The sequence below is a fragment of the Tachypleus tridentatus genome, chromosome 12, assembly GCF_004210375.1.
Source record: "Tachypleus tridentatus isolate NWPU-2018 chromosome 12, ASM421037v1, whole genome shotgun sequence".
Classification (NCBI taxonomy): Eukaryota; Metazoa; Arthropoda; class Merostomata; order Xiphosura; family Limulidae; genus Tachypleus; species Tachypleus tridentatus.
Window position 1 is genome coordinate 12,871,093 of NC_134836.1, and position 120,192 is coordinate 12,991,284.

General features: G+C 34.1%; 1 protein-coding gene and 1 long non-coding RNA gene across 6 annotated transcripts; one reads left to right on the forward strand and one right to left on the reverse strand.

Annotated features, from left to right (window-relative positions):
• Positions 1–4,709: 4,709 nt before the first annotated feature.
• On the reverse strand, positions 4,710–106,287 carry LOC143234829 (6-phosphofructo-2-kinase/fructose-2,6-bisphosphatase-like). 5 transcript variants are annotated; one of them, XM_076472486.1, is made up of 14 exons: positions 105,889–106,287; positions 59,741–59,866; positions 58,057–58,153; positions 55,465–55,528; positions 52,236–52,370; positions 48,522–48,705; positions 48,033–48,106; positions 47,402–47,473; positions 46,462–46,608; positions 42,590–42,694; positions 41,247–41,288; positions 40,756–40,843; positions 32,260–32,387; positions 4,710–9,305 (listed from the first exon to the last, which is right to left on the reverse strand). In XM_076472486.1, exons 1-14 carry the CDS (start codon positions 105,941–105,943, stop codon positions 9,246–9,248), a joined length of 1,377 nt encoding a protein of 458 aa, XP_076328601.1. In that variant the 5' UTR covers positions 105,944–106,287; the 3' UTR covers positions 4,710–9,245. The 5 variants fall into 5 exon arrangements, with proteins under 5 accessions (XP_076328601.1, XP_076328599.1, XP_076328603.1 ...); XM_076472484.1 differs by lacking the exon at positions 105,889–106,287 and adding an exon at positions 69,721–70,401; XM_076472485.1 differs by lacking the exons at positions 4,710–9,305; positions 105,889–106,287 and adding exons at positions 9,360–16,325; positions 69,721–70,402.
• LOC143234831 (uncharacterized) lies at positions 66,789–69,168 on the forward strand. Its single transcript, XR_013018816.1, has 2 exons — positions 66,789–66,958; positions 68,765–69,168. It is a non-coding gene; the product is annotated as an uncharacterized LOC143234831 (long non-coding RNA).
• Positions 106,288–120,192: the final 13,905 nt, after the last annotated feature.

Genomic DNA, 120,192 nt, shown 5'->3' on the forward strand with positions numbered 1-120,192 from the left:
CAAGCCACTTTGTAACGTCTTGATCAAGTAGCTGTTTTTAACTTAATTTATCTTATCTTTACTCCGCAAGACAGCGGAAGCTTGATTATATATTTATATGTGTAAACAAATATTGGATGTTTAAGTTATTAACAGCTCACGTGTAGCTATGTATATTTCGATATAGCAGGTGTTGTGTCAATATTTATTAACGTTTCTTAAAATATAATTATTGTCTTCACATTTGCTGTATTTTGTACAATTTTCATGTAACTGAAATAACTTAAAAATTGTGCTAAAAAGTGAGAAAAAAACGGGAATTTATTGATTCTGAAATTGTTTCTTACAGTATGTTTTGCTATAGAACTTAAATCTATAGTACATATATTTTAATACGAATGAAATGAACATGTATTTATAGTTGTTCTTCTCAGAACTAGACTCCAATTTGCAGTTAGTGGTTCTACAGATATATTTTTCTAATGAAGCGTGTTTCTGCACAACCAAAAATCCACATCTCATTTAAAGTGTTTGCAAAATCGAGATACAGTTTGCTACTGAAGTGTTTATACATCACCAGAATCCACAACGATTCATAAGTGTGCTTTTCTAAAATAAAAATGAGATCCTTACTTTCTTTTCGCCCTCTAGTAGCCCTTGACTACTGTGGGTTTAAGGGCCGAGATCCTTTTTCTATCTCCATTAGTAGTTGAGTTTCATCGTTTCCGAAAATTTCAGTTTCCTACCGTAATAACGAAAGTCCTCCTCAAACTTCAATGCAACCTTCACCTACATAAATCAAAATTTATCATCGGCTCTTGGCTTTGTTTGAACTTCGGGCAAAATTATGCGAAGCCTATCTTCATTAACAGTCCCTAATTTAGCAGTTAAAGACTAGAGGGAAAACAGCTAGTGTCTACCGTCAATGGCCCGGCATGGCCAAGCGTGTTAAGGCGTGCGACTCGTAATCTGAGGGTCGCGGGTTCGCACGTCAAACATGCTCGCTTTTTCAGTCGTGGGGGCGATATAATGTGACGGTCAATCCCACTATTCGTTGATAAAAGAGTAGCCCAAGAGTTGGCGGTGGGTGGTAATGACTAGCTGCCTTCCCTCTAGTCTTACACTGCTAAATTAGGGACGGCTAGCACAGATAGCCCTCGAGTAGCTTTGTGCGAAATTCAAAAACAAACAAAACAAACATCTACCGTCAATTCTAGGCTACTCTTTCACCATTGAAAAGTAGACGGTGCAACCAATCAAATATGACATAGACATGTATGTACATATTCTCTTTTCAATTTCATTCCGACGAAAAATATATCTGTAACGTGTGTGTATGTGTATGTTGTATCAGTTTCAAATGACATTTTTTTAAATATTAAAATATTTATTTTAAAATATTTTTTTAATATTTCATATCACGAAAACTATAGTTGAAAAAAATCATTGTCAAAAACAGTAAGAAGTAGATATTTCAGTTTTATAAATTCGGAAATAGGCTAGTTAAAACGTTTAAGAATTTAACTTTTATTTGTTTTTTTTTAATTTACTTTATCAAAAAAATTCAACAAAAAACACTTTAAACGCTAACTTGAATTCTTATTTAGGATCGTGATTTAGGTCATTTGCGACCTGGGAGGGTCAGTTTTAACAGAGCAGAAAACGTGGCAGGTATATCGGTTTAAAAATTTCTAATCCAAGGAATAACCGGGAGTGCTCAGAAATTTTCTTTCTCTTCATCCCATCCATGATCTATATATTAACTTGGGCTTCGTGAAAAAAAAAAGTGTATATATGTATGCATACATATATATATGTACACCCACACATACATACATACAAATATATACATGCATGCATGCACACTCATACGCACATACACAATGATATGCATATGTAGCGCAGGAGAAATTTTGAGGTGAAGGGGATTTTAAAATACCATGAAGGTTTGTTTAAGTCATGATTTGGATTAGTAATCAAGCAAGCAGCAGCAGAAAAACCGACAACAGGCACCAGCGGCTATCACAAAAACAATGGCCGATGTGGAACTTGGGTTCTTCAGGGCGGGACGGGATTTGTGGATCCAACGCAAAGAATTCAGCGTGAAGGAAACGGGAGAAACCCGAGAAAACGCCGGATTGAATATCCAGTAAGTGCTTGAAAATGTTGATGGTTAGTACACTACATATTTCATATAAAACAAAGAAATTGGTCGGTGGTGCCACGTGTTGGAGCAAAAGTTGAGAATTTTTTTGTGAGCGTATTCCTTGTGCCAGTTGTTTGATAACATTTTTCAGCTAAATTTCGGATTTTATCCCTGAGTTTAGGTAATATTTCCAGTGAATCTTGGTAACTCGGGGAGTTTACCTCCATAAACGATAGGCTATAAGAATTATTTGATATTGTTATGCTTTTAGTTTTTGCATCAGGTTGTTTAACATGTCACAGCAGCCACGCAGACATATTCAATAAGTGGTCTGATGTATGATTTATAAATGGATACGATAAAACCAAGTGAGTGTCCTTCGCGAATGCCTCCAATTCGCCTCAGAGAAGTGATGCATTGGTTAACAGATTTACAAATTTTGCCAAAGTAATCTGTCCAGTATAGTGACGGAATGAAGGTGATTCTGAGAAAAAGATTTAATGAATATGATGTAAGAACAGGATTAGTTTGGCATGATTCAGTTTTTCTTTCCCCTTTTTAGAATATTGGTAAAATATAATTGCTTGTATTTTGTTAGGGTTTAGAGCTACACACCACTTGTTACATTATGCAGTTAAGTGAAGCTTGAATTCTGATTGCGGCAACCAATGGGTCTCTCGACGTGCTCCAAACAGCTACGTCATCAGTTTATTGTGACGAATGGGTATATGCGAGTCTTGGATAAGGGATGTCATTGACGTAGATTACGTACAAAAGGTGGGCTGTTAGCGGACCTCTGCCTCTAGTCTAAATAGGAGAGATAGTGTTTGATTGAATCGAGTTCTGGCCTGTCTCTTAATAAAAAAACTTGAGATCCGCCAAATTATTATTGCATGTGGAATCTTGAGTTGGTATAGCTTGAACAGTAGTCCATTATGTCATACGCTATTAAATGCTTTTTTCACGTTAGGAAATGTTGCAACTGCCAAATGTTTGAAGTTAAATGATTAAAAGATTGTTGCTGTTAATCTAACTAAATGATCGCTGGTCTGTCTTTGGCAACGGGCCGCGTTTTGTATGTCACTAGTAACATTATTGGTTTCTAGGTGAAACAAAAGCCTGTTCGCGATTATATTTTTCATTTGTTTTCCTGTAGACTTGGGGAGACTTATTGGCCTGTAATTTGCTCGATTTTGTAGGTCTGTACATGTTTTCGGAATGGCTATGATAATTACCCTTTTCCAGTATTTAGGGAAGTATCCTGTTTTGAATGATAAATTGTACAGAGTTGTAAAATATGCATTTGTCCGGGAGATTTTTGACTACTTTGTTTTTAATTGTCTTCTCCTTGGGTGGTATTTTTTAGTTTCATGATGTGTGATTTGATTTCGGCACCTGAAATCGGACTCATTATATAGAGATACCTGGAATTTAGGTTCAAATATGTCGTCATTCTTTAATATAAAGTTATTAACTGTGTTACAGTGATTTGAATCAAATGAAAAGAGATTTGGGGTTTGGAAAGCTGACATAAGATAGTGAGCAAATAGACTGACTTTTTTTAAATCGGTTGAGGCTACAGTGTCATTATATAAATTTGGTTTTGATCCTGTTTGCTGAAGAGGGTATGTTGCATATTGATTTGAATTTTCTCCAGAAGGTGGGTGGATCTATTTTGCTTTCGTTATTGGAGAGACAAAAATTGTCCCAGTTAATCTCACGCTGCTGTTTGATTAATGAGTTGATTTGGTTATTTTCGTTATTGATGAGTGTTTTAGTCCGATTGATAAACTGGCATCTTAAACGTCTTTTTTAATGTGTGAATAGATAACAGGGATTAATTTTCACGATTTTAAGTTAACAGATTTTGTTACGCTGGACTACTAGCGAGATCGCGTTCTTCATTGAAGAGGTAATAGTTAAGATGGGATTGTCTATTGTTTGGTCATTAGGTGTGATAAGATCTATATCGATAGGAGACGAGTTGAGATATATTCGGAGCATGTCCAATTCGTCCGGGAAAAGTCATAGGCTAGGGGAAAAGGTTCGCATGGTGTGGTTATGGGGTGAAACAGTGTGAAATGTACAGGGTCATGATCTCCGCCTACGATGCCCAATACACAGACGTTAGAAATATGTGGTAGTATATCTGGGGTGGTTATTACAAGGTCGAGAATGTCTTGTATGTGTGGGCGTGTTATCATTTATGACCACTAGGTTATTTTCTTCGATAAATTTCTTTAGTGTAATTTTGTTCCTGTTTGTTTTGAGTTTAAATCACCAAAGAATATAACCGTTCTGTTTCTGGAAATAATGTCATGAAATAAACTCGTGTCTAGTGCATTCCTGAGCTATGCATTTTTTGGCGAATGACGTAAATGTCATTGTATTAGCAGGCTTCCTCCTACTTGACTTGTAATATTACTTTACTCCAGTTTAATTAATTAAACATCCTACCACATTAGTGCCTACTAGCAGCAGAGTAGTTGATAAAGTTAAATTGAAATTACATAAACATATCAATAATAAACACTAATCACCAAGGAATGAAAAACTCTTGTAGTAAGAAAAAAACTACAGTAAGTGAAGAAGAACAAGTTTATTTCTGATCTGTGTCAACACGGAAAAACTGAAACCTGCTATTTTTGGTTTCAAATACTTTCTTCTTAACATACAGAATCATGTTAACATACATAAACATATTCTTGTCATGAACATGGTTTATTTGTGAACTAAAATTCTCTCTCACGTTTTACAACCAATAACATGTCAAACGAGTCATTCTTCATTGGGTTAATAGGTAACCAGAATAAAGTGCCTATAAGTTGTACAACAAATGATCTTTAAAATATAACATTTGAATATTTACAATAACGAAAAGAATACATTAAAAACTGCTATGCACGCACCAAAATATCTATTATTATCCAAATTAATATTAATATTTTTAATACTTAACGTTTAATTAAAATTCGTAAACTAAAATCATTTAAATCGAATAAAAACAGTAACAGACAATGACCCCAGATTCTTTGTAAATTATAAACGATTTTTACACAAAATATATTACAGCACAACAAATTTCACAAATGAGTTAAAACTTTATTTTACTGGTTTCTTTTGAAATTCGCGCAGAAGACTATCTGCACTAGCTGTCCCTAATGCATCAGTGATAGACTAGAGGGAAGGTAGATAGTAAACACCACCCATCGCCAGCTCTTGGGCTACTCTTTTGTCAACAAATAATGGTGTTGACCGGAACATTATAACGCCCCCATAGCTAAAAGTATGTTTGGTGTGCAGGGGCGTAGATCCTGGAGGGATGGGGTGTATACATCCCCCCTTCATTTTAGGTGGGGGGTATGGAGCATACAATCATCCCCCTACAGTTTGGTCTGTTGAATTGTTTTATTGCATCACAGGCCTACAAATTGTGTGTTTGTTCTTGTGATTCTTGTGTTCTTACCAATCGAATTACATAATTAGGCCTAGATGTAGGCTTTTTCAGTAGCCGAAATGTGCATCTTTAATGTAGGCGTGCTTCTAAGCTTTTCGATCTAAGCGATAGATCGTAAGTATCAGTCAGTAGACCTACAAGCAAGTATCGTGGCAACGAGATTATTTTGTGACTGCATGTTTACAGCTTTCAGGTTCACGTAATCAGAGATCACCAATTTGCAAATTGAACAGTCCACATAAGTGGTTGTAAAAATCATCCCCCCAATCGGGTGTAAAATAATCTACGCCTCTGTTGGTGTGATGGAAATTCGAACCCGCGACCCCCATATTATGAGTCAAGCGTCCTAGCTACGCGGCCATGCCTAGCCTGTTAACTGTATTTTTATGTACTTAGAAAAAAAATCGATTCTGCTGTGAACCTTCTCATCAACACATTTTATTTCGCACTCTCAAATAAAATAAGAAAACTAAATTTGTTTTAAAATAACATTTTGAGACAAAGCAAAGAAAATATTCCCCTCCCCAAAACACAAAAACAAAAAACGGCAAAAAACAACAACTTTACCTGAAGATACATTCACTCCTACAATCAACTAAAACCAAATTATTGAGAACATATTCCGACTAATCTTGTATGTCAAAGTCTGTTTTCCATTCAACATAATAACATACTGCAGTTGTAAGATTTCTGAAAATTATAATGACAAAACAGATTATGAAACTACGTGTTCTAACAATGCGAGTTGCAAACCACTGTATCGTAATTGTCTCAAAAATAGCTAAGTAAAATTTCTTGTTTATAAATATTTTTATCATTGGGTAAATATAACTTATATATACATATTAAAATTAATACAGTGGCAGATCTAAGATTTTGTCTTCCATCAGGTCGCAAAAAATCAGGTTTTTCTTTACATGAAATGAATCGTCATATTTTTTGTTTTGTGTTCAGACAACTTTTTTTCGTATGTCTTTTGCATTTTCCTATATTTTTGAAAATTTTTAGTCTTTTATTCGACTGAAAAATGTGTTTAGCAATTGTTTTAATGAAACAGAACCACCTCTCTCTAATAACACGCCAATTTTTTGCAACAATGTATAATTTCTCATCTTGCAAATTATAAGCTATAATTACCAAATTACCTATCTAATTAGATTTTCACTTGGAAACAAAGTCTGGAAACAAACACTCTTTCGAAGTAATTTTCCTGACATAATTAAGCTCTCATTTTGAAACAAACTTACAAGATGTCTTAAAAAGTAATAAAAATAAATGAAATGGTAGACTATATAAAAATTATTTGGATGAGACATTGTCCATATCCCTTAAGTTAGAAGTCTTGTTTGTTTTTTGAATTTCGCACAAAGCTACTCGAGGGCTATTTGTGCTAGCCGCCCCTAATTTAGCAGTGTAAGACTAGAGGGAAGGCAGCTAGTCTTCACCACCCACCGCCAACTCTCGGGCTACTCTTTAACCAACGAATAGTGGGATTGACCGTCACATTATAACGCCCCCACGGCTGAAAGGGCGAGCATGTTCGGCGCGACGGGGATGCGAACCCGCGACCCTCAGATTACGAGTCGCACGCCTTAACACACTTGGCCATGCCGGGCCAGAAGTCTTGTCAAATAGGCTCTTTGATTATGTATTATGTTTACACCGTTCTCATGAAATAAGCTGTAAATATCCTAAGAAGAATTTGGTTGAGGTTCAGTTTTGGTGTCAAAATCTGACGAAAATTCACGTCAAGGTATTGAAATGTTAATTCCTGGCTAAGGCTATATTCGAATATTATAGGTGGTTATTTCAAGCAGTATTGATTTCAAAATGGCATACAGAGTCATCAGAAAACAAGAATAATAAAAGTCGTCTTGTTACTTTCGTGAACCTTAACGATATAAAACATTACAGTTCACAAAGACTGGCTCTTCATCGTGTTTTACATTGATGTGGGGCACTGAGGCAGCAGCAACTGTTTAATATTTAAGTTAGACCCACAATTTTTTAATTTGCAAGCAACGTGACATTTTTCGTATGAAATAAAAACAATGACGTTACTGTTTTTCACATAAAAAAATATCACGGCTGAATTTTTAATTTTAAAATGAATGGGAAGTTACTAAAATAATGAACTACTACTTAAAGAGCATGATTAAAACGAATATCAAGATTTATAAAAACCTATCTGACACTGTTTGCCACATCACCAGTGATATGGCTGTAACACGTTTTTTGTAACCATACAACAAGCAAGAAACTAAACTGTTTTCTTTTCATTTAAAGCTGTTAAAATTTTTATCTCAGAAAAACACTTCTGCATTTTTTCAACTTTAAACTCTAAATTACCGACCCTAACGAACAAATACTGTTCATAATGAACAGGAATCACAAGAAGAAACAATCTTCTAAACTACATTCACAGTTTAATAGTATATTTTTATATTTTATCAACTAGAATGCAATTAAAGAAATTTAAAATACTGGGAATTGAAGACAAAATTAAATTGGAAATTCTCTAATTTGTAGCTCATTCTTGAAAGGAATGAACGATAGACAATTGTAATAGTGGTTGCAATACTACTGCTTTTAACAGTTTAGCTCTTCTGGGACAAAACTTTAAAATGACACAGATTTGATTCTAAGTGAGCTTGTATGAATTTGAACTTGCAGCTGTCCACACTTAATGGAAACAGATTTAGGGCTGTTAGATGAGATTAGAAATCCTACTATCTGAAGGTTTCCTGACCACTGTGAAAGTTAACAATACATATTTAGACAAACAATGAAAATCTAATGATAAACACTTTACTACTTTTGAAATCTGAATATATAACCACAATCCAAAGTCTTGTAAACAAAATACATTGCTATATTGCAAAGTTCCTACAATTTTTACTACACACACACACAGGTGTGTGCATGGAAAAATAAAAAAACTTGTCTTATTTATTATATTTACAATTGTAAGCAAAACTGAGCACTAACAAAGTACACCCCATTACCAATGAGATAACAGCTACATTAAAGTTAAAATCCTTAATGTAGACTTCTGTTTTAATTTGTTGCCTTCTTGCAAAGCTACACACTGAGCAATCTGCACCTTGTAGGGGATTAAATCTCAGATTTTAATACTGTAAGCCCATGAACTCACTGCTGTCCTACTGGGGAAGGACTATTTCAAGTTAACACAGAATCAAAATCAGAGCCTAAGTAAATACAAGTATAAGAACCAATAAAAAAAAACAGTAAATAACAATTTCACTGTAATTTAAAAAAAAATAAACATTTAAGAATTATTTCTACACTTGACAGATTTACTTTAAAAGTTTTTGACTTTGAATAAAACGATAATTTCTAAAATGAAGGTAAGATGTGACAGTCATGCTGTTTTTTGATTCACAAGAAGGAAAAACCACTTTTTTAAGGTTACACAAACATTAAATTTACAGTTTGAATTCCATTTAGCTATGATTTACTTGAGACACATAAGTTCTTTCATTCTATCTTGTTTGTTGTTTGGATACTTTAGAAGCACTTCTAATAACAGGATGGGTCACTTTTAAAAACTACTGGTCATGCTACATTTAAAACTCTCACAAAACTAAACAAAAAGAAACAAAAATTATAAAAGAACTTCCTGATTTTGTGCTGGTTGTCCAATTAGAAGTGTATAGGTACTGTCACTAAGGCTTCCTCAGTGGATCGACTTTTACTGCAATTCTACATTCAAAAAAAAGAAAGAAAGAAAACGAGACAAAGAAATTAACAGACACGTTTGTAAGTAAACATTTTTATTTCATTTAATATTTTGAATACACATTTAATATTAAGGATAATACACAATAATACCAAACAACAGAAACACTACTTACTAAATAATGATACAAAACAATACCAAAGTATTGAGTCACTAGGTAAAACACTATATACCAAATAATAAAATAATTACGTTTCAATAAATTAACAGTCTTCATTCAAAACAATGAAAATAACTGTAAAGATGGAAATGTTTACACTGTATTAACATATATCAAATTCCAGTTATCCTATATTGATGAGATAGAAAAAGGAAGAAAGAGAGAAAGGAACAATACCAGCATAATGTCAACTGGTATCCACATCACAATCCTTCAACAAAAATTATTTACCATTGTCATTTACTCTAAATACACCAAGTTCTAACTGAAGCTCAGTAAATTACAAAACTCAAGTACAGTAATTATTAACATTAAATTAAGTCTTTGGATATTCTTTTTCTAACTGAAGTACTAGGCTTTGGAACTGTCACACAGCCAACACACTATTCCAAAACGTTAAAAGTTTCTACGCACAACTAAAAGAATAATGCCCAACTTATACAAGAAAAAAAATGCAGTTCATAAAAGAAACATTTAAACATTACTTAATACATGTTACATATAAAATAAATTTCATTCATTTCGCAACAATTTTCATTCTTATGAGCTCATAACATACAGAAAATAAGAACCCCAACAATACTCTGAAGCACTCACCATAGCATACATTCTTTAATTCTGTACAAAATAAGCATTGACAACTTATCTTACATGTACACCTACTAATATGTAACGGCACATGTTCTGATGTCGTCAGCCATGACAACTACTAACCTGTTAGCTACATGAGATATCACCCATGATTTAGATGACAACCACTACAATGTAACTACGTGGGTTCTCAACCATGACTTAGAAGTACAACTAACAGTATATTCTCAGCAAAGACTTACATTTACAATTACTAGCATTTAACTACAGATGTTTTCAACCTTGATTTCATCCTACTTTACAAAATATGAGGCAGGCACTATTCCCCTTGTTGAAGAAAATAAATATTATCACAACAGTTTCCACTTTCTGGACTGGAACTGGGTACCTTCCTCTCAAAGATTTTTACAATAAGTGTATTTACACCAGTATTCTAGCTCAGATTTCTTTGAGATCATTCAATAAAAGGATCCAAGGAATTTTTAATACTGATATTCTAAAGAAATACAAAAAAATTATTTTATCTCTCAAACAAGAGGGAAAAAGTTGAAGTGAGATCCAAGCAAGCCTTTTAATTGTCATTTTAATAAAAAACACAACAGCTGTAACCCAAACATATTCCAACATTTCTAATAAATGTTCTATTGATACAACAGTGATTTGTGTACAGTATGATTATTCAGAACATCTGACCTAATACCATTCTTTGAGCTTGTTAACACATTCAAACTCTGAAGTAAATGCTCATCATTTAATAACAGAATTTGCACAAATTAAAAATATAAAAGTGTTATATTCACAGCTGAAATATATGGAAGAACTATAGGCATTCTAAGCCTGACTAATGTTTTGTTTGGGTGAATACAGACCAGAAATGATAGCTGACAGCTGATAACTTTCTACAAAACTCTCATGAAAGTTTAAAATCTTTCTTTGGCATGAGCAAAAAAAAATACTCAATATCAATATCAACCACAGGTTACCACAACAACCTCAAACAATGGACCACTTTATTTTATAATAACACAAGTTAACATTTTCATAAACAGAAAATGTGTTTTCAATAACACTTTTCTACATTGACACTATAATCATTCTTCGAAATTGGCTTTCCCTATCTAAGCATTTGTCTCACATGCTCCAGTCTTTTATACCCCACTTAAATGCCCTTGGCAATACCTAATTTGAAATTTATCCCTACTAATGAATGCACCCTCTATCCTAGTACTGTATACAAACACCTCAATTAGATAATATAATCACTTTTGAAATTTCAAGACTTACATTGACTATTAGTGAGGAAGCAGGGTGGGAGAGTGTCAGCAGAGGTAAGTATTATTGGAAATACATTTTCAATTTGAGAAAATGTTAACTTCTAAAATATACTCACCATCTGCTGACACTCTAGCTAGAATCTCACATAAAATACAAGGAGGAGCTGATGCACGCATGACCCATAGACAAAGCATCTGCATAAAACAGGAGTGTACCATGATAAAAGTGATACACAAGTGGGGGAGCCACACTACATTCAGAACAGATATGCTCTTCATTTGAAATCTAGTTCCTGTATCAAGGATGGAATAGTACATGAATAATTGTCATTATAGATCAGCTCCAACAACAAACCTGAGGTTTCACAGCTCTGGGTTGAAGTTAAGGGGCCTTGTGGTCCCATTATTCTACATTAGTGGCTAGAGCTATTGAACTGCAATGTTTTATATACATATGTATGGATAAAGTTTCTCCTCTACCTTACAAAATCTGAAAGGTAACAGCCCAGACTCAGAATGACAGAATCATGTATGCGATATAAACAAAAGGAATACAATTCATCTGGTCTAGAATTATAAACATTCATCCTCACTCTCCCACTACGTGGGCAAGAAGTATTTCACTTGCCCTTGGAATTGCGAAAAGAATGTGATATACTGTTCCCAACCAAGGACCTAGGATGGGACCACTTCACATTAAGAATTATGAGGATATAGTAGACCTTCTTCCATGAACAATATGCAAAACCAGCAGTGATCAAAAAGAAGGGCCATGCACACCCCAATTGGATAGAGAAGTGTAAAATCTTAACTGATATTACAAATAGGCTCCCACAGAGGCTGGTGCCACTTTTATTAATATCTGGAGACTCAAGTAGGAGGCCCCCAACTTCACCCTTTTCTCCAAGAGTGAAGGCACATATTCTAACACTCTGGAATAAAACCCTCTATCAACCACTCCAGTGACTGGAAACTGGATGTAGTAAAAATTACCTAGTTTCACAAGTAGAATCTGGTGGGTACTGAGCACTGGGGAGTCCTGAAGAATAATGCAAAAGGTGAATCAAGATCCACAAATATGCGTAAACAAACCGATCATTATTCAATCTGATGATTGGCAGTGAGAGGAAGAATTCATAATTGTCCAGAAATGACTGTCCAAGATAATATGGTAATACTATCTGGTAAGTGCTGAAATGGTCGTATTGAATACCTCATTTCTATAGAACATGTTGCAACCAGTAGTAAAAATGATTGAATTGGTTGCTAGTGTTGAATTAAATTAAGAAAATTACACCTGTCTGGGAAACACTCACAACAAAGTGGGATAAAGTGAAAGCAAGATATGAGGGACCCTGGAAAAGAGATATAAGATGGTGACAAAATTATCTCCCTCTTCCATGTCATTAAGCAGATGTTATTAAAATAGCCATGGGGGTAGTGGAAAATTCCTAGAAGAAACTGACAGATCATGTAAAGAATGTGAAAGAAAAGCATTAAGAGAAGTCTGAATACTGGCCTATAAAATGTGTCCCATAGGATAAATAAAGGGGGCAGCAAGAGACAAATGTGCTGAATCTGACAAGATGTAACTCAGAAGATGCCTCACCTGTAAAGACCAAAATGTGCAAAATGGGTGTTTGTGATGCACTTCTAAGGAAATATGGAAAATCATGGGAAACAAAAGGATCCCAGTGAACAGAGAATAGAGATGGTAACTACAAAAAGAGGCGAGTTGCGTATTACTCCCAGACCTTAAGACCAAAGCAAATTAACAGATTATAGTTGATTGAAGAAGTAAGACACTGATAAAAGAATTATGAAGATGAATGTATCCCCTTCTGTGGTTGCTAAAAACTGAGAAAGAAAAGATATAGCAGGATCTATAAGGAAGGAGGAGAAAGTCCTATAAATATGCCAACAACTCCAACTTGTGTCATCAACATGTCAGCAGCTAAAAATACACTTCCACCAGGAAGTAGAAAACCAAAGCATGCAAACAAACAAATGAGGGTACAAGGTCTGCCTCGCCTGTTACATAATAAAAGAGTAAATCTCCCAGCATGAAATACAATTATCAGGTGAAAGAGAAAATAGTACTCCCACCTCCACCTTCTCAGCAGCAAGGGAGTAGTGGATTCAAAGGAACAAAGTAAAGTCCCAAATCACACAAGCCTAAATGATTAACTGAAGAATAGATGCCTGATCCAAATAATAATTGGGAGAATTTGATTTATTAAAGAGATATGTCAGAAAATTGAGTCCCAATTCTCCCAGGATCAACAAAAACTTCAGTAGCCCTGGGAAAAAGTACTCCAGGCCAAATAAATTTCTCTATCTCTCAACAGATCCAAACATAGACAGCCACAACAGAAAGTGTCCCAGAGATGCTAGATAAGAAAGGAGTAGGGGAAGTTGAATTAGCCATCTTGCTGACAACAGTAGTACAGGAATTCATATTCACAAATATCATGTTTAATTTAGTTAGTTTTTTAAAGGAAATTATAATTATACTGAAATCCACAAGAAGGAACAAAAATCACAATCCCTAATGGGATGATACAATTATACACATGTCAGAGAAAACCGTGACCAGTGCTTTGTTAAGAAAAAATGATTACCTAAGTGAGGTGCTTATATACAGTATTAAGATACAGGGCACACTGACCAGGGTGGAGAAATTAGCAAATTAGATTTTTGTCAAGAACATTTAAGTGGGGTGTAAAAGATTGAAGCATATGAATCCTGTGCTTAGGTAGAATAAAAAAACAAACCACGTGAAACTATTTTTATTATGTTCAAACAAAGAATTTTATCTTCATTTCTGTCAGCAAGAAAGATTTCCTGGTATTGTCTCTATCAATCAGTAAGATCTACTCTACACTCAATTTTTTTACTATATAGTCATTACGTTCTGTTTGTCATCCATGAAAAGTAAATGTCTTTACATGATTGTTAAATTCAAGCTAAAAAAGTTATAAATATGAAGTTAAAATCTCGTTACTCTGTTGTGATCATCAAGGTTAAATCCCACAACAGTTTAAACTTGCTCTTGTTCTGGACACCATGAAAATTATCAAAATTATGGACAAACTCTACTCTGTCAACCATAAAAACTGAGATCATTTTTACTCTGTTAATCAGAGTGAATTCTAAGTTCATGGTTAAGCATATCACTATCTGCTTACACGATGTAAAAAAAAAACAACAGAACATACACACACACACACACACACACACACACACACAAAGTTATTAAACAGAATTCTAAAAATATTCCTCAAAAGCTTAAGGAAAAGGTTTTTCCCTACCATAAAGAAATGACTAAAACTTGGGATAAAACTTTCTTTTGCAGATGAGAACATTTTACTTCTAAAAATAGTTTGTAATAGTTCTTGAGTTTCTAATTTACAAATTTTAACTACATATGAATAAATAGATAGTTTGGTTTACATATGATACTATAATGCTTTAAAATAAACATAAACCAAACTGAAAAATGGCTTAGCAACACATTTACTCCATATTTTAAAGATAAATGTAAAGAAAATAGCAGTTGTACAATAAAATCTTTCCATTTAACATTAACAAATTGAGACTAAAACAATCAGTGAAAGAGAACTGCTGCTGTTATAACATAAAAAGTAATATAAAATGAAGTATCTGTACAACTAACATGAATATAAGATAAAATTATCTAACTTCAAATTTCTTAAGGATTAATTAATGAAATAATCAATTCAAGACTCTATAACACTTCATATTGATCAGTTTTAAAAAACTAAGGTAAGAATAGAAAATTACTAGTTTTGATACCCTGAAAAAATAGAACCTATGATAAAATATTCAACATCACCAGTCCAAGAGATCTTTCTGGAATTTTAAAATAACCATATTCTCCCTTTTTTACCATTTTATCACTAATCTAAAAGTCTATAGATATTCTTACAATTACTAATGATGTATAAAAATCCTAACAGTAATACAATTTTTAACTAGGAAAAAATTCAATTTAGTAATCTACTTAATATTTGGAAATAAATGAATGCCTTGCTCTCTTGAATAAAAGTTATCATGCAGAAGGATGAGTGAAAAATTAACATGATGAGTCAAACTATAAAAACTCAAAATCCAGATAATGTTTCAAAATTAGAATATTATGCCTCCTACTTTCCCACCAATAAGGGTTAAAACAATTAACTCACTAACAAAGTAATTAGAGATTTAAACATATTTCATGAGTAGCTTCAGGTTCTGGAACATAAAACTTTGACATTTCAGTAATGGAGACAAACACATTCATTTTTCTAACAAATCTACAACTTCAACCTCGGCAAAATATAAAAAAGCATAAAAAATTTTTTTTACAAAGAATGTCATATTTACAATTACATGGAATGTAGCATTTAACAAAAAATTAGTTTTTATGCATTTCAGTATGCTTAACTTGTGTGCATGACAAGAGAAATAAGACCACAGTTTTTTTTTACAAATTGTTGACTGTATAAGCATTAACCTTCTTTGTCCCCCCCCCAAAAAAAAAAAACTGCTTTCAAAAATCTTCCAGAAACTGAAACTCTCCTAACCATCCAGATTTATTTAAGAAAACCAATGGTATCAAGGTCTATGAACATGAAACTATATAAACTTATCTGAAATAGATTGCTTGTTTGTGTGTGTGTGTGTGTGTGTGCATGAGTGGCAGACGAACATGCATACATCTTATAATTAACATTAGATAAAATTAACTTTAGTTCAGGATTTTATATGAAGCAACAGAAATGTTGAAACATAAGGTCCAAAGGAAGTGTTCAACAAACTTTCTACAGTAAACTAATTATGACACAAGCTTAAAGCTATGATCAGCATCAATGTCACTTCTTCAATGTTAAGGCCCCCAAACTTCACTGTTTTAAGAGATTCCCACCCTTCCACTTCTCGTCTAAAGTTCCAGGAATCTGTAAATTGAAGGAAAAACAGAAAGAAAAGTTGAGATTGACTGTCCTGGCTTCTCGAGTATCTTCAAGTTCATTCAGAGCATGCTCCATCTATAAACATTCACTAACACTGTTTAAAAATTCAAAAGCTTCTTTAATTCAGGACAACGACCCATAACAGAAACAAGAACAAAACAATTATAATATATTCTTAAAAATATTCTACTGCATATAAAAAATAAGAACTAAGCCAGAAATGAGACCAAAATTAACTTTATTTACAAGACTGAACAATGTGTAGAATTCAGTGCATGACTATGTTAACAAGACAAACTATCAGATTATAGAAATTAAATATATTTTAATAGTTACCTAAAAATATTCATACAATCAAACTGTGTTTACATTCAACAATACCAATAATTTAACTTAGGGTATAAATATGCTTATTAAACTAGGAAAGCTGTCAAACAGCAACATTTGTCATATTTGTGCATTTGACTTTTGTAGTACATAAAAATATTCTTACAAAATAAAGTTTTGTTAAATGATGCATTAAAGGTAGACTGATTTGAATAAGCTAGAAACAAGATGTCAGGTACCCTTAATCATGTTTAATATGATAAATGAAGGGCAGACTGACTTAAAGAAGCTAGAAACAACATGTCAGATATTCTTAACCAAGTTTGAAATGATAAATGAAGGGTTTACTGACTTGAATAAGCTAAAAACAAGATGTCATATTCTTAACTAAGTTTGATCTAATACATGAAGTCTAAAATTACATCAATAAGCTAGACGTCAGTTCAATATAACATACAACTCAAACTACATGAATGAAAATCAACCCAGATATATAAATAGATGTATACAACTCACAAATTCTACATAGTAGTAAATTAAATGTCAACACCTAGACATATAACTTACAAAAACATTCTAACAAAATAAACATCAACAGCTTGACATAAAAATTACAGCAATTGCATTTTAAGAAGTACAACATCAAGAGATATACATGCAGCTCACAAAAACTACACTTTAATAACAAATGTACATTTAACAGCAACATATAACTCATAAAAATAACTTTTTACCAATTATAGTCTCTGAAGCTAGGAGGCTGTAAAAGTAAGTAATTTTTTGTGATGGGAAAAAAAATCAACTGCATTGAGTAATGGCTCAATCAGCTGTATTTCAACTCCCCCAGTTAAATTACATCAGCTCGTAATTTAATTAGGTAAATAAAGGGTATTTACCTAATAAAAACTACATTCCAAAAATATAACCTACACACACACACATATATATATAACAAAAACCACATAAAAACAAATATAACTTCTACAGCTAGATATATCATTCAAAACACACATTCTAGCTAATGTAATCTCCAGTTAGGTGTATTACATAAAGAAAACCCCATTGTAAGAAATGTAACTTAAACAACTAAACAAACTGCATAAATTAAACATTTTAACAAATATAACCTCCATACCTAAATATATTACACAGAGAAAATCACATTCTCAACAAATATAACCTCTGCATCTAGATATTTTATACAAAGGAAACTCCATTTTAATGAATGAATCATCCATAGTTAGACATACTACACAAAGTAAATCAGATTAGAGCAAAGGCAACCACCCCAGCTTCATATATTATAGAAAGAGAACCATATTCTAAGAAAAGTAATCTATACAAAGAAAACTACATTCTTGCAAATCTAACCTCACAGCTGGACAGAGTAAACAGAAAAATCTCAAACTGAGAAATAAGTTAGATATACATGATCATTCCAGTTTAAATTTAATGCAAGCATTATGATTAAGATAGGTAATATAGTTGGAGGGTCATATTCAATTATTTTTAGAAGCAATATTTTATGGTAAGTTTGTTTACAAAATTGTTTTACATCATATGCTGTGTAGTTCAATTGTTATGAATTAGCAATTGTTTAGAATAGTGCAATTACTGAATCAGAATAACTAGTTTTGCATGGAATGTTCTATATTTCTATCAGGGTATAAACATGCATTGAAAATCATTATTTAGTTCTAGTTCTACACAGCATGATTGTGAATTTAGTGATAAAAAATGAATATTGGCAATTTACAAAGTAAAATGTATTAACAGAGTGTAGAAGAATAATTTGCCTTGTAAATTGTGTTCTGAAGTAACTAAACCAGCTTCTGTGGACTTTGACAAAGAGAAAAAAAGGAAATTATCTAAACCTCTGGATATAACTGTGGTAACCAACAGTGTAAAGATTAATTGGTTTGATGTTTTATGGTGCAAAGCAACTAGGCTATCTGTGCCAAACATCTACTAAAAATTTTAAATTAAAGTAAAAGTATTAAAATTCCTAAAAAAAATTCAGGTAAAACAAAACAAAGTTAAATTTTTTAATTAAAAACATAAATAGCATTAAATCCAATTTTTATATCTAGTCTACAGTGGTAAGAGAAAAACTACAGTAATTCAAGTTGTAAAAGATTTTCTGTAGCATAATTGTAATAACTTATCAAGATGACTAACGGGTAAGTTCAAAAATCAGCGTTAGTCACCTGAAGTTTGCCTTTCCAGTCCTCGTTTCGAGTAATTTGGCATCATAATCGTTTTCAGAAAGTAAAGTAATACAAGCTTTAAAAGACTTGCAGCAAAATTTTGATTAAGATAACTTGCCAGGATGACTAATGGGTAGTTCAAACATTAGTGTTAGACACCTGAAATTGGCCTTTCCAGTCCTGGTTTTGAGTTATATGATGTTATTGCCATTTTCTAATTACAAATCAAACTAGAGGTACTTTAATTCTTAAACCGGAATCACATTAAGAAAAGGGTTAATTTACAAAATAATAAACTTCAATAGCATTAAAAGATTAATGGCCTTTAAAAAACTAAAAACGTTTGTAAGGTGGACAGTGTCACCATCACCAATAACACTATCTACCATTATGGATAAACCTGGGGGCAAAACATTTAAAATGGTGTCTTCGTTGAGAGTCATAATGATGGCAAGACAGTAAAATGTGAATCATTGTGACCTGAGTGTCACACAGACAACACATTAGTGCATCAGTCCAAGATAAAAGAAAATGATGAGTTAATAAACTGTGACCAATGCATAGTCTAGTTTGGACAACTTCCTCTTTCCGATCCTTATGGAAGCAAGACGGCCAAAGTCCAATAAAGGGTTTCATTTGGAAAAGCTTGTTTTCACGTTGTTCACTCTGAGTTGACTGCCAACTAGCATGGAATCGAGCCTTGAATACAGAACTATAATCCATGTATGGAACAGGCACAGCAGTGATAGTGTCAGTTGGTTGGCTTGATGTTTTATGGCACAAAGCAACTAGGCTATCTGCAACTGTCTTTACTGTATGCTTAGAAACTTCAATCCTTACCACAGCATCCCACCTGGAGTTGTGTTTTCCTTCCCAGGTAAACCATGTTTTCTCAGAACAGATGATCTGCCATTGGTTCCTTTTGGCCTTCGCATTAAGGTGCAATTGAACGAATTGGGTCTGTTCTTGGATAATATTGCTGTATCCGTCAGCCCATCCCACCATGGCTTATTACAATCTCCAAACGTGACTTTTCTTTCAGTCATCTCAGAAAAGCAGATTCTCCCAATTGGAAGTACTGTCTGTTATTTGCTGAACATCTTCTGAAGCATCTTTCCATTCCTATTTATACAGATGGTTCAAAATCAGGTGAATCTGTGGGCTCTGCCATGGTTTGGTGGTTGTGTGCAGAATCCCCTCTACAGTTTCTGCATTCACTGCTGAACTGTACACCAGTTCTTTTGCCCTGGATCACATGGAAGCTAAGCAGTACTCAAATTGCACTATTTATACTGACTCCATAGTTCTCTACTGGCTCTGGAATCACTTCACATTAGTTCTCACTCTGTTCTTGCCAATATTCAAAACTGACTGGTCCATTTCTCTTTAACATCTACTTCTATCTGCTTTTTCTAGATACCAGGGCATTTTGGTATTTGCGTGAATGAGCTTGCCGACAACACAGCTAAATCTGTCTGTTCTGGCACTATTGTCCATGTATGGAACAGGCACAGCAATGATAGTGCCAGTTGGTTGGTTTAGTGTTTTATGGAGCAAAGCAACTAGACTATCTGTCCCAAATAGTAGTGAAAGAGGGCCACAGTTGGCTTGATCCAGCTTACAAAGGGTACGTGGGTCAGGTGGTATTGACCACCATGGCCAGTCTCTTTCAAAATTACAGGAAAATTATCATTGCCTCGTGAATTATTGTCAACCCTCCAAGAAAAATGAGAGAATAATGAAGGGGAGCCAATTGAGAGGTCAACAGCAGTAAAGGACTGACTCGGTGCATGAAAATAAGTATAAGAACCAGGAATGAAAAGAGAAAGGTTGTGATTGGAGAACACACACTCTACGGAGTGACTCCTCCATCAATATCAGTATTTCTCCAGAGGAGATGATGTCCATTACAGTTCTCCAGGATTAAAACGAGACGACAACTGTTCAATGAAAGCATCAAGGTCTGTTTGATCACAAGTCTCTCCAGGCGACAGAACAAATAGTGATGGTATGACCCAGGGAAACACGGATGGCTACGGCCTCCAAGGGTGTTTTGAGTGAAAAAAAGACAGGGTGGGCACTTGCTGATCAACCAACAGTGCCATCCCTCCATGTACTCGTCCATCACACAGCCTGTCATTTCTGTACAAAGAAAACTGCTGAAAGGTGACTGTATCAGCAGGTTTCAGAAATGTTTCCTATAAAGAAAGACATACAGCATAATAGGAAGTAATCAGTGCTTTGACGTCATCCAGATTAGAATGTAAAGCTCAACAGTTACATTGTATCAAGGTGGTCAATTGGATGGAGAGGCTTTCTGTTTGTGACCATGTCTTTTTTCTTTATTTTCTTTTTTCAAGGGAGGTCCATCAACCTTCATGGATCCTATCCTGGGTTGACTAAGCAGGTCTTTGTTGTTGGAAGAGGATTCCAGTGACTAAGGATGTGAACAAATGATTGTTTTACATCTTGGGGTAGGAGAAGAAAATGCCTGTACCCGGAACTAAAGGAAGTTGATATTGGGGATTGCTTGAATGAATGTTATGGACAGAGGTGGGTCTTGACATTGATTCATCAACTTTTTTTAACCATAGAAGTCAAAAGATGTTTCATATGGTTTGGGAATAATTCTTTTGGAGGCAGAGAGAGATCTATCTACACTCCCACTGTAGTAGTGGAAGGAAGTGCAGCAACATACATCTGAGATAAAGTGGTGGAAGCAACTCTCAAGCCTCAGGATAAGTAATGTTATGAATCATTTTCACACACTGCACCTCTTTTTTTTTCCAACCATTTAAGGAAAGAACAAAAGTAGGATGGGTGAGAGCCATTGCAATTGACACAACGAGGGTCCCTTTCACACTTATAGGCATCATGGTCCTTGCCACCTCAACGAGCACACGTTAAGGAACCACAACATGATGTCTTCGAGTGACTGAACCATTAACACTGAAAACATCTGAGGGTTTGGAATATATGGCCATACTTTGCAATTAAGATAGCCTGCCTTGATAGTGGTAGGTGGATGTGGTGATGTAAATGTTAAAATGAGGACATTGGTCAACATCATAATTCCATCTTTGCATATGAAGAAACACTTCACTGCAGAAACTCCTTGGGTGGAGAAACCAGTGAGAATTCCCAACTTGGAGATGTTCTTCAAATCCCTTTCAACAATAACTCCTTGTGACGAATTCAAAGTAGCATGAGTCATACCCTCAACAGGTATATCCCCAGTTGCCTTTGAACGTAAGAGGAGTTCACTGTGTTTAGATGTGGATGTTTCCACCAATACATCCCTTCCGAGTAAAAAGGGAGATATTTTCCCCAAAAGGTTTGTAGTATAAAAGAGAATGTAGTATAACAAAATGATGTACAGGTGTTACAGATATTGAAAATTGCTGCTCAGAATCTTCAAGATATGGTCATTTACCTATGGACTGTTTTTCACTATTTCATTTAAGTTTTTATTTGAAGGATCCATAATAAAAAAAGAATTTTTGGTGCCCACTGACTCTATCCACTGTGGAACCCTATGATGGGATGCCCTACAATGCCTAACAAGGACACTGCAGCAACACCAGGGTTTCTTGAGCACTATACTCAAACACCAACATCAATTACAATGTCCACAACACCTGATGAGAGTGTTCAATGCTGATACTTGGTTGATTCTAAGCCAAAATCGACCAGCCAATTGACTGTAGGGGGCCATCCAAAGGCTGCCTGTCTACAGGAATTCAAGGCCAAAGTGGTGTGTTAGGATTGGACCCCTCAACCACCAGGATCCTCTCATCCCTCTTCAAGGGTCACCATGCATGGCAAACATGTGGGTGGATGTTTAGATCCCAGAGAAGGTAAATTGAATGAGCAGAACCTTCCCTGGGAGGTCCCCTTACCATGTACAGGAATTCACACCAAGTGGCAGTGTAAAGAATATTTGTATAAACATTTCATTTGTTATAATACACTATTTTAAAACAAGTGAGTCATGTTACCATTTGTTTATAGTTCAAATATATTGCCAACAAGTCATAGATACTAATTGTAAAGAATCTGGCATAACCAAGCCTGATAGTAGTGAGGCAGCCAGGATCTACAGTGGTAAACGGCAGTAGAACATGATGTTAACAACAGTGGCAAATAGGCTTATATATGCACAGCTGTTGTTTTGAAGAACATATTGTAGGTCACAACCATTTAGACTGCCTCTGATAAGTGGATGAAGAGGCTAAAAGATGGTAATCTATGAACTTGTTAAACAACAAGACCTTTCAGTAGCATCAACAAAAGAGAGGAATGGCAGAGGAGAGAAGAAGAAAGAAAGAGATAGAAAGAAAAATGTGAACTTGAAACACTAGCCCAAAAAGAGAAAGAAGAATAGGATACAGAGTACAGAATGGAAATGGAGAATAAGAGTAGAAATTGAGATCTCCATGTTCAGCCCAAAGAAAAACAGAGGACCCAAGAATGAGAATGAGATTAGGGGCATTTCACCCAAGCTACCCGAATTTGATGAACAGAAAGATGATGTGGATGCTTTCCTGGAGTAGTACTACAGATTTGCCCAAAGTCGGAACTAGGACAAAGACGACTATACAGCCTGTCTCAGCCCTCTTCTCATAGGAAAATGCTTACACATATATACAGGTATGATGTTAAAATATGTCTTAGTTTATGACAAGTTAAAAGAGGCCTTGTTGAAACACTATGAACTTATAAATGTAGGTTTTTATTGCAATTTCAGAGGAGAGAAACCTGAAACCTGTGAGACAGTATTTAAGTTGGTGGCATCTGTGACAATACATCACAAGATGGACTAAAATTGCCAATTGTGAAAAGTTTTGAATGATTATCAGCTTTACTATTATGTGAATAGTTCATGATAATGTGTTCAATTGATCTGTCATGGTTCCTAAAGGAGAGAACAACAAAGATATGGAGGGATGATCAAGCTAGCTACTGGTAGCAGAACAGTATATGGAAGCCCATGGCATGAGTATAATTGACAAATCCCATAATATCCAGTTAAAATTGAAACCAGTAATGGCTGAAGAAGAACAGGAATCCAACAAAGGTGGCATGAGGTTGACAGACAGAAGGGAGAGAAGATGACATATTTGTTACAAAATAGGGTACACTGCAAATGAGTGCACATCCATTACCAGCAAGCAACAGCATAAATCTCAACATAAAGCAGCTGGAGCTACTTACAAATATTGTGTTGCTAAGAAACAAGAAAAAGGTTACTGTCACTACAGATACTGCTGCCAGAAGAAACATATTCAAGACAATTGTCAGATTTACAACAAAAATAAAGTGCTATCCCCAATATTAACCTTATGATTATGGAATTGAACCCATTTAGCTACTTCTTGTATGAATAATGATACCTAGTTTAACAATACTTACAATAACTTTGAGCTTTCTTAGTGTATCTTCACAACAATTTGGTAAGATTGTTGAAGACAACAAGTATTTTATACAAAACAAATGATATTGTTTTGAATAAGTCTTTTAATTAAAGATATGCTATTTTTTGCACTGTACTTAGTTGCACTTAGGTACCTGAAAATGTAGATACCCTTTAATTGTTCATTAAATATTCTTTAAAAAAATCTCCCAGTTATATTCTTATTTGTAAGTTTTAACTTTTTCATATAGAGTTTATATTTGATGTTTTATTTTTCTTTCCTGTTCCTTAACATTACTACTTATTGCTATACTTGTCAATGGGTATTCTCAGGAAATATTAAGGTATTACAAGCAGAAATACTTTAACCTTTGACAGAATATTAGGGCATTCATCTATTACACAAAACCTGATGTACCAAGGTTTATATTTAAAAAGTTATTAAATCTTTCTAATATGCCTTTTAAATAAAAAACACACATTTAGCAAAAGTATAAAACTAAAACCTAAATATAACTGTCTATCTAACTAGCATAGATGAGAAACAATGCTAAATTGCTAGCTAGGGCAAAAGCAGCAACAATGTTAAGAGTGATTTGACAAATTCTCTATGGAATTCTGTGCACAAATTTCAAAATAACTTTGGTAGATTGTACTGTAAAATGTGACCTTTCTATTGGTTATAAACATCTTGCTCAACTAAGTATAACTGGCTGAGAAATCACAACTTTCTCTGTAGAAAGTAGATGTGACATCTGTCAAGAGTTCCAATAAATTTCTTTTCTTTGAAGATGCCTTCAGGAGCTTGAAAGAAGAATGTGTATCCTAGATTCTATCTATACATGGAAGGTTTGCATATATTAAGAAGTATTCAAATTTCAAAGCCTATAAGTTCAAATTTGTGAATATTTGTGTCAAACTGAAGTTCAAGAATTTGTATGGTTTCTTTTGAAATACAGGAATTAAAATTTATATAATATAAAATCTTGAAAATTTTAATGTTTATTTTACTGGCATTGATTCTAAGGTTGCTGAAGTCAATATGGAATGTAACAAAGTAAAATCTCATGCCATGTGCAGAACAGGGGTGCCTATAATCCTATGGTTAAACAATGCATGATTGATGGTCAGCTCAAGTTAGCAAACAGGTCAACAGTGCAAGTAATAATCAAAGTATGTGGCAGACATCAAGAGGTGCCAACATACTATAATATGTCAGTAGGTGAAGGCTATGTCAGGGAAAAGAAAGTAAAAGCCCTAAGAAATATTGGGTGTAGCAGAGAGAGCCAGTGTAGTATATGACAGTGAGAAAGTTTCCCATAGCAAGAATAAAGGGTAAACATTCCATACTACATAGGAGACCTTGAGGCCACGTGTATGAAGGCACCCATGTAAAACACGGTGGATGGCAATATACCAGACAGAATTTCGAAAGAAACACAAAAAGAAGACTGATGACACCTCTGCAATCACCACTAGTGCTCAAGAGAAGAAAAGCATGCAAGCAATCAAGCCTCTGCAAGTCTTGAATTCTGTGAAATCCTGAATTTAGGTCTATAAAATCTAAAGTAAGCACAGAAGAAAGACCCTTCACTGTAGAAATTTTGGGACAATGCCTGGAAGAACGTAACACAAGATTAAGAAGAAAGTGACCTACAAAATAGAGGACTGGAAGGGAATGCTGTACAAAGGTAGTTCTACTGAGGAAGTTAAACAAATCATAGTATTTATATGCAAAAAAGGCTAGTATAAATTTCTCAACAAGTGGGTTTCTCGACATCACTGAAATCATAGTATTACCAAACTCAAGTGATGAAATTGTCTCAGGAGTTGATTGTGGGAGGACACCTAGAAGCAAAAAAAATGGCAGGCAAGGTTCTGCAGGTCATGTGACATCTGCCAAAGGACAATACCTAGAGAGAAGGTAGCAAAGGTAGTACTAGGCGAGACGTCTCTCGAAAAGAGCCATTCACCACACTAACTGTGAACTTGATTGAAACACTAGCATCTATTTCTAAAAAGGGAACTGGTATGTGTTGAAAGTACCTGACTACATATCCCATTACCAAGAAGCCACAGCAATGCTGAATACAAGACTTGGAAAGAGTAGCAGAAGCTCTCTGAAAGATTTATGCAGAACAGGCTTTCCAAAAAAAGGTCTTGAGCAATAGAGGGACCTAGTTTCTCTCAGAACTTATGTAAGAGGTTGCAGACTCATCAGCACTTGGCAGCTCTTTGCAATCCTGCATAACCCCTGATGTAATGGGCTGTGTAAGTTGTAAGAGCATCACTGGAGTCCTAGAGTATGCTAAAGAACTGAAGATGTACCAAGCGTAACCAAGCAATCTGGATATGTATTTGCAGGTAGTATTATTTGTTTACTGAGAACTTCTACAAATGAGCACAAGATTTTCACCCTTTAATTTGTTGTACAGAAAAACAGTATGAAGCTCAATGTAGATACTAAAAGAACTACAGAAAACAGTCAAAAAGTCAGAAGTGAAAAATACATACCAGTACATGTTAGACCTCAACAACTTACTGGATAAGACCTATCAACTATCTCTAGAGTCTACATGCAGCTCATAGCAATAAAAATTACTTCTATGACATGAATGCTAAACAGACGGTCTTGGTCCTACTACTGTTAACAACATGAATGTCACCCTGAAAGGACCTTTTTAAGTGCAGGACTTGGTGAACAGAATGGACAATTCAATGAAAGTGGACAGGAAGGCCAAGATCTTCCATGCCAACCTGTTGAAGAGGTACTTCAAGAGTGAAAAAGACCTAATGGGTGCAGTGATTGAGGCACAGATGAGTGCAGGTGTGGCTTTTAGATGCAGAACTGACAGACAGCAACTTTGTCAAAGAAGATGAAGACATGAAGACCTAATGCATATAAGACCATGCACAAAGATGAGCCATACAAAGACATTAACATCAGCAAAGAACTGACCGGTAAGCATAAAAAAAAAGAAGAGCAACAAGTTTAACTGTGCCAAACCAAGACAAACCAAGCAAAAAAGATTTTGTGCAACACAAGATTGAAATTATGACCAGGGATTCAGCCAAGGCAAAACCCTACCAGATGCTCCATACAATAAGAAGCCTAGTCAAGCAAGAAGTTGAGGTAATGTTAGAAGCCAGAATCACCAAACCTTCGAATTTAGCATACTGTTCACCAGCAATAATTATAAAGAAAACGAACATACATCTCAAACGACTTCTTTATAGATTTCCAGAATCTGAAGCTTGAGAAAAAGTTTGACTCCAAACCTATGGGCAAGCAAGAGTCTATAATGACAAAACTAAATGAGACCAAGTACTTTATCAAAACTGATTTTTGTAAAGGTTATTGGCAGAATCCAGCAGAGAAAGAATCCAAGAAGGAGAGAGCCTTTATGACACCAGATGTATGCTACCAGTTGAACAGGATGCCCTTTGGGCTAATTAAGCAACGACATTCAATCAAATGATGAAGATGTTACACTAAAACACCAACACTGAGTATTATGTGGACAACAAACACTTCTGTAGCTGTGTGGGTGAGTGAAAGCAGCTGGTCTGATTGACAGACCATTTAAATGCTACATTGATTATTTTGTGCTGGACTTTGCTGGATATAAGATGAGCAATTCATAGACAGTCAGGGAAGAGGAGAAACTTATCGACATACATTATGCACCAGTTCTAACACCTTGGAAGCAAATTAGATCCTATAGTGGAGTACTGTAAGAAATTCTTCCCAAAATATAAGGCTGTTGTATATGAAATGTTGGGTTTGTATGTACAAATTTGAAACTCATTGCTTAGTGACTGAAAGAGAAACATTATTATATATTTGTCAGAATATATAGTATACTGCCTTGTTCATTTCAAGCTCACTCTATTTTTCTTATTTCAAAAACTAAATCATATTCATATAGATTTTTGTCATCATAAATAAAATTGATATTCACATAGTTTTCTTATACGAGTTCAACAACAACAGCTTGTGATAGCCCTCATGCATTTGGTGATGGCACAGCTAATGAGCACACAATAGTGTTGGTTTAAAAGATTTTGCTCTGGTGACACAAGCCTTGAAAATGAGCCTCAGAGCCTCCTCAGACAGCCATTAATGAGGAAGAATTGAAGACTTAGTTGAATCAGATACATGCCAAACTGTGAGAGAACTTGTTGACAAACTTAATGTTCATTATTCAATAGCTTCCTGACAGCTTGAAGCAACTGGTAAAGTGAAAAAGCTTGATAAATGGGTGCCTCATAAATTGACTGAAAAACATCAAATATGATAATTTGAAGTTTGTTCCTCTCTCCTTACTTATAAAAAAAAATGTAAAAAGACACATTTCTCCATAAAATGTAACCTGTGATGAAAAACAGATTCCTTATGACAATGGACAATGATCCAGACAAATGCTAATCTTTGAAAAAGTGCCAAAACCAAGTCTTCACCCTAAGAAGCTTATGGTCAGTGTTTGGTGGTTATCACCCAGAAGAAAGAATCACAGCAGAGAAATGTTGTTGTGAACCTGAAATTATGCATCAAAAGTTGTCACAAAAACATCCAGCAATAGTCAATCACAGTGAACCCATACTGTTTCCTGACAATGCTCAATCTCATGTCTCACTCATTACTGTCCAAAAACTAAACAAACTTCAGTATGAAATTTTACCTCATCAACCACAGTTATCAGATCTTTCCCTTACAGGCTATCATTGTTTTAAATGCTTGGAACTTTTTTCAAAGGAAAAAAACCGTTTGCAAACCAAATGTCAATTGAAAGTGTTTTCAAAGACTTCATTGCATGAAAGAATGCCCAATTCTTTAAAGATGGTATTTATAAACTTACAGCTCATTGGCAGAAGTGTATTAAGTCTAAAGAAGTTTATTTTCATTAAATATATTAAACAACAAAAAGATCTATTTGTTTCACATCTTTAAAAATCAACATTTCATATGCAACAGCCCAATACAATGAAGTTACTGCACCACTGATTGACCTGACCAAGGAAGGCAGACAACTACAGCAGATGGCATTCCAGAAGTCAAAGAGCATGAGGAAGTTTGTCAATCCTTAAAATGCCAAAAAAAACGAAAAACATTCATTGTCAGGCTCATAAATCAGATGTTAGAACTGGTGCATCACTTATGTAAAAACATGTTTCCCATAATATTTATTAGTAAAAACCTATTGAATATGGAGAAGAACTATTCTATGATTGAACAAAAGTATCTGGCCTTTATATTTGCCATCCAGATGGACCATCAGCCATTTGCATACATCTGAGGGAGCAAAATTAACAGTGCAAGGATCATGAGGTGGGTGCATATTTCCACAACTACTAGTTTCATGTTGTAGCCATCAAAGGGACTGCAGATACTGGTGCAGATTGTTGAACAAGACTTTTAGCATGAACTAAGAAAAGTATATGTAAAAAGTAAAAAAATTTTTTTTCTTGGGGGGCTTATTGTTAGATATACAAGTCACAGAAACCTACTGTAAACAATTATGTCTTACAAAACCTGCTACAATGTAACCTCCACTGATAAATATTACAAACAAAAATACACATTCTAACAAATGCAAGGTCTAGAGCTCAACATGTTACATAAAGAAAAACTCATTCTAACAAATATAATCAATACAGGTATATATTACACAAAAGAAACCATACTCTAACATATGTAGCCTCTAGTGCTAGATATATTTCATAATACATCTCGTGCTAGATGTATTGCACAAATACTTCATTCTAACAAGTTTAACCTCCAGAGCTAGACAAGTTACATAAAGAAAACCAATTTCTAACAAATATAAGCTTCACATATTGCATAAATAAACCACATGATAACAAATATAACCTCAGCAGCTAGAGATATTTTAGAAATAAAAACACATGTTCAAAAAATTGACCTTCACAATACTAAAATTATTGTAACTTTAATATCTTTGCTTAACTAGGTTTACTAATAACACTCACAATACTTTTGTAGTGTAAACCACAAGGTGTCATTACAGCTAGAAACTAAATGTGAATTTTCCAAAGTGATGGTTTTGGAAGACTAACATTCTTTCACTTTTGCAAAACCTAAAGGTATGTTTGCCAACACAATTCATTAAGAATGAATACTCTTCTTGGTATTTTTACATATCATGTCATAAATTGAAAAATCCACCACTCTCTCACAGCAGAGTTGCAATAAAATATAAAAAGTTGAATACTGTTTAATTTTCTCTCTTATCATTTACACTGATGCAAAAATATCTATCAATCAGCCCACTAACTGTAAATCAAAGAATGGTTTAAAAGCTGATTATAAACATTTACTGTTACATGGTGGTTGCAGAAATTAAGCTTCTTCTAAGACTTCTACTAACTATGTGATATACACTTTAATATAAACAAATACAGACATAACATTCAGAAAGTATTTCAAATTGTTTAATGCCACACAACAGTCACAAAATTAGTTGATTTAGGATTTTGTTTCTAATGCCGTGTGACATAAACTATAATAATTTTCATTTTTACTTAAATAGCTGTCTCATTTTACATTTACATCATTTTAGCCTCAGTGTTAGAACTGTTAAGAAATAATAAAAATTAAACAATCCCTTAAATCCTCTGTTAAAAATACATCTAAAGTCACTGAAACACATTTCAAATCTTTCATAGAAATTCACATTTCTTGCATACAATTTTCACTCAAGAATAACAAATTCTATTTAACATTGAAAGAGCTAATCCATACATTGCTCACCTTTCCTCAAGTTAGGTTTCATTAGTTTCTTTGATTAGACAAATTCATATAAGAAACTTGTGTTTTCAATTCTACTTAATTTGTAATTTTTGTTTATAATGGTTGATATGCAGCACTTAATAATTCTGTTTTACCTATCAATATTCAGGGTTAAAGATAAAATGAAGGACCTGTTCCAATAAGGAAATTTATATAATGAAGTTTACTCTCACATGTTCATTATGTGTCATCAATAAAAAATATGTTATGACAAACTTGTATACTTTGAACAAGTATATAACAGGCAGAATTTCTTCTGCAAGAAACTTATATATCAGTGTTATGATTTATATTTTTGTTTTGTAATTAAAGCAAACAAAAAAGAAAAAAGGGTTATAAAAATACTGAACATAACCTGATATTTAGCCAAAAAACATTTAATGCTTATAAAACAAACCATGAACTTAATTTTATTTCATTCAGGAAAGAAAACTCATGTATATTTTACATAAAGATAAACCTAAATCTGTGTTAGTAAAAGAAATTACTAAGAAATACCCAAATAAATTGTAGTTAGCTCAATTTATATTTTGAGAGGAATAAGTTTAAAAATTTTAGTTTTGTGGCTGATAGAACATGGATTGAACTTTCAGGCACTGTGAGTGTGTTTTCCTATAGGAAAGCCACATCGGGGCTATCTGCTGAGTCCACCAAGGGGAATCGAACCCCTGATATCAGCATTGTAAATCCATAGACTTACCACTGTCCTAGCAGGGAACAGGGACTATGAGACTACACTCCTTTCAAAAGAGAATTCCTTTGTGTATTCATTATGTAAAAGGTATTGCATAAGGAACTCTTAATAGAGATTCATAAAATTAAAATAGTAAGACTAGAATTTCTTATGACTACACATCTTCATTGTTGAGTAAGACAAATATTTTGGACTCTATACTAAAGCATACCAAGAAAAAAGCCTTCCACTAATTTGAAGCCAGAAAGAACCAATAACATGCTTCACCTTACCAGGACTGGACCAATATCTTCTAAAAGTACCTTGCATTTTAGAGAAAAAAGTTTGAACTAGACTTATTCAAAGTACTGACAACATAAAGTATGCTCATAAAGCCAATTCCCTATACCAAAACTGGACAGTTGCAGATCAAAATGATGAATTATGTGTGAAAAAAAAAAAACTCCAAAGACTAAGTTTCCACTCACCATCGGTTTCTCACGGTGAGTGTCAACAGCATCAACTGCTAGCTTAAAAAGTTTCATTTCACATCCATAAGCCACAGGTGTCAGCTTGATGACGGTGTGTAATGGTACTCGTAGGTAGGGAAGCTCCTCTATGCAAAATAAGTAACACAAAAGTTTAGCAACATACTAAAAAACTTTCTTTGTTACCAGTGGGCAGATGCAGCTGTCAATCTCTGGCTGTATCAGTTGGTTAAGTAACAGATAAATATTTGTTGTTCCTCAGGGGATGATTAAATAATTGGACAGTAAGAAACAAACACCCAAATTATATCCAATATCATTACATTTATTATTTAATTTGTGAGTACAAGTTCAAATAATGCTTATGTTTAAGTTTTAAATAATAATATTTTTTCTATTTTAAAATAACAGTTATAACATTTTCAAAATGTTACTGTGAATGAGGGAAAAACTTCAAATGCTTTTAAACCTTGCTGATATTTCTTGGACTATAGAATTTATTAAGCAGTATGTGACTGTATTTTTATAGTACCTGATAATACTTGAAATGTGCTTTCCAGTCAAACAGTTAACCTTAATTCAGAGACACATTTCCCACATAACTTTCATGTTATTGTATGCAAATACAGTAGGAACACAAAAATTTAGTATATCAAAAAAATGTAAAATTTACATTAATATCAGTGAACATCTTATATAACTTATGTTTAGTATAAATATCTCACTCTTACAGGCAAGGTTAAAACCAAATTACTATAAGATAGTTAACTTTGGCTCACTGAACTCTAATAATATTAAAATGCAATCCAAAGAATAAAAACTCAGCTGTGTACATAAATTTCTATGACATGTCCTGATGAAGTACTAACACGTTATGCACATTTGATGAGCAAACCTTTCAAAATTATCTTTTCCAGTGCACAAGTCCTTCTAACATTCTTAACACTTACCCCATCTACACATCAAGAACGAAAAATTTTTATTCCAGCTCTTTATTTAAATCCTTAAGCTTCTTATATCCTTAATTAACTTATATAAACAAAAAGCTTACTGAATGAATTTACAATACAAAATGGGTGGAAATACTGTTAATAACAAGCAAACCCAACTGATGATTCAACACATCCTGATCATTATGTGTCAGTTTTCTGATGCATTGTTAAATTTTCTAATCAGTTTCTTATATCATATAGTCTTCCATAACTTTATTAACCATTGTTGATGGGTATACATATGGATTCCACTGGTAATTTTCAGGTTATATTAACCATTAGTGATTGGGATCTATACAAACTTCATCAGTAGCTCTTACATTATGTCATTACTGATGGGTATCCACACTGACTCCATCAGTAGTTTTTACATTAACCATACCATTACTGATGAAGATGCATATGTATTTCACTGAAAGCTTTCTTTTATATGGATTCCATTAGTAGTATTCATGTTATGTTAACTACACCATTCTGTTGGAACTCCATACATACTCCATCAGTAACTTTTGTTGTATTAACCATCACTAATGGAGATTCATACGGATTCCATCAGCAGTGTTTATGTTAAAATAATACTACTAATAATGTGAATCCACATGAACTTCATTAGTATTTTATGTTATGTTAGCCATATTTACTCTATTGGCTTTTTGAACATGTTTTTGTAAATAATTCAAACACTAAATTGTATGTGGATCCACAACTTTGTTGCTTACAGGGTCAAAAATTTAAACAAAAGTAATTTAATATTAAACTTAATCCTACCATGTGAAATCAGTCGTTTTCATAGAAAATTTGCAATTTCATCTTGTGCATGTTTGGTTAGCTCTTGACACAGTGTTTAACAAGCAGATAAACGAAATTACTCAACATGATAAAAATGTGGACCTCATTGATGGCAAACAGTATAAACAAGTCATTAATTTCTCTTTTATTGTACATAGTTAGCTCCTTTACTAGGAATTAAACTCCTATGACTTACGAAGTCAATTACGTGTAAATGAGAGAAGTGTGTGGTAGTTACGGATATCATAAGAACTAACCTTCGTATTACCTTATTTCTATAATTCAAAAAATTTATGAAATATTTACATATTTGCTCTTTTTTTTCTTTTGTATTAGAATTAAAATAATATTGGGGATATCAAGTACTTGCATTTTGTGTATTATCATTTGTTCTGTACATTGATTATTCTGTGTTTTGTGGATATAATTCTACTTTCAACTGCTTTTTATTATATTATAATTGGAAGTAAGTGATATAGGGTGAATTTTTTGCAGTATTTTATTAAGGCTTTTGTAGAGAATGTTTCATTACTATTTGCCTTAAGTTTGTTGTTCTAGTTGTTTCAACCACTAATTTCATTATTATTGACTTTGAATTGTATTTTTATTACCTATGATTTTGAGCCCAATCTGTCAAGCTTTTCATTTTCCCATTTTCTTTTCTTGATTTTAATCCTACTGTACTTTGGTTGTACTCAAACTAAGTCTTTAATTAGGACCAACAAGTTTTCTAAAGTGACATATTTACATCATATGAATAGTTTTATCATGAAAATGTTGCATTATTAAATTTTATTTAGTATGAAAAAGGGCTTTGTATACTGGTAATTTTAAGAATGACTTACTCTTTGGCTGTTTTGTAATACAAATTTTATTCTCTGGATGTTTTATACTGACAGATCATGGGTCAAAATCATGTCATCGAATTTGTTAGCTTGCATTCAAAGTATTATTGAACTACTAATTTGTAAATTTATGCCAAGTATGTTATTAAATGGTATGTTTGTGCATGCCTTTCTTATAACAAAGCCACATCAGGCTATCTGCTGGGTCCATCAAGGGGAATCAATATATATATATATATACATCAGTTAATTTCTTAATTTAAAAGTAAATATTAAAATAACACCCAAATATCAAATTTTTGTTAGTCACATGATATGTTGAATGAAGCACTGGTTCAAATTAGGTGTTTGTGATGTCAAAATACTAAGTCTATAATTTCATACAAATTACTGTCAAATTTGTTAACTTCCATTCAAAATTTTATTGAACTAATATTTTATGAATTTATGTCAATAAGTTTGGAATCAAATTTTAGATCATAATTCAAACTTTAATATATTATATAAAAATTAATTTCTTAATTTAAAAGTGAATATCAAAAGAACAAATCCAAACACAGATTTTAGTGAGTCACATGGTATGTTGAATGCAGCACTGTTTAAAATTAAATTTTTGGGATTTCAAAATACCAAGTCTATAGTTTCATACAAATTAGGAACTGAAAATTACTAATATTATCAAGGTATAATATAAAATATGAACCTCAACTCTTTTTATTTTGCCAAGATATGGCTTATGTACTGAATCAAACACAGTTCCTCTTTCCATTTTTGGAAACGGTCCCTTATATACACTTACTTCAGCATATGCCATATGAATAACCAATCAACAGCTAAGAATGTCTCAAGAGTAGTTTTTCTTCACAATTTTAATCTTTGAAAAGGCCTCCACATTATTTTAATCCAAGATTTCAATGAGGTAGGTTGTCTTTTGTCTGATCAAATATTCCCATTTTTTTAAATCTAAATACATCATAGTTACTAAGCTTTATAAGTTAGTGAAATTCTATGGTATCAGTGTAGTTATTTACAAGGTTTTGGTTATTCAACTGTATGTATAAAACCTAAAACAAAATTTTGTTTGATCTCCTCCATGGGCAAAATTTTAAAGCCTTAGTAACCTATGTCCAGCAGCAATAAAGTACAAAGGTTGTAGCAAAAAAGAGATAATTGTTTGCTTTACTTCTTGATTTATTGTTCTATAATTAAAGGACAAAAAAAAGATTAATAATTTATTTCTAAATCGTGATAACCAATATACATACATATACAAATATATAATAATTAAAATGTGACTGCATATTACAAAATACTAGTTCACTAAAACACAGTCATGACAGGGAAGACTAAAGATCAGTTTTATAGTATTAGATAAGTAATGTGAGTACACATATACCACTTCAATGGAAGTTATGTAATGTTAGCTAGGCATCAATGATGTCGAGAAACCCACTTGTTGAGAAATTTATATGCAAAAACGGCTCGTTTGGGTTGAGAAAATATTTTACATAGAAGAGCGAACAACGTTTCGACCTTCTTCGGCCATCGTCAGGTTCACAAAGAAAGAGGTAACTGACCGAAGCTGACCACATGTTTGAAAGGGGTTGTGTAACTGAGTGTCGGAATGTAGAGGGCGGTGTTAGATGTTTGAATATATAATTTTATTATATTAATATAGGTATAAAGGCATTCCTTTATATTGGTTTATTTTGGGCTTAACTTGTTATATAAGTAAAGCTTCTTTAATTTTGCATTTGTTTATGTTTGTTTCTTTATTTAGTATTTGAGTGTTTTCTATGGTTATGTTGTGTTTATTTGACTTGCAGTGTTCGAAAACGTGTGAAGGTGACTTTTTATGTTCTTTGAATCTGGTTTCCATTTTTCTACTTGTTTCTCCAATATAGAAGTCGTGGCAGTTATCACATTGTATTTTGTAAATAATGTTGGTGTGGTGTTTGTCAGTGTAGTTTTTACATAGTATAGACTTCAGTTTTGTGCCTGGTTTTTGAATAAATTTGGTATTAACTGGAATGTTATATTTTGTTACTAATTTTTGCCAAATGTTGGTTATTTGTTTGCTGATGTCAGGAATATATGGTATACAGCAATATATGGTTTCGTGAGATATATTTACTTTAGTTGGTTGATTTTGCTTTCTGTCTAGGTGTGTGCGTATAATGTTTCTATGGTTTGTGGAGGAAACTTATTGATGTTGATGAAATATTGTTTTATTTTGTCTAATTCATCGTTAATTTTATCTGGTGAGCATAGTTTTATGGCTGTGTTTATTTGGTTTCTTAGTATGTTGAGTTTTTGTTTTGTTTCATGTGCTGAGTCCCAAGGAATGTATAGTCCAGTATGGGTGATTTTTCGGTGGATTTCTGTCTTGAATTGTGTGTTGGTTCTTGTAATTTTGAGGTTAAGAAATGATATTTGATTGCTTTCTTCCTGTTCACATGTGAAGTTAATGTTAGGATGTATAGAGTTAATGTGATTGAAAAAAATTAAGTATGTGTTCTGTAGATTTGAATCCCGCAACCGTGTCATCTACATATCTGTACCAGTATAGTGGTGGATGTAATGCTGTGTTAATTGCTTGTGTTTCAACTTGTGTCATAAAAATATTGGCTAGAACTGGTGATACTGGGTTGCCCATGCTTAGGCCATTTGTTTGTATATAGTTTTGGTTGTTGAACATGAAGTTTGTCTTTATCGTGGTGAATTCTTTGAGGGTTGCTAACTGGTTACTGGGAATGTCTATAGTTGGGTTAGGGTCTTGGATATAGAGTTCTAAGGCTATCTTGCAGGCTTCAGTGGTTGGAACTTCTGTGAAGAGGGATATAACATCGAAACTGGCCATTACGGCTTTATGATTAAGTTGATTTAGATTAGACTTGAAATTAAAAGAGTCTTTGATGAATGAGCTGGCTGATGTTACACTGCAAGTCAAATAAACACAACATAACCATAGAAAACACTCAAATACTAAATAAAGAAACAAACATAAACAAACGCAAAATTAAAGAAGCCTTACTTATACAACAACTTAAACCCAAAATAAACCAATATAAAGGAACGCCTTTATACCTATATTAATATAATAAAATAAATAAAATTATATATTCAAACATCTAATACCGCCCTCTACATTCCGACACTCAGTTACACAACCCCTTTCAAACATGTGATCAGCTTCCGGTCAGTTACCTCTTTCTTTGTGAACCTGACGATGGCCGAAGAAGGTCAAAACGTTGTTCGCTCTTCTATGTAAAATATTTTCTCAACCCAAACGAGCTGTTTTTGCATACAAGTTAGCTAGGCATGACTGGAAGGTCAATATAATAAAAAATAACATATATGTAAATCTATAGCTCTACGAGACTTAAGCAACAAAGACAAAAGATTTGTATTTTCGTGTTATAACATGTAGTCATTCTAGCATGAAAAAATAGCATATTCTATATTTATTTTCTAATTTTTTATGATGGTTATGAGGTAGGTCAAGTGACAGACCCCACATAGTTAGAACACAGAAGATAAAAGTAAAATCTTACTGAAAACAACATTTGAAATGTATTTAGAAGGTTTTAGACATCACGTAAATAATATTTGAGATTTTTGGGACAAAGAATAGTTTTTCTAATCATAACATGAAATCACTTTGCACTCAGATTAGTAACAAAACAAACAAGCCTTTAATAGAAGTACTTCATTAAAAAAATATCTTTTTTTGTACACAAAATACTTGCAATCTTTACTAAAACTATAACAAATTTTGTGAAGATATGCATGTTGTATCAAAAGTTGTAGTTAAAATACTTAACATATGCAAATGTGTAGACAAGCTCTTGCACATTATACTGAACCTGTAGCAAAAGGATTGATAACGTTTAAGTCATAGTTTTACAGTAACATAAACTAATGTTCTCTTCAATCTGTACATGGGACAGTGCAATGAAACCACAGAGAAAAGTTATGAAACATTTGTTAAACTACTGCTATTTCCCAATATGTTGCATAAGCTAAAAAAAGCCTTGCTAAACTAACATAAATATTAAATGTTGAGATGAAACATTTGGCTTCTCAGCATTAAAGCCTGTAAGTTTCATTCACTGTAGTAAAGGGTTTTACTTTTTTTTTTTTTTTAACTCAATGTAATCAGTGGTATATTATTTAATATCACTCAAGTTAAAAGTAATAATAATATCAAACATACAGACTAACTATTAATAACAACTGAAAGTGATGTACTTTGTTTCTTAGTGTTTAGAACTGTACAACTGATATTTGTGAAGAATTCCTCTATTTAAAAACTTGCTTGTATAAAGCTAGTTTCTGTATTCCCTAAACAAATATTAATGTTACACTAGATATCACTTAATAAATTTTGTCCACATACAAACTGAATACAAAACGAACAACTCAAAAACGTACTTAGCACAGGTGGAAACAGCTGACAATCATAGCATAAACTACAGGGAATAAGATTTCTTCAGATTAGAACTTTCTTTTCTCCCTAATTAATGTTTAATCATTTTTCTTAATATTTAATCAACTTATTCTTGTTTAGTAACTATAAGTTTGTGTTTATGACAGAAGTGGTCCAGATATACCACTCTTGACATTTAATTAAGACTAGACTACACCTTCCAAAAAGTATTTTCTTGATTTCATCTTATAAATATTGCATTAAAATTAGAATTCACCACTAAAAGTGAATTTTTCTCAACTGCCAAACTTCAGGAGGGTATAAAGGGGGTAATTACATTAACAATAAGCAGACATTCTTTTCTAGGGATGCTATTTTTTAAAATTTGATTTTATACAGATGACTCATTACAACTTGCTAGTTTTCAGTTCTACAGTTAATGATTTTCTTTTTTATTTTAATCTTCTAACATTAATATTTTCTTCAGAACACCTTATAATTTCTGTGAATCTTAATATGTGCACCATAAAACTTGTGATACTGGCACTTATTAAAAACAGATGGAAGAATTGGCCATGAAACTAACATTCATCTAATTGTTGGTAGTCATGATCATTATTAATTACTAATGGCAGTACCTTAGTTTCAGGTTGAATATGTTTTTCACGTGTTATTCGTCTCAAAGATTTACAAGAACTGATCAATCACTTCACTTGAAACCCTGAACTCTACATGAAAAGAGTAAAAGCATGTGACCAGCAGATATGAAATCTACAATATAAGGTTATCATCCACAGCATCTATGGGTATTAATGTCTTTTCGACGTCACATCCAGAGGTGGCAAGTGTTAGCTTGAAGATGTGATGAAGAGGCACCTTGATATAAGGGATCTCTATCACTTGGAAAACAATAAGTTTCTTTTATAAAACTCACAAACAAGTAATGGAAGACTTCAACTGACATTCCTATCATTGCCAAATGATAATACTTGTACGTATGGTGTCTTTAGTTGTTGCTATTCATAGTGAATCTATATTTACATATGGTTTGAATAATATGTAGCAATGATTCTACTAACTTATTCTTCAAAACAATCAGTTGAAAAGCTGTTTAAGACATCAAAAATAATTTTGAGCTTGAATCTATCCAGACAAAAAAAGAGAGAGAGAGAGAGGAAAGGTTTTTCAGGGTGGTAGAATTCTTCAAAACCAGTATAACTCAGTGAAAAAGATTGAATTAAATTACAGATTGAGTTTCACATTTATTTAAAGGATAGTAATATTTCTCTAGCTGTATGTAACTACATTGCTTATTGTACAATTTTCAAAATACTAAACTGAAAATGTAATAGAGCAAAAAAAAAAAAAAGAAAAGAAAAGAAAAGAACAAAGTTTTATAAACTTGATAAACAAGTGAAATACTTAAAAGGAATAACTGTACCTGAATTTTTATCCATAAAGTATGCTAGGAGGCATCGCAACACAGCTTGATGAGCTACAACTAAAACATTTTCTTGACGTTCAAGCTCCTAAAAGCCAAATACATGAAATCCTTAACCTCCACACAAAACATACAATTACAGGTAAGTAATTTTCATGGACAAATTTTTAAAGCAAAATCAATTTGAAGAGATAAACTTATTTATATCTTATATGAAAACTAAAAGGCTTGATCAATTCAAGTATAGGCATTAAACAAATTGGGAAGAAAAGATATGTTCCCCCCAGATTTTGTCCAGTTAGTCTACATACACTGTTTTTCCAAAATTAAGCAGTCAACTCTTGAAGTACAGACATAAGGCATACTCAAACAAATATGGATTAAACATATTCTATTAAAGTTCTAAATTATACATTAAACATCACTTTATTTTCATTATCAATCACATGATTAATGTTTAAATCATATGTATGAAATCTACTAATCCATACCATAATTACTGGTTCAAGTCTGGCCACCAAATCTTCATAAGACTGTAAGAATAAGTACAAATGTTCTAAACATTTTTCATAATTAAGAATAATGTACAATAATATGCATGATGTTTTAGCTGCCCTTTAACAATCACAAAAAATTATATTTATGCACTTATCTGAATAATACAAATTTATTAATCTCAATACTTCAAACATTTTTCAAAAAATTTTGTCCTACAAAATCAAAATTGTGAATTGCTGCAAGGAAGAAATGTTAGTTCTAGTCTGTTATTGAATTAACCACTGATCACTGAGCTATACAAATTTCAGGAAATTACACCTGTCCTCAGTAACCTAGGACAAAATGAAGAAAAAGATAAGATTTCTTATGGTGGAAAATTTAATTCCTGTATTAGGTGTTGCATCATGTTCTCTAGCTAAGGATAAATTAGTAGAATGAAAATATTTTTTTCACAAAAATGCTGAAAACTAATCACAGAATTACCATGCTAACCTTCTGGTCTGGCAGGTCAATAAATAGAAAAAATGAATAGTGTTGAAATGCAGCTGTAGCAGTGCTCAAGCTGTAACTTTTACAAGTGATAATGTTCTAAAATATTACACATAACATTTGATACCAAGGTCCCAGTTTGATAAGCTTTAATCTACTTAACTTCTTTCCTCTCTCTCCTGTTCATGCATTTACCTTTTGTTAGGTTTTACTTTATTCCCAGACAAAATGAATTGGACTAACTGAGTTCTAAGTGATAATACACTGCTGAAGAGTATGTGAATATAAATATAACTAAGCTAACAAAAATGAGTTAGAAACAGGGTGTGAAACTCAGTAATACTAACTACTACTAACATAACAGCATTATGACTACATACCAGCTTTCTCAGTATGGTTAATACACCATTTTATTCAGCAAAACATTTAATGTTCATCACATCACCACATTAGACAAAATTACATTAGAAAATGTTGTTAATGTAAAATAGTTGCTCAGTAGCCTTAGTCTTGCATTTAAACTCACTGTGGACACACAAGATAAGTAGCCTAAGAATTCACCTATCAACCTATTTTGTTGGACTGTTTTAATCTATCTCAAAACCAACTTTAAAAATAAAACTTACATACACGGTTTATTTCATTGGTTTGTTTAGTGCAAAGCCACACAATAAACAATTCATTCTGGGGTTTTGCACTGAAAGTCCAGAAACTTACCTCTAGCCTACTGTGGGAAAAAAACCAAAAAAACTTGTAGAAACAAAACAATAAAGAAACACTCGTGAATTTAGCACAACATTCCTAGAAACAAATAACATTACAATAATTGAATATAAAATTTTCATACCTCACCCCGTGGGTACCGATAGTGAAACTTGTTCTGATCCCGAGCAGCAAACTCTTCTGGGAATTTCTCCTGAATATCTTCATAAGTCATTTCTTCACATATTCCCTAAGAAGACAAAATAACTTTAAAAATGAGAAAATACTCATTTAGTGATGAGATAACTATTTTTACTCTATTTGAACAAGAAGTAATTGTATCAAAATATAACAATTATGTTGGTTTTTCTTTTAATAAAATGCGAGTAAATGCAAAGCAATATTTTACATATACCTTCAACATCTAAAATAAATACTAGTAACTATAGACACTTCTTTCATATCCACATAATCCTTTCACACCCAAAAATTTGTGTGCATATTAGCATTAAATACATTACTTCCATATCAAAAAACATGTACATAACAGAAGTATGTACACTCTTTCTATGCTTGAAACATAAGCACATAATGGTATCACACAAATTATTCCATTTTCAAAAACTATGTAAACACAGTGGTATAATGTATACTCCAACATCCAAAAACATACATGTGCATTCTACAATCATGTTGATTTATTCTATACTCAAAAACATGTAGACACAATAGTATTACATAAATTTCTTTAATAGCATAAAATGTACACAGACTATTACTATGTATTTTCTTTATAACTTTTAACCTTATTTCTATAATGTTTTCACTCAAAAATATTGAACAATTGATATTTTGTGGCTTTGTAAAATTCATTTATTCTAATTTGCAAAGAAAAAGTTAACTAGATCTTGACATTTATTACAAATAGATTTATACAAGGCTTTATTCACATGATATTCATTTGCTGTTAATAATAATTTAACGAATAATGTTTTGAGAGGCTTGTGTCAAAACAATTTGGAGAGTAGTTTATATATCCACAAGAACCTGAAATAGCAATGTAGGTAAACTAGTATGTCAATATAAATTATATCATCAAAAGTGATCACTTTAATTATAGTACATAGTCATTAGAAAAGTTATGAAAATTTAATCCCCATAACAAACTTTCACATCTTCAGAATTTAAAATATTTACTCTCTAGTAACATGAATTTTCTACACAAGATATTCAAATTATGGCCTTTTATAAACGAGTCTATAAATAAAATAGGCAAAATATTTGAAGTTGTATTTTTATTTATATTCAAAAAACAAAACATGTAAAATATGGTTACCATTAAACCTTAACACCTATAGAGTAAATGAAAAATTATATATTTACTTTCATATTTATCATTAGGCCTATTGAAATGCTTACCTGCTTCAAATCAATTTGCTTCTGCAAACTCTACATTTTCTGTCCTAGCATGTTGTAAAGTTTCCAACTGAAACTCAGACTACCCACTGGTAACTGACCTATATCCCTAAATGTGTCTTAATAAACTTAACTAAAGAATCCAAGATGTCTGTTGATGCTGAATTGCCAATAAAACCGCTTGTAAAATATCTTGTACACACACAGTTTTTGGATTCATTCTAAAACTGTAAGTGAATGTCCAGTTGTTTAAGCTGGTTCTACTCATTTAAGTTCTTTTTAAGAGTAACATATACTCAACATTTTACTTCTGCAATGAAAAATAAGGTCACAAAACACAGATTGTCATGTACCTTGATTTTCTTTCAGCATAACTGTAATTTTGAGCTATTGTGCTATAATGAAACAATTGCAAATAGTTTTCCTCTTGTGCCATAAGGTTTCAGTAAAAATTGTTTCATCTGCCACTTTCTTTGATACAACAGAAGCTCAACCACTGACTAGATTTAAAGACTAAAAAGGCAGGTCTAACATTTTTGTTGTGAGGCCTTGGATTGGCAAGACTCCTGGTCAAAAACAGCTATAAACTTGGCCTAGTTCCAATGAGGTAAGTTGTTGTAACATTGTCTTTTTTGGACTATGTCACTGTACTACATTTTACAGTTGATCTGTCCCTTTGAAAAAGTCATCATTAATGTTTGGATTTGGTCATTATTTCTAAATTTTTGCAATGTTTTCCATGTTTCTGATGATCTATGAGGGCATTTTTGCCCATTCCTTCAATAATTATCACTTTCCTACAACTTACAAAAGGCCTTATGTTTGTCATTTCAATAGCACTCACACTACTAAAAGTAGGGACCATTTACTATACAAGTATTGTTGAAAATGCATTTTCCCATTTCCAATTTCAGACATGCTTGCATGCTGCATGCTCTTCTGTCATTGCTAATTAGTATCATGCACATATCTACTCAAGCTAAAACACAAAACTGTACATCAGACTGAAATAAAGACTTAGTTACAAGTAGGCCTAATGATGCTCTTGTGGCTTATTTTCACTAAAAATATTACTTTATTGCTTAAATAAGCCTTTATATAGAATTGTAATAAAGATTAAAACCAAAGCTTGTCTCCAAAGTATTTTATTTAAGACTCAAACATGACTTTTAATGTCCCTTGAAATGGATTTTTGTTTTCAAGGGCTTTTCATGTATTTCAAGCACCAGTGCAAACCCTGCTTAAAGTAAATAACACTGAATAAGCTGTAACATATGATTACATAAAAAAATGACTAGGAAAACTTCTGATGGAGAAAAAAAATTCTAATGCAAAATTTGTAAAACTAAGAAGAAAGCCACAAACATGAGATGTTTTTGTGTGTGATAATCATTGTGTTCTAATATGTTTCTAAATCTATAGAAACACTTGTTTGAAAAAGCATACAGGTAAGCAATGTGACAACTGACTGTTTAGATGGCAAAAAACTATTTTTTTTGTGTTAGTAACAACATATACAAGGACAACAAATCCTTAGTTACTGAAAACAAACAATAATAATCAAATAGAAATTGAGCTTAACCAAAAGTATACTTAGAAAAACATCACCTATATTTGTGTAGGTCTAGGATACAAACTGAAAGTTGTGTTTATACTGAAGAATGCTTTTATTAATTGGTGTTTTATGCTATTTTTTCAGTTACATAACTATTCCAGTAGGTAAAGACAAGTAACAAAAATACACAAACTATCAGACAAAAGGAAGTTTTTTTTGTTGTTTTTTTTAAAACAGCATTGCAACACAATTTCCAAACATTCACAATCTAAAGTATATGATACAAATACTAAACCAAATTAAATATTTTAAGCATAAGCTAAATATTATGTATAGTGTATATGTACCAAATTTTATGGAATTAGTTTGAGTACTCTAAGTGTGAAAAAAAGAAAACAGGAATAATGCAATGTCATCCATGCAGTCCTAACAGGTTTGACTGGTAATCAATAGGAACTTGTGTTGTTTTTCCTATTGGTCATTAGGCATCCGAGGTTTCAACTGCTTCTCTTAATAAAAAGATGCCCCAGGTTTCATTTACTTTTATTAATCACAATGCATACTACATTTCATTTATAGTTACTAATCAACAAGCATCCTAAGCTGTATTTGTTTATTGTAATCAGACATTCTAAGTTCAATTTGTATCTTTAAAATGGATGTTATAAGTCTATGGAATAATCTTAGCTTATATGCTTGTCCTATGTAATGGAAAACAGACTGCATGACACATTAGCTGATATCCTGTTTTTGAAAGAGTTCAACTAAGATTGAATTTTTAATCTCTTAAATTATATTTATTCTTTCAAACTTTCTTTTTTATTTGTTTTAATTTTTGATGTTACATTACTATTGTTTGTAAAATAAAATATACTTAACTCAATGGACTTCAGTTACGAGGACAAAAAACTAATAAAAGATGCAAGAGTTGAATGTTTCACATAAGTCCAGACATTCCATATAAAGAAAACTAAAAATATTACAGCTATGATTAGATCCCAAGTAATCTAACTGAAGAAAAGCCTTTTGAAGACATGTAAACTTACAGCATCTATTTCATTCAAAGCTTTCCAGCGTTCTTGTGGGGCATCAATTCCATAAGCTGTTTGTATTGTTCGATGCAACTGACTTGTCCAGACTCGTAAGCGTGGGATCTTTTGGTCCACTATGAACTTTGCAAGAGCACGGGAATACTGAAATAGTCCAACATTGTTAATAAGTGTCATGAATTTTCTGTTTTCCTTTTAATAAAATCATCAATAATCTCAGTCTACAAAATGGTGTAGTACTTAGAATATGAAATGTCATTCCTATTGCTTTGTACATTAGATATTCCACATAATATCCAAACAAAGTCTATCATCAATATTCTCGATATGGACTTGCAACAACTACAAACAGTCTATCAATTGTAAAATACACTAAAAATATTGCATAAATGAACATCAAAGGCTGTAAAAATTGCTTCAAAACTGAGTATCAAAACATGTTTTATATCTCATAATTTTTTTTTTCAGTATTAGTGTACAATCTCTTCATCAAGTACATGAACTTCTAACAAATAAACCTGTTCTTATGAATAATTTATTTTGAGGCATAATCAGGTAATTATCTACACAAATATACTTCAAGAACCCCAAGTGGCAATGAAAAATGTGGTATGGTTTACAATGTTAAAAATATGTAATACTCAAGATTTTAATTACATCTCATAAAACAAAGTTAATTACTCTCATTTAAATTATTTAACCTTTATGCTATGACATATCTATTCACCTATTCTCTCAAAATTTGTGATATATCTAACTAAATACAACATAACAAATACAGTAAACTTGTACAACATAAAACTACAAGACACAATCAAAGCAGCAACAATTATAACATTTGCATTCATAGCTTTTATTTTCTATACAAACTAGAGAATGTTTTTCATCTAAAAACTGGCTATATTGATGACAACACAAATGAGAATAGGTTCTTTACCTCCCACCCTCTCTCAGATAATTCAGCATCCCCACCAATACGACCTTGAAGGTTGAAGTTGCTCTCACCATGCTGGATGTGGATATTAAATCACAAAAAATAAAATATCTCTCAAAATTAGAAAATACTGACTACAAAAGACTATATATATAATACTAAATATTTGGTTCAATTTTAGTACTATAAATTTTTATATATAACTTAAAGATCTAATGACCTGTCAACCATATCTTGTCATTTTAACAAGAAATAAATTTATTATTTTCAAAAGCATGCATGACAAAAGAAAAAAAAAAGTTAACGTTGGAAAATAATGATGTCCACTTTCTGAAAATGCTCAGGTTATTGCTGTTCTTTTTGGTGACATGAAGTAAATATAGTAGTAACCCTTATATAGAACAAAACTTGATAGTCAACGTACTTCAAAACCACTTTTTTTTTTTTTATATAACAAACTCAATATTAAGTAACATATTAATATAACTTATGTCTGGTAAAATGTACAGATTCCTCCATACAAATCCAGAATTAATTTCTTCTTGCTATAAACATAAACCTTAAAGTATCAATTTAAAGAAATGTGTTGCCCCTAATTTTTATTTTATAAAACATCTTTCTATATGAAACATACCCTGGTAAGATAAATAGAACGTGGAGTGATATGTATGTTCATCAGATAGTATACAATTCTACTCTGGATATGACCTAAAGAAAGTTTAAAAAAACAAATATAAATAACACTGTAAATTTAACTAGTATATAACTCAACACCTCACAAATATCAACACTTGATAGATGTCTTTTATGATGTTCTTGTGCCAGAACTTGAGAGTAATGTTTAAATGACTCATACACTCAATGTATTATTTTCATTTGGCACAGTGGTTAAAATTTCATTTAAATAAACAATGAAAGTGGCTAATAGTTTATCAAAAACCAAAGATAGCATTAATGTTTTATTAAACAGTTAATTTAAAGCAACAACTTTACTAAGTATAACACTAATTTTCATTGAATTAATCACCAAGAAAAATACTTTAAAAACACACAAGCAAGTTTTAGAAATAACATAAATGTGCTATATATGTTCATGTTATAAATATTAAAGACAGAAAATTACCTTCATGTCTATGAACTAGAACCTTAGCACCTGCATTGAAAATCTTCATAAAAGACAAGAGAGTTTCTTTGTTCTCATTCAAACTTTCATATGTCTCTTTGTAATGATCAATTCTCTTCATAAAGTCCTGAAGAGCTTCATCTTTATTCATGTCTCTGTAGTCTGGACTATGAACTTTCACTTCCTAGAGAAACATCATCGTTATAATTAATAGATAGGTGTTATGCAATCAGAGATAATAAAAACAAAACAATATGAAACTCTACAAAACACCAACCAGAATTATTTTCATTTGGTTTTATCATCCAATACTTCAAAATATTTTTGAAGTATGAAAAACTATATTTAAATAAGCTTAAAACCTTTAACAATACCATTTTGTCTTAATAGTTTAAGATTATTAATAGTGATAAATAATGCAAATTTTACTGTTAAACAGACAAAGTTTATAAGAATGTTAGAATTAAAACTAACTGATATAAATTGTTGGATATACAATACTATTTACTGTAACAATTGTTTAGTTAATTTTGTGATTTAATATAACTGAAAGTTATGTGCAGAGTTCAATTCTTGTAGTATTATGATACCAAGTTACTCAAATCTTCATTATCTTTCTTGACACACCATAGCATTGCTTGCATAGTTTACAAAAAGTTCAATGCTTCAGTGAAGACGGAATGTGTGTGTGTGTGTGTGTGTGTGTGTGTGTGTGTGTGTGTGACCCATAGAGATAAAGTTAAATGAAGTGAAAGTTCAGCCAGAAAAACATTATAAAACATGAAGGAATTAGTAGGAATGTGAGTCATTACTCATAGCAGATGATATTTTAAAGAGACAAGAATAATGTGTTTAGTCAAAGGGTGCTCTAAAGTAACTGAACCCATCTATGAGGATTTTGATGAAAGAGAGAATTATTTGAAGAGTTCAAGATACAACTGTGGTAACTCACAGGGTGTTGTGAATTATTTACTGCTGCTGTTATGATAAGAGTAGAGAATAATAATCTGTATTGACAAATGGATTCTAAAGTAACTGAATCAGCCTGGGTTGACTTCATAAGAAAGAATTATTTAAAGTTCTAGATACAGCTGTGATATTCTACAGTGTAAATAATTTTTATACAAACATTTGATTTGTTTTGAATATATTTTAAAACAAGTAGATTGTGCACTGTCTATTTATTGATTGAATTTATTACCAACAAGTCAGAGACATCTACTACAGGAGAATCCCAGTCCAACCTCTCACATACATAAAACCCTGACAGATATTATGGGGAAATATCAAAATACTATAACTAAAGAATAATATTCTCTGTTTTGGATATTTTACTATAATTTTTTGTTCATAAAATAAAATTGTAATTAAATTCACTCTATGATCTAAAACCATTTATTGTCTATTATGGTTAGTTTAACAAATACTAGTTGTAAAGGTTAACTGAACTACTAACAATATTTATTGTTGATTATCAGATTTAACAAATACTTTTTGTGATTGAGCAGATTTTTAATCATACTCAACAATTCTTGCAGAATAAGGAGAAAGAAATAATCATAGAAATAAACACTATTTTTTACCAGCCCACAAAATGCTAGAATATCTAAATCTCCTCATCATTTATCATATTGACAAAGTTACAGTTTATAATGTTCAAACTTACTTAACACACAAATATTCTCATACATTAATTCATGACTGATATTAAAATATCTTATTATTAAAAATTTATAATAGACTGAAATATTGGGGTCAAGAAACCTACGTGAACTGTTATATATTATAATTTATCTTGGACGAGTCTTCAATTTATTTTACACACATTACAAAACATATTACAATTTAAGATAGATGAAAAATTTTCATTTTAAAATTTAATTAAATGTTGATGAGTATTAAATTTATAATATTTGCCATCAAGATTGATACATGCAATTTTCTTTCTTAAAATATACTTTAATATACATCCAACAATACAATTTATAATAATGATTATTATAAATAATGGTTTACATACAAGAGTTTTACAAACTATACTGAGTCTTCTAACTGGTCTCAAACTGAATATTTCATCAACGACCAGATTAATTGTAAGTTGATATCGTTACACTTCACTTAAGCTACTTAGCTTGATTGGCCTCACGTTGCTGACTTTATCGATGAAGAAATTTAATATCCTCGTAGAAATACTAATATCCAATTAATTTACTGAAATTGGATGCTTTGTAATGTTAAAAATCTACAAACATTCCTAGTCAAATTCTGTAGTTTTTTGATAAACAGGCGTTAATCACAAATATAGCTTTCGAGGCTTGTAGTATTACTGACTGCAGCTGATCAATAATAATTGTCTCTTGGCACATTGGTTTGTATAGTCAAACATGAGATTCTTGAACGTTAGAAAACACATAAACCACATTTTTTATTTTTGCTCTCAAGAATCTAGAAATTTAAAGAACAGGTACGACTGTCAAAATACACATTATGCATCACATGCACAAAAAACTATACTGAAACAAACGTACAATAATAAATCTGTTATACCTCCTTTAGAGAATTAAAAATTGGCATTAGGCAATATACATTGATAACAAATTAAATACAATACACTGTGAAAGAATAGTACAATTTCAAAAATCATGACAACATAAAACAATCAATACAAATAACCTTATGATAATAAAATTACATAGCACATGGAAGGTGGATGTTATCAACCCCTTTGACACAGATTCTTTTTGAATCATATTCTTGTAATGTTAAATTCTGATTCAACAACCTTCTGTTCTTGCCCTTCATTTGGTTCAAAAACATCAATATGTTGTGGTCATTTAAATGAAAATATGTTGTTGAGATGCAGATATACTGAAATATTCTAATGCTAATACTAAAATAAAAGTTTTTCCCACTGTTGAATAGTTGTTTTGATGACAGTTAAAACATTTTAGGAAAATAACAAACAGGGTATTCAATACATCTCTTGTCTGATTGCAACAGAATTACACCAGAACTACAATTTCTGGCATCAACAAGTAATGAAAAAGGCGTATCAAAGTCAGATGCCATCAATACAGTGTAAGTGCACAATACAGATTTAACCTTTTCAAAGTCAGATTGGCATGTTTCAGATCATTTGAACTTTTGATTTTTCTTCAGCAGGTTTGTTAATGGTACAGTGATGTCAGCAAAATGTTTACAAAATTTTCTGTAATAACTAGTTATTTCCAAAGATCTCAAACGTTTTTTGTTTGTAGGGGTTAGATAATTCATAATGCAATCAATTCTGGCTTGAATTAGAGCAACTAGACCATGACCTATCACGTAAGTAAACAACTCTGGCCTTACAAAATTCACTTTTTGCTAAGTGTTCAGTGTGATTGGCTTTAAGCCTCTCAAAAACACCACTTAATACACAAGTGTTCTTCCCAGATGTTACAGCAAATTACAATATCATTAACATAAATTCGAAGATCTGACAGATTGTTAAGACACTGGTTCATCATTCACTGAAAAGTTACCTGAGAATTTTATCTCAAACACTATACTGGTATAATCCATCAGGAGTAGCAAAAGCAGAGATTTTAACAATTAGAAAAACAGCCCAGCAAGCTTTAGCCCTACAGGTTACAGCATTGCCATGCCATGTCAGTTTCTTTATAACACTCAGCTGTATAAACCTATCACAAATAAATCTTACAAAATCATTCTTACCATCACATTTGCTTCAATAATCTTCATATCATCACAAAGAGATTCCACAAAAAACAGCTTGAAACCAAACTTTTCACAAACAAGATGATGAATCAGTCGACGTCGTTCAAAGGAAGTGTTGGTAGCATCATATACCTGTATGAAAATTAGCTGGTACTTTACTATGTCTTGAAGAGAAATTTTAGGTTTAATCATGCTTGAATATGGAAAAAACAAAAACTCATTTTAAGGGCATAAATAACTGAATAAAATTCTACTTTCCCACTATTTCACTATATTAGATATACACAATTGTTTCATTTTAATTTAATAAGAGTTATGATTTACACAGTAATAAAGCATGAGTGTTAAAGTGAGTCATTTTTAGAAGCTATAATTATAGCAATTTTGCCTACATAACTGTTTATGAGTCAGATGTTGCAGACTTCAACTGTTTTGAACTGATGTTATGTTGCACAAACCTAAATTTTTCTTGTTGCTTTAAGCGAGTATTGATACATCATAACATCTTGTAGGTTGTAGAAGGTTCTTCTCCTCAGTCATTCGATACACACACACGCATTTGGTTTAAGCAACCAAATTAGTACATGCAAGTTAGTGAAAGTAAATGAAAAAGAAAAAGGGATAGAGATAAACTGGGTAATCATGAATTTAGTCATAAATGGTGTATAGTGGCAACTTTCAAAGTGTAATCATCACAGGCTGTATTGTAATAACAGAGAAAGAAAAATAATTCATCTTGCTAGTTGGGTTCTAAAGTAACAACCAGTCTATGTGGACTTTTGACAAAAATAGAATTATCTAGAAGAACTCAACAGAAGTAGAAGTTAAAAAGAAATGGTCCAGTTTTTAATATTGGTGAGAATAGAGTGAAAACTAATGTGAAGCAATTCCAGGACCAGTAAAGAGCTCAGTGAGTCTGTATAAATAGTACAATTTGAGTACTGCTTAGCTTCTATGTAGATCCATGGCAAGAGAAATGACGTACAGTTTGGCAGTGAACTCAGAAACAGTAGAAGAGGTTCTGTGCACAACCACCAAACCACAACAAACCATGGCAGAGCTTACAGTCCCACCTGATTTCAAACCATCCATATAAATGGGAATTGAAGGATGGTTTGAAAAATATTCAGCAAATAACAGATGGTAGTTCCAATCAGAAGTATCTTTTTTCTCAGATGGCTCAAAGTAAGGTCACACTTGGGGATGGAAATAAGATGTAGTGGGAAGGGTTAACCAGTGGATACAGCAATGTCTTCCAAGGACAGACCCAATCCATTTAGCTGTGCCTGAATACAAAGGCTGAAAGGCACAATGGAAGATTATCTGTTCTGGAAAAGTATGGTCTACTGAGGAAGGAAAACACAACCCCAGGTGGGATGCTGTGGTAAGGATATAAGTCTTAAAGCAGACAGTATAAACAGTTGCAAACAGTAGAGATGTACAGGAGATTCATGAGACTCTGTGTACACACTCTGGACTGGGGAAGTGCAGAAGGCCTCTGTGCAGAGCCAAAGCCCCTGAAAGGGGGACAGAATTATACTGCCTACTGACCTTCCAAATTTTGTCATTTCCATATGATTTTGAAACTGGTGGTAGATGAGATACTGGTTGTGAATTTAATCCACAATTCTTTCTGGCTTTGGTGTCTTACCTGCCAAGCATGTGCACAGGCCCTCTAAAAAGCTATGAGGTTTGAAAAGTGTGGGATACCTACTATGAAAGGTATCCCAGGCTCATTTCTGAGCCTTCTGTGCTCTATGCCAGACAGGATTCCACCATGGATGAAGATATCATGAAAAATGTATCAAGGTTTAAGGAAAACATGAGCAGCTGCCTGAATAATACAGTCAGTGACTGCTACTATGCAGTTGTCTATTTATGGCTCACACATGACAGCAGGATTAAGTTCTGCGAGAGCAGTGAAAGAGGGCCAGTTGACTTGGTCCAGCTTCCACCAGGGCACATGGGTAAGATGGCATCGATCACGGCCAGTCTCTCTCGAAATTACAAGAAAATGATCACGGCCTTGTGGGTTACTGTCAACCCTTTATGAAAAGTGGGAGAATAGTGAAGGGGAGCAAACTGAGAGATCAGTAACAGTAAAGGACTGACTAGGTGCATGAAAATAAGTATAAGAACAAGTACTGAAGAGAGAAAGGTTGTGATCTGAGAACATACGTTCTATGAAGCAACCCCTCCCATCAATATCAGCACTTTCCCAGAGGGGATTAGGTCCATTAAAGTGTCCCAGGTTTGAAAAGGGAGACGGCAACTGTTCAACAAGAGCATCAAGGTCTGATTGATCATGGGTCTCTCCAGAAGACTGGTAAAAAAAAAAAAACAATGATGGTAGACCCAAGGAAACACAGATGGCTATGTCCTCCAAGGGTGTGTCAAATGGCAAAGACAAGGTGCATTCATCAATCACACAACCTGCCATTTCTGTACAAAGAAAACTGCCAAAAGGTGACTGTACTGGCAATTTCAGAAATATTTCTTGTAAGGAAAGACACACAGGACAGTGAGAATCAATCAGTGGTTTGATGTCATCCAGATTAGAACGTAAACCTGGATAGTTCCACTGTATCAAAGAAGCCATTTTTACTTATGTATAGGTGAATTGGTATATTTTCTGGTCCTTCTGTTTTCAACCACATCTTTTTTTCTTTACCAAAGGAGGTCTATCAACCTCCATGAATCTGCTCTGGGTCAATTGGGTAGGTCTCTCTCATTGGAGGAAGATTCCAGCATCTAAGGGCGTGAATAAACAATCATTTATACAGGTTCTTAGCGAGTCTGATGCATAATGATGCTTATTGTTTGAGAAACCTTATTCAGGTTAGCAGTGTTTGTGATATTGAATGGTGATTGTTGTTTAAGTGAAATTTTAGGCAGGTTCAAAGATATGTTAAGCTAATGCCAAATTATGTGTTTTTATTTTACAGTCAGAATATATAAGCTTAAACAAAATGAGCTATTTAGTCTATATTTTAACTATCAAATGGTATGTTTGATGCAAAATGATTTGATGAAGTGTACATGCTTTAAGATTATTGTGGATTGACAATATCTCCATTTCACTAGTTAACATTTAACTTAAAAATTATGGTCTTTTCAAACCATATCACTAGAATATTTCTTAAAAGGTCTGACCAACATCTATATTAATTTTAATGAGTTGGTAGCTTAAACCTATGAAACACCATAATAGAGCTCATGTACTTACAGCTACTTCTCCATCATCATCTAACCATTTACACATGTCCTCCAAAGCATCCATGGCACATTTACTGAAACAGAACAAACTTTAAAATTTGTACTTTTGTTATTTGAAATTTTTACCACACTTTGCTTTTCAATTTGTTAGTTTTCAGATATTTAGGAAAAATACTCAACAGCAATGTGCATTAATTCTCTTAGCTTTAAACTAACAGATACAAGAAAAGCTTGTTTGCTCTTGTCTGATTGAATGATGAGATATGATCACCCTTATAATGTATCCAGTGCCCCAAAGAAAAGATCATATCTCTTCTTTCCTGAAAATAAGAGAGGAGTGTCAGGTCCACAGTATATGGTAACTGCTTGGCTTCTGACAGACTTAAAACTTTTGCAGTAGTATTTGTTTCAACATACTATTGCAAACAACCTCTTCAGCAGCTTTAAACTTGTTCAAATTTCTATGTATTCTTCATGTAGAATCAAAATTACTGAGCAACCAAAAATATATTCTCCAATTTCATGATCCAAACCTCTACAATTTTTTATTGTATAAATGAAGCTTTTGAGAAATATTTGAATATAATTTCAAAATAAGTATTACTCTCTTTTGTTAACTGTCCTATTAAACTAATATTTAACCACAGAGAATCTCACTCATTACTATAAGATCTCTTGTGTATTAAGTAAAATAAGACTAAACATTATCTTATAAAACAAACAATGTGAAAAAACAAACTAATGCATATTTTGTGTTCACAACACTATAATTCCAATACACATTTTAAGCATATTACATCTCGGAGATTTATGATGCAATAACTGCCAACAGCTTAGTAGATTTACAAATTACACAAAGTACAATACAAAGAAATTATTTTAATATTGTTGCTAATTAAGTTCAGATACTTTCGGTAAATATAACAAAGTCAGTAATACAAAAAACTGGTATATGAAAGTGAATATTTATTGCTCATGATTTTGTTATCTCTGAAGTTAAGGTTCTATTACAATAATTTTCACATTTTTCTGTAGAAAAATAGTCCTTTTGGAAAATATTTTTTTAATTAGATCTTAGTAAATGCAGTAAGCCAAAGTATTAAAATTTTCCATAATCTTAATGCATCTGTATGTGGTACTTTTAAAAACTGTCATATTTTGGTTAAATGGAAATACAACTTTCATTTGATCATGTTTTTCCACAGAATGTAGCTTGATTCTACAGACCAACAGTTTAATGTCATCCTTTTTTTTTTTTTTTGTAAGTTTCTCAATGTTATTATCAGTTGTGTAAGTTTACCAAACCATATCAGGCTGAATTTAAACTTAAATTAGTACAAACATGTGGTAGAGCAACAAAGAAATTAAACAAAACTGCAACTGTTTTACAATTTAAATACATTAATCACTGCTCTATAAAAAGTTCTTCATTCATGTAATAGCTGAACATACTAGTTTTTCATAGGTTTATTTTTTATGCTATGCCAAACCAACTTAGAAGTGAGACTAAATTTTACTTAAAAAGTGCAAAATTTTGCAATACAGAATGACATATGACTAGTTATACGTCAATAACTGTGCTGCACTGTAAAATATACTTAAGTTTGAAAACAATCACTACTAGTGTGTACTGAACAAGTTAAAAGATTTTTTTTTTTTTAAATATACAGATAACATTCACTGCAAGTTTCATGACACTTGATAAATCATGAGGATAGCTGGCCAACCTTGAGTAAATTTTAAACTTTAAAAAAACAAAATACTCTGTTATTGTTTGTAACAATAACAATTGTAGTGAGTTTACTAAAAAGAAAAAAGACAGTTAATTTGATTTGTTGACTGTACATCTTCAAAACTTTTTGGTAAATGACGTTATACCTTCTATTTTTCTATTTTACCAAACACAAATATACATAAATATGTAATCACAAAAACTTTAACTCTACAATTTATTTCAAATTTAAGAAGTATCCATACAACCACATACACACACACAGTGAATACCTAAACTGTCCTATTAAAACTATATAAACCTGTCTACCTCTATTTTAATGAAGTTGCATAAATAAATGGAAAAGGGTATCCAACTAACAAACAGAGGCATCACTAGATACTTAAAAAACTCAGACCAATAGGCACAGGACTTTTTAAGTTTAAATACCATACCAACCATGTTTTTCTATTCATATTTTAAGACATCAACTGAGGATTTGAAACATTGTTAAATAGAATTGGGGCACTGGTCCTATGTACTAGTGCCTAATGATGCCTTTGCTGTTAGAGGTGGTTTTGCATGACAAGTACAAAATGAGGGATTTTTTATAACAAACAAGTGAACAACTGGTTTATAATTTTCAAAGTAATGAGTACTGTGGTTTCTGAAAGTTAAATATAACTGACAAAGTCAAAAAATCAAGTGCAAAATAAGATGTTTCTGTAACATTAAAACATGCAAACACATTCATAACTGCAAAACTAAAGTGCTTTTGTTAGAGAACTGCATCTTACATTTTCAATAAAACATTCTAAAAAGTGCAGAAAATAAAAGTAAGACTTTCTCTTTAATTAAAACTAAACAACTTTCTTTTAATCAAAGACCTACTTGCGTATTGCCATAGCTTCTTTATTGTTTGGGCTAAAAAATTCATGATTTTTGTAAACTGTTGTGGCTTGTCTACGATATTCTCCCACATTAAACACTAGATAAAAAAAAGAAGTAAAGACCTATTTCAGAACTACATAATGAAAATACAATGTTGCCTTTAACAACAAATCTCAGAGTTAACTAGACCAATTATGTAATTTTTAATAATAAAATAGGGTCCACACAAGATCTGAAAATCTGGAAAAAAAATAGGGATCTACAAGGCTTGATCTTAGAAGCCTTTTTCTATGACTTTTTCACAGATATAGCTCTCATACTGGTTTTATATTTACCCAAGGATAACAATTCTTAAAGCTCTGGTCACATCTGTCCATGTTTTATGACAATTTTGTAAATATGCCCAGTCTTGTAAGCAGACAATTTGTGGACATTTGGTACCTCTATTAGCATCAGTGGAGAGTCTTCTCTAGCTTGTTTTACAAAATATGTTTTTTGCAACCAGTACCTTGTCAGAAATGCACCAACATCTGCTGCATTAGTAGAACATTGAACATTTTGCCATCTTGTACTTTTAAGTAAGCTTTGAACCTAATGCTTCCACTATCTGTCCTCTGATGCATGTGCAATATTTACAGAAGATCTGATTGTCCTTAGAGCTCTCCATGATTACTGGCTTTGTAGAGTTCCTAATTACACTAATACCATGACCTCAGGCAAAGTTAGAAAATTTTTTATTTTAACTTTGCCTGAGGTATCACGGTATCATTTTCAGTTCCTTAGTTCCTTTCAGTTTTAGGGTTTACAAACATTAATGGGTTCCTTATAAAACAGCACATAATCTGTTACACTTCCAAGATAGTTAAGAAAATATTTATGGTCTAACTAACTCAGATTTGTGATTAATGACCAATCAAGTAAGATAACTAAAGATCAATAATTATAAAATCTGCCAGACACATTAAAAAAATGTAATTAGTTCTGTGTACCATTAAAATCTTTAAATTCACTTAAAAGAAAATACTATTATTCACTTAGTAAAACATTTACTATCCAATAACAGCAAGATCTAGTATGTTAAAGATCTTTAATTCAGAATTAAAAAAACAAAAAAACTGCAATGGCAACCAACAAAACGTCGTGTCTAAAACTCATCTTTTAAAGTTTTCAAACATGGAAGTTATATGGAATAAAACTATACCAATGCTGAAAATGACTTTTATATTTCTGATTTTTTTTTCTTAATACCCCATAGGTGAAGTCAGGTTATGTTAGGTTAGATTAGTTTAGGTGAGGTAAAGTTAAATTTTATAAATATTTACATTAAAAGAAATACTTAAATTTGAGTACTCTTACAGACTTGATATATTACTAGATAACAAGCACTATGATAATTACAGAGATAAGAGTTTAGGTGGCATTTAATCTGTTTGTTTTGAACTGAGACTTGGTAGAGCTACCAAGTTGCAGAAGAGTAAGACACTGATAAAGAAAAAAAAATAGAATCAAAGTCAGTTACAATGAATATCATATATAACAATACAGAACTAACTATAAATAAAAGAATTTCTGAAATTACTTTTTCTCAAAAGCTAGAAAATTAAAGTTTTAAGTGTATTTGTACTATCACTTTCAGAACTACATGGCACATTTATAGACAGTGTAAAGACACCACACATGCTACCTTTTGTATTGATCCCAATCCAGTTCAAATAACGAGTCAGTTTTCTGGCTATGTAAGTCTTCCCCCGAGCAGGTAGACCCACCATAGCTATCACATGAGGAAGATTAACATAATTGATCCTATCCCCTGAAAAAAAAACAAAAAAACTGTTATAACACTTTAAGATAACATGGTATTTCTAAAAAGTACTCTTTGTAGCCTTTGGTAGGTGAAAATAAAACAATATCAAGTGTAACTTCTGTCTATAACATAGCATTAATATTACCCATGATAACTTGAAATTAAATTACCATTACACTGAAAACTAAAGCTTTAAAATTTCTATCTATAAGTGCTGAAAACAAAACCAGTTCTTCAATTTGTTATACACAATACCTGATAAAATTGTATCACAGGCAACATCCTGTTACATTAAAACATTAATTACAGAATTAATACCAGAATACATGCAACAAACCACTTGTGGGTCCATAATTTTTTGTTAGTTACAAAGCCTATAATAACATAAAAGTCATACAAAGACTGAGAAAAACATACCATGAGTAATACAGCTACTCTGCTGGGATCCCTAAAGCATTTTATTTTGAAAAGGAAGTAATTTCATTCATGTCTTTTGTATCAATTCTTTACACTGAGTATTTTAAAAGGCAAAACATAAAAAATAAATATGATGTAAAATGTTATTGTCACCAGTAGCAAACAGTGTAAAATAAAGTCATTAATTTGAGGATTAGTAAGATGTTGCTTTGGATTTATTAAAATTTATACTGTAAAAACCTTTACAAATATTCAAGCCCCATTTTCAGTTTCTACAAAAAACTATTAGTTATTTAACAACAACAAAAAAAAAAAAAACACGAAAAATAATAGTACACTGCTACATAAGCAATTTAAAAAAATACTGCGTTTTTCAGTTGTTTATGTTTAATTAACATGAGATTTTTCCATAGTTAACTCAAATGTACATTTTTAAGGCTAAAAAAATAGGAATTAAAACTGTTGACCTAGCGTCAGTCATATTATTATTCGATAAGGAAATTAAGTCAAGAGCAAAGTTGTTTAAAAAATCAACAATTTCCCAAGAGTAACAGGGAAAGTGAGTCTCCTGCTAATCTTTACATTAAACAAGTATTAATATTTTTAGGCATTACTGTAAAACAGTATTCTTGAATCAGTACTGCTTGGCGATGAAAACATAAAAATGATAACCTTTTTTTTTGTATCTACATGCTGCATGACCTTGGGATTTTTAAACCCACGTGACAACCCCTGCAACAGCTTGTAGGAAGGTCATCCATATTTAAAATACACTGAAACATGACCGAACATTAGGAGCATCTTTTTCTCGGAAATGTGCTTTGCTAAAATGGTTATCACCCCCCCCCCTCCCGTTATGATCCTCTGCTTAAATGCCACTCAGTGACTAAGAAAGCCCAATATATATTAAAATTGTTTTTATGGCTCCTGTAGAGTGTAATATTATTTTGTTAAACATTTGTATTAGTTTTAGTTCGAAGGGGATTTGACGTCACGTGACGACCACGTAGCTATACTTCTGTAAATTTTTAAAGATCATGATAATATATGAGCGATATAAAAACGCAAGTTATCTATTCCGTTAGTTTGTTACGTTTTTGGGTTGACTATCGAGTTGGTGCGTTTTTATTCAGATAGCTTTTACTTCAGTTTCGTATATATATTCAGTTTGTTTCGCCGAACAGAAATAACAAGTACGAAAGGTTACAGAAACTGAGCAAGTAACTTTTTAGCGTTATTTGTGTAATTAGGTCAATCGTTGGTCTGTGGTAGTATATAGAAAGAACTTGTAGTCGAAGAATTACGTTATTATGTAGACTGAATTTTATTAAATTTACCGGAAAATTCACCAATTCACATGAATTGTAAGACAGTTAAAACTCCCGCTCAGACATTTATCAGTTACATCCTTGCCACAAAAATTGCATTAGCCATAATGGAAGTCATTTGTAAAATCGCTGGAAATAGTTTTACAAGAAATATGTAGGATCTAGCAAATTTTCACTTCTATTTATTTTTTTAAATCACTAGTTTAAGAAAGCTAAAAATCCAAACTTCTGTAAAACTGAAAAGGTGTCATATCTAACACTGAAACATTCAAACTTGTATACTTAAGCAAGTAAGGTAACAAACACACTTTGAAGTTCAAAAGATGCAATTTTACTCCAAGATTTGTAATTATGGTACGGCACAGTTTCTAATAACCACACTCGAATTTCGAATTTTTGAGCCATCTAAACATCAACTGTTTCACGATGCTGAATGTATTAGTTAGAGAGCCAAACAACGGTAGGGCTTCATTATAGAAATCAGCCATTTCTTGTTCTTTATTATTAAACATTATTCCGCCAGCTTACAGTAAAAATGGCTGCGACTATTGTTTTAAAAGTAGCAGTTATACTAAATGCAGCGTTGCGAATTGTATAGCACAGTTTTTAAGTTTATTTGGCAACCACAAAGTACATTACGTAACTAGGGCATAAAGTGACTCAATATGAACTGAACAAAATATTTTAAACATTATTCGTAAGCCTACATAGTTTTTCATTGGTCCAATTCTTATTTTTTTAAACAAACAGTGCACTTATTCTTAGTCGATGACTGAGTCATTATTGTGCAACTTTCCTATGACTGTGCGTGAAACGACAGAAATCATCCAATACAGCTAAGTAGGTTAATATAGTCAAAGGCACAGGACGAGATTCGAGACTTTCGCCATTACGTTATAGAATTAAGCACTGTACCACAAACCTGAATCTGATAACAATACCGCCCTAATTCTATTTATTTAGAACTGTCTAAAACACTGGCTTAACAAGGAAAGTTGCCACCAGGGGATAAAACGACAAGTACCTCTACGTCTGAAGATTTATATTTTTGACAGTGCTGTGTGTTACTTCCTGTTTACTTTGATTCAGTTGTAAGTACATAACGAACCCCATTAAGTTTTATAAAATTGTAATAAATATCCAAACTTATCTACTTTTTTTAAAGAAAAGGCGCCTCTTGATACTGGGTTATATGGCTCAATGCTAACACTTATACGCCACTATCTTAACCTGTTCAGTGCCGTAGACGAGATAACTCGTCCAAGCCGATCGTAACACAGTGCCACGGACGAGTTAATTCGTTCTCAATAATATCTAACTTTAAAGCGAAATGTCAGCACCATACATGCATTTGACCTACTTACAAATTGTTTCACTTTTGATCCAAAATGGCGACACGAAAAAGTTACAAAATGAAGAAGCATTAGAGTTGTATTGTAGCAGCTGAAATACTTGGCAGTCAACAGGTTAAACCCTACCTAAAGAAAATCCCACCGGATTTGCACAATCCTCAGCCAAAGCCCCAGAACGACGTAATTTCCAAAAAAGAAAAATAAATATATATTCTAAAATATTCATAATAATTGTCAAGTTTGAAAAAAAATATGTTATTCAAAGTCGTGATAAAATGAAGGCTGAAGCAATTTCAAACTACCTAAAAATCTACTTATTTTTCGCTTATTCTTTGTGTTCGTTCTTTCATCATATGATAAAAGAATCCTTCACTTTCCTTGAGAGTTAAAACTGCCTAATATATAACCAAATAAATTAGTCCATACAATATACATAATTAAAACCGAAGGCAGCTAGTTAGAAGCACTTCATGCAAACTCTTAGGTTGCTCTATTCAAATAATGGAATTTATCCGTCACTTTTATAAAACACCCATGTCCCCAAAGTGCGACGTGCGATTTTCTAGCAACGATATGCGAGCCATGGACCATCGGATTCGCAAACCGGCGCCCTAACCTAGTGATAATGTTGGTCCATTAACTAACCGAGTTAATTTACATACATTCATTGCACATAATTTAAATGAACAGCGAAATAACTATGTATAACCATCGAAATACATCTATTACACAATTAAAATAGGCTTTTCTTCTTACAACTTACTACCAATCTTCTTGTTACACCTGTAAATATGCTTTGACCACGTGTCTTTCAGAATATCATATATAAATTTCGTAAGCCGTCACTTTCAGTCGGTGTGTGTGTGTGTGTGTGTGTGTGTGCGTGCGCTAGTTTGCCATCATCACATCTTAGCTTCCATTTAAGCACAAATATCAGCAGTCAGTGTGTTGTTTACATCACCTATTATTAAACAACCGATTCCGATGGTGGAAATGTGAAGAGCCATTTATATATATATAACTGATCCTAGATTCCAGCTCATAAAAGCCAGAGGCCTAAGCGCTCCGAGAACACTGAGGAAGCCTACATGCTTTCTCGCAAGTTTGTAGTCCAGTTTGAAGCACAAGTATATCGACATTATTTACCACTAGGATGATTAGTAAACAGACCTTTGTCACCCGTGTTCCAGTGATCAAAATGACAGAGAAGTTAACATACATAATGATTTTTCCATGAAATGTTTAGACAGGTTATATACACAAGTATTTAGAATTGTAACGATTAGATCAGTACAAACTGGCCATTTAACAAAATATTGAAGCAATTTCTTGTATAAATATATTCTCAAGACGACTGGTATAGGCATTAGCACTTTAATTAAAATAAAGTGCAGAACAACGTTTCGACCTTCTGAGGTCATCCTCAGGTTGAAAAAAAAAAAAAAATCCTTTAGGTATGATAATTTCACAATAGAAATAACAGTAAATTATCATTCTTCATAAAACAGCTATATATCATTCATATCACAAGTCCAGATTCTGCACTTCACTGCTTTAATTCACACCTCAAACATCGGCAAAATGAAAGTTCGTTCCATATTAATGTTCTATAAATAACAATGTCCAATGAACGTTTACCTCCAAATTAAAGGTAAAGGATGTGCGTGGGAGTTCCATCGAACCCCCTATGCTTGTGGTGTAAAAATAAAATAAAAAAGACAATTACAGTGCAGCTAGTTATTGTATTTAACGTTTTCTACATAGTCTACATTATTCTGACGAAGTCAGCCTTTTTTGGGTTGAAACAGTTGCATGCTCCCACACCTCCGCTTTGCATACTGATTCTGCTTAACACAATGTGTTGGATTTTGGTCTCACAAATTAAAAGCCCCTTTCATATATATTGCGTGTTAACCTGAATATTATGCGTAAATCGACTAATTTGCTTACTCCTTTCATGTGGATATTAAACAAATAAGTATAAGCAAGGCAATTTCAATTCTCGACAGAAAAAAATAACAAGATATTAAGTTAAAATCTGATACGATAATACACGCTATTAACGGTTTGTTAAATTACGATTTTCCTTTAGCAATACTGTCTTAAACACTTGTGCCTGGAACTAGTTGTATTTTTTGCTTCACGTACATATTTATAGATTCTTAATTTTTTTAACAGGATTTAATAAACATGCGAGTGTATAACCGAATTTATAAACAAGGCAAATCAGTTTTTCAAACTGACATGAAAAAGGAGTCTTTTTAAACTGAACGTATTGAGAAATGGAACGTTTAACACATAAAATATTCATCGACCGATAATCTAAAAAGCAGCTTTATTCTGTTACAAAATGCTCTACCGTTGATTCAGCAAACAACCGAGTTTCATATTGCATTGTTTCGACAAGCAACATATACTATTCAGCGATCAAAATTACTCAAGTTATATTTTCACGACTGTATTATATAGAGAAAAAAAACTAATTACATGATTCTACAAGAACTTTACACGTGCGAAAATAATTGTAGTGCTGTGGTGAACAATTATTATAATTGAGGAGGCCTTTCCTATAAAAGCATATTTAATTAAGAAAAAAAATGAAAATTAGCACCTTCTATTAATGCATTTTTTAAATTAAACTCGATGCCCCAATAGCATCGTTATTCGTGTCATCATACCATTAGAATGTAGCCAATGCTTTCACTAGAAGAATTTTAATAAAATTAAGCTATTGGATAGTGATACTTGGAAAAAACAAATATTAACGAAAAACTCAGTACAGACTGAAGAAAAATAAAAATTGTGGCTACATACGATTAAAGAAGTAATCTAACCTACATAAACATAAAAAGCCAGTGTGTGTTATGTCACTCTTGATTTCTCGAAATGGGAATAGTCATAAAAGCTAAAACGAATTTATCCAGATTGAGGATTGTTTGAATTTCGTGAAAAGCTTTACAAGGGTTATCTATGCTAGCCGTCTTTAATTGAGCAGTGTAAGACTAGAAGGGAAGGCAGCTAGTTATCACCACCCATCGCCAACTCTTGGGCTACTCTTACCAACGAGTAGTAGGATTGACTGTCACTTTTATAACGGCCCCACGACTGAAAGGGAGCATGTTTGGTGTGACGTAGATTTGAACCCGCGACCCTCAGATTATAAATTGAGCGCCCTAACCACCCAGTCATGAAACTTTACAAGTTGAGTAAGTTTTAGGAAAAGTAAAGACGTAGTGTAGGATCACCCAGCCTAGAGTCAAGTGCATGAAATGTATAATGGAAACAAAACAAAAAGATACAATTTTAAACTTAAATCGTTTCTGAATTAAGCAATTTCTTATCCAACGTTTTAATAGCAATAGAAACTTAATGAACAGAGACTCTAAATTAAGAAATCAACAAATATTTTTTCCAGTTTCACTGTCTGTACATTTCATACATACAACAACATGATGTTATTAATTTTGTTTCTTCGCTTGATATAAAAATCACTGTTGGAATGTAGTGTTTATCAAAATTCACTGTCTTTTCTGTATATTAGAAGTTGTTGATCTAACTGATTTTTACCAATAACTATTTTATGAACATGCCACGAAGTTTTTCATAAATTATTTTAATTTTGATTGGCTCCCAAAGGAATTTATCGGCATTTGACTGCCTCGACTGCACTTTTTTGCTTCTTTGTTGGTCAAGTTTGATTTCGCAAAGTTTATTCATTTGAATTAACTACGAAACCTGTGATCAGGGTTACACTCTGGAGTGGGAGTGGTAGTGCTTGCCCGTCATTTTTGGTGAACTATACGCTAACTTCTTTGTAAGTGTGCGTTTCAGATCACTATCACCACCATACAATCCATTTAACTTTGAGAGCATACATGTGTATATGATGAAAGTTTTCGCAGTTGAATATTCTCGGAATGCATAATGATGTAAATATAAACGTGCTTGCTCGTCTAACGGCAACAACAGGTTCTCAGTACTGCCAAACTGCTATCGCATGGGTAAATCTAAATTATTCAAATACTCTTGATTTACTAAATAAATCGTTACACTTCGCAACGAGAAACTTTCCACTTATGTATATGCTCTAAGTAATCATGTTGAACATGCTGTAAATTATATAATTTTACAAGATCAAAATATACATAAACCTGGTAGTAGTAGTAGTAGTAGTAAATAACACAATTAAAACGTTTTAGCCACGTTTAAAATTTGCTTTAAAACTTCATAAATCATTTCGAACTGTTATCACAACCACCTGACATTTCGTATGTTATTCAAATAACATACTTAAATTCTGAAATGAGCATTGATATAGTAACTGATATATCAGTTATTTGCTATTTGTAATACTTTCTCTTTTCTCTTCCTAATGAGGTTTTAGTTCAAAATAATATTAATTTCTGAAAAGAAAAACTACTGCTAAGGTTAATGTCAAGAATGCAAGTTAAACGCAGTTTCACGAATATTAGTTATATTATTTGTTGCCGTACTATAAAGTGGTATTTATGGCTAATATTTAGAGGCAGTATCCTTACCCTTCTCCTGTACCGAAGTTCAAATGTAAAAATAAATAAAATCACATGCATAATAACAGCCAGAAAAGCATCATACAATGGTTGAGTGGCTCACTCTAACCTTTGGACATCAAGATTTTTATTTTGTGCACAGATCTAAAAGAGAGAGTCAAATATGTAGGAGATAAATATGTTGAACTTTGAGAACACTACTAGGCTTCCTTGCCCCAAGGGTAAAAGGTTAGAACTTGTATTAGCCAGACCTGACTCCAACTTTCCTTCACTGTGAGATAAAGGGATGGTAGTGAGACATGCAGTGGTCCCAAATCTAAAACAAAGCTAAAATTATACAAAGGGACGGCAATAATATTTTGGAGTCAGCGACATTTCAGGTAAATAGGCCCCCGCTAGCACTATCACTGCTTTAAAAAAGTTTAAAAAAACACGCGATATTAGAACATAGTTATTTCTCCTCTAGAAACGCACTATTCCAAGCAAGAAAAAGTCCGATAATTAGTTTAATAATTTATTAGCGAGCAAACACGTTTTATATAGTGACTTCAAGGAATTGCAAACGCAAAACATTCCACTCTTTTCATAAATTGATTAACAGCTAGTGTGCTGGATTGACGATCAGAGGGTCCATGGTTTGCGACCCGTTGCATCAAAATTGCGCTTTGATCTTTGCCATGCTATAGATACGTTATAAGTGTCGATTAGTTTGTTTTGGTTTGAATTTCGCGCAAAGCTACACGAAGGTTATTTGCGCTAGCCGTCCCTAATTTAGCAGTGTAAGGCTAGAGGGACGGCAGCTAGTTATCACCACCAACCGCCAACTCTTGGGCTACTTTTTTACCAATAAATAGTGGGAGTGACCGTCACATTATAACGCCACCACGGCTGAAAGTACGAGGATGTTTGGTGTGAGGGGATTCGAACCCGCGACCATCGAATTACGAGTCGAGTGCCTTATCCACCTGGCCATACCCAGCCAAGAGTCCATTAAATCCTATTATTTGTTTAAAATAGCAAGAATTTAAGTGGTGTAAAGGACTAACCGTTATACGTTTATTTTAATACTAATGCTTGTTTCAGTACAGTTCTCTTTCGAATGCGACGTATATTCTTGACTGTGTATTGTTCTCGAAATTTGTAGATGCTTGAGAATAAGAATCCACAATATTTGTTTTAGAGAAACGCTGTGCGTTTTCGAACATTGTTGAAACTTCAAGAAACTCGCGTGATTCCTATGAAACCCAAGAGACAGTAATAAAATATTATTATTAATAGGATAGCTACAGCCAGTGTGCTATTGGCCTCGGAAGATATAATCGTGATTAACGCCTATTAATCAGAAAACTACAGAAATGGACCGGGAACGTTTACAGATTTCGAACATCACAAACCGTTTAAGTGAATTAATTTCGGACGTTAGTATTTCTAAGAGAATATTAAATACTGTCGTCGATGAAACTTGAGGGTGGTTCAAGCTTAGCCAGCCGTCAGCAGAAATGTACAGGTGCATCAACAAAGAATTAACTTTCCGTGAACGTCGATAAAAGATTCAGTTCCAGACCAGATATAAGATTCAATATTGTTTGTAAAACTTGTATATAAACCCTCATTTGTAATAACTATCAGTAATAATCACTATTATAATTTTTATTGTTTTCGTATATTAAAATATGTTAAAACGAAAAGTGTGTGTATTAAACTTATCAAATATCATAAATTTGATACATGTTAATAGTTAATTAACTTCTACATTAGTATCAAAGTTTCTGGTTATTTGAAATAGTAATACGTTAATATACATAAATCAATAAGTCGGAGACTCATCCAAAATAAATTACAATACGTAACAGTGGATGCTGCTTTCCTTCTATTCTAAAATTTGAGACGGCTAATACAGATAGTCCTTGGGTAGTTATGATTATGAACGAATAACAGAAACAAGCTTTGTAAGATAATATCAGTTTCTGTTTTTAATCCTCCATCAATCTAAGTGATTTAATTAATGTAAAATGTTAACATTGAAATTTTTACTTTCATTTCGCGCTTAGTCACTGACGTTTAGTGAAAGGTTTAAAGCTTGGTGTAAAAAAATGCAATAAGTAATGTATTAAGTAATTTACAACAATAATATGTTAAGAAATTTATAATTCGTGAAGGATAAAAGACTTAAATTAATGACAAGCATGAAATAACATTCGTGTTGGGAAATCAAGTCTTAAAACAACGCTTACCTTTTGACCGCTTCTCTTCCTTCATCAGGGGATGAGAATTGACAATTTTCCAATCTACGTACATTGTTCGTAAGAACAATTAATTGTATTACTGTTCTATGTTGGAGCAATTACTTCACGTGATATACGAGAAGAAAATATTGAAAAGAGGTATTACAATACTCCTATCTTATAACTGACACTGTTACAACAATCCTGAACCGACTCCAACATGAACTCACATGTAAATGATCAATTTTAATAGCAGATTCACTAAAATTCCTTTCATCATTAAAACTACACATGTGACTGTTACGTTTTGAAGTCACGTGTGAGAGCTGAATCCGAGACGCTTTCAAAGACTTGGTTTTGAAGAACTGATTTTCGTAATTTTCAGTATTAATGACAAGGCGTGCTTGCTTATTAAACGTTAATTAAATGAAGTGCTCTGTGAATCGATTTTCTGAAACAAGGCTCATAAATCTCTGCTGCTATGCTTCTCTTTAAAGCCAATGTCAAACAGGACAACTAGAAAACTCTGTACATATTCAACTACCAAGTATATCCTCAAGTGTGTACCATGGACTAAACCAGCATCCACTACTAGCTATTATTGTAAATGTCTTAGCTGTTACTCTACCCTTAACAAGAGTAAATAACCAGTAAAACACACACCTCCTTCCTGACCAACCACGAAGTAAGAGATACCATGGTAACCATGACGTAGTATATATTAGTGGCGCTGCATGTTTTCGAGCTAGAGAAATCCAAGGTTGATAGAAAACCTTGGGAGATACCAAACTCGGCTGTTGATTGGATAACTGATTTCTACACAAAATATTATTAATTAGCGCTTTTCTATTAATCTGCAATTTTTAACTGAAGATATAGAAACAAATAAACTAAGGCAATAAAGTAAAACAAATAATTTAGTAAATTCTGCTACTTTCAGGCGATTAGTTTTTGTGAGAAAATACCACCAGATTATAGGTGAGTTAACCTGTCATTTTCAGCAAGAAAAGTCTATATGAATTCAACATTGCTGATATTGCAGCCCTATGGTGGATCTGTAACTTGAGTAATCCACAGCTGCAACGTCAAATATATTTTTACATAACTTACTAGTGTTTAATATTCAAGATAACAATGTACTGATGTTAGCCATAAGAGAACGATAAATCCAAACACCCTTGAATATAAAACTTGTTGTAAATACTTATAATATTGATGCACACGTCACAGCTTGTAAGCAGAAATTAATTTCTGTTTATAAGTAAATTTTAATAGTTATCTGAAACACGGCATTATTACGACATGAGAAGATTAATTATGATCTCTAACAGTACTGAATCTTCTGGAAGAGAAAGCCTTCTCTCATTATAACGACTCGAATCAACTGTTAATGATATTATTGTATCCGTCTATTTCTATCCATCTAACATTCAAGTTGTATCTATTTGCTTACATCCCTACCTACTGTCTCTCCGTGTCTGTCTGTATTTATCTTGACCTGTAACCTACATTTTAAATCTACCAACAAAACCACTAGTGACTAGTGACCCATTATATCTTCGCCGCTAAAGGAACTCCCGCCAAAAAAAACCAAAACAAACTAAAACGTTTTAACTGGTTTATAGTCATCTCTACTACGTTATCAACTAATGCATTTAAGCAAAGAGTATTATTCAAACTTTATCAAAAAAGTATTGAGTTTTTTAAATAAATTATTAATGATAAAGTACTACAAATATAGAACGACTACTGACTTTTAAAAACCCCAATGATCTCTCTGAATAGTTAATAAAATAGGTCAAATATTCTGCGTGCACTGTTTTTATAACTTTAGGGCAGGTTTTTAACCAAGTGTCTTTTGATCAGATTACTTACTTAACTGAAATAAATAATCTAATCTATAACAGAAAAATAGGACAAGGTTCACATTTGTTCAGTCTTTTAAGTGCACCAAGGTTGAAATTGTCACCACAACAATACCAATGTGTTAAATAAGTTGATAAAACGATACATGACCTATCAGATTATCATATGTAAGATAATCCCATATTTTATCAACATCGGTGTATCACACCTGTAAATCTGCAAGTTAATTCAGGAATGAAAACAGTGATCACTTCAAAAATACTTTTTAAAAGTACAACATACACGTTTTTCATAAGGTGGACGTAGATGGTAAACGTTAATTACTTTGGGAGCAAAAAGGGGTAGTACATCCGTCACAATTTATATCACTTTATAAGCACTTTCTTTAAAAGGACGACAGATTTATATAAGCATACAGAGATGATGAAAAAACAACATTCTTTTATATCAATTTCCTCTTCGATTGATTAACCTAAAATCAATTGAAATGACTATAAAAATTAGTTCTTCAGTATGATTTTGCTAGCAGTCGAAAAATTAAACCATGATGAGTTGCTATGGAACTAACACTGTAGCAAAATCTTAACACTTTTAACTACTCAAAATTCAGGAATAAAAAAACATGACGAAGTACTTACTTTCTCTACAGAACATGTTCACGTATTTAGTTTACTTTCTCTACAGAACATGTTCACGTATTTAGTTTACTTTCTCTACAGAACATGTTCACGTACTTAGTTTACTTTCTCTGCAGAACATGTTCACGTACTTAGTTTACTTTCTCTACAGAACATGTTCACGTACTTAGTTTACTTTCTCTACAGAACATGTTCACGTACTTAGTTTACTTTCTCTACAGAACATGTTCACGTACTTAGTTTACTTTCTCTGCAGAACATGTTCACGTACTTAGTTTACTTTCTCTGCAGAACATGTTCACGTACTTAGTTTACTTTCTCTACAGAACATGTTCACGTACTTAGTTTACTTTCTCTGCAGAACATGTTCACGTATTTAGTTTACTTTCTCTGCAGAACATGTTCTTTGTTGCCTAATACAACTGTCTAAAAATAACAAAACCTTATTCAGAAATCAAGTTTTGGTTAAGATCCAGAAAAATGCGATTTACGTTAAAAAGTGCTTACGTCATGATTTGCTGATAAATGGATAACATATCACCGTTTCTTGCACATGAAAATTGCACTTTCTAAAACATATTTAAGATAAATCAGTGAGTCAGTGCATGAGAGTTGCTCATGTCCTTTTTCCCCGAACACTTTTACCAAACAAGTTTTCATGTACGTGAACTGAATAAGACAGTCGTTGAACATGCTTGCCAGAAAATAACACTTAAGAAGGCAGCCAATATATATTATCTAAAAAAGGAAATAAAGGAAACAGAGCAGAAAGCGGTCGTGAAAATACCCCACATTCAAGTTTCAAAACAAATCAGTACTGTTTCAGGACATCTTGAATTATTAAACAATCCAATGTGTCCTGATTTTCTGTCTGTTTGCAGAAAACCTACAATCATTGGTAGAACTGATTATATATATAAGCTTACTTCTATTGGTGGAAAACGTTTCCGAACAAACTAAAAAAAACTTGTATTACTTTCAAAGCGTCTTAAAATTTACAAATCTACGTATGTTCTCTTTTTCAAAAAGGTTCAAGAACAAAAGACAGCGAAGAAAGAGACAATGGTTATTTTATAAACACTTGAAATAAACTTTCTTTCGTTAACAAAGATTTCACGTATGGTAAGGTGCGTCGGTGTACAGATAATATCTTTTATTTTTCGCCTTACATGTATACAAATATACACGACCGATCTGAATATTTTCAAAACACTAATAAACAAAAGCGAACTTCACACGTACACAACAAAGCATTTATATATCTTTGAATCTGGAATGTAAAATATACTAAACACAGCGAAGGTTTTATCGACGTATATTTGTTTACTTAACTTTTACATTTCAATATCAAATAAGTCATATACACAGAACCCAGTATTTCACATTTGATCAAATCTATCATAAATACTTTCACAGATCACGGACAAAGAGAGTAATCAGTAGGTCCATTGCCATATAATGACGGACTTAGTTAAATATATATGTCCCAGAAAGCATATATTAACTTCATTCTCGTTTGGGCAATGAAATACGTCACTAAAATAGTTTTCTAATTTGTACAATTTATTACAATGAAGTGATGCAGCTAATATTTCTCAAGGGGGTGGAGGAGTAAGGAAAAAAACTTTTGTTTATTATTTGGAGTTTATAATAATAATACAAACAATAACAAATGGGTTACTTTTTACTTTGTGTTAAAGTTTCAGTGTTACTTTTAAATATTTGTCTGTATTGGAAGCCAATAAATTTATCAAATATATTTAATCAGATGTTTATACATGAATTTGAAATTATCAAAACCGTGTATGGGCATTTGGGGAGAGGGGATATGACTCATGGGATATGGGCTCGACGTTAGTAATGTATCAGTATTGGACACATTGAGATCTTTATACAACCCTGCACTGCAACTTAATGAACATTAAGCTTCAGTAACACTTTGCTAATATGTATATGTTTATTATCGTCCTCACCTTTAAATTGTTGCTTTTATTTTCTCCGTTCCAAAAAAACGAGAAAAAGGTAATATAGTTAAAATTTTAAATTAAATACGAAAGATAATTTATTGTTAAGCTATACATAACAATGTTTACTATTTTTCAAGGGTTAATATATAATTACACAATACTTTTGGTGTTTGCTCATATACAAATACACTATTTGTCTTAGTATTTTGTTACCGGAGTCACACCCTACGTCTTCATATTTTCTTATCACAGAAACTCTCTTCAATTATTATGTTTTCTAATCACAAATATCCCTTTGTTTATGTTTTGGTACCAGATATACACAGTTTTCTTCACAGTTTGCTACCATAATTCCAAACTTGTCTTTACTTGCGTTCCAGTAAAATTCAAATATTTTGTAATTAAAATGTAGCTGATATAACAATATTTCTTATTGGCAAGCTATCATACTTTATTACTGTCATTAATTTTGTTGAAAACAAAAAAATCACACACTCAAATGGAACAGATATAATTACATAACACTCAGTTCAATGTCACGAAGTAACAAAAGTTAGGACTGAGACTGCGCCTGCGTCATATGTATAACTGATGTTGTTATTTGTACCTCGTTTACATAAACATGGTAAGAAAAATTACTACTTTCACCCACTACCAAAGTGTTTTATAATTAAACACTAACAATCCTGCTGACCTACTTTAATATTTTGATAACGGTTTGTTCAAGAAACTTGTTATCTTTAGCAAAGTAAGTGGGATAAAAAAAACAAAAAACAACCCAACCAGAATCATGGTAACCTTTAGTGTCCTTGTATTACAATATCAATCAAATCAAATCAAATCAAGCGTCTGTATCACGATTTCTGTCGCAACTTTGAGGGGAAAGCATTTCTAACTTAAAAATGAATCTCTGCACAAAGAAATTATTTAAATAAACCATGTGCAATAGCAATGCCTTATAGAGAATACTTGATGGCGAAATCCTAAAAACAAAGCGATCGTCTTTCAAAATTCCCGTCAACTTTCAAAATCAATAACTATAAACACTAATAAGAAACTGACTTGAATTAAGCACTCATAACTTACGAATACTTCAAATATTTTTAAAGTAAAATAACTTCTTTCACTTAAGCAGTTAATAAGACCAAAGAATGCGCCAATATTGCTTGAAAGGTTCAAATTATTATTTAATCTACATCTATACTCCTGATGCACGTTGTGCTTTTGTTGTATGATTGATAACGTTTATCTACAAAAAGGACCAAAGCATACACCAGTTTTTCTGAAATCTAAATTTAAATAAACAGTACAATTATATATAGCGCCATCTGGTAGAGAAGATACCATAACACAGGTTCAGTTTAAAATATTGTATTCCGAGTTCCACACGGACATCTATTTTGCAGATGAGAATCTTAATTCTGGCAATAAATGGCTTTATAATGAATTTTTTAATTGGACACTTAACGTTTTGTTTTACAGCCCCTTCAAAAATGTTTCCACTAAAACAAACTGACACTACAAAGCTTAAATTGATTTAAATCACAAGTTACGATCGATTTCATAGTACGTGATACACATTACACGTAGTAAAGTTTATAGATGAAAAAAATATTGAAAATATAACCAAATATGCACTATAAAAATTCCTAACGAAATTAATACTTTAAATAAAAAAATAACATTTAAACGATTTATTTTACTCAATATTTACTGTAGAAATTAAATGGAAGATCAAATATTGTATATAGTCCAAGTGCAGATGGTTCTGCGGAGCCTACCCAAACCACAGCAAAAACTCCAGGAATGCATTGTATTTATGGAAATTTACTATGAAACTTTTCTTTATATTCTAATACATATTATTTATGTTCTATTAAATAGGAAACACACTCACAGCACCATTTCCCTAGAAATTTATTCATTTTTAAATATTTTTCGCTGAATAAAATTTTTAAGTTTGAGACTCCAGAAGTAGAGGGTGAAACTTCGAGTATTTATATCACTTATTTAGTAACTTTACATTTCTTTAAAAAATGTTAAAGTCCTGCATGTGACGACCCAACACTTTACCAATTCTCACAAACGATAAATGAATACATAACAAGATACCAGTATTGATAAATGAATTCGGACACAAACAGTCAGCAACTTTGTATCAAGACCGCTCTAGTCAAGCTTATGGTGAACGACGCAGTAGAATATGCACAAAGTTTCACTTTTTAAAATTCCTTGGCACTCCTGAAGATGACGCAGTGATATACGTCGAAACATGTAGAGTATGTTTTCCAGTCTCGGAATTTTTATTGGTTTTAATCCTGTATAGTAAGTTATGGTATTTTATTGTACTTTTAAAAGTGAAAACCACTTTAGAATTATGTATTAGGTAATTGTTTTTTAAAAATAAAGTTTTATTGTTTTCTGATAATTTCGTTGCACCTTATGATGGTTCCAACAAATACCATTGTGGCATCCTTGGGTATTTCATTCTAGTTACAGAAATTTAAAATGGTCGCCATATTTTTTATATTTATATTATCAGAATATATCAACACATTTAAAAACAGGAGATGAAATATTTTAGTTGTAGCATAAAATACTCGCGCTCTGCTGTGGGAGTTTAAGGTCTCCTAATGATTCACACAAACCTCAAAGTACCAGTCAAGCGTCTCTGTCTTCAATAGTTACACCGATGTGGCAATTCGTTATCTTTTTTTTTTTTTTAATTTCGCGCAAAGCTACTCGAGGGCTATCTGCGCTAGCCGTCCCTAATTTAGCAGTGTAAGACAAGAGGAAAGGCAGCTAGTCATCACCACCCACCGCGAACTCTTGGGCTACTCTTTTACCTATGAATAGTGGGATTGACCGTCACATTATAACGCCCCCACGACTGGGAGAACGAGCATGATTGGCGCGACCAGGATTCGAACCCGCGACCCTCGGATTACGAGTCGAACACCTTAACACGTTTGGCCATGTCGGGCTGCCAATTCGTTATCTAATTTGTCTGCTGCCATTTTCCGATCTCAATTCAATTCAACTCTATTTATTGGGTTGAGAAATAATTCGTGAGCGTTTTTTCAAGTTACAAAAATATATTCATAAATGAAACGCTTTCGCAAAATATTTCATGTCATTTGGTAGATAATTGTTTGCTCTAATAGATGGTGTGTTTGGTTTTCATATGTCTTTAATATTTGCTTTCATTTTCAGCTCATTAAATGGAATGTCAAGTGGACAAAATCGAGCATTTTCGACACCATCTGCTTTTCGCATTTAATTTCTTGCAATTTCGTTTAAAACAATGCATACTATATACCTAGGTATTACATGAAATAAAGTATCATAATAAATGTTTTGGGTGTAATGTGTTCATGCATTGAAGTATTGTATAGTCTTGCATGTAATGCTTGAATGAAATTATTTAAAAACGCTCACGAATTATTCCTCAACCTAATAAAATAAAATAGCGTTAATTTAGCTTCTCAGGTTCGTTTCTTCTTTGAATTCTTTTCATTTTCTGAATTCTCCAATATTCTCTGATTCATCTTTTTTTTTTCTCCCGTTATGTTGCCGCTTTTCAATTATCAGATATGTATTTTTCTTCCCATGTGTTTGTTGAAAAAAGAATATTTTGCAGAAAACCTCCACATAATATTCATTACATAAGAATTAAAAAAAAATAAAAATGATTTTGCTACAGGTCTATAGGAAGCAGAATTACGGGGCTGAAGGGCTATATGACAAACATTTGGCCAGCTTTTTAGTCAAATCTTAGAAATACCTAGATGTACACCCTCGAAATCCCCTTTATATTCGTGAAAAGGTGAGGTTTAGTTTGTTTTGATTATTTTTGTTTGTTTTTTTAATTTCGCGCAAAGTTACAGGAGACCTATCTGCGCTAGCAGTCCCTAATTTAACGGCGTATGACTAAAGGGAAGGCAGCTAGTCATTATCACCCACCGCCAACTCTTGGGCTACTCTTTAACCAATGAATAATGGGACTGATTGTCACTTTATAACGCCCCCACGACTAAAAGGGCGAGAATGTTTGGCGCGACCGGGATTCGAACCCGCGACCCTCAGATTACGAATCGAGTGTCTTAGCGATCTGGCCATGTCGGGCCAAAAGTTTCAGGACTACAAGTTCTTTTCTCATGGCAGTCAGACGTACACAGACAGGTTATTTTATTATAATAGATTTTATTGTTTAGAGTTTCTCACAGGTTATCACATTTTCCTATGTAATCAACATAGAAGCAAAAGAAAAAAACACGAAAATATCTTAGTCTCTTGCTGGTATTTCCCTTATCTGACCGTTTAGTATACCAAGTTTATGGAAACAGTAATTTTGTTTCCTTACGTGCGTCTTTCCATATGCAATATTACCAGATAGTTGGCGCTTACTTACTATTTTTACTGTTTCTAGTTTTAAGCAGCGAACACACACAGAAGACTCGAGTGTAGTAATATTACTCAAGATAATAAAGACAAGAAAAATCAAAATAACCGTTTTTTAAACTTGATCTCATAAACAGCTTAACATTTTCAGATGATGTTTATGTTGAAACATGAATTATGATTCCTAGTTGTTAAATTGTTTTCTGAATATTTCAGCTCTAAAGTTCTGTACAGATTATATTGTCTCTGGTTACTTGTTAGTGCTACACTTTTTATCCTTTCTGAACCTACCGTAGCAAGAGGTTCATTGATAATACCACACTTTATACCTATCTAAAATCCATGATTAATACAAAGATGGACATATTCATTTAAGCAAGAAAGCGAGTTACTGAAGGGCTATGATTTCCTTTCCTAGCCCGTTTACAGCATGGTTAGCTGGGTACGTACGGGCATCTACATTAAATCAAGATAGCATAGTTGGATTTTAAGATAAAACACAAATGTGCACTGAAACTAAAACACAATAAAGCTATTTAATTCAGCAGTGTTATGCTGGCCTGCCAAACCATTAGCATTTGCTTTTATTTGCTATAAAAGAAGTATAGTCTATCTAAAAATATTAATTCAATATAAAACTGGGCGTAAAACTGTTTTACGTGTTTTACGCACGAAAAGATTATTTTGTTGCAGCAATTTGTAAATGAATAAAAAATAGTTGAAGTAATTAAAACAGTTGAGTAACCTATCTGGGCTACTCATGTAAAAAGTTAGACATGTAGAGTTCTTGGAAGCGAATCTAATGACCTCGCGGGGCGCCTCAATGATTGCGAGGTGAAACCTAAGTGGGTTTAAACCTATTCTACAACAGCAATACCATTCAAACACTTGAGTAAAAAAGATACTTTGAGCCAAAAGGTATGATAAAAAATGACAAACCGATCGAGTTATATAACAAGACATCATATCTAGCGATTTTTCAAAACCTGCATGTTGGGAGCACGAATTAAAACTAAGTGTGGTGACGTTATTCTGTGTCTATAAACAAATGAAGAAAGTCATACAAAATCTAAACACACAAGTACTACTGTCTGTGAACAACTCTGAGGGATGACAGATCCGTTTCCCACAAGCAGTACTATCTGCACTCCACTCCCCCCTCCCTCATACCCGTATGGTGTCATCCGTACGTTCCTTCTAATTTCATTTTTACATTGTTTAATGAACTTTAACATTTTTTTCCTACAAACTTATGCACACACGTCACTTTTTCATAACTGTTATATAATTGTTTTAATAAATACATGCCTTTCTCAACAGCATTTACAAATACTTAACAACCCAAACCACGTTTTATTCAAAAGTAAGGAATTTAAAGTTTAGTTATGGTATACAGTATTTTGTATCAGAGTTAATTCCAGTATAGCATAGATGTCTGCAGAATTTATTTCAACTAGAGGCCATCGCATAGCGTAATTCATTACCTTGAAGTTTGAATGCTCTGTGTGTGTGTGTGTTTTCTTATAAAAGCCACACTTACTATATGCTGTGTCCACCAAGAGAAATGGAACCCCTGATAGTAGCATTGTAAATCCTGCTTACCATCTGGGGAGAATGCGAAGCTCTGGCAGATTACGACTTATGTACACATAATTACCTCAGATTCGTTGTAACAAAAAGTATTATTTTCTAATAAATTTTTAAATAAATTATTTTTCTTCCAAAGTGCGGGAGAAGGGCTAAACCAGACGCCCATGATGTGTAGGGTATTTATATTTGTTAAGCTATCAAAACTCAAGGCTACAAATGGTTTTGAATAGTAAAACATGGTTGGTGTACAGAAGTACATATACTAATAACTTTGCGAACAATGATTTATAAGCATAATAAAATTATTTACGGGGAAGCATATTACATGTTTGGACAGAGATTAGTATTCTGTCAAAACATTTAGTATATTCCCCATAAATAACTTAATTATGCTTATAAACCATTATTTGTCAATTTATAATTATTGTGCACATATAATTATTTTAAATAATTAGTTGTATAAACTATATTATATTAAAAAGCAAGAAAAGATCACAAAATAAGAAATAAAGTTTTTGTAAAATATGCCCACGTGAAAATAAAGGGTAAATTCGTGACCTCTGCACGTTAACAAAATTATACAATTTCATTTTATTAACTTGTAAATGCTCATGTTACACAGACCTGCGAATCTAAACTTCATAAAAAGATTTGGTTTTAATAACGAATTTTCCATAATTCAACTACGCAGGTTTCGAAAATATTCGTTATTTCTATCACGTAAGACTTTTACAAATCATGAACACACAAGCTCTAACGAAGATCAAATTATTATTTCGTTTACCACAATGAACATATTTTTATCGTTCGCTAACACCACCACAAATAAACTGAAGAAAAAAAAACAATGTTAAACGAATAATTTTTCTTTTTTTTATTTTTGTAAAATCTATGTCTTTTAGTGTCTTTTATGTATCGTGTCTGGATCATCTCGATTCAGTAACCAGATATCATGTTGATGTTTCACCTTTCCTGATACCTCCTCCTCTCCATTTCCCTGATGATTTGACAAGATCTTTCCTTTTGTTCTTTGCTTACAACATCGACATTTTCAGTGAAAAAATCAATATACGGGTGTAATAAGTACACTTTCGAAGCTCGTATTACAACTTAACTCGTTGAATTTATCGAGCATTTTATTGACAATATTTTCGTAATTTAAGTCCTTGATGTTTCCTAAATAAAAGGCAATAATATCTTTAAAGGCAATCTACTCAACTTTCCTCATTGTCCTTTCAAACTGTTCATCCGAAGTCAGTTTCTTAATCCGAGGCAAAACAAAATTCTCTTCTCTGAGTTTCTCTTCTTCAAAGAACTAGGAGTTTCCCACAAGTATTTCAAACAGATGTCTTTACAAACCTATTCATCAAGCCCAGTTTCATGTTAAGTCAAATTAACAGAACTTTCGTTTTGTCAACCAAATTTATGTTCAATGTTTTTCATTCTGATATCAGGCTGACTCTGAACCATCAGTTCTTTATCCACTGATGATTTCGTGCTCTGCTGCCCCACTCATAAACAAAAACATGGAAATGTTGTACAATTGGATTGTTGACCAAACAATGTATAAGACTTTTAAGTCTCCACAAAGTAGCCAATCATGTTTAGTGTTAGACCTTATTGAGAAGTTCGAGATTTTTGTACGTTTCTTTCAAGTGAATCGAATGAGCAACAGCCACTCGGGTTCATATATCGCAGTTCCTACCATTGGTATTAATCCAAAAATAATGCTGCAATTAGCCCGTGAAACTTCCGGCGGAAACTCTGTTATAAACTCTTTCTCACGACTTCAGTATCAGTAAAATGTTGTCCCTGGAGAAAGTAAGTTCTTATCCAGAAGTCTGGAACCAAAAATATCTGAAGAATCCTTCGGAAGATTCAAATCTCTCACTAAACCCAGAAAAGACACGTCATGCGCCCTTTTCACCGTTTACATACTGTTTTCGTAGGTTCTAGAACGATTGATAAATCCTTCGTCGTGATGGGTGAAAAACAAACTAGAACCTCCGGTTATTAGTATGCTAAGAATTACAAAATGTGACTTGATCTCAATGAAACTGATTTACTTGTGCAAAAGTACATATAACGTTTTGTGAAAAACCTGTACGTGATGATAAAAAATGGATATTTATAAATTCGGCATACCGAAAATATAGAACGTAAAAATTAAGACAATAAAACCATTAGTTAGGGTCCGAAGTTAGAACGATTATTTTTCTTCACTGTTTAAGATACGATTCCTTTTCTGAACTATTTTTTTTGCCATAAAAGAAAACAAATAGGAGAGGTAAGGTAATATTTTGGCTTAATTAAAACTTGCCCGCGTGCAATGTAACTTTCATCGGATTTACATTCACACTCCTAGAGAATAGAAAACAAAGAATTGTTCTATTGCAAGGTTCTGCTTAAACCCTCCACGATTCTATTAGACTATTAGCTTGAAGATATGCCACGTCTATACTTAAGAATCATGTGTGGCCACAGAAATATTTCATGGAAAGGGGGCGTGTATGTAAGGAACCAGATTTCACTCACAGTGTAAATCAGACTAAAAGCGCGTGTTGTGTGCATAAACGCAAACAAAAATTACAAAAATATTTGGTTTAACTACGATGTTAAGTTTACATCATAAACATGAATTTTTTTCTGAGAAATTTAAAGGGCAAAGGGCCCCTTCTTTCCCCTTTCTACGGCCGCTCACGTTCGAAGTTTTTCAAGTCATAGTCTTGGAAATTGTTGCACAATGTCATATATTTGAAGGTGTCCATGATACTCTGCAGTGTTTTAGTTTTAAGCATCATTACATCGAACTCACAAAATTTATGTTTGGTTGGTTGATTTAGTGTTTTATGGCACAAAGCAGCTAGACTATCTGCACCAAAATTCATAAAAAGAAATGAAGGTGAAACAAAACAGCATTGAAAAACATAAATAGCATAAAACCAATGTTGACATCCAGTCTACAATGTTAAGAGAAAACTACAGTAATAGAAGTTGTAAAGGACATCCTGTAGCATAATGGAAATGATCATAACCCGCCAGGAAGACTAACAGGTAAGTACAAGAACAACTGTCAGCAAACTGAAGTTGGTCTTTCCAGTCCTGGTTCCGAGTTATGTGTCATTATGGCCAGTATAAAAAGTAAAGTGAGAAAAATGTTAAAAGATACGCAGGAAAATTGTAATAATAACTCGCCAGGGCGACTAACGGGTAGTTCAGGTAGTTCAAACGGAGAGTTCAAACAGCAACGTTAGTCACCTGAAGTTGGCCTTTCCAGTCCTGGTGTCGAGTTATTTAATGTTATGGCCATTTTCCAATTTCAAATGGAACTAGAGAGATTATGACTCTTAAAAGGAAACCACAATTAAAGAGGTGTAATGAATAAATATAAAACACTTAAATGACATTAAAAAGATTAATGGCCATTAATAAACTAAAAACTTTATCAAGGTGGCCACTGTCACCATCACCAATAACACTGTCCAATGTTACAGATAAACCCTGGGAAAAAACATGTGTAAAATAGTGCCGTCGTTGAGAGTCGTAACGATGCAAAGAAAGTAAAATGTGGCTTACAGTGACCTGAGTGTTACACAAACTACACACTGGTGTATCAGTTCCAGATAAAAGAAAACGACGAGTTAAAAACTGTGACTAATGCGTAGTCTAGTTAGAACAACTTCCTTCTGAACCTTACGGAAGCTAGACGGCCAAAGTCCAATATAAGGTTTTGTTTGGAAAAGCTTGTTGTTGCGTTGCTCATTCAAAGTTGACTGCCAGCTGGCACGAAGCTGAGCCTTGAATACAGGACCATTGTCCATGTATGGAATAGGCACAGTGGTGATAGTGCCAGAGCGAATAGATTTAGCTGCCGTGTCTACAAGCTCGTTCCCGCGAATACCAACGTGGCCTGGTATCCAGAAAAACTGGATAGAAGTAGATGTTAAAGAGAAATGGGCCAGTCGGTTTTGAATATCAACGAGAACAGGGTGTGAACCAACGTAAAGTGATTCCAGGGCGAGTACAGAACTACGCGAGTCAGTATAAATAGTTAGCTTCAATATGATCCAGGGCAAGAGAAATGGCGTACAGTTCAGCTGTAGAGGGGATTCTGCGAGCAACCAGCAAACCGCAACAAACCATGGCAGACCCCACAAAGTCACCTAATTTGGAACCATCCGTATAAATTGGAATGGAAAGATAGTTCGAAAGATGTTCAGTAAATAAAAGAGGGTACTTCCAATTGGGAGCATCATCCTTTCTCAGATGACTTAAAAAAATGTCACATTTGGGGACTTCAATAAGCCATGGTGGGATGGGCTGACCAGTGGATTCTGCAATGTTATCCAAGGACAGACCCAATTCATCCAATTGCACCCACACGCGAAGGCCAAAAGGAGCATTGGCAGATCATCTGTTCTGAAAAGTATCACCCACCAAGGAAGGAAAATGCATCTCCAAGTGGGATGTTTTGGTAAGGAACGAAGTTTCGAAAAATATAGTAAAGACAGTTGCAAATGGCAAAGGTGCAGAGAAGGTTCATGAGATTCTATGCATAAGCTCTGAACTGGGGAGATGCAGAAAGTCCTAGTGCAGAGTCAAAGTTCTTGATGATGAATGGGATTTAGCATCTTTAAGGCCAAGGATCTGGCAGAACCATAGTCCAGTGATTCATAGTAGAGTTTCGATCGAATAAGAGTACAATATATCTTTAACATAGAACATCGATCCCTCCCCAACTAGTGGTAGAAAGGACACAGAGGATGTTCAGTGCTCTTGTGCATTTGACCCGTAGCTACGTGACGTGTGGTGTAAAGGTCAGCTTACAATCATAGATAAGCCCCAAGAACTTTGTCTCAGAGACCACAGGCAGCATAACTTCACCAATACAGAGTTCAGGATCATGGTGAATACCCCGTTGGTGGCAAAAGTGCATGCAAACGGTTTTAGAGAGAAAGAAGTTAAAGCTGTTTGCTATAGTCCACCTCAGTAAACGACTGAAGGCAGTCTGGAGCTGCCACTCAATATACCTCATGTTCGACGACTGATACGAGATGTGAAAGTCGTCGACATAGAGACTGTTTACAACAGTGAGAGGGAGTTGATCAGTGATAGTACTATTCTTTATACTGAAAAGTTTGAGACTCAAAACACAGCCCTGAGGGACTCCAAGTTCCTGTAGAAAAGAACAGAAAAGTGTATAACCCACACAAACTTGGAGCCTTCTGCCCATTAAAAAAAAAGTTTTAATAAAAATGGGCAAATGGCCACATAACCCATATATGTGGAGGTTCTGCAAAATGCCATATCTCCATGTTGTATCATAAGCCTTCTCAATGTCAAAGAATATAGATACACGATGATGTCGTTTATGAAAGGCTTCTCTGACTGAAGTTTCGAGTCCAATCAGGCAGTCCATGGTGGAGCACTGTCGTCGGAACCCACACTGGGTAGACGAGAGGAGGTTGTTCGATTTGAGAAACCAAACAAGACGACTATTAACCATCCTCTCTTAGGTCTTACAGAGACAGCTCGTCAAGGCAATTGTATGGTAGTTTGAAGAAATCTTGGGATCCTTCTCAGGCTTAGAGAAAGGTAGGACAATAGCCTGGCTCCATGCATCAGGAAAAACATTCTCCTGCCTGATCCAGTTAAAAACAATCAGAAGAATAGCAAGAGAAGCAGAAGATAAATGGTGCAGCATTTCATAGTGTATATCATCAAGTCCAACTGATGTATACCAGACTGATAAAGGGCCAGTTTGAGTTCACCAGTGTAAAGAGACGATTATAGTCCTAGAGACAATCAACTTGAAAGGAAAGAGGTGATCGCTCTGCCCGAGTCTTGATTGGTAAGAAGGTGGAGGAAGAAGCTGAAATGCTAGATACCTGGCAAAAACTTTCTCCTTTCTCCTAGAGTATCACCAATGCTCCAGGTATGAGCTACTTCCTGGCCATCAGAGAGCAAGATCGAGAGGGAGACAGAATTATATTGCCCACTGACCTTTAAAATCTTGTCCCATATGGCTTTGGAACTGGTGGTAGAAGATATGCTGGTTGTGAACTTAATCCAAGATTTCTTCTGGCTTTGACGTCTTACTCATTGAGCACGTGCATGTGCCTGCTGGAAATCGATGCGGCTCGAGAGTGTGGTATATCTACAGAAAGTATCCCAGCTTTGTTTTTGAGCTGTCCGTGCCATATGATAGGCAGGATTCCACCATGGATGAGGATATCATGGAAAACGTGTCGAGGTTTTAGGAATACACTGAGCAGCTGCTTGTATAACACAGTCTGTTACTGCTGCCACACAGTTCTGCAAGAGCATTGAATGAGGACCCCTTTGCTTGAACTAGCTTCCACCGAGGCATGAGGGTCGGGTGGCAGTGACCACGGCCAGTCTCTCTCAAAGGTATAAAAAATGATCACTGCCTCTTGGATTATTGTCAATCCTCCATGAAAAATGGGAGAATAGTGAAGGGGAGGAAATCAAGGGATCAATAGCAGTAAAGGACTGACTAGGTGCATGAAAATAAGTAGAAGAACCAGTATTGAAAAGAGATGGGTTGTGCTTGGAGAACACACTCTACTGAGCGACTCCTATCAGTATCAGCACTTCCCCAGAGGAGATAATGTCCTTTAAAGCCCCAGGATTAAAAATGGAGATGACAACTGTTCAATGAGAGAATCAAAGTCTGATTGATCATGTTTCTTCAGGCAACAGGTAGAGAGAACAAATGGTGATGGTATGACCCAAAGAAACACGGATGGCTATGGCCTCAAAGGGTGTGTCGAGTGTCAAAGACAGGGTGGGCACATACTGATCAACCAGCAGTGCCACCCCTTCATGAACTCGTCCATCACACAGCCTGTCATTTCTGTACAAAGAAAACTGCTAAAAGGTGACTGTATAGGCAGGTTTCAGAAATGTTTCCTGTAAGGAAAGGCATACAGTGTGGTAGAAAGCAATCAGTGTTTTGATGTCATCCATATTAGAATGTAAATCTCGACAGTTCCATTGTATCAAGGTGGCCATTTTTACTTATGTGTAGGCGAATTGAGCAGAGAACCCTTCTGTTTACGACATCTTTTTTCTTGACTGTCTTTATTTGATGGAGATCTATCAATCTCCATGGATCCTGCACTGGGTGGATTGGGCAAGTCTTTGCTGTTGGAAGACGATTCCAGTGACTGAGGACGCGAACGAATGATCGTTTTGCATTTTGAGGTGGGAGAAGATGTATCCAAGGAAATGCTTGTATCTGGAACCAAAGAAATTGGATCTTGAGATTTGCTGGAATGTATGTTAGGGACAAAGAAAGGTGTTGAAGTTAATTCATCACATTTTTTAACCATGGAGGTCAAAAGACTTTTCATTTGGTTTGAGTAGTAGTGGAATGAAGTGCAGCAGCACACGTTCAAGATGAAGTGGTGGACAGCAACTTTCAAGCCTCAGGATAAGTAATGTTATGAATCGTTTTCAAATGCCACACCTCTTTTTCTTCCAACCATTTTAGGTAAGAACAAAAGTAGAACAGGTGAGAGCCATTGTGATTGACGCAATGAGGGTCTGTTTCACACTCATAGGCATCATGGTCCTTGCCACTACAACGAGCACAAGTCAAGGAACCATGACATGACGTCTTTGAGTGACCTAACTGCTGACACTGAAATCATCAGAGGGATTGGAATATTTGGCCATACCCTGCAACTAAGATAACCTACCTTGATGCTGGCAGGTGGGTGTGGTATTGTGAATGTCAGAATGAGGATGTTGGTCGGCATCGTAATTCCATCTTTGCGAGTGGAGATACGCCTCACTGCAGAAACTTCTTGAGTGGAAAAACCAGCGAGAATCACCAACTCGGGAATGTTCTTCAAATCCCTCTCAACAATAACTCCTTGTGATGTATTCACATCATGGGGCATAACCTCAATAGGTATATCCCGAATTGCCTTTGAATGCAGGAGAAGTTCACTGTGTTGAGATGTGGATGTTTCCACCAATATGTCACCAGATCGAGGCTTCTTTATTGACTTTGAAGAACCAGCAAGTCCCCCTAGTCCCTTCTGAATGAAGAAGGGAAACATTAGCCCTAAAGGTTTGTTTGAAAGAGAATGTAGGATAAGAAAGAGGTACAACAGGTGTTACAGATGTTGAAGATTGCTGCTCAGAATCTTTAAGACGTGGTCGTTTACCAATGGACTGTTTTTTCACTATTTAAAATTTTTATTTGGAGGATCCATAACAAAAAAAGGAAATTTTGGTGCCCACTAACTCCACCCACGATGAAGCTCTACGAGGGGGCGCACTACATTAACAAACAAGGACATTGCAGCAACGCCAGGGTTTTGCGAGAACAACACTCAAACCCCAGCATTAGATATAATGTCCACAACATCTGTTGAGAACATTCAACACTGGTAGTTTGTTGACCCTAACCCAAGTGGACCAGCCGACTGACCCAAAGGGTCCACCCCAAGGTCTACAGGAATTCAAGGCCAAAGTGGTGTGTTATGGTTGGACCCCTCAAGAACCAGAATCCTCTCCTCCCCTTCACGGGTCGCCACGCACGCACGACAAACACGTGGGCGGATGTTCAGATCCTAGAGGAGGTAAATTAAAAGAACAGAACCTTCCCTGGGATATACCCCTCACCACGTACAGGAATCCACACCGAGGGGCATAAAATGTATGTAAAATTAGGTTCTCAAATCCTATACAAACCATAATTTCTGATTCGTGATGACGAGAAACCCACCTGAAGTAAAAATGTATCTCTTTGTTAACCTGAAGACGACTTAAGAAGGTCGAAATGTTGTTCTCTGCTTTATTTTGGTAAAAATGCTAATACCCATACCAGCCGTATTCAAATCCTTAGGTCAAAACATTGTCATTTAATAATTAGAGAACCCCAAGATAAAGGGCATATCTATAATACATTACCATTATTATCAGTTTAAACCTTAGAACGTATCTTAACTATAAAAACGCGTACACTGTCACACGAGTCAAGTTTCAACTCAAACACAAGAAACGCGGTATCACAAATTGCTGACACGATAAAAAGTTATACGCTACTTGCGCCATCCCTTAGTTGTATTGAGAGTTTGTGAAATATTATCTTATTCTCCTTTAAAATTTTTCAAATTCTAACTTGGAATTCTGTAAATTAACATTTTAACCAATCAGCTGAAAAAGTCATAGCTGGAAAAATAGTGCTAAACTCATATGATGGATCAATATTTTAGTTTCATATACATTGCATGAGACATCATTACTATACTTCTACAAACGACTTCTTCATAAGGTCTCAGCATATAGTACAAAACTAGAGAGGGCAGGTGCAGTCCATAGTTCAACTGTTCCTAAAACTGTCTTTGTTCCCCTGTGCACAGCAGTATGTCTCTGGACTCACACTGATAAAAAAACTGGTTTTCAATACCTGTGGTGGGCAAAGAACAGGTAGCCCTTTGTGTAGCTTTGTGCTTAATATAAAAAAACAAAAAACAAAACAAAACTGTCTTACAAATATCTAATGCAAAATAGCCTATCTTTCATAAATAACAGAACTTTTGTTATGTTTCAAGCACTAAATACAAACTTTTTCTAATATTGTGAAAAACAGTCTTCAATCTATCATAAACCAAAATACATGGTATGTTTTAAACAGTCATAATAATACAAGTATTTTCAAACCAAAAAATACCAGGTCACTATTACTACACATTCATGTATTATTAAATAATTTCTAATCTTTTCTACCGTTTATACTCTTATCATAATAAATAGTACAATATAGAACTTGCAAATGTTTAATAAGAAATTAACAGTACTTGGTTAATATTTGACAGAAGTTATAAAGTAAAATGAAAAATTATAAAACATCCTTTTTCTGCAATTAATTCCTTTACTAACATTGCGCAAATTACATAAAAAATAAATAGAATTTTTATTTTTCTAGTTAACTTCTTTGTTGGTTATTAATTGAAATATAGGGTTGTTTAAAGTTGAAAGAGTTTTGATAACGGCTGACTTAGAAAGTTTTGGTTGTTGACAATAGTTTAGTTAGTAGATAGGAAATCTAGATGGACCAACAGGACCCTTGTTGTCCTTAAATATTGTTACCCTGGTATCCAGCTTAAAAAAATATGATCAATTACTGAAAATTAGGGCTTCTGATTATTACTATTTTTGGTTATTCTAATTATCTAAGTAATCATAATATTGCTTAAACACACAGCTACATAATGCCTCAACTTTAGTGGGAATCAAAACCTTAAATGGTTAAAAAATAACTTATGGCATTCACACTATAAAACCTTAAAGATCACAAGTTCTTAGTTTTGAAACTTAAGTTTTGAACAGTATGGCTATAGTTTTTTGTCATACAAGCTAAGAATACAAACTCAAAATTATAACTACAAACTGCAAGTTTTGTTTATCAGAATAACTTTTCTATCAACTATATATCCCAGGATGGAAAGAACAACTGGAAGCTTTATGCAGAACTAAAATATTTATTACTCCTAGATTTTTTGGTTTAACTTCTTTTGAAGAATCATACTGCAGCACTGAAGGTTTACTTGAATTGAAGATTGTACTCATAATAAAAACAGTCTTGTATTCCCACATGCACTTGTTGAAGCTAAAACTTTTAGCATATTCCAATACAATTTAATTTCTAAAACCAAACAAATGCTACAAGTGATTGATCATTAATTTTCGTTCTTAACTGGTAATATACTAGGCAGGAAACCAATCCTGATAAAGGCTTGAATCCAGGACACTCAACTAACAGTGTTTAGTGTTAGAGACAAATGCTTTCACCATCTGAGCTACCAGTCTCCAAGTTGCAGGAATAGAACTCTCAGTCCTAGCCATAACAGCTAATAAAGATTAATTCTGAAACTTTTGGATGCTTGTGAACATTTATAGAAAAGAATAACTAATTAAATATGAAAAAAAACAAAAACAATTTCCCAAAGTTACACAATTTGAGTACGTTGTGAAATTCAATATTAAATATGAGTTACTAAAGGTTTGAAGACAATAGCATAAGTTAAGAGTTCCTGTACCTTCCTCTCAAGTTCTATTTTCTCTCTCTTTTTTTTTCTCCTTATTTAAAACCAAGCATCACGTGTGCATCAATGTTTATTTTACTGACAAACTACTAGCACTGATAAAGATATGTTCAAAATACTTTTAATCACAGAAACTGTATTAGCATGTATGGCTGATGTTTAAGTACCTAGTGATCTACTTTTAGTTGTTATTTTTCACATAAATATGAGGTCTGTTCAAAAAATACGTGGACTGTTTGAATTGCGCAGGTCCAGTTGGTTCCAGGGGAATCCGCTTCATGTCGCTATGTTTGCACAGATCAGCTGATTACAACGCCATTTCCCGATTGCAGATATCTTCATTTGTGTATTAGCTACGAGGCTTTAAGTGAAGTGCGATTTTTTTGTTTGGCAGATTTCAGAATGAATGACCTGAAGGAGCAACGACTTGCTGTGAAATTTTGTGTTAAACTTGGAAAATCTGCGACTGAAACTTTTGCTATGCTTGACACGGCTTATGGTGATGTTGCTATGAAGTGTACGGCATGTTTCAAGTGGCATGAACGTTTTAAGGATGGTCGACAGTCCATTGAAGATGATGAGCATCCTGGACATCCTTCCACGTCAACTGACGACCCACACGTCGACAAAATCAACACCCTGGTGCGGGCAAATCGACGTCTGACTGTCAGGGAGCTTGCTGAAGAGTGTGGGATATCAGTTGGATCTTGTTACGAGATTTTGACCGGAAATATTGAAGATGCACTGCGTTGCTGCGAAATTCAGCCCTCAGAACTCGCGAGTTTTTGGCCAAACACTCGATCACTGTTCTTCCACACCCCACCCCCCCTACTCACCTGACCTTGCTCCTTGCAATTTTTTTTGTTCCCCAAAAGGAAGATTTGAGACGATACCCGAGATTAAGGCAAATGCGACGAAGGAGCTGGAGAACATTACAAAAGAAGCGTACCAGGACTGTTTCAACAAGTGGAAACACCGTTGGGATAAGTGTGTGCGTTTGGTAGGAGAGTACTTTGAAGGGGACCCAGACTTGTAACTTCTAAATAAAGTACATTTTGTTTTATGATGTCAGTCCGTGTATTTTTTTAACAGCCCTCGTAGGATGAAATCAATGGTTATGCAGAAATGATGAATTTGTATTGCAGTGAAAAAACTACAATCATAATAACAAAGTTCCAAGTTATTTAACATGCAAGCAGTGTGCTGTTACTAGTAACCACAGGGCAAATAGAAATTTAGGTTTTAACTATAGAAATATTGAACACAAACCTAAAGAGGTCATTGGTTAAACCACATTTGTATTTTACTGTCTCCTTATTGGGTTCTTCACCTAAGGAAGGGCTGAATTGTTTGAAAGTGGAAAAAAAGTAGGGTGTAATTGTTAAGTGCTCATAAATTGTAGGGTGCAATGAGTGCAAAATGGGAGTTTTATATGAAAACTTTGAAGAAAGCAAGCAGTAAAAGTGTGCAACTTATGAGTTTGGAAGTTATAGGCTATTCTAAGTAGAGGCAACAGATAAAAGTGAGTGTAAACTGTGGGGAATGGCAACATATTTCAAGAGGAACTTTTACATGCAAGGACTGGTTGATTGGTTGGCATTTTATGGCACAAAGAAACTAGGCTATCTGCACCAAAAATAGGTAAAAAATTAAATGTAAAGTAAAATCATTAAAATTAATAAAAATGAATCATGTTAAAACAAAACAAAGTTTAATTTTCTAATTAAAAACTTAAATAGCATTAAATCTGATTTTTGAATTAGTTTACAGCAATAAGAGTTATGTTTACACTTTTCTAATAGCAATGCCATATCAGGCTATCTATCTGCTGAGCCCACCAAGGGGAATCAAACCCTTGATTTTAGCATTATAAATCCATAGACTTACTGCTGTACTACCAGGGGGCAGCAGGAGTGAGAAAGAAAGTAATACAAGTTTTAAAAGACTTTCTGTTGCATAATTTGAATTATTATAACTCACAAGAATGATTAACAGGTAAGTTCAATCATCAGCATTAGTCACCTGAAGTTGGTCTTTCCAGTCTTGGTTGAGTTATTTGACATCACATCCATATTTTAATTGAGTATCGAGCTAATTTTACATTAATTTGAAACATGAAATCATGTTAAAACAAAACAAAGTCTAATTTATAAGTTAAAAACTTAAATAGCATTAAAAAAGGCCAATGTTCTTTGAAAAACTAAAAACATTCTTAAGGTGGACAGTGTCACCATCACCAATGATACCGTCTAGCATCGGTAATAAACCTTAGGACAAGCCATGTCTAAAATGGTGCCATCATTGAGAGTTGTAACAATGGCATGACATTAAAATGTGAACTATTGTGACCTGTGTGACCACAGACCACACAATGGTGCATCAGTCCCATATAAAAGAAAACAATGAGTTAAAAAACTGTGACCAATGCGTAGTTTAGTCAGAACTTCCTCTTTCTGATCCTTAGGGAAACAAGATGGCTAAAGTCCAATAGAGGGTTTTATCTGGAAAATCTTGTTTTCACATTGCTCACTTCAAGTTGACTGCTAACTGGCAAGGAGCCAAGCCTTGAATACAGGACCATAATCCATGTATGGAACAGACACAGCAGTGATAGCACCAGAGCAGACAGACTTAGCTGTGATGTCAGCAAGCTCATTCCCACAAATGCCTTTATGGCCTGGTATCCAGAAGAAATGGATAGAAGTAGATGTTAAAGAGAAATGGGCCAGTAAGTTTTGAATATCGGTTAGAATAGGGTGGGAACTAATGTGAAGCAATTCCAGTGCCAGTAGAGAACTAAGTGAGTCAGTATAAATAGTACAATTCGAGTACTGCTTAGCTTCAATGTAATCCAGGGCAAGAGAAATGGCATACAGTTTGGCAGCAAACACAGAAACTGCAGAGAGGATACTGTGTATAACCACCAAACCACAACAAATCATGGTAGAGCCCACAGAGTCACCTGATTTCGAACCATCCATATAAATAAGAACAGATGGATAGTTCAAAAGATGTTTAGCAAATAAAAGATGGTACTTCCAATCAGGAGTATCTACTTTTATCAGATGACTTAAAGAAAGGTCACCTTTGGGAATGGTAATAAGCTGTGGTGACATGGGCTGATCAATGGATACTGCAGTGTTATCCAAGGACAGACCCAATTTATCCAACTGTTTATGGATACAAAGGCCAAAAGGAACAATGTCAGATTGTCTGTTCTGAAAAAGCAAGGCCCACTGAGGAAGGAAAACGCATCCCCAGATGGTGCGCCATGGTAAGGACTGAAGTCTCAAAGCATACAGTAAAGACAGTTGCAAATGGCAGAGGTGGATAGGAGGTTTGTGAGACTGTGTACAATCTCTGGACTGAGGAAATGCAGAAAGCCCCAGTGCAGAGCCGAAGCCCCTGATGACTATTCATATACAGGGTGTTCGGAAAGTCACTGTGCAGTTTTGTAATCATATACATATATATAAGTGCACAGTGACTTTCCAAACACCCTGTAGTTTGAGAACAATTCTTTTGGAGGGAAGGAGAGATCTGTTTGCACTCCTACTGTTATAGTGAAATGAAGTGCAGCAGCATAGTACAAGGTGAAGTGGTAGACAAGAACTTTCAAGCCTCACAGTAAGAAATATTTTGAATTGTTTTCAAATGATGTACCTCTTTTTCTCCCACCAACTTAGGGCAAGAATGAAAGAGGCATGGGTTAGAGCTACTACAGTTAATGCAATGAGGGTTTGTTTCATACTCATAGGCACTGTAGTCCTTGTTACCTCAACAGGCACACATCAAGGAACCATGACATGATGTCTTAATGACCAAACTACTGATAGTGGAAATATCCAAGAGGGTTTTGAATATGTGGCTATACCTTGCAATTAAGATAACCTGCCTTGATGGTGGCAGGTGTATGTGGTTATGTAAATGTCAAAATTAGAACACTAGTTGACATCATAATTCCAACTTCACGAGTGGAGATACACCTCACTGCAGAAACTCCTTGGGTGAAGAAACCAGTAAGAATCTCTGACTCAGGGATGTTCTTCAAAGCCCTCTCAACAGTAACTCCTCATAACAAATGCAAAGTAGCATGGAGAGTATCTTCAACAGGTAAATCCCCAATGACCTTCGAATGCAAGAGGAGTTCACTATGTTTAGGAGTAGATGTTTCAACCAGTATGTCCCCAGAAAGTAGCTTTCTCACTGACTTAAGAGAGCCAGCAAGTCCTTCTAGTTCCTTCTGAATAAGAAAGGGAGACATTTACCCTAAAGATTTATCTGAAACAGTGTTGTATAAGAAAATGAGGTACGGTGTCACAGAGGTTGAAGATTGCTGCTAAGAATCTTCAAGACGTGGTCATTTACCTATGGACTGTCTTTAAACTATTTTATCTGAATTTGTATTTGGGGGGATCCATAATAAAGAAAGAAAGAATTTGATGTCCACTGACCTCACCCACCATGGAGCCCAATGAGAGGATGCACTATAGTGCCAAACAAGGACATTCCAGCAATGCCAAGATTTTGTGAGCACTATACACAAACACCAGCATCAGATACAATGCCCACAACACTAACTGAGAACATCCAACATTGGTACTTGGTTGACCCTGGCCCATGTGAACCAGACGATTGACCCTGGGTGGGCCACCTCAAGAGTCAACCTTCTACAGAAATTCAATGCCAAAGTGGTGTGTTAGGGTTGGACCCCTCAACCACCAAGATCCTCTCATCCCTTTCACAGGTTGCCACATATGTCAAACACATGGGTGGATGTTTAGATTCCAGAAGAGGTAAACTGAAAGAACAGGACCTTCTCTGGGAGGTCCCCTCACCACATACAGGAATCCACATCAAGGGATACGTGCAAGAAATACAGTAATTAATATTGACTTTTAAGAAATTAGAAAAAAATATTATAGCTGGAACTAGTAAATTTAACTGTAATGAGCAGGTTATATTAAGCAATAGATTTCAGTGTTGAATTTGTACAGGTAAGTGACTACAGAGGGAAGAAAAATAAAAGGGAAAAGAAAAACTTGTGGTTATAGTTAGACTATTCTTTGGTAAGGCACATGGATAGAATAGTTTGTGGAATAAATAGGAAGAAAAGAACTAAATTAAGCCATCCAAACATAAGAATTAAATCAGGCAAACAAGAAGGTCACTTGATAGGTCCTCCTCCACCAATCCAACACTCTGGAAAAGTTTGATTTAAAATTAATTTAGCAATCAAAGAAGTGGGATGGTGCACCACCCTGTTGGAAGACAGCACTTTGTAACAAGTCAAAAGTTTCTTGGAATTGTGGAATAAAGAACTCTTGTAACATGGATATATCGAAATTTCAAATAACATAAAAAAACAACAAATACATTAATACAGGAAAACAAAACTTATAAGCCTACTACTTGTATTTATCGTTATTTGAGATAACATCAAAAAATAAAGTTTCTTTTTTGTATATTAATTTTCAGACACCCTGTAGGAAAAGATAAATCAAAAGAGCTAATTTGTAACTACATGGAATTGATAAAATATTTCAATAAAAGGTACATAGCCAAGAATTAATTGTGGGAATGAAATAAGTATTTCCCTTGGGCTGAATGTTAAGTTTACATTAACCTGTAAGGACAAGCTGGTTGGCTAGTTGGAATTTTCAGATCAATTCAACAGAAAAATACAGCTTTTGGAATGGATGGTTTAAATAAAGTAAATGCTTGCTTGTTCAATTGAATGGGCTTATTAATTTAGCTGTAAGAAGAATCTTAAATTATAGTTATATACCAGTAAGGACCAAGATAAACTAAATATAGAAAAAATAATGTGTACAGGAAAGCAGTGTACAAAGTACAGAAGAAATTTTAACAGTAGGTTAAACTGTTGTGCATTATAATGATGGAAGTATAACAAACAAAATACATGTCTATAAAGCACTGATTGGAATGGAGAAGTTTGATATAATTGAAATAAATAAAACTCAGTATCACATGTAACAATTTTAATGACATATTTCTTTGAAAAATCCAATTAAAGGTTGTTTAATATTGATGAAATGCTAAAAAGAGGGAGAGGAATGGTTTTATATGTAAAATGAGTTATAATATAATGATAGAAACAATAACAAGAAGATTAATCTACTTGAATTTCTGTTAATTGGTATAGGGGGAAACCTTTTAGTGGAAATTTGTTACAGAACCCCATAAAAAAAACTGAACAAGACGAGAAATCTTACGGTGAGATTCAGATTTCAGATGTAAACAAGATCATACTCAAGTAGCTTCAGTATATATAATGAAAAAAATTAAAACCCAACCATGAGAAAAATGGGATTTCAATAACTTTTCAGAAGGATTTTATCCACCAACTGGTCAGAAAGCCTATTAGAAACAATGCTATTTTAGATCTGTTGTTAACTTCTAATACATAAATGGTTGAGAGGGTGGTTGCATATAGGCATAATTAATCATTGCTCTATTAAGTTTCATGGTTTACTGCATATGGAGATTAGGCATAATGAGATTTTTGGATACAAAAAAACAAAGATTTGACAAGAATAATCCATTGTGAACTGGTTAGTCAGTTGATTTGGTGTTTTATGGTCCAAAGCAGCCATGCTATCTGTGCCAAACATCCAATAAGAAGTTAAAATTAAAGAAAATTTAGTAAAATTCATGAAAGGAAATTAACGTAAAACAAAACAAAGTTTAAAAAAAAACAAATAGCATTAAAACCAATGTTTACATCTATTCTACAGCAGTAAGAGAAAAACTACAGTAATTCAAGATATATAAGACTTTCTGTAGCATAACTGTAATTACCATAACTTGCCAGGAAGACTAACAGGTAAATTCAAAAATCACCATTAGTCACCTGAAGTTGGCCTTTTCAGTCCTGGTTTCAAATTATTTGACATTACGGCCATTTTCTAATTTCAAATCGAACTAGATGTACTTTAATTGTTAAAAGGGAATCACATCAAAAAAGGTACAATGTATAAATTAAAAACTTAAATGGCATGAAAAAGATTAATGGCCTTTAAAAAATTAAAAACATTTACAAGATATACAGTGTCACTATTACCAATAACACTGTTTAATATTATGGGATAAACCTTGGGACAGAACATGTTTAAAATGGTCATAAAAACAGCAAGAAAGTAAAATGTGGTTTACTGTGACCTGAGTGTTATACAAACACATCAGTACATCAGTCCCAGATAAAAGAAAACGATGAGTTAAAGAACTGTGACCAATGCGTAGTCTAGTTAGAACTACTTACTCTTTCTGATCTTTAGGGAATCAAGATGGCCAAAGTCCAATATAGAATTCTATCTGGAAAAGCTTGTTTTCATGTTGCTCACTCCAAGTCAACTGCCAACTGGCATGGAGCTGAGCCTTGAATACAGGACCATAGACCATGTATGGAACAGGCACAGCAGTAATAATGCCAGAGCAGATAGATTTAGCTACGGTGTCAGCAAGCTCATTCCCGCAAATACCAATGTTGCCCAGTATCCAGAAAAACTGGATAGAAATAAATGTTAGAGAGAAATGGGCCAGTCAGAACCATCTATATAAATAGCAATGGAAGGATGGTTCGAAAGATGTTCAGCAAATAACAGACATTGTTTCCAATCAGGAGTGTCTGCTTTTCTCAGATGATTTAAATATAGGTCACATTTGGGGGCTGACCAGTGGATACAGCAATATTATCCAAGGACAGACCCAAGTCACCCAACTGTACCTGGATACAAAGACCAAAAGGAGCAAGAACAGGTTGTCTGTTCTGAAAAAGTATGGCTCACTGAGGAAGGAAAACACAATCCCAGGGGGGGATGCTCTGGTAAGGAATGAAGTCTTGAAGCATACAATAAAGACAGTTGCAAACGGTGGAGGTGCAAAAAGATTCATGAGACTATGTATAACTCTTAACTGGGGAAATGCTGAAAGCCCCAGTGCAGAGGTGAAGTCCTTGATGATGAATGGTCTCCAACATCTTTAAGGCTGAGGTCCTGGCAGAGCCACAAACCAGTGACCCATATTCGATTTTCAATCAAATAAGAGCACAATATATTTTTAACATAGAACACTGATCTGCTCCCGAAGTGGTGGAAGAAAGGACATGGAAGAAGTTCAGTGCTCATGTACATTTGACTCGTAGCTGCTTCATGTGTGGTATAAAGGACCTTTTATGATCAAAGATAAGCCTCAAGAAATTTGTCTCAGGGACCACAGGTAGCATAACTTCACCAATACAGAGTTCAGGATCAGGGTGAATACCCCGTTGGTGGCAAAAGTGCATGCAAGTGGTTTTAGAGAGAGAGAAGTTAAAGCCATTTGCTGTGGTCCACTTCAGTAAATGACTGAGGGCAGTCTGTATCTGCCACTCAATATATCTCATGTTCGACGACTGACATGAGATGTGAAAGTCATAGACATAGAGCTCATTTGCAACAGTGAGAGGGAGTTATTCAGTGATGGCATTAATCTTTATACTGATAAGTGAGACACTCAAAACACAGCCCTGAGGGACTCCAAGTTCCTGTAGAAAAGAACGGGAAAGTGTCAAACCCACACAAACATGGAATCTTCTGTCCATTAAAAATGTTTAATAAAAATGAGCAAATGGCCATGTAACCCATATATAGAGGTCTCACAAAATGCCATACCTCAATGTTGTATCATAAGCCTTCTCAATGTCAAAGAATATTGATACAAGGTGTTGTCATTTGAGAAAGCTTCTCTGACTGACATATCAAGTTATGTGGGTGGGTGAAATGAGGTTGTGTGATTTGATGAACCAAACAAGGCGAGCATTAGCCATTTCTCTAAGGTCTTACAGAGATAGCTCATAAAAGCAATTAGATGGGAGTTTGAAGGAATCTTGGGATGTTTCCAAGGCTTAGAAAAAGGTAGGACAAAAGCCTGGTGCTGGGGGTCAGGAAAAACATTTTCCTGCCAGATCCTGTTAAAAATAATCAGGAGAATAACAAGAAAAGCAGGAGATAAACGGTGCAGCATTTCATAGTGTACAGTATTAGGTCCAACAGATGTACTGCCAGACCAATGAAGGGCCAGTTTGAGTTCCTCCAGTGTATTGGGACGATTAAAGTCATTTAGACAATCAGCTCAAAAGGAAAGAGATGATTGCTCTACCCAAGTCTTGATGACTTAGAAGATGGAGGAAGAGGCAGAAATGCTAGATACCCAGCAAAAGCTTTCACCTAGAGTATCTGCGATGGTCCAGGTATCAGCTACTTCCTGGCCATCAGAGAGCAAGATCGAGAGGGAGACAGAATTATATTGCCCACTGACCTTTGAAATTTTGTAAGATGTGACTTTGGAACTGGTGGTAGAAGATATGCTGGTTATAAACGTAATCCAAGATTTCTTCTGGCTTTGACATCTTACCCACCGAGCACTGCATGAGCCTGCTGGAAATCAATGAGGTGCGAGAGTATGGGGTACGTATGAAAAGTATTCCAAGCCTGATTTTGAGCCTTATGTGCCATGTAGCAGGCAGAATTCCATCAAGAATGAGGATATCATGGTAAATGTGTTGAGGTTTTAGGAATATACTGAGCAGCTGCTTGTATAACACAGTCTGTTACTGCTGACACACAGTCGTCTATTGATGGCTTACAGATGATGACAGGATCAAGTTTTGCAAGAGCAGTGAAAGAGGGCCACTTTGCTTGATCCAGCTCCCACAGGGGCATAAGGGTCAGGTGGGAATGACCATGGCCAGTCTCTCTCAAATTTATAGGAAAATGATCACTGCCTCTTGGATTATTGTCAACCCTCAATGAGAAATGGGAAAATAGTGAAGGGGAGCAAATCGAGAGATCAATAGTAGTAAAGGACTGGCTAGATACATGAAAATAAATAGAAGAACCATGATTAAAAAGAGAAAGGTTGTGATCAGAAAGCATATGCTCTATGGAGCAACCCCTCCTATCAATATCAGCACTTCCCCATAGGGGATGATGTCCATTAAATTCCCCCAGAATTAAAAATGGAAACAGCAACTGTTCAATGAAAGCATCAAGGTCTGATTGATCATAAGTCTTTCCAGGTGACAGGTAGAGAGAACAAACAGTGATGGTATGATCCAAGGAAACACGGATGCCTATGGCCTCCAAGGGTATGTCGAGTGGCAAAGACAGGGTAGGCACATGCTGACCAACCAACAGTGCCACCCCTCCATGCACTCATCTATCACACAGTCTGTAATTTCAGAAATGTTTCCTGTAAGGAAAGACATACAGGATGGAAGGAAGCAATCAGTGTTTTGATATCATCCAGATTAGAATGTAAATCTTGACAGTTCCGTTGTATCAAGGTGGTCATTTTTACTTATGTGTAGGCGAATTGGGCAGAGAACCCTTCTGTTTACGACATCTTTTTTCTTGACTGTCTTTATTTGATGGAGATCTATCAACCTCCATGGATCCTGCATTGGGTCGATTGGGATGAAGTGATAGACAGCAACTTTCAAGCCTCAGGATAAGTAATGTTATAAATCATTTTAAAACACTAAACCTCTTTTTCTTCCAACCATTTTAGGCAAGAACAAAAGTAGAATGGGTGACAGCCATTCTAATTGATGTAATGAGGGTCTATTTCACACTCATAGGTATCATGGTCCTTGCCACTACAACGAGCACAAGTCAAGGAACCATGACATGACGTCTTTGAGTGACCTAACTGCTGACACTGGAATTATCAGAGAGGGACTGAAATATTTGGCCACACCCTGCAACTAAGATAACCTACCTTGATGCTGGCAGGTGGACGTGGTGATGTGAATGTCAGAATGAGGATATTGTTCAGTATAGTAATTCCATCTTTGCGAGTGGAGATACGCCTCACTGCAGAAACTTCTTGAGTGGAAAAACCAGCAAAAATCACCAACTCAGGGATGTTCTTCAAATCCCTCTCAACAATAACTCCTCGTGATGAATTCAAAGTAACATGGGGCATAACCTCAATAGGTATATCCCGAATTGCCTTTGAATGCAGGAGAAGTTCACTGTGTTGAGATGTGGATGTTTCCACCAATATGTCACCAGATCAAGGCTTCTTTACTGACTTTGGAGAACCAGCAAGTCCCTCTAGTCACTTCTGAATGAAGGGAAACATTTGCCCTAAAGGTTTGTTTGAAAGAGAATGTAGGATAAGAAAATGAGGTAATACAGGTGTTACAGATGTTCGGGACTGCTGCTCAGAATCTTCAAGATGTGGTCGTTTACCAATGGACTATTTTTTCACTATTTGGATGATCCATAATAAAAAAAAGGAAATTTCGGTGCCCACTGACTCTACCCACCATGGAGTCCTACGAGATTTTAAAAGTCTGGAAAAAGATTCCTTGAAAAGCCATTTAATTTAACTTGCCTTATTAATCTTTTCACATTCCTTGAAGAGGTTATTGCTTACGTAAATGAAATTGCAGGTGTGCATCTAGAATAACTGGATTTTCAGAAAGCATATGGCAAGGTGCCACATGAAAGGCTTCTTAGAAAATGATCTCTACAGATGTGAGAGATAAGGTGGCTCATTGGATAGAAAAATGACTAGATTGGGGGAAAAAAAAGATCAGAGGGTTGTTAAAAATTTAGTCCAGTCAAACTGAATAAATATCAAAAGTATGTTACTTAAGGGCTCATTGTTCGGAACTTTGCTCTTTTTGATTTACATCACACAGATTACAAGCAAAAAAGGTCAATAAGTTACTTAAAATTACTTATGATAAAGATCTTGGATGTTGCTAACTAAGGATTTTATTGCTGCTGCTTTTTTTGTAAAGGATTTAGATCATTTTAGATTCATTTCTTTTAACTTATATAATACATACTCAAGCACAAGACAATTATAAATGAAACAACTGTGACTGTTTTATTAGCTCAAAATTTCAGGTTTTTTCACTCATTAGGATCATAGCTTGTTATGAACTCTTGTTCTTAATTTGAGTAATAAAGAGGTCATTACAAAAACTGCAAGCTCTTTATGAAAATGTAAAGACAAAATTTGAGTATATAAAATAACTTTAAAGTTTCTCTAAAATTCACAGCTATTTTATTTATTTGTAATTTACATCACTTGAGTTCCATCAATAAAAAGTTAATGCAAGGATCATGTGGATCATCATAATTTTAATAACAAGTATAATTTTGATGAAACAACTTAAACAGTGTTATAGAGGAGAATAATCTTTGTATTCTGGTTTATCAGACTATCAAGCCAGCTGTATAGTATGCTGTTGATACTATTAAGAAAAATAAGATTTTAAGTTGTATCTACAGAAATATCAAATAAAAGTCTTAAAACATTATAATTTCAGTGTATAGATCACAGATAACATCACATTTGAAGTGCTGAGTTTAATCTTTGGCTCCTTACCTTAGGAAAGGCATTAAGTTGTAGGAAAGAGTTCAGAGAAGGGTTACTAGGATGATACCCAAGATGTACAGGTTGTCAAACAAGGGTAAGTTAAGATCTCTTAAACTGTTTTCTCTTGTAAAGAGAAAAGTCAGAAGTGATCAGTTTAAGGCTGTTAAAGGAATTGATACGGTGAATCTCTTTTCTGTAGTTAATTTTGAGAATACAAGGAAAGGAATACAAAAGTAAATTTTGACAGGACAGAATCCATCTTCAGCTAAGAAACATCCATATTTTCTAACAGGGCTTTTGAAACGGATTGCCTTCAGGTGTTGTGAACATGGTAACTTATAAAGGTTAAGGGCAACATAGGGTTTGTTGGTCTTCTCATACACTAATTAAACCCTTAGAAAAAGAACATCAAAAGCCTGCCCTTATCATTCAAATATTTATATCCATAGGTAGTGGGGGTTAATACAATGTTTTATAAACACCTGAAAAAGGTCTGATTCCCAATGTTTTATTTTAAAGTTAAGATTAGGATATAAAATTGCCTAAATAGAATAAGAATCATTTGTTTTCCAAAAATACAGATTCTGCAAATAGGTGATACAGTTTTGGAATAAGTTGCCTTCAGAAGTGGCAATTCAGCAAATTTAAGGGAAGACTTAATAAATATATGACAAGTTCCAAGTTCATTACATTATCAACTTAATTTTATTGATAGGACAGACTACATGGACCACATTCATGGCTGTCCTTATATTTTAAGTTACTGGTTCAATATTGATCAAAACATTTTCTTATTAATGGCCTGTACTGATATATTGGCCCATTCCTAATAAGCACTCTACACTTTCATGACAAGGGTTTAATTATACTTGTTGTAAATTAAATATCTTAAACATTATTAATTTTATAGCAGTCATTTTATGACAATTACTGTACTGACAGCTTTCTTGAGTGCACCACCAGCAGTACATAATGTCCTATCTTTAGGAGTTTATCCATTTAAGCTTTGGCCTTTGTGTGCCACTGATAGTCCACACTATGATTTAAATAATAACAACCACATAACATTTTTTATTTATGAAAGAAGTAAATTGGTGTTTTGTTTCAACTACTCAATAAATTTAAGGCTGGTTTCTACAAGTGATTTAACCTTGTGAATTTGTTTTTAGTTATCTTTTCAATATTGTACCTGTACTCACCCAGTGGTACATCACAGAAGGCATAACTATTATAACTGGCTACACAAAATAAATGCTCTCATACAGGGCTTGAGATAAGGTGCAGTTATATCTTGTGGGTGCCATGTACCACAGGTGACTCAAGACATCAAAGAGAAGGCATGCAAATATACCAAGTACAGCATTATACAATTACATTATATCCTTGCAAATACATATGTAGAACTGTTTTAGACTAAATAAAGCAAGATCCTAGATGCCATATCAAAACTGTGTTTTGATAGCCTCAAAAATACTAGATGTTTGAAGAAAGGTATGAAATCTAATCAAAGAAGTGGAATAGCACAATGGTTTTCTTTATGGATATTTTCCTTCCTAAAGTTTAGTTGAAATGACATTGTTTTGAACTCAGTACAGAGTTTGAAACAGTAACACTAACAAAACTTTAGGCTAGAGAAGACTACCATGACAATCACACTGTCATAGTCACCCCTGGAAAAAGTAATTCAAATCTTACATAGCGATATGACTTCAGTTCAACAGAACAAAACCATTATATTTAATATGAAGCAATTTACATACAAGTCCAGTAGTAGTATTTTAAGATGTGGACACTGCTGGCAAGTATTTATTTACTTAAAACATGTTTGATTTTACAAGTGAAGATTAACCTAGATTTGTGAAAATTACATGGCTGTGAAAGCTGCAACTTTTCTCTTCGTGCTTGCTTTACGTTCATTCATCCTCTCCCTCAAAATTAGTTAATTCAAGAATTCTATTTCTACTGCATTTCTTACTAAACAGATAAAAACGAAAGAAAAATTGCTGCACAATAGAGTTTGGCTCAAAGTTTACTCAACTTGTAGTTAACCTAAAAGTAGTAAAAGTAAAATTTAAAAATTAGACGAAAAGGAGAAATTGGGTCGTATGATGAGTGGGGGAGAAAGAGAAAAACATAAAAAATAATGCAATATTTATACTTTTGCGATAATTATTAGATAAACGTAGTCTTATTTAATACATTAAAATCATAAGAGTACATTAAAGAAAAACTAACTGTTAATACACAGTGGAGAAAATCCACGAGTCGTCCTTTCTACTTGAAGTTCCATACCCCAGTGAATATCCTGTTTCAAACAGTGTTTGCTATTTTCACAGTGTCAGGGTCACCGTTGTTATTAAAGAAAGTGTCACAGAGGTTAAAGTGGCAATTTTGTGCTCTGCTGCATAGCTTGTTTACGGCCTATGAACTCTAGTCCATATAGTGCTAATTTGGGTTGTTTTAAATTTGTAGTTAATCTGATAAAGCAAACTGTTTACAGATTAGCTTATGTTTGGAAAATTGATTTAAAAGCCAAGGTACATCGCGATATTACAAGCGTATAATTTTAAAACAAACTGAACAGCGCCTGTGCACCGACTAACCACGTGTTTTCCTACATCATCGTCTTTATGAAGATTACAAAGCGACTGCAGTGGAAACGACACTTCACTTTATATTGAGAAATATATAAAATATTTTATAGTATGGAATATTTACGATGCGTTAAAATAATGAAAACATACTCAAGTAAGAGGAGAAATATATAAGCGTTCCTGGTCAAATATCTAGTTTTCTAATTAATAAGCGTTAATCACAATTATATAAAGTCCAAACTTTTTAGTATACTGACTGTAGCTGACCAATAATATTCTATTACTATTTTTTCGCGATAGCTAGCTTTTATACTCATTAATAGAGATTCTCAAAAACTAAGTTGACAAAAATATTTGAAGATATGTTAGTGCTTTCGTCAAATAATGAATTGTTGATTCTTATACTCGAGAATCTACAAATTTAGAGAACAGGCGAGAGTTGTACAACACATATTTAACAATACACGTACGTTACAAGCATTAAACTAGGAAACGTAGATAATCAAATAAGTATACAACAGTAAATACGTAACACAGATTCCTTCTTAGTATCCTTTTGGAGGAGTTCTTATTCCATGCAGGCTTTAATCTACAGTTCCAAACAGTTCTATTTTCTCCATTTTGTATAACTACTAGTAACTAACTAGTAGCCTGATTGATTATTTTTCAGTTCTAGAATATCGTCATAAAGAGTTAATATTTCAATCCCATAACTTTTAGATGATAACTGTAATAGTTCGTCTGCAACTTTGGATTTAAAGTTAAGGTGTCGAGAAAGTCAGTAGCCACCAGTATTTTCAGATTTATATAATGACTTTCTTCAACATTTAACCAACTTTCATAAAGGTTTTCCAAATCCTTAATCATGTACCAAGGCTCATATGCAAAAATTTCAGGAAATGCATTTAAGGAATATCAACCTTCTTAAGGCTACTAATAGAGGTATAATTAGTAAGATTTTTAGTGGCAATGTCTTAATGCTTTATATGTCACTCAATTCTGAGATATATGTTTTAGTGTTCATCATTAAAGATGAAATCTTATGCACTTTAAGATATTCAATAACATTTTGCAGTATTGAAGTTTAAATTGATCTTCAATTCTGTTATTGCACAAATAAAAAAATTATTCAGCATTTCCAGGTATATAAAAGAAATAATGCAAAGTAACTTGGAACAGTTAATTAGTTCGGTAAATAACCCATGTTATAATATATTTCCAATAATACTTACCACCGCTAACAATAACTATTTCTTCATTTTGGATTTTATTAACCAAAAATTACAAATAAAAAAATTAAACAATACAAACATAACGGGCTGTATACGTTACACAATAGAAACATGACAGGAAAAAATAAACTTAATGAAATAAAGAAATGTAAACAGAGATGTTCATAATATCAATACAACTTTCTCGTTAGTGATTGTACATATCGGCAAAACGTCGGGACGCCAATGGTAAAAAAAAATCCCGAGGTCTCAACAGCTGGTAATCGCTTCAAGACGGAGTAACAACTTAAACCTAACATTAAACATTACTGTATAATACGTTCCGGGAATCTGTTCGTACACATATTTGTTCCTCGTGAGGCAAATTATGTATTTAAACATTGTAATAGTATAATGAAACTTAAAGGTTAGGTGACTGGGAACCGGAACGGGCACGTGATACAATATAGTCCTACCCGAGATCGGAGGTATACGGAAGAGACGAGTCACAAACTTTCATATATTACCCGATACTGGACACAGGACCACCAGATGGAGAACAGACTCCACTCGAGCATAACACAATGGACTCGTTTGCAGTGATGTTAAACAGGTACAAACGTTCTTTCACTGGTAGGACATTGTGAACAATGCGGCAGTTGAGGACTTGTAAATATAGCGCACCGTCACCTGACCCCAAACAACTATTCACGGGAGATCAGGATGATGTTGCTCTGGCTTGTGAGAGCAATCTGTGGCCGGTAAACAGTAGAGAGAATGGGAGTCCACGGTCAAGGAAAAATCACTGGTTGTGGCCCGACAGCAGTGAATCACAGCAACAACGTCAGTATACCATACGGGAGAATAAAAAACACATTGGTTTACTCAGGCGAGATAATATATCAAACTGCCTGAAACCTGTGCAAAGTGGAAAATGTGCAAGTTGGCTGCAGGGATGATCTACCCAAGACAGATTACGTATAGTAGAAGACAATAGGAGCGAGAGACACTTGGATCAGATATATGGTATGCCTAGCCCTCCTTTGTGGGGTAGCTTTATTAAGGACAATTGAACATTATTCGGTCTTACCACTCCACAGAAAGCTGAAGACCAATCACTCGACAGCACGTGCACAGAATTCGTCCAAAGGAAGAAATGACCCTAGACACCACATCAAGGGGAGCGCCTTATTGTGGATTACTTCAGCCATGTGAAACCAGTTAGTAGGGCTAAAACAATAGTCCTGTACTGCCAAACTGATACGTTGAATAACCTCCTTCCAGGCAGCTTCGTGATCCGATAGGATGCGAATTCCAAAACATTTAACTGGAGATGAAGTCCATGTTAAACCAAATGGAGTGTTCACAGATGAGACTCACTTGCCCAATCACCGAGCTTTAGTCTTAGTGTAGTTTGGCTGGACTGCTCTGACTCTTGGTAACAAGCACTTGGTAACAATATTTAGTACTAAACCTAATGAGGTTTGATCCGATAAAAAAGGTTCACATCATCTGCACTACTGACATATTTAACAAACATTCTACCAAGCAATGAAATACGACGCACAAAAACAGTGTAATACAGGTTAGAAAGCAGGCATTCTGTCACAAGTGTATACCAGGAACGAGATAGTAGACATTCCTGATGAACACCCTGAGTTATGTGAAAGGGAATCTCAAGTATCCATTCACTAAAATTATGCTATAAGGTGACATGTAGAAGGTTCTTAAGTAATGCACGAAAACTGGAAGATATTCATACCTCTTCAAAATACACCTCAAGAAATCATGGTGGACTCAGTATCTAATCAAGCAAAACAAAAATTGCCAGTATGTTTCTGTCGGTGATTAATAAAACATATCACGTAGAAGTATCAAATTGTGTTTGATACTTCCACCCTGCACTCACTCCACACGTTTAGTGCTGAGAATAAGATTAGGCATAACAGCACTCAAACGCGTATAGAAAATCTTAGATACAATTTTTGCATCTAAATTAAGGAGAGATATGGAATGCCATAAGAAGATATCTGATGAATGGGTGAGATCCTTACAAATTATTGTAAGTAACCCATCCAGTGAACCCAAAGACATGGAAACTCGTGTCAAAGAGTCAGGAAAGAGGTCTAATGATATACCACATGTTGTAATAGAATTCCACTGGTAAGCCATCTGGCCAGGACATTTGCCAAGTGACATGGAACGGATAGCTGCCCAACATCTACCTATGATAATGAATTTTATCAGGTTCTCAAACAGTGAAGGATCAAGGACTGGCAGGAACTGTGTAAGGTCCCCTTATCCATAGGCGAAGCCGAATATAGTTGGCTATAGTAGGCAAAACACATGTCGAGGATGTTGGTTATGTCTGTGAACAACTGACTGTCGCTACTCAAAAAGCCAGAGATGTGCTCATTTTTAAACGTCTCCCTGCATTGCACAGTGGAACTTTAATGGCATTTCTGGGATCCAATGTCTCCATCAGGTTGGAAACGCTGGCTGCTCAGGACAATTTAGTATAATCCAAACTTATGTCTCCATGGAGCCTTTAAATGTGCAAATGCATCCATTGATTCATTGGTTTACCCCACAGTAAAGCTGCCAAGGTCTCTTGCTTGCTTCGTAGAGTAAGACGGTAAGTTCAAAAATGGTGAAAGCCTACTTTCATCTCCAAGGAGGCACAAGCTTCCTTGAAACGCATCCATCAAATCTCATTAATGGTGTTAATAGAACACATATTTTTGACATGTGTAAGCAATTGTTCCCCTAATACCTCATCAGCAAGCAGGTACACATTTGAGTCTCCACACTTCAACACCCCTAAAGTCACGGGAAAAATCCTGAAACGTGATTAGAAGGTTCGATTATTAGAGTCATAATTGATTACATTACCAACCTGGTAGACAGCAGACATAGCCAGATACTACTTCAAGTCAGGTGTATCATAGAGACAGTCAAGACGACATGATACACTATGACAAATTCAAGTGACTACAAAAGCAGTGCCATATAAAGAGCGCCAGACATCATGAAAATTAAAGTCTGACAACAAAGAATGCAGGGTTTGGGTATTTTGAACACCAGAAAGAGGATTCACTCTAATATTATCAAGGTGAGGATCCAACACACAGTTGAAATCCCCAGCCAGGACAATATCGGCCAATGTGATCAAGAAAAACCTGTTCAAAGAGGAAAAGAACATTCACAGTTCCTTCCCCTGAACAGACACATGGACATTAATAAGCTTGATCTTACACCCCTGAGTAAGTACATAAACATAAACAATCCTTTCCTCTGCATCACTGCATGATGAAACAATGCTTTCTAAGAAGTTGTGGTTGAACAGAAGTCCCACAACACACGCATTAGTAGAGCCAAAGGACCAAAACACTTGGACAGGAAAGTGGTGATTAAAGGAAAAATGGTCCATTCTGGAGGCAAAATGAGTTTTCTATGAAAAGATAACCTCAACCTGAAAATGGTGTAAAAGGGAAGATGCATACCACGTCTTTGCATATGTACGTATCCCTTGGATGTTCGATGTCAAGCAGAATAAACCCCCAAATACTCTGAAAAAGAGAACGACCTATTTACACTGTTACTTTACTGTTGCATCAGGTAACGAGGGGTTGTGAACATGTTTCAAACTATTTTGTTCTATAAACAAAGCAAAAATCATCCACCTGGGGATGGAAAGTAAGTGAGAATCTGACTGTGATAACCACTGAACCACCTTGTTTGTTTCAGGACATGGTACATCAACTGGCAAATGGGAATAATGTACTAAAGGGACAGGGGAGGCAGGGAAGTTTGTGACTTCATTTTGGATTCCACTATCTTCTGTAATATCTGCCTGTGCTACAGATACAGATTATACAGACCCTTCCAACGTTGTGCTAAGCAGACTTGAAAGATTTGGAAAATGCTTCTCATATTTGTTGAAGAGACATCTCAAAAATGAACAAACATGGGGAAGGCAAATCTATCGCTCTACCGGATGCTTCGTCCTGGGCATTGAGTAATGTGCCTTCCACAGCATGAAAGACAGGTGTCACTGTCGTCACTTGTGTAGTAAGCTGTACCTCCATCATTACTTGTGGTTCATGCTGTATCTTTGATGCTACCTGTGGCGGGAGATGTATCTCCGTCATTATCTGTAGTACAGTCTGTGCCACTATGGGTTCCATCATCTCTCTCCCCGCAACCTTACCTGCGTGAGAAGTAACGAGGTAGAGACAAAGAGACAAGGTATGATCACCATTACACAGTTCACATGTAATTGTGCATGCATCACTATTATGGCTAAAGACCAAGAATTTTTTACACTGGTTTGACAAGTGGCCTTCAAGGCCACAATGGCTCTTGCCTGAATAGCTGACCATAATTGTAAATCCTTTGATTTTAATAAAATTCGGGACGAGTGTTTTCATATTGACACAACCGCGACGATTCCCGATGCAAATTCTGGGTCTCGTTTGGTAATACTCGTGTTCTATTTTCATTACACTAACATATTTTTGAAGCTTTGTCGCCATTACATTGTGAGGGAGTTTGTAAGGCGCGGAAAGGAGTGTTATCCATATATCTCAGGATGGCTGGTATGGGTATTAACACTTTCTAATAAAGCATAGAACGACGTTTCGACCTTCTTAAGTCATTTTCAGGTTAACCTAGCCCTCCCTTATGAAATGAACTTATTAAAAACAATCGAGATACCGCTTCGGTCTTACCACTCCACAAAAATTTGAAGACTTATCACTTGACAGTGTGTGCACAAAATTTGAACAAAGAAAGCACTGCCCCAAGATACTACATAAAAGAAAGTATCCTTTTATTGATCATTTCAGCCCTGCTTCTGCTTCAGCAGGGCTGTAGCGATAGTCTCGTAATGTCGAACTAACACATTGCATAATTTCCCCCAGGCCGCCTCAGGATCCATGAGAAAGTAAATTCCAAAGCATTTAACCAGAGAGGAAGTCCATGCTAAATTAAATGGGGTGTCTGCAGATGAAGTCTTAGTGTAGTTTAGCTGGGTTCCACTGACTCTGAAGAACTTAGTAACAATGTCCAGTGCTGAACCTGAGTATGTTTGATTTGATCAAATACCACGCACAAAAACAGTAAGTTACAGGTTAAAAAGCAGGCACCCTGTCTCCGGTGTATACAAGGAAGGAGATAGTGGACATCTCTGATGAACACCCTGACTTATGTGAAAGGGAGCCGTCAAGTATTCATTCACTAAAAGCATGCTAGAAGGTGACATGAAGAAGGTTCTTACGTAATGCACAAAAACCAGAGAGAAACTATGCCTCTACACAACATACCACAAGATATTATTGTAACCATTCCCTTGTCTGTAGTTTCGATTAAGCGAAACAAAAATTGCAGTACGTTTCTATCTGTGATATAATGAAACAGGTCACGTAAAAGCACCAAATTTTGTTAGATACTTCTACCCCGTTCTCCACACGTTTAAGTGGTAAGAACAAGATTAGGCATAACAGCACTGAAACACGTATACAGAGGCTTAGACAAAATTATTGCATCTATATTAAGGAGAGATATGAGACGCCACAGCGAAAGATCTGCTAACTGCGTGAAATTCTTAAAAATTTAATGTAATTAACCTATCAATCGTACCTGGCAGCAAGGACCCCCATGCTAGACAGTCATTAAAGAGTCCAACAAAAGGCGTTCCAGTAATATGCCACACATGGCGATAGAATTCCACCAGCAACCATTCATCCCCGGACACTTGCCAAAAGATATGGACCGAATATCTGCTCAACATTCACCCAATGTAGTAGGTCTTAATAGATCCTCAAATAAAGAAGTATCGAGGGCTGGCAAGAACTGTGTAAGGTCCTACAAAACCTCTTTATCCACAGATGAAGCCAAATATAGTAAGCAAAACACGTGTCGAGGATGTCAGCAATGTCCGTGGACAGCTGACCATCTTCCCTCAACATGACAGAGATGTGCTTGTTTTTAAACATCTCTAGTGCTTTGCACTGTAGAACTCTAGTGACATTTATGGGATTCAAAGATTACATCAGATTAGAAACGCTTGCTGCTCGAACAGCTTAGCATATTCCAAGCTTATGGCCTCCTGAAGCCTCATAATGTCTAAAAGCGTCCATTGATACATTGGTTTACCCTGAAGGAAAGCTGCCAAAGTCTTTTGCTTGCTTCATAGGGCAAGGCCGCGGGTTTGAGAATGCTAAATGCTTATCTTAGAAAGGAAGCACAGGCTTCCTTAATATACACCCACCAGATCTCATTAATTGTGTCAACGGAACACATATTTCGGATAAATGTAATCAGTTATTCCCCTATCGCATCATCAGCGAGTAGGGAAACATTGAGTCTCTACATTCCAGGATCCGTAAAAACAGGGGGGAAATCCTGATCGTGGTTAAAAAGACTCAATGGTCAGAGATAAATTGAAAGCATTACCAACCTGATAGGTAGAAGCCTTGGCCAAACATTGCTTCAGGTCATGTGTAATGTAGAAACAGCCAAGGCAGCATGATACACTACGACAGATCCAAGTAACAACAAAAGCAGTGCCATGCAAAAAGTGCAAGACATTATGAAGATTGAAGTCTGATAACAAAGAGTGTAGGGTTTGGGTATTTTGATCATCAGGAAGAGGATTTCCTCCAATCTTATCAAGATGAGGATCTGATTAACGCTTATTAATAAGAAAAGCACAGAACTTGGCCAGTAACGTTTATATATTTCGAACATGACAAACCGTTCAACCGCAGTGAATTAATTTCGGACATCGATATTTAATAATAGAAATACTAAACAAGAATAGAGCTAGCTAGCATTCTCGTCAAGTATATCTGTGTATCAATATAAAAGTAATTTGTGCCTCGTGGATCTGGACCGTCAGTAAAATATTAAATTTCAGAAACCAGATAGAAGACTGAACATTGTTTGTGTGTAAATGTTTGTATATAAATAATTATTTGTATTAACTATTTGCAATAACCATTATTAGAAATAGTAGGCCTGGCATGGCCAAGCGCGTAAGGCGTGCGACCCGTAATCATGCTCGCCCGCCCAGCCGTGGGGGCGTATAATGTGACGGTCAATCCCACTATTCGTTGGTAAAAGAGTAGCCCAAGAGTTGGCGGTGGGTGGTGATGACTAGCTGCCTTCCCTCTAGTCTTACACTGCTAAATTAGGGACGGCTAGCACAGATAGCCCTCGAGTAGCTTTGTGCGAAATTCCAAAACAAACAAACAGTACATTAAGATATATTTTTGCTAAGCATGAAAATTGTGTGTATCAATTTTGTTGGCAAATATCACATATTTGGTATACATCGACATTCAACTAACTTCTAAATTAAAATTCGATAATAAATTGAAAGTTCGTGTATGGGATCTGAAGCAGAGACAAAATTCGTTCTGAATTCAAATTCAAATTTTAATTAATTTTATATCCAGCAATGCCAACAAGATTTAACGTTATCTGATTATAGAAGTTTTCTTGAACAACCATCCCTCTAACAACAAAGAAAATATAACTAAAGTGAATTGCTCGAAATAGTCAAATTTTTAGAATTAGATGTTAAAATTCAATGAGAAAAAAATGAGTTAAAAAGCGTATTGTTGAAATACTAACCGATCATCATTTATTGTTAGAGGAAACAATCAGGGGAATACTTTAGTGTCTTCACTAGCTAATAAGAGTTGAGTGATAAAGAAAAGTTAGAAATTCGGTTAAAATTCAAACAAATCGAGCTTCAACATACCCACATCGAAGCTGAGAAAGAGAAATCCTGTATCAAAGCCCAGAAAGAACAAAATCATATCAAAGCCGAAAAAGAGAGAGCAAGCCCGTATCAAAACAGAAAGAGAAGGTAAAAGCCTAAAGGCCAAATAAGCCCATATGGAAGCCGAAAAGGAAATTAGGCTGAAAGAAATGAAAATGACACTCAACTCTGATCGACAAGACAAAATGACAATTTTGAATCTAATCTATATATTAAAGTACTACCATTTAATGAAAATGAGGTTGATAAATAATTCCAACATTTTGAGAAAATTTCACCAATTCATAAAATGGCCCACCAAAAAAGGGCCAATGTTTTACAGAGTATTCTAACAGGTAAAGCACAAGAAGCTTATGCTGCTTTCTTTCTAGAAGGTTATATGGATTATGACAAGGTTAAAGCAGCTATTCTCAAAGCATACAACTTAGTACAGGAGGCTTATCGCCAAAAGATTTCGTGGCCAAAAATAAGGAAGTCAAACTTATATGGAATCCGTCTATGAAAAAGAATTTTATTTTGATCAATGGTGTAATTTTATACACACTAGCAACAGTTTCGACAAATTGAGACAATTATGTATAATTGAGAAATTTAAACGCTATATAAGTGACGACCTCAAAACTAATTTCAATGAAAAGAAAATTGGAACCATACAGGAAGCAGTTGCTCTTTCCGATGATTAAACTTTAACACATAAAACCACTTTTCATAAAAAGAAATTCCTGATATCTTAATGCACTAAAATGAGGATTTTTCTAAAAATCCAGCTCCTCACGTTTGAAGTCTTCTGACAGTCAGGATAGAATTTCGTCAAAATCATCAAGGCCTGTCTGCCATTTTTGTAAAAAATGTGTGTCATGTCCGATTGTTGGAGTTTAAAAAAGAAAAAGAGGGAATATCTAATGCGTTTGTGGCCATATATGAATGTAAATTCACCCGATGTTGTTGATTTGGCCACTGATAAAAAGGCTGATGTAGTTAAGGAGGAATTTAGACCTTTCGTGTTTGTTGGTTTTGTGTATTTCATAAATGGCACTGTTAATCTCATACCCATACGTGTTTTACATGTTAGTGGGGCAATTCAAACATTGTTAGAGGATATTTGTTCTTAGATTTAAGGTCTGCTACTTGTGAGACTATTATTGCTCAGGGTATAGAGGGTGGCTTTGTTAATGTTCTTTTTCATATCATTCATTTAGCATCACACCTAGTTTTGGGGCTAGTTGTGGTTGGAGTAAGATATGTTCTGTCAGTTAAGTGTGTATCATTATTGCTGGGGGAAACGTCTGACTGGGGAAAAGCTGATGGCGAACCCAAGATGGTTAGTGATCTGATCACTGTTTCATCTAATGATAATGCTGTTGTTGAAGAGAATCCAGACGTGTTTCCTTCGTGTGTTGTGACTCGAGCTCAAGTGAAGAAAATAAGCCCAAAACAAATGATAGACATTTGTTCAGAGGAAAATATTATAGATATTATACATGTCTCACAGTTTGGATTTAAATGGGATCTTGTGAATAAAGTTCTGCTGAAAATTAATTGAGTGACAGTAATGGACGTGATTGATCTAGATCATCTGGTGAAGTTCCATTTGCTAGAAGTAAATTGATTGCTGAGCAAGAAAAGTATCAACAGATCTCTTCAATCTATTTAAATATTCACTCTTATAGAATGAACTGGAAAAAGTTTCAAATGGTTACTTTTGGAAAAAAACGACAAGCTCATGAGAAAATGGAGACCACCAAATGTACCAGCTTCAGAGGACAGGGCTATAGTTTATCAAATTCTTGTTTCAAAAGCATATCGTTCTGTCTGTTTATTTGTTTTTGAATTTCACGCAAAGCTACACGAGGGCTATCTACGCTAGCCGTCCATAATTTAACAGTGTAAGATTATAGGTAAGGCAGCTAATCATCACCATCCACCGCCAATTCTTAAGCTTCTCTTTTACTAACTAATAGTGGGATTGACTGTAACATAATAACGCTCCTATAACTAAAAGGGCGAGCATGTTGATGTCACAGAAATTCGAACCATATTGTTTTGATGTATTGAAAGTGGCCTATGAACTCTGAGCGATCATTTAGGTGTCAATAAGACGTGAAAAATTATGAAAATTTTATGGCGAAAAAACACGCAAGATGTATCCCAGTTTTTGCAAAACTTGTCATACGTGTCAATTGGTTAAAAAACCTAATCATAAATTTCCCTTGCTTCTTTAAATCCTATTTAAAGAAAAACGCCTCAGTCGTGTGATTATTGATTATGTTAACTAAAAGAACTGTCTAAGCACTTCACGTACTATATAATTTTATTATCATAGGGCTATTTGTATTAATTGTGTTATTGTCATGATTTTTGAAAGTGTATAATTCTATGAGAGAGTTTTGCATTTAATACAATGTGTATATTGTCATCATTGTGTATTTATATGTATATATACAAGTTTATAAACCGCGTTAGACCAAACAAGAATAGAGCTACCTAGTATTCTGGGTCCAGCATGGCCAGGTGGGTTAAGGCACTCGACTCGTAATCTGAGGGTTGCGTGTTCGAATCCCCGTCACGCCAAACATGTTCACTCTCTCAGCCGGGGGGAGGACGTTATAATATTACAGTCTATCCCGCTATTCGTTGGTAAAAGAGTAGCCCAAGAGTTGGCAGTGAGTGGTGATGACTAGCTGCCATCCCTCTAGTCTTACACTGCTAAATTAGGAACAGCTAGCACAGAATTGCGCGAAATTCAAACCAAACGTAATAAATCGGGAACGCTTGTTGAAGATCTGAAACAGACAAAATTCATTCTAAAATCTAATCACAATACAATTTACATTTATCAGTACCAACAAGATTTGATTATGTTTAATTATCAACACTTGCTTGTATCACCTTCCTTTGAACAACTAGAATGATATGACAAAAGTGAATTGCTCGAAATTGCCAAAGTTTTAGAACTAGAAGTTACAAGGTCAATAAGAAAAAAATAAACTATAAACGTATTATTGAAATAATAATCAATCATGATTTGTTAATTGAGAAAGCATTAGGCAAATACTCCAGTGTCTCTACTAGTCAATAGAGGTTGAGTGGTAAATATGAGTTGGAGATCCAGTTAAATCTTAGACAAATCGAGCTTGAATGTATTTGTATCTACATCACACCAACCCAATGCCATTTATACTCATCATAACTCGCTTACGTTTTTGAACCAAATGAAGAGCAACAGCAACAACAAAAAGACTCAAACTTGAACTTATTATTGCAAGAGTATAATTTGAAGATAATCCATGTTAAAGGGGTTGATAATGTTTGTGCTTATGCACTTTCATGAGCTATGTAATTTCGTAATCATAAGTTTACTTGTAATGATGTGTGTGTTTTCATATAGCAAAGCCACATTGAGCTATCTGCTGAGTCCACCGAGGGGAATCAAAACCTTGATTTTAACGTTGTAAATCCGTAGACTTACCGCTCTACTAATGGGGGACATTTGTATTGATTGTGTTATATACTGTCATAATTATTGAAGTAGTATAATTCTTTGACAGTGTATTGTATTTATTTTATTGTTTAACTGCATTTTAGGTTATTTTAAATCGTAATACATAACAATAGAATATATTAATGTTGGCAATAAACAAGAAAAGAGTGACTATCACCATGGATGTTGCTACTAGAAGAAACAGAATAGAGACAACACACCAAATTCACCACAGATTAGAAGAACTACTCCCATGATTAAACAGTGCGTGACTGATGAACAGCTCAAGTCGCAAAAGGATCAACAGTGCTAATAGTGACTGGAGCATGTGAAAAAAATCTAGAGGTACCAACAAATCATATCATGTCAGTAGGGGAAGAGGACAAGAAAGCAAAGGTTCTGCAAAACACTGGGTGCAGTAGTGAAAATCAGTGTAGTATCTGATGATCATATGATGAGCAAGGTATATCTGTTTGCTGGTTGATGGGACACTGAGAAAGTTTCCCATGACAAGAATACAAGTGGACATGTGGGAGACTTTGAAGCAATCTATATGAAGGCTTGGTGATTGACAATATCCCAAACCGTTAAAGTTTGGGTGTACCAAATAGAAAGATGACTGACGAACTGTCTGCAGTCACTCCGAGAGATTAAGGAAGGAAAAGAACGTAATACATAAAGCCTTGTCAAGTCTCAAAGTGAAATACCAAATATAGGTCTATAGGAACTTAAGGAAGCATAGAAGAAAGACTATTCACCGCAGAAAGTTTAGGTCAATGTCAGGTAAAAATTGGAGTATAAGACTAAAGGAAAAAGTACCTAAAGAACAGAGGATCAAAAAGAAGCACCATACATTATATATCGGAGTAGTTCTACTGGGAAAGCTAAACATATAGAAGGTAGTCAGAAGCACTTCTATAAGAAGGCCAAGGACTGATGCTTCAAGATTGGACAGATGTCCTTACTTTCGCTATGTACAGATGATAAGAAAATAATGCTGCAATGAAGAGGGCCTTTTGAGGTGCAGGAAGTGGTAAACAGAATGGACCATAAGGTGAAAGATGATGGAAAGACAAAGTTCTACATTGTCAATTTGTTGAAGAAGTAATTTGAGAGGAAAGAGGACATAAGAGGTAGAGTTATTGATGCACATATGGACATGGTAAGTGTAACTGTCACCGATGCAGAACCAGAAGACAGTGAATTTATCTTGTTCTAAATATATTATTCTAAAACAAACTGGCTGTGGGCAATCCACTTATTTTTGAAATTTATCATCAATAAGTCACAGACACTTTTCAAACATTTGTTCCTTATACACTTCCACATTTACTGGTCAATCAACACCAAATTTGACACAGTAATATAGGGTGACATGAGGTAGGTCATGAGAAGAATGAATTCCCCATCTAATTTCATATTGATGGAATGCTTTAAAAATATATGTCTTTCTTTTCAGTATTG

Bases quoted from the DNA above. Each gene is read 5' to 3' on its own strand.
- LOC143234829 (XM_076472484.1), bottom strand. From the start codon at position 69,784: ATGTACGTAGATTGGAAAATTGTCAATTCTCATCCCCTGATGAAGGAA. The intron at 59,867-69,720 runs GTAAGCGTTGTT...TTTTTTTTTCAG, and splicing joins GGAAGAGAAGCGGTCAAAAG to GGGATAGGATCAATTATGTT. The intron at 42,695-46,461 runs GTAAGTTTACAT...TTGTCTTCTTAG, and splicing joins CTTTGAATGAAATAGATGCT to GGAATATGTGAAGAAATGAC.